This window comes from Mirounga leonina, unplaced genomic scaffold, assembly GCF_011800145.1.
Source record: "Mirounga leonina isolate KUSES-001 unplaced genomic scaffold, KU_Mleo_1.0 Mir_115, whole genome shotgun sequence".
In the NCBI taxonomy this organism is placed as follows: Eukaryota; Metazoa; Chordata; class Mammalia; order Carnivora; family Phocidae; genus Mirounga; species Mirounga leonina.
Genome location: NW_023270268.1, coordinates 57,513,695 through 57,657,873, shown reverse-complemented (window position 1 = coordinate 57,657,873; position 144,179 = coordinate 57,513,695). Strand labels below are relative to the sequence as shown.

The 144,179-nt window shown below is 32.9% G+C and overlaps 1 protein-coding gene across 1 annotated transcript; it reads left to right on the top strand.

Moving 5' to 3' along the window:
- Positions 1-38,638: 38,638 nt before the first annotated feature.
- On the top strand, positions 38,639-133,843 carry SI (sucrase-isomaltase). The gene is made up of 47 exons (XM_034988686.1): positions 38,639-38,756; positions 39,992-40,128; positions 44,687-44,804; positions 45,097-45,206; positions 46,143-46,294; positions 47,715-47,886; positions 48,767-48,866; positions 49,795-49,907; positions 52,552-52,677; positions 54,526-54,657; positions 54,744-54,863; positions 57,009-57,122; positions 61,786-61,870; positions 62,839-62,956; positions 64,750-64,921; positions 68,087-68,203; positions 70,152-70,306; positions 71,157-71,241; positions 72,715-72,771; positions 73,917-74,041; positions 75,636-75,724; positions 78,774-78,823; positions 79,530-79,700; positions 81,951-82,106; positions 83,737-83,943; positions 86,624-86,778; positions 88,462-88,630; positions 90,397-90,493; positions 90,592-90,704; positions 90,799-90,924; positions 92,433-92,561; positions 93,478-93,588; positions 95,419-95,481; positions 101,507-101,623; positions 109,226-109,313; positions 110,256-110,394; positions 115,658-115,791; positions 116,950-116,984; positions 117,069-117,185; positions 120,409-120,557; positions 122,369-122,453; positions 122,538-122,594; positions 123,206-123,330; positions 126,191-126,279; positions 130,074-130,123; positions 130,355-130,522; positions 133,775-133,843. The coding sequence occupies exons 1-47, from the start codon at positions 38,639-38,641 to the stop codon at positions 133,841-133,843; spliced, it is 5,484 nt and encodes a 1,827-aa protein (XP_034844577.1).
- The last annotated feature ends 10,336 nt before the right edge of the window (positions 133,844-144,179 follow it).

Genomic DNA, 144,179 nt, shown 5'->3' with positions numbered 1-144,179 from the left:
AATTAAAAAAAAAATAACAACTGCACAAAAAATGAAATGCTTCGATGCAAATCTAACAAAATATGCATTGGGTCCCATGGGGGGCCTGGGTGGCTCAGTTGGTTAAGCATCTGCCTTTGGCTCAGGTCATGATCCTTGTGTCCTGGAATCCAGCCCCGCATCAGGCTGGCTCCCTGCTCAACGGGGAGTCGGCTTCTCCCTCTGCCACTCACTCCCCCCCAACACACATCGTGTGCACACATGCGCTCTCTCAAATAAATAAATAAAAATCTTCCGTTTAAAGAAATATGGATTGGACTTGCATGTTGAAAAGTACATAAAGCTATAGAAAAAAGAAAACTACATTAAACTGATGAAATCAAAGATAATCTAAATAGACAAACATAATGTGTTCATATATTTGAAGATTCAACCTAGTAAAGATGTCAAATCTCCCTAAATTGATAAATAATAGTTTTAATGTAATTCCCATCAAAACCCCGGCATGATTTTTTTATAGATATACAAAAGATTATTCTAAAATCCATATGGAAGTAAAAAGGAACTAGAATATTTAAATTAATTTTAGAAAAGAAAATTAAGGGGGGCCTGGGTGGCTCAGTTGTTAAGCGTCTGTCTTCTGCTCAGGTCATGATCTCCAGGTCCTGGGATTGAACCCCACATCGGGCTCTCTGCTCAGTGGGGAGCCTGCTTCTCCTCTCCCTCTGCCTGCCGCTCTACCTACTTGTGCTCTCTCTCTATCAAATAAAGAAATAAAATCTTAAAAAAAAAAAAAGAAAGTAAAGAAAATTAAGGTGGGAGCAATCAGTCTACCAATTTTAAGACATATATTTAACATATATTTTTAAGACTTGTTATACAACTATAGTAATCACAACTGTGTGGTATTGGTGGAATGGATCAATGGATTAGAACAAAGAACCCAGATATAAACCCACATAAATATGCCCAAATGAGTTTTGAAAAAGGTGGGAAAACAGTCCAATGGAGATAGCATAGCATTCCTCACAAATGGTCCTGGAGCAATTGGACATACATAAGGGGGGAAAAAAGATTCTTACAGTGTATACAAAGGTTAACAAAATGAATCACAGACCTAAATATAAGTATTTTAGAAAAAAATAGAAGAAAGCATCAGGATGTAGGGCTAGGCAATTTGGTCTTAGATTTGACACTAAAAGCACCATCCATAAAAAAGAAAAATTGATGAGCTGCACATTAACACTAAAAACTCTTGCTCTGTGAAAGATCCTGTTAGGAGGATGGAAAAACAAGCTACAGGATGGGAGAAAATATTTGCATATGACACATTCAACAAAGCACATGTATTCAGAATGTATAAAGAAGTCTCAAAATTCAACAATAAAAAAATCCAATTAGAAAATGGGCAAGAGAAAGAAGAGACCTTTCACTGATAAGGATATACAGATGGCAAATAAGCACAAGCATGTTCAACATCACTTGGGATATGCAAATTGAAATCATAATGGGATATTACTTATGAGAATGCCTAAAATAAAAAACAGTGACATCACTTGTACATTGCTGACGGGAGTATAAAATGGTACAGCTACTCCCCCCAAATTGTGCAGCTTTTATAAAACTAAACATGCAACCACCATACTACCCAGAAACTGTACTCCTGGCTATTCACCTCAGAGAAATGAAGACTTATTGCACACACAGAAACATGTATATGAATATTTATACCAGCTTTATTTGTAATAGGCCAACACTCTATATAAATATCTAGTTCCAGAATCCACTTCTTACCACCTTCATTACTGCTATCCTGGGTCAAGTCACCAGAATTCTGCTTACTTTTTTTTTTTTTTTTAAGATTTATTTATTTATTTGAGAGAGAGAGAGAGTGAACGAGCGGGAGGAGCAGAGGTAGAGAGAATCCCAAGAAGACTCCCCGCTGAGCGCGCAGCCCCAAGGGGTCTCATCCCAGGACCCTGGCTTCATGACTTGAGCTGAAACCATGAGTAGGCGGCTTAACAAACTGCGCCACCCATGCGTCCCAATGCCGTTTAATTCCTGCAATAGATGTCCCTACTTCCATAAGCGATACCCTACCATTTATTCTCCTCACGAAAACCAGAGATCCTTACTAAACAGAAGTTAGATGATTGTGTGACTGCTCTGCTCACAAGTGCCGCAGCTTCCATTTGTCTCCACAAAGAGCCAAAATCCTTTACGAGTCTACAAAGCACAGCAAGACCAGGCCTCCATTTCCCCTCTGAACTCATCTCACTTGATCAGCTCAGGCCGCACCTGCTTCCCCTTCAAGCGAGGAGCTCCTGAGGAGCCCAAAGCATGCGCCTCCCCTTCCCACCTCTGCTCCATCAGCAACGCAGGGACCCTGCATAGGTCCCGAGGCCGTCTCCAACTCCGCTCGCCACTTCGCTTCCCATCTGCCCGGAAAGACTCACCCCACCGCCGCTCCTAGGGTTGCAGGGAAAGATGCCCTCAGAAGCCACCCGAAGCGGCTCAGGCCGTGGGGTGGGAAACTCCGGGCCCTGGTACCGGATGGCGGTCAAAGGTGGTGGTCGCTCCCAGCTGGCACCCGCTGGCTCTCCCAGCTCCGATCCACCACTGCTCTGCCTGGCAGCCGGGGGCAGTGCGGACCAAGCACTGAGAACAGAGTGGCCTTGCAGACAGTCACTCCACGCTGTTGTCCAGCTACGGGTTGTTTCTCCAGCACCAGGGAAATTGCCTGCTTAGGTTCTGTGTTGCCTCGTGTCCCTCTTTCTGGGGTATTTGCCCAAGATATGCATGTGGTTAATTATGTCACTACAGTCAAGGTGTTGCTTAAATCATAGGTTCTGAAGGAGGCTACATCTGTTAAGGATATTTCTTTCTTTTTTTTTTTTTTTTTTAAGATTTTATTTATTTATTTGACAGAGAGAGACACAGCGAGAGAGGGAACACAAGCAGGGGGAGTGGGAGAGGGAGAAGCAGGCTTCCCGCGGAGCAGGGAGCCTGATGTGGGGCTCGATCCCAGGACCCTGGGATCATGACCTGAGCCGAAGGCAGACGCTGAATGACTGAGCCACCCAGGTGCCCCTGTTAAGGATATTTCATTGTACAACTCCTCTCTCCTCCCTTGTGATGAATGCCCCTTAACTTACTTACTTTTTCTTTGTTAAAAACACTATTCACTTTCTAAGGTAGATTTTTTTTTGTATTTTTTATTAGCTTTTTAAATTTTCTTATGGGCAAGAAAAAAAATTCTGTAGCCCTATCAGCTTCAGCTCTTAAGTCACAGCAGAGGATTTTGTGTCCTACTTCAGATCTGGCTGTTTTCTTCATGCTTACTGTCGATGTCTAGATTCAAGCAAACACCCTTCGTGTGAATTACTGCAATAGCCTTCAGTTTTGACTTTCTCCATTGATCCCTTTCTATGCATTTAGAGAGTTTTCTAAAATGGAAATTTGATTATATCACTCCCTTTTCTGATACCGGGCAATGTTTTTCCGTTGTTCTAAGGCTTACATAAAAGTTGACTGAGAAAGCTCATTTGAGAAATAGAAAGATAACTTAAGGACTCAGTTAAGCTTGGAGATCATGGAATTATTCCCATTCCAGTGGGGCTTCTGAATATGGCTTTGGGGAATGGTAGCGGTTGTGACTTGGGGCACTCTAGAATTTGTAAGCAACATGCACAACTGTATGTGTCAGGCCTGATCCAGTATGGGGAGATGAATTTCTCCAGCCAATTTCACCCTTCCATGTTTAGAGACATTAACAGAGAAAGCAGTTAGTGGGATTATCCTGGGGTTTCTGTTTTTCCAGTAGTTGAACAGTATTGAGGAACTTGGAAGTTTATTAGCATTAAAGGGAGATATTGTGAGGATTTGAAACAAAGTAAAAGTGAGAGAAGTGAAACTGGGCAGTGTAAATGAAATTGTTTAGAGGGATTTATAATATTCCTTGGTGTTTAGCAAAGATAGTATCCTCTGACTGATGGCAGGAGGATAGAAGGTGAGGTCACTATTGATCAGTAGCTTGGTCTCCAGATTCTGAGGGCAGGAATTTGAGATCATGTAGAATCACTGATACATAAAATTATAAAGCTAGAAGATATCTTAGTTATATTTTAATTTGTAGTTAGTATACTTAGTAATATATTTACAGCCATTTAATTCCACGTAAACTCTTAGAATGTTTTTAATTTAAAATACCTCTATCTCAAGATGGAATATGGATAAAAGTGTTGTATCATTATGTAAATAATGTCATAATCTTATTAATAGAATAGACTAATTTTCATTAGAACATGGATTATATCTGTCTTATTTGTTATTCCTGGTTCTTAGGGCAATATCTGGGAGCATGCTTTTTATTTTTTTATTTTTCAAACAAACAAATAACATTTTATTTATTTATTTATTTATTTATTTATTTATTTATTTATTTATTTATTTTTTGAGAGAGGGAGAGAGAGTGGGAGCAGGGGCAGGGGAGGGGCAGAGAGAGACTCTTAAACAGGCTCCACACCCAGCACGAAGCCCTACATGGGGCTTGATCCCACAACGCTGAGATCATTACCTGAGCCGAAATCAAGAGTCAGACACTTAACCAACTGAGCCACGCAGGTGCCCCAGCACTTATCATTCTATATAACTTTTGTTTCATATCATTTTGCCATTACACACACTAAAATTAAAAAATTTACCTGGGTGAGAATTTTGCACTATGGTCTATCTATAACATCTTGTGAAAAAGAATTTATGAAGGATAGTTTGAAGGATGATTGTTCATGGTAGATTGCCTTGAAGTTAGAAGCAAGGAAAGTCCTATTATGATGTATTATAACTTTGATTATATAATAGGTAGTAGATAGTCATTGTGCAGGGGATTGAAAATGCATTTAGGTTTTATTTTATATTTTAATGCATATACTTCTTTGAAGAACATCACTCACGTTGTTTTAAACTGGAGCTAAATGGAAATATATTAAATCTAAAATTCAGATAATAATATATATGACAGGAAGATATCTACTTTAATTAATGGAAAGTAAAATTCATTAGGAGCTGTTAAGCACTAGTAAATTTTCAATGTAGAGTATAAAAACTAAAAATTCATGCCAAGAAAATGATAAAGCCTGTGGGATAAGATTCAAAGGAAAAGTTTATATTTGAATATAGCTGAAATACCAACTGTGTTGAACTTGAATAGTTTATTTTCAAGAAAATATAAAGATTTTGTAGTTGAAATTTAATGCTAAATTTTGAAACATGGTTCACTCATTGCCTACTTATTGAGAACCTACATTATACTAAGATATGGAGTCAAAACAAAATCCCTGTCGACACATCCACACACATACAAACCACATCCCTCCTACATACTTATATACATACATATATGCCTACTACATATATACACATACTATATAATTACTTTATCTACTTAGCATATATCTTATACTTGTTACATACACACACATACATACCTACTACTTATGTACAGATGTATATATTTTCTGAGACTTAAGGGAAACTTCTAAAATATGGAAATTAAAACTGGAGACTAAAACCATTGTGAATGGGAAAGTACTTTTATAATTTTAATAATATGTGAATAAAACATGGAGCTAAAAGACATTATCCAAGATTTAAAAATAAATAAAATAAGCATGATAATGAAAGGTCTATATAATTTTATGAAATGATGTTGTCTAAGCAATGGCAGGTTCAATATGCAAATTTCTCCAGAATTGTATCTTAGATATGTAGGAACATTCATGTTGGAACATGTGCTCAATTTTTAATTAGTGCTTTGTCATAATTTTAATTGCATCTCTTCAAGGTTTTTTTTTTTGTTATTATCTCCGAAGGATTCACCTTGCTAAAATTAGTATTCAATTTTTTTTTAAACATTTTATTCATTTACTTGACAGAGAAAGAGACAGTGAGAGAGGGAACACAAGCAGGGGGAGTGGGAGAGGGAGAAGCAGGCCTCCCGCCGAGCAGGGAGCCCAATGCGGGACTCGATCCTAGGACCCTGGGATCATGACCTAAGCCGAAGGCAGACGCTTAATGACTGAGCCACCCAGGCGCCCAATATTCAATTTTAAAAGCATTTTGTTTTCAAAATGTTGTGAAAGAAAAGAATTAAATAATAAATAAACAAACAAATAAATAAATAAATTATTTAGCCTATTTTAAGATGGCACTGCATAAATATTCTGCTAGACCTTCTCTGTGCTTCCTGGTAACCTATGAGAGGCATTGACTCTTTCAAAGCTGTCAAGGTGCTTTTTGGTAAATGGCTTCATAGGGCATCAATTTCTATGCAAACCAGTGCTGATTATCAGCTATTTTCAGAAGTGTTTTTTTTTTTTTTTTAAAGACCAGAAAAAAATAGAATAAATGAAATGAATAAAATATTTATCTTTCCTTTGGTAAGTTTGATGTATAGATTTATATACCCAATGTATTTTGTTTTCTGGGTCTTTTTGGTTTAATTAATCCATGTGCCCTGCAAAAGCATATTTCCCACCATGTGAGGAGAAGCTGACCTATGATTGTGTTTGTTATCTAATCATTTTATGACTGATTATCACTGGATTTATGTACTGGGCAAAGATCAATTTAAAACATGCTGTTATAATGTGACTTGTTATTAAATTTTTTTTGTCATAAATTGTCCTCCAAAATATTTCAAGCACATACTGTAAAAACTTGATAAACTGTTCACCTGAAAATAAAGTGATTATGTTCCATAGAGATTAGGAATATAAAAATGAGGAAAGTGGGTAGGGTAGGATGAAAAGTCAGCAGTCAGGAAGAGAGGAGAAAGAGAAAGAAGCATGGTAGACAGGAAACAGATAATAAAAAGATTTCAACAAAACAATGTATTGTTACTTCTTAATTATCTGGTCTCTTTCCTAGTTCTATATTCGTGGCAGTATTTGGTACAATATTAGAATTTGAAAATTTTAATCACTGTCCTCACATATGTATAGTGTAATACCCTCTCTCCCTTACCTCCCCCTTACTACCAACTCATTTTTGCCAGCCAGGAAATACTCTTGAAAAACTCCTTCTGAGGATGGATGGAGAGAGGGAGAGAGGAAGTTATACACAAGCGTGCACAGACACACACACACACACACGCACACACACACACTTTAGCAATTGACTAAAACGAGTGACTATGCTTTAGCAATTGTAGCATTTAAGGAAAATGTATTACTTCTTTCAGATTGTGGCCTTAGTAAGTCCTCTAAAAGAGTAGCTAGAAGTCAATGTCAGATGGTTCTGAGGAAGGTTTTCTAATAATTCTCTTATTGTTTGCTTACTTTGGGAGAAATACTTTTATAGATAGTTAACATAACACTATCATACAGATCCACCTGTGCTTCTGGGCTATGATATAGCTTCTGTGACTTCAGTGATTGTGAAAGAATCCTTTATGGATCAGGTTTAGGGTCATAAAATATGAAGTTTCCCGAAGTGGCTTCAGCATATGAATAGCCTAAGAGTCTAGTTGAAATACAGATTCTTGGGCCGCTGCCTTTAAGATTTGGATCATTATTTCTGGGGCTGGGTCCAGGAGTCTGTTTTTGATCAGTATTCCAAATGATTCCTTTGTGACTTCTTTAAGGACCTTTGTTTTAGTAAAACATAAATAAGCCTTGCTATAACAAGGCAAGAGACTGCTTCTTTGGTTATGTCTGTTCTGGGTACCAGAAATTTTAGGCATTTGTCATCATTGTACTCAGTTTGGAGAACTTTCTGTAACTCTAACTGAAACGATTCAATAATTTGGAATTCATGAAGAAAACAAAATAGTTAGATTGCGGAGACCACTTTATTCAATGAGAGCTATATTCACTGTACATTTAACCTAAGTGCTAATAACCAAAAGAAGTGAGTATTATAATGCATTCTTTTGAATTCAGAAATCAGAAACTGCTTGGGACCCTAAAATTCCTTTTTTAAATTAGTAAATTTGCTTTTCCCAATAGGTAGTGAAATTATACAGTGCTGTTTGTTTGGTAGTGGCCTTTGTTTTGTTTTGTTTCAAAGGTATTAAATCACTTTCAAAATACTTGAAGCTTTTTCTTTGTTTTTGAGCAAAGTATATCATAAGTTGGAAGGTAGGAATATTAGTATTACTGCTATGTTATGACTACCTAGGAAGGTGACACTGGAAGTACAAATGCCATATTTTTATTTTCTTTCACTCCATTACCTGATGTAATGAACCAAAATAGAAGATCTTTAGTCTTTTCTTGTATTTTTTTCTTTTTTGAATCTTGGATTAGGATGTCATCAATGCATACTGCCATATGTGGAGTTCTAGAAAGCAGAGGTCCATAAAACTTTGGACAATTCAAAGAATAATAGAAATTTGAGCCAGAAGAATTTCACATGAAAACCTAAGTAGCAAAATGATTGGTAAGAGGGGCTGGGGAAACTAAAGCCCTGTTGCTCAAATGTGCTCATTTTAAGAATCACATGGTACAGATGTTAAACATACAGATTTAGTAGGTCTTGGCAGGGGGCATGGAATCTATATGTTTAACAATTGCACAGACCATTTTATGACAACGCAAGTTTGGCAAACCCTGAAGCAGAATTAGTTTTGGATGAGCTTGATGGGAGCATGTTGGTAAAAGTCATCACAGTTGAATCTGAGGAGTTGATGACTCTGGCCACCAAATATGGGTGAGTCTTAGTTTATTATTCACAGTGCTTCTATAGTCTCAATAAACTTTTAAAATTCAATTTTATTTAGAGTATAATTTACATACAATGAAATTTACCCATTTTAGGTTTACCGTTGTTTTGTCTCTATACAAGTATAATGATGAAATACTTGGTATATAACAATGTTTTGAGGACATATTTATTACTCTTTTAAAAATTGGAAATAATTCTCCATTTGATTTTTAAAAAAATCTTGACAGCAGAAAACCTTAGGAAATGCCTTGGGATATCCGTTGATAACTTCTAGTCATTTGGTTATTTTGATACTATGATTACCTTTAAATATGATTACTTAGTCACGGTATAAACAAATTATTTCCCATAAGGCTTTACGTGTCCTTCTTTCAGTGCTGAGGTGAAGTTTCACCTTTGAAGACATTATACTGAAAGAGATAACATCCAGTTATTACCCTGAAATTATTCTAGTATTGAAAAATATATGACAGTTGCAGCAATTTTGGCAAAGGAACTAAAGAATAGAGAACATCTTTGTAACTCTCAATCAAAATGTCTTTTATCTTTCATTTGAAGAAATTTAGGGGTTTTGTCAGTACTACAGAATGCTAAGTATATTGCTCTGTTATTTCTTAAAATTATGTAATTCCTACACTCCACAAGCATTTAGGATATTAAAGACAGGTTTATTCTAGGTGTTGTGAACTGAATAGGTACTAGACAGTAGACAATTAAGTATCATCAAATTCAGATCTTTGCTCAGCAAACCTAAAAAAAATTAGAACATATTCATATATATTATATATATGATATCATATATATAAGTTATTATAGTTATGATATCATATATATAAGTTCATAGCAGCAATGTCCACAATAGCCAAACTGTGGAAGGAGCTGAGGTCCTTCAACAGATGAATGGATAAAGAAGATGTGGTACGTATATACAATGGAATATTACTCAGCCATCAGAAAGGATGAATACCCACCATTTGCATTGACATGGATGGAACTGGAGGGGATTATGCTAAGTGAAATAAGTCAAGCAGAGAAAGACAATTATCATATGGTTTCACTCATATGTAGAGCATAAGGAATAGCGTGGAGGACCACAGGGGAAGGGAGGGAAAACTGAACGGGAAGAAATCAGAGAGGGAGACAAACCATGAGAGACTCTGCCTTTCTTTTAAATGGCTGTACAATATTCTGTTTTATATGAACACCATAAGTTATTTAACTAGTTATAGAATAAGGAACTATAGTTCCAATTTTATGCTACTCTAGACAAAACTGCAGTGAATATATATCATTTGAATATATGCAATTATACATGTATTTAAAAAAAACACTTGTGGGTGTAATTGCTGGGTCAACAAACATACAGTTTTAATTTTAATAGATAGTCCCCAAATTGCTGTTCCCCAAGCTGTTACCAGTTTCCTACCCAGCTGCACATATGAGAAGGACTGTTTCCTTAACACTCTGCATCACAGTATGATCCAATTATTTTATTGCTCGGGGGCAAAACAGGATCTGACAACTTTAATTTTTATACCTCTTATGATGAGTGATTTTGAGCATGTTTATTTTTTAAGTTGCATTTTTTTGGGGGAGGTGATGTCAGTTCATGTATTTTACCATTATTTTATTGGGCCATTGCTCTATTTCTTATTGCTTTGTAGGAAATTTTGTTAACTTCAGAAAGGAAACTAACCTTTGATATGAATTACCAAAGTGTTGTCAATTTGTCTTTTAATCTTCTTTGTTTAGCATGTTTTGAACAAAGAAGATCAGTTATATTTTTATGTATTTGATTATCAATATTTTCTCATTATAGCTTCTGAGTTTTGAAATATACTGAGATGCATTTCCTACTTATTTTTGTAATTTTTAAAAGTAGAAGAGAATGAATGAGAGAATTTCTCATTTTCTTCTAGTACTTTTATGTTTCTTTTTTTTATGTTAAAATTTCCATTCATCTGGAACTGATTTTGGAGTAGGGGTGAAGTAAAAATCCAACATTTTTTTTTTCTCCAGAGGATTATCCTCTTTTTCTAACACTATTTCCTGAATAACTTTCAGTTCCCCACAGATTTGAAACACAAAATTTAATGCCCCAAAATGTTTGTGTTTTTTAATAGTATTTTATGAAGTATTTAAAAAATTATCTACCTTCTGTTATCTGTATTTAGCACATGTCAGGGAGATGTAATATTTTGTAAGCCCCTTGAATTGCCTTGGAAGAAGTAATGGATGGTTTGACCTTATTTAATTGTTTAGCTAAATGTTTATTTTATTGAACTTCCATAAGCAAGATTTAGGTAATGATTAGGGGTAAAGAGAAAGGGTAAAGAAATAGAGTCAGCAAGACAGAAACACCTGTCTATGAAAAATCTTTGAAAGATGCTACAAGCACATATATAATCACCTCCTACTTAGGATGAATCAATCCTTAAAATAAAGATTAATAGCTGGTATTTGGAAATTCACAGGCTTGTCTAAATAAAGATTAACTTAGAATTTCTGGAGGTGGGTAGGAAGTCTTAGACTGTACTGGATATGAAACAATAGTATATCTTTTGTGTGCATCCTTAATTCAAAACCTGTCACCTCCTTCCCACATATCTAATCTCCATGGCTGAGAAAGAGATGAAATATGCTTTAGTTGACAAAGCAACTTATTGGAAACTGGTCTCTATTGTAACGTGATTCCTGCACGTACACCCTCACAATCAAGCTAGTATCTTTGTAAATACAAATGACCTGATGAACTCTGGGACTTCACCCAGGTAATTCAGATAGTGCTAAGGAGTTTATTCGTGCCAACATTGTGCATGAACATATTATGTACTGCTTAAAATATAACATAGGCTAGGATCCAGTTATTCATGCTTTAATGCTATGAGCATGGCCTTTGGAGATAAAAAAATCCCTGGCTCTTTCTCTGACTGTGTACATTGTACATTGAACACCTGTTACTCTAGAACAATGGTTCATTTCATTTTTTGAGGACAAGATAAAATAATAGCAAAAAAAGACAAAATTGTTTTATATAAAGCCTTAATGAGGACTCTCTTTCTTTTTCTCTCCTCCACTAGAAACTATTTTCATTTCGCAATACCAGATGTTTTACTTTACTTCAACAATTTGTTAAAATAACTCACTGAATATATTGTTATCACTTTAAAGTAATTTTATTCCTTGAAGTTATATCTTGTGGAAAATTTTTTAAATGTAGATTTCTTTTTTCCTTAAGAGGAAGGTAACTTCATAATGTGACCTGAAATATCCAAAATATTTCAAGTGCTTAATTTTATTTCAATCAATATATTATTTTTTATAATACAAAATGTATGTATATAACGTACATCTTCAGTGGTTAAATAATTGTATTGATTTCTGATCATTTTATTTATGTTTTGACTTCTGTCATTTGACATGACTTTTAGTTATTTGCCTTCACAGATTTATCTTGTTTTGGCTGTTTTCCTTAAATTTCTTAAATTTCTATTGCTATTAGTGATCTTGAAGGAGAAAATGTAGGCTCATGACATGTCAAACAATTCACTTAAGCTTGTTGGCATTTACTTGAGTGTTGATTTTGTAATAATAGAACATATTTTTTTTCCAAACAAATAGGATGCATCCCCCCCTTATTGCTCAAAATGACTAACAAAATACTCAAAATGAATTTAATCTGATTAAATGCAAATGTATTTTTTGCTTAATGTAGGAAATAAATTTAGATGCTATTTATCACAACAAAACACATGTAGGAAAAGATATAATTTAAATTTATACTTCCCTATATCCTTTATTTATTCTGCTTCTTTTGCATTCTTTTGTGTCCTAAGGCTAACCTTGAAACCAAGAAAATGACAACTTAAAAAAATGAATATAGTATTTGTTTTATTGATTTTCTCTATTAATTTCTGTATTCAATTTCTTGAATCCTTTTAAAATTTTTATTATTTCTCTTCTGCTTACTTTAGAATTAATTTGCTCTTCTGTTTTTAGTTTCCTAAGGTGGGAGTTTAGATTATTCAATCTTTCCTCTTTTCTTTTTTTTTTCTTTTTAAAAATTTTAAAAAAATATTTTATTTAATTATTTGACAGAGAGAGAGAAAGCGAGAGCAGGAACACAAGCAGGGGGAGTGGCAGAGGGAGAGTGGCAGAGGGAGGCAGAGGGAGAGCTCCCCAAGCAGGGAGCCTGATGTGGGACTTGATCCCAGGACCCTGGGATCATGACCTGAGCTGAAGGCAGACGCTTAACGACTGAGCCACTCAGGGGCCCAATCTTTCCTCTTTTCTAATATATGGATTCAGTGCTGTAAATTTTCCTCTAAGCAGTACTTTCACTTCATGCCACGAATTTTGATAAGTTGTATTTTCATTTTCATTTAGTTGAAATGTTTTAAAATTTCTCCTGAGATGTCTTCATTGACCTATGCATTATTTAGCAGTATGTTGTTTCATCTCTAAATATTTGCGATTTACATCTTTCTGTTACTGATTTCAGGTTTAATTCCATGGTTTTTGAGAGCACTGTATTTGTGTGTGTGTGTGTGCTTTAAATTTGTAAAGGTATGTCGTATGGTCCAGAATGTGGTCTATCCCTCTGAGAACATGTTTGGGTTTCTGGAGGTAAAACGTCTTCATTAAATACAATAGCTACAAAATAGATAATTTAATGGAGAAAAAAGAGTGTGCACTTTGATCTTCTTATCACAGTGCACTTTGGGTTGTTGATTTTCTTATCACAGTGAACTTTATGTTGTTAATCTGTATTTTATGGTTATATCCTTCTTGTAGGAAATTAGTTATTATAAAATTGTCTTTCAGTGCTGTATTTTATCAAAAATACATGAATTTAAAATTTTTCATTGTATTATAGTGTACCAACGATTATATAGTTATACATTTTTCTCCTAGACACACTTTTCTGAATTATAAATGGAAATACTTGAATTTTTTTCATATAAATCAATAGAAAAAGGAGAAAACACATTATCCTTTTAAAAAGGTTTCATTCCTATGAACAATGTCCTGTCAGTTATAATTAAATCAGAGCCTAGTTAGTGGTTTTAGACTATTGCAATAGTTGTCTTTAGTGTTTCCATTCCTTCAATGTTGAAGAACAAAAAAAAAGTATTTTTTTTCTCCATAACTAATGCATGTTTCCCATTTGGCATTAGTAAAAAGTTTGGTCAAATCTATTTTTTTGACCATTATCAGAAATACATAGTTTATAACTAGCCCAGTATTTCACTTTTTAACAGGTTGGTATGACATAGAAATTTCTTTCCTCTCTATTTCCATCAGACAATTTTAGCTAGTTAGGTATATTTTTTTCCCCAACTTTCTGGGAAATGTTTGTTAATATCTTTTAACAGGCTTGGATCTATTGTTACCTCTGACACGCTAGCACAGGGCTTATTATGTAACAAATGTCTGCAGTATGAAAGAAAATGTGATATGTACATTCATCATTAAATAGCTTCCTTTGGCTTTATTCCTAAAGCCATATTTTATGATCATACTAAGGACATGTAAGGGAAATATAAGAACAGATAAAGACAATGTAAAGACAGTATGTTAATGTTGATAATAAAATATTAACTGATTTTATTAAAAGATCACCATGGGTCAGACATTTTGAAAACTGCATAATTTCTTGGTGAAAAATTCTGTTTATAAACTATTTTTAAAGTATATTTTTCAGGATCTTTTTATAATAATGGAATAAATTTAAATGATCTGTGACAGGTAGATGTACCCTAGGTATTTATGAAGTGTTAGTACCGTGGTTCTGCAAGGGTGACCAATCAAGGACTCCATAAATTCAAAACTTGTTATAATAATACAAATATATTATAAGCCTTTCTAATTTCTCACAAGTGTATGAAAAAGGTAATAACATAACAGGTTGAAAGCCAAGGCAGAAATGAGAATACAACTATCTTTTGTTAAACTGAACATTAAAGAGACTTGCAAAAAATGTAAAACAATGTCACTTCCCTTATTATTTTTTGTTTTGTACAATATATTTTTCCAGAAATTATTTTTATGTTTACATGTGATGAATTATTACCAATATTTTCAAATGACTTAATATTTTTAATTCTCATTTTTTCTATCAAATGTGTTAAGTATTCATAGATAAAATCCACATAATCAAAAGCTCGTTGGGAACTTCAGTATCTTTTAAGAAGGTAAAGGGGTCTTGAAATTAAATATTATAGAGTCATTGGTCTAGCTAATACAAATAGCATAGCAGATTAGGAAAGTGCATATGTAACAAATTATAGGTCTAATTTACTTAATCTCTCTAACATAAATTTTGATTTCCGTAATTTGGAGATAATAATACAGCCCAAATCAGAGGGTGTCAAGTGATTCATGTAAATTTCTAGTAAAGTGTCTAATACACAATAGAGGCTTAATAAATATTCTCACATGAACCTCCTGAAAGTCTGGATTCATTAATTTCTATTTGAAGTCTCAAATAACTGTGTGAAAAGATGATAGTCTGTGTTATACACAGGTGAATTCCATATGTGAAGGAAGCGGAAGAACAGGCCTAATAATAAAGGAACTGACATACCCTTGCCAAATGGAGAAATATTCTACTTTTGATTTGATGGGGACTTCAGTAGTTACTTTTCATTGAGTTTATTACTCCAACAAAACTTCTCAAGAATTGGAATCAGTACTTTTCTAAGAACCAGGATTATGAATTTTAAAGTAGTAAAGAAATGATTTTGACATAAACATTTGTATTAATTTTTATCTTACTTCAAATATAAGTGAACCCTTGAAGATATTTGATTGTTAACTGTACTTAATCTATGGTTTGGGAGAAAGAGGTTAGCAGCAAAATGTTTCCTGAAGCAGTGAAATGCATTGACATTGGAATCCAAAACATGTCAAATGTCAAGTATTTTCATTTTGGCATAACTTAATAGTAAGTTAAGCTTTTTGACAATAATTAACCAATAGATCAACTGCTTTTTACCTGTTATTCCTAAGTTATTCATGAAAAGGAAAATGTTGTGACTTGTAAGCGTGTATTTTGTTCTCATCATATCTATATCACTTTACTTAAACATATGGCAAATTAAAGTAAAGCTTAGCGAACACACATGGTATTAAAGGAAGGCATAGAACACAATTTGATATTTCTTATTTAGAATTGTAATTTCACTTATGAAACTTTGTTCTTATGTATACTGATTTTAGTAATATTACAGACTTAGAAGAAACATTAACAGTCTAGCATTTGTCCAAAATAATAGAGTTTGACTTGTGTCAGGTTATTTAAAAACTCTAGCTTTGATTTTCTTTCTCAACTTTGTTTTCTATTTGGTGTCTTTTGTTCTGTAGAGGCTTTTTGATTGTTTTGCCCATTTATGCAGAAAACTGCCTCTGGGACTGATCGTATATCATTGAATCTGAAGATCACCTTGAATAATATGGACAATTTAAACATGTTCATGGACATAGGATGTCTTCCGTCTTCGCAGTATCGTATTTTTAATGTTCTAGTTATTTTTTATACCAACTTGTGCCAGAATTAAACGCACTTATATACCACTGCTACAGTATTACAGTTCTATTTGTCTTTATGTTTATCTTTACCAGCAAGCTGTATACTCTCTTATGCTATTATGTTGTTTCCTAGTGTCCTTTCCCACGCCCCCTCCTACTTGAAGGACTTCCTCTAACCTTCTTTGTAAGGCCAATCAGGTAACAATGAACTTCCACTTTTACTTATCTGGAAAGCCTTTAGTTCTTCTTAATTTTGAAGTACAGTTTATTTTATTTTTTTCTTTCAACACATTAAATATATCATTCTGACTGGCAAGATTTCTACTTAGAAACCGCTGTTAGTCTTATGAGGGCTCCCATGAATGTGAAGTTACTTTTTTCCTTGCTGCTTTCAAAATTTTCTCTTTGTCTTTGAATTTTGACAATTTCATTATGATGTATTTCTGTGTGAAATTTTGCAGATCATTTTACTTGGAGGTCATTGGGAATCTTGAACTTGGTTACCTGGTTATCTATTTCTTTCCTTAATGTTGAGAAGTTTTCAACCATTTTTTCTTCAAATATAATTGTGGACCCTAGTGATTTTCTTGTTTTTCAAGACTGAAATAGAAAATTGTTTTTATTTTTAGAAATGAAACAAAACTATTGAATAATAGTTTAAAATTAAGTGAGATATAATAAACAGTAAATAATTGTTTCTTCTATTATGCACCTTGAATTCCCTAGTCCCATCAAAATAACATTGTATACCATAAAGCAGAATGAAGAGATAATTTTTCATAGCTCTCTGATAAAATTAACATAAAAATATTTTTAAAACATTTTTATTTTACATTTTATTTCTCTGTATATCTAAAGGAAGTATTCAGTTGAATTTTGTATTAAGCATATTAATACTGTATTGTACCATAAGATCCAGTAATTCCACTATATACCCAAAGAAAATAAAAACACTAATATTTTGAAAAGATATACACACCCCTATGTTTATTGCAGCATTATTTACAGTAGCCAAGAATGGAAGCAACCCAAGTGTCTATCCCTAGATGAATGAAGAATACACACACACATCCCATAGAATATTATTAATCCATAAAAAAGAATGTGATTTAGCCATATGCAACAGCATGGATGTCCTAGACAGTATAATGTTAAGTGAAATAAGTAAGACAGAGAAAGATAAATACCATATGAATTAACTTATATGTGGGATTTCAGAAACAAAACAAGCAAAGGAAATGGAGACAAACCAAAAAAAAAAAAAAGACTCTTAAATACAGAGATCACACTGATGGTTGCCAGAGGAGAGGTGGGTAGGGTGATGGGTGAAATAGATAAAGGGGATTAAGAGTACACTTATTTTGTTGAACACTGAGTAATGTGTAGAATTATTGAATCATTATATTTTATACCTGAAACTAATATAACCCTGTATGTTAATTATACTTCAATTATAAAAAGAAGAAAGAAAGGAACTGAGCTAGGTTTTGACTGGGAATATAAAACCAAAGATAAATATCCAACACACACACACACACACACACGCACACACTTTAATGAAAATACAATTGCTCTGTTGAATAAGAGTGATTTTATCATTAATTTTAAAATCTTTATATAATGTGTTCTGTTATTGAGGAGTACCACAAAGAATAAGGCAGATATGATGTCACATAGAGATTCTAATTCATCAGAAATTAAATAAGTGAACAATTAAATTCTAATTGAGGATGGAACTAAATTGGTAATTATATTGAGGTGTCATTAGTATTATGATAAAGTCACTTGACATTTTAGTTATTGTATTTCTTTAATTTAAAGTTAATTTTAATAATTTTACCTTCCATCTACTTTTTTATTATTTATTTATTTATTATTTTATTTTTTAATTATCATATAATGTATTATTTGTTTCAGGGGTACAGGTCTGTGATTCATCAGTCTTACACAACACACAATACTCATTACAACACATACCCTCCCCAATGTCCATCACCCAGCCACCCCATCTGCTAACCCCCTCCCCTCCAGCAACCCTCAGTTTGTTTCTTAAGATTAAGAGTCTCTTACAGTTTGTCTTCCTCTCTGGTTTCATCTTGTTTCATTTTTTTCCCTCTTTTTCCCTATCATCCTCTGCCTTGAAAGTTTTTATCAGTAGATTTAGTTTAAAAGATGTGGGTAACTTCAACCCACTTCTTTTGAGTGTTCATAATGTATAAAACACTTTAGAAACAGAAAGGTAATTAGTCCACATTAGTATGTAATTCTCACTCTCAAATTAAGTTGTGATCTAGCGTGAGAGACAAATTTGTAAATAGCTGTCTATATTCTGAGGCTAATTTTCAAAAGTTCTATTTTAAGGACTTAAGAAAAAAAACTATATACTTTTATGTGGAAAAATTAAGGGATGCAGGGGATTGAGAAACAAACTGAAAGGACATGGCAATGGTATGAAATGAGCCGTATGTGGATCTGGTAATCCTTCCAAATTCCTGAAACTTGATACTGAAGTGTGGTTTTTATTATTGGTAAACCTTCTCCTCAACAGAAGGATATTTGCTGCTCTCAGCTTCTGGTGCCCTAGGAGGTTAAAAGCCAAAACTGTTCAAGGTCTCTTTTCCCCATTATGGCTTAATTGTCTCAAAGTGAGCTTTTAGTATCTAAAGTTGCTGAGGCAACTGGAAACAGTCACTGGAAATGGCCTGAGAATAGACTGTCCTGTTTAATTAAGGACAGTAGGGGATTAGTTGAGTAGGGGATTGGTTTCCTATATGGATTACCAATTTAAAATATTATCAATATAAATTAATACATAATAAATGCTAAACATGTAACATTCTCTATTGGTTTTTCTGAAGACACTTTGAGAAGTTAGAGCACATTTTGGTTATCATCATATGGATTAAATGACTTTTCATTGTCTAATATTTTAAGGAGATTCTAGTGATTATTTTCTTAATTTTTTATATTCAGGATATATGGATGCCTACTAAGATTATTAGCCTAATTTTTGTATAACTGCTTAATCAAGTGCAAACTTTGGCTCTTAATATCAATAGAAAGTTCAGGAAAAGGGTAGAAAACCAAAGGATGCTAAGCAATGCTAGGAAACAGCCATGAATAAAGCCTAAGAATTATCTGCTTAGGATGCTGTTAGCACTGTTAGACCCACAACTCTACTGCTTCCCAGTGAATCATCTCTGTTAGTTCAAGTAGCTGCTAAGAGCAGGGAAAGACTCTCTGCTCCCCTCTGTCCTAAGGGACAATCCTTATATTTCATGTCTTGGGGTTTTTCCCTTCAATAGGAAGGGTTTTGAGATGTTAATACTATGATTTTTTTTTTTTTTAGCCAATATAGATTTATGATCAAGACTATATTGAAGGACCTTCAGTGTTTCCCAAGTTTGATGCTCTGCTAAAATGATAACATCAAAAAAATAAATTTAGGTATTATACACAATTCAAAATTCATCATGACATCCTTTTCAAATACTATCTCCAGTATTTTGTTTTATATACTTTTCACGTGTTAATATTTGGAAACCTATCTTTTGATTTTAGGTTTTATCGTTCTGTGCATATTATCTATGATTCAGTAGGTTTTAATTGTGACTATAAATAACTCATTATAGTCATATATGCACAATGATTTTATTATCCCTGCAAGCTGGTGTTGCTTTACTTGTCATCAAATAGCCTAGTTTCAGTTTTGCTAGAGTCATGTTCATTAACTTACTGGTCAATTCACAGTTAATTTAATTCTGCTCTACTTTCAGAGTGGAGTAGCACTTAAGGAAAAATAAAGTGTTCTTTGATATATTAGGAGAAAACGTTTGATCTATAAAATTCTTCAAATTACAAATCAGTGTAGAATTAAACCCAAATTTTGCTTTGTGATTTTTGGCATAAACATTATTCTCAGTCTCAATGAACCATCTGTAAAATGGTAATTATAGATTCTATTAGCAAGGTTTGGTAAGGTTTGAAGACAATCTGGGTAAATCTATCAGCACATATTATTTTTTAAAGATTTTATTTATTTGAGAGAGAGAGAGCAAGTGAGGGGGAGATGCAGAGGGAGAAGGAGAAGCGGACTCCCCATTGAGCAGGGAGCCCAACTCGGGACTCAATCCCAGAACCCTGAGATCATGGCCTGAATTGAAGGCAGATACTTAACCAAGTGAGCCACCCAGGTGACTCTCAGCACATATTATTGATAGCTATGTCCCACACACCTGAAATCAATAGGGAGCAAAACAAGATCTATCTACTTTTTTATTATGTTAATCACCATACATTACATTATTAGTTTTTGATGTAGTGTTCCATGATTCATTGTTTGTGTATAACACCCAGTGTTCCATTCAGTACGTGACCTCTTTAATACCCATCACCAGGCTAACCCATCCCCCCACGCCCCTCCCCTCTAGAACCCTCAGTTTGTTTCTCAGAGTCCATAGTCTCTCATGGTTCGTCTCCCCGGAGACTCTGGACTATGGACTCTGAGAAACAAACTGAGGGTTCTAGATACCTCCCCCTTCATTTTTCCCTTCCTGCTATCTTCTTCTTCTTTTTTAAACATATAATGTATTATTTGTTTAAGAGGTACAGGTCTGTGATTCAACAGTCTTACACAATTCACAGCGCTTACCATAGCACATACCCTCCCCAGTGTCTATCACCCAGTCACCCCATCCCTCCCACCCCACCCCCCACTCCAGCAACCCTCAGTTTGTTTCCTGAGATTAAGAATTCCTCATATCAGTGAGGTCGTATGATACATGTCTTTCTCTGTTTCACTTATTTCGCTCAGCATAATACCCTCCAGTTCTATCCATGTCGTTGCGAATTGCAAGATTTCATTACTTTTGATGGCTGCATAATATTCCATTGTATATATATATATATATATATACCACATCTTCTTTAACCATTCATCTGTCGATGGACATCCCGGCTCTTTCCATAGTTCGGCTATTGTGGACATTGCTGCTATAAACATTGGGGTGCACGTACCCTTTCTGATCCCTATTTTTGTATCTTTGGGGTAAATACCCAGTAGTGCAATTGCTGGATCGTACGGTAGTTCTATTTTCAACTTTTTGAGGAACCTCCATACTGTTTTCCAGAGTGGCTCTTAAATGTATTTTTTGAAGTTTATAAAAATTCTGATAAAAGAAAAAGCCTTTAGAGCTGAGATGATCAAAATGCTTCATGCAAGAACTGAAGCATGAAAGATGATGGGTAGATTTTGAGGATGGTTACAATAGAAATGGTGACACTAAAATATCTTGAAACATTTTAGGAGAAATTTGGCAGGAAAAATTCTGAATTTAATTTGACTTTGAAGGATGAAGTCATTCAAGTAAAAATGTACAGTAGAATGTAAGGCATATTGCAGTTTAGGTGAGAAGATGAAACAAGAAAAAAATGTACAGTAGAAAGGCACACTGTAGTTTTGGTGAAAAGATAAACTAGAAAAACAAATTTAGCAGTTTTCAGTATAGAGTTGACAATTGAAGGATGAGTTCTCTGAGGGAAGGGATGTTGAGAAAGAACAGAGCTCCAAAGTAATATTGAAAGTGTATAAACCATACTATTTTTTTGCTGTTCTAACTTTTAAGATCTAGCTCAATATTGCCTTGACAGTCATGAAAAATATGAAGAGTCCACTTTCAGAAAGTGAATATTGTGACTCCTCAAAATTCTATTTGGAAAACAAAGATGAATATCTAATTATATTTTAACTAATATACTAGTACAAATAAATACTTTATTTATAGATCAGGTAGGTGCATTTTTTTTCTAACATGATTTTTCCCCCAAAATATCTCTTTAGTATCTCTTTAGTGTAGGAAATCTTTGAGGAACAGAAAATTATGTTTATTTTTTAGTAATGTCCACTTTCTAAAAAAGTACAAGACAATCTTGAAACTACAGAGAATGTATTGGTTTCATGACCCTGAACTATAATTGAAAATAAATGTATTTGTTTGTATACCAATTTCTGATGACAAGCTATATTGAATGCAGATGATTCCATCTTCTTTTTTTTTTTTAAGATTTTATTTATTCATTTGAGAGAGAGAGAGCACAAAAGAGCACAAGCCGAGAAGAGGGGTGGAGGGAGAGGGAGAAGTAGGCTCCCACTGAGCAGGGAGCCTAACATAGGGCTCCATCCCAGGACCCTGATCTCATGACCTAAGCTGAAAGCAGACTGCTTAATGGACTGAGCCACCCAGACTCCCAGATGATTCCATCTTCTTATGGATTCTTATTTAGTAGTTAATTATGATTAGACACCATATTTATATTCAGTGCTTGTTCATAAGACAAGTTGTGTCTTTGAAATGTGGATATCATGAAGATTGAAATAATCACATTTCATTCATGATTAATTATTTTTATGTTGCAGAAATAATTTTAAGATTAAGGAACTAATATATATACATATATATTTATTTTTTATGTCTATTAATAGCTTTGACTATGTTCTAGTTTAACACAAATTCTCAATATTACTCTTTCTCATAATGAAGATACTTGACTATGTGATATTTTAGGCATCTTTCCTATCTTATAATAAACTGAATATATACATATATATTCTAATCAATTTGTTTTCTAGCATCCTTTCCTCATATTCTCCCAAAATGTCTGTTTTAAAAGAAAATAAAAAATATTGCTGGGTAGAAGAAAAGTCTAGATTTAGAGCCTAAGTACTTGCTTTTTTTTTTTTTTTTTTTAACACACACACATCCACACACATACACATGAAATTTCTTGGGCTATATATGGTTGAATTATTGCCACTCCACCCTACCTACACTTCACTTCTGAGATGAAAAAGCAAGAAATGTACAGGAGAGTGGAATTCAGGTATATTCTTGTCAGCTCCTTTACGCTTGCAGGAAGGTATCAAAGTACCATCTTTCAGCTGACCATTCAAATACATACAACAGAAAACAATAATGGAGGTGCTTCTTGGGGAGTGTAACCAATGTCATTGCCAATTAATTCTTATCAAGTGGTCAATTTAGTGAGGCATTGATACTCTGAGAATGTATACAGATTTTTCATTTTAGTAAATATAGAGAGCATCCTATTTTAATACTAAAAATGTAGTCCTGATAATGTGTACTAAAGCCAATTTTCTGGTCTTAATGATTTCTATTTCCAGAGAGTTAAAAACATTTTAAATGACCCCAAATTACATTTTGCTTTTTTAGATTCAGTACCATTTATTACTGGGATTTTGTACATATTCACATTTGAAAACACAATTGTTTTACTTAAATTCATCGACCATCAGATTGAGGGAAATCTTTGCAACTTTAATCACACCTAAGGATGTCCTAATTATAGGAAACTTATACTTTGTTGTCACTAATAGGAGAACTTTCTCTTTTTTTTTCCATTTCCACTATTTTTATTTAAAAGTATGGGTAATTTTTTTTATTATGTTATGTTAATTACCACACATTACATCATTAGTTTTTGATGTAGTGTTCCATGATTCATTGTTTGTGTATAACACCCAGGGCTCCATGCAGAACGTGCCCTCTTTAATACCCATCACCAGGCTAACCCATCCCTCTACCCTCTAATGAAAAAATGAAAAGTAAGTTTAATATAATTAATCTTAATCCATAAATAACTTAAAAACAGCATGGCATTTCAAGACTAAATTTTTGCTTATCTGGCTTAATCCAAATATATATTTTAGAATGCCTAAATTTCCTGTTTTCAATTTTTAATCCAACTATACCTTTTGATATATACTGACACCCCAAACCACCCATGTGTTAGAATCTACACCTCTGGACATCACTAGGTGAAAAAAATATTCTGAGCAATCATAAACTGAGATACCAAATATCTCATAAACTGAGATACCATGCTGCTGCACAAACATGGCTTTACTAACAAAAATAACAATGCTGCTTAAACTAAATTGAAAGTTATTGTCCAGTAACATTTGGTATCTCAGTTTATGATTGCTCAGAATTTTTTTTTTTTCACCTAGTGATGTCCACAGGTGTAGATTCTAATACATGGGTGGTTTGGGTGTCAGTATATATCAAAAGGTGTAGTTGGATTAAAAATTGAAAACAGGAAAGTTAGGCATTCTAAAATATACTTGGATTAAGCCAGATAAGCAAAAATTTAGTCTTGAAATGCCATGCTGTTTTTAAATTATTTATGCTTTAAGATTAATTATTTTAAACTTACTTTTCATTTTTTTCATTAGGCTTATACTGAGGAGCAGTAGAAAAAACAAACCAACGAAGCTCATTGCCTTAGAAAATCTAAACAATATGATGTGATTTTGATTATTTAAGTCCTATACAAAAAAATGTACCTGAAATAAATATATGTACACTCTAAGTATAGGAAATTGGTGTAAACTTCCTGAACAGATGGCTTTATTTTAGCTAATGAACACTGGAAATTACATAAATGATTCTGACTTTCATTTGGCATAGGTTACAGGAGAGCATAGAACAAATTTTATGGTCATTGATCTTAAATATTCAGGGAATTGTGTCATTATCATCAATCCTGATTTCTTCTAATTATATTTATTGTCTTGTTGCCATTCACTGATTATAAATACTATATTCTATGATGTTTTATAGATTTATATAAGCTCTCTTAAGTTCTTGTGTTATCACTGAGAGATTTGTACATAAATAAATAAGGCCACTTGCTAATGTATTCAGTGATATTTATTGAGTATTCACTATTTGATGGGCCACAGCTAACTAGTATGAGGCCATATTCTAAGTGGTTTAGAACACTGAAGGATTCTTAGTAAGACTATTGGCAACTATATGCAAATATTTATAAAACAAATTAGAAAATAAAGACATGAGAGAAAGTAAGGTACCATATGGAGTTTCAGAAATAATAGAAATTGCTAACAGTTAGGGTAAGAAAAGAGGTGTGGAAAAGTTAAAAAAAAAGTCTTCATAACAGAACATCAGACTTGAGCTCTAAGTAGTAGGATTTAAATATCAACACTGTTTATACAGAATAAAATTCTTGTAAATAAGGTGAAGTGAATTTATTTCTAAAAATGTTAACTTACATTTCTTACAGATAGCAGTCTGTCCAACTTTAATAAGCTAAAGGAGAGAAATAAATTTCTTCTTACAGGCTTTGGCAGGATAACCTTTCTAAGAGCAGAGAGAATGTATTATTTTCTTCTTTGGGGTTTTGTAGAGTTTATTAATTAACTTTATCTAAAATTTATTGATTTATTTCTATGTGATATATATGGGGCTCTCCAGTATGAAGGGTGGAAATATAAATTAAAAAAAATAACCAAATGGTAAGTTAGATACTATTTAATGTTCCTTATCTTAAACATTTTAATTAAAATAATTTAAATAAATCAAATTCAAATTAATAGACAAAACATTTAATTGGCTAAAACTCCAAACCCCAAACACCTCGATGTCATTCCATTGTAGTTAAAATTACAAAATATATAGAAAATAAGAGTCAGTCGATTTCTTATTTTTTTTTAAATATAGCACATCATCAGACACCAGAAATTAAGAGGAGAAAGTATTAAAACAGGAAAACAAAAAGCAAGCAAACAAAAACCATCTGCAAAATGAAGATTCATCCTTAAAATCTATAGGATTATGATGGCCTATGATAATCAGATACTATCCTATTTTATTTTCCAAGCACTTCACTTCTTAAATTACATTGTCATAGGTTTTGATCAGTATTGCTTCCTTAAATCATGATTGGTTTTTGTTTTGAGGGTTTTTTTACACTTATTTTTACTTTTTTTTTACAAATAGTGTGTCAGAATCTGCTGCAATTGCCTGGATCATATAATCTTAGCCACTTAAGTGAGAAAAATAAATTTTTAATGAATTAAAATAACACAAATAAAATTATTTCTTTAGGCCTTTGGGAGAAAAGATGACAAAATGAAAGACACAGAAAGTCACTGTGTATTTCTTATTTTAAAACATGTTTATATTTAAAAAGGGATACTTTGATTGGTTATATTGTAGTTATGGGACTTGATTCTTATTCTAAATGGTAAAAGAAAAGTTAAATCAAGTTACAAGTATTCTCCATACCTTTTTTTTTTTTTTAGAACAAGAATAAATAAAACTTGATGGTTCGCTTAAGCAGCTTCAAGTGTACATTTTTTACCTTATTTTGAAAGTTTCAGTAAAGATATTCAAAATAAATGTCATACCCATGACAATTTCATCACACTTCCCAGATGTATTAGAAACCTTGCATTAATGAGGGGAATATCATTTCTCTAAGAATGTAGCATAGTATTGCCAGAGAGAATGATCTCACTACATTTTCTCCTATCACCCTCAACCCTTGATATACTCTCTATTTTATTATTATAGTAATATGGAGGTTGATGAAAATTAATATTTAGAAAGAAAATGTAGTTTTTAGTCAGCCATGTAAGTTGCTGGAATTTGCTAATTAAGCACAAAGCTCTATGGGAACCAGTGCCAAGGTATGGAAACCTCAACCACAACTGATGAATTGATGGGAGCTCAATGTGGACTAGTCTGAGAGATAAAAACTGGGGGCCCAGTCATCAAGGGCTCTCACACTTTTTTGAGTTTTACTTCCAGGAGCTTGGCCTTTGCCTATTTTGTCCCATCTAAAGTAGAGAAGCTAAAAAACTAAGAGCATGTGTGAAGTTCATAGTCTAGAAGCACTAAAAGACTGAGGCCTTCTCATAGCACTGTAGAATTCTATCCTTCTCCCTATACATAATAAAGGACTGTTTACAGTAGTGTTTTATTTATACTAAGTGCTTCATATCCAGCTGTCAAGAAAAAATTACAAGAATTACTAAAAGCCAAAAAAAAAAAAAAAAACAGTTTGAAGAAATAGAGCATCAGAACCTGAATCAGATATGGCAGGAATGTTGGAACTATCAGACCTGGAATATAACAAAAATATTAGAAAGCTATGTCTCCAATGGGTAAAGCAGAAAGCATGCAAAAACATACAGATAATTTTAGAAAAGAGATGGGTAGCCTAAAAAGAACCAAAAGTAAGTTCTAGAGATGAAAAACCATGTAACCAAGTGAAGAATGTCTTTGATGGGTTTGTTGGTAGATGGTAAGTGGCCCAGGCAAGAATCTCTTAGCTTGAGGATATCCTAATAGAAACTACTCAAACTGAAAAACAAGAAGAGTGTGAAAAAAATAGAACAGAATATTCAAGGACTGTAGGAAAACTACAGAGGAGTAACATACTCATAATGGGTATTCCAGAAGGAGAAAAAAGAAAGAACACAAGAAATATTTGAAACAATAATGGCTGAGAGTTTCCCCAAATTAATGTCAGATACTGAACCATAGATCCAGGAAGGTCATAAAACTTTGTGTAGAATAAATCCTCAAAAAAACCCCACAACCATGAATATCATTTTCCAACTATAGAAAGAGAAAAAAAATATACATGCACACACACACACATGCTGGAAGAAGCCATAGTTTAAAAACAAATTACTTATATAGAAGCAAAGATAGGAATTACATCCAACTTCTCAGAAAGAGTGTAAGTGAAAAGAGAGTAGAGTGAAATATTTAAAGTGTTGAAAGAGAAGAAATTGCCAACCTAGAATTTTGTTCCAAGCAAAAATTGTCTTTCAAGAGTGAAAGAGAAATGCTTTCTCAGACAAACACGATTTGAAGGAATATGTTGAAATAGACACAACTTGCAAGAAATATTAAAAGAAATTCTTTAGAGAGAAAGAAAATAATTAAAGTCAAAAAGTCAGATCTACATAACTGTTGGATAAGGGATAGGTGAAGGCAAAATAAAAAATACTTATTTTTCTTTTTTTTTAATTTAATTCAAGGTAGTTAACATATAGTATAGTATTGGTTTCAGGAATAGAATTTAGTGAATCATCACTTACATATAACACTTAGTACTTATCCCAACAAATGCCCTCCTTAATGCCTATCACCTATTTAGTCCATCCCCCTACCCGCCTCCCCTCCAGCAACCCTCAATTTATTCTCTATAGTTAAGAGTCTCTTCTGGTTTGCCTCCCTCTCTATTTCATCTTATTTTGTTTTTCCTTCCCTTCCCCTATGTTCATTTGTTTTGTTTCTTAAATTCCACATATGAATGAAATAATATGATATTTGTCTTTCTCTAACGGAATTATTTTGCTTAACATAATATACTCTAGTTCCATCCACATTGTTGCAAATGGCAAGGTTTCATTCTTTTTGATGGATGAGTAATATTCCATTGTATATTTACACCATCTCTTTATCCTTTCATCAGTCAATGGACATTAGGGGTCCTTCCATAATTTGGCTATTGCTGATAGTGCTGTTATAAATATTGGGGTGCATGTGCCCTTTCAAATCAGCATTTTTTTATCCTTTGTATAATTTTTTTATCCTTTGTATAAATCCCTATCCTTTGAATCAATTGCACCTAGTACTGCAGTTGCTGGATCATAGGGTAGTTCTATTTTTAAAGTTTTGCAGAATCTCCATACTGTTTTCCAGAGAGGCTGCACCAGTTTGCATTCCTACCAACAGTGCAAAAGGGTTCCCCTTTCTCCACATCCTCACCAACACCTGTTGTTTCCTGAGCTGTTAATTTTAGCCATTCTGACAAGTGTGAGGTGATATCTCATTGTGGTTTTGATTTGTATTTCCCTGATGATCAGTGATGTTGAGCATTTTTTCATATGTCTGTTAGTCATTTGAATGTCTTTTTTGGAAAAATGTCTGTTCATTTCTTCTGAAAATATGCATGGTATGATCCTAATCTTTTTGTAAGGTTGAGGCCGGATTTGTGACCCAGTATGTGTTCTATTCTGGAAAATGTTCCATGTGCACTTAAAAAAATGTGTATTCTGCTGGTTTAGGATGAAATGTTCTGACTATGTCTATTAAGTCCATCTGGTCCAGTGTGTCATTCAAGGCCATCGCTTCCTTGATCTGCTCATATAATCTGTCCATTGCTGTAAGTAGGGTGTTAAAGTCCCTTACTATTACTGTATTATTATCAATGAGTTTCTTTAAGTTTGTTGTTAGTTCATTTATATATTTGGCTGCTCCCATGTTGGGAGCATAAATATTTACAACCGTTAGATCTTCTTGCTTGGTAGACCTCTTTATTATGATATAGTTCCCTTCTTCATCTCTTATTATAGTCTTTGGTTTAAAATCTAGTTTGTCCGATATAAGTATGGTTACTCCAGCTTTCTCTTGATGTCTATTAGCATGATAGATGGTTCTCCACTCCCCTCATTTTCAATCTGGAGGTGGCTTTGGGTCTAAAATGAGTCTCTTATAAGCAGCACCCAGTGGGTCTTGTTTTTGTTTTGTTTTGTTTTGTTTTTATTCATTCTGATACCTTATGTTTTTTGATTGGAGCATTTAGTCCATTTACATTTAGATTAATTATTGATAGACATGAATTTAGTGTCATTGTATTACCTGCAAAGTAGTTGTTCCTGTAGATTATCTCTGTTCCTTTCTAGCCTTTGTTGCTTTTGGTCTCTCTTTCCTACTCAAAGGATCGCCTTTAATATCTCTTGCAGAGGTGGTTTATTGTTCACCAACTCCTTTAGTTTTTGCTTGTCTTGGAAACTCTTTATTTCTCCTTCTATTCTGAATGACAGCCTTTTAGATAAAGTATTCTTGGCTGTATATTTTTCCCATTTAGAATGTTAAATATATCTTTTCACCTTCTTCTGGCCTTCCAAGTTTCTGTGGGTTGGTCTGCTGCTAACCTTATGTGTCTACCCTTGTAGGTTAAGGATCTTTTGTCCCTAGCTGCTTTCAGAATTCTTTCTTTATCTTTGTATTTTGCAAGTTACACTGTGATATGTCTTGGTGTTGATTTTGTTGATTTTGAGGGGGGTTCTCTGTGCCTCTTGGCTTGAATGCCTATTTCCTTCCCCAGACTAGGGAGGTTCTCAGCTATAATTTGTTCAAATAAACCTTTTGACCCTTTTTCCCACTCTCCTTCTGGGAATCCTATGACATGGATATTGTTGTGCTTTATGGAATTGCTGAGTACCCTAGGTCTATATTCATGATCTAATAGTTTTCTTTCCCTCTTTTTTTCAGCTTCATTATTTTCCATAATTTTATCTTCTATATCACCTATTCATTTCTCTTCTTCCACTCTCGTTTTGATTTAATCCAGTAGGTTTTGCATCTCAGTTATACATTTTTTATTTCAGCCTGACAAGTTTTCAGGTCTTTTATCTCTGCAGCAAAGGGTTCTCTGGTATCTTCTATGTTTTTTTCAAGACCAGCTAGTATTCTTATGAATGTTGTTCTAAATTCTTGTTCAGAGGTATTGCTTATATCTATTTTGAGCAAATACTTCACTGTGATTTTTTCTTGATCTTTCTTTTGGGGAGAATTCATCCATCTTTTCATTTTGTCTAGGTTCCTGTCTTTTGCATGTTACAAAAGCTTGTTGTTTCCTGCTCCTGAGAGTAATGCTATATTAAGAAGGGTTCATAAACTGTCCATGGCCTGGTGCTTCAGGAAGTGTTTTTGGCATATGCTGTGTGCACTCTGCTAATGTGTTTTGGCTGTTCTTTCCCACAAGTTAGTCATCTACAGAGTTCCTCCTTGATTGCAGTAGTGAGTGTTGGACCTTTAACTAGGTGTGCTTTAATATGTTTGTTAAAATAAGCCTGACTAAAAAAAAATTAAAACCTTATCCAAAAAAAGAGAAAAGGAAAAGGAACAAAAAAGCAAACAGACAAACAAAAAAACTGTAAGCCTGATTCCAAGGAGAAAGGATGAAAGAAAGAAATAAGAAAGAAAAGAAAGAAATAAGAAAGAAAGAAAGAACCTGATCTAAACGATGAGAAAAGGAAACAAACAAATGAACAAATAACTATAAGCCTGATTCCAAAGGAAAAAGGAAAGAAATAAAAGAAAAGATAAAAGAAAAGAAAGGAAAGGGAAGGGAAGGGAAGGGAAGGGAAGGGAAGGGAAGGGAAAGAAAGGAAAGGAAAGGAAAGGAAAAGAAAGGAAAGGGAAAAAAAAAAAAAAACCGAAAAACCTGGTCCTATTTCTACCAGAACTGAAGCTGACACTTTGCAGCATTTTATAGTCAGTAGACTTGGTACATGCAGGGGACCTGTATTGGTCCTCTGGGGGAGAGACCCAATGCACTGGCTCACATTCAGACCTGCCCTAGTAAAGATGCCTATGCAGACCTCAGAGGGATGTGGTTTGGTGTAAGGGGTTCCAGCCTCTACTGGGGGTGCTGTGTTGCTCGCTGAAGTCCTACTGTGCCAGTGGACAGGGGTGGAAAATGGCATCATCCTGCCCTCTTGTGCCAGGGGAGTGAACTCATGACCACCGGTGTTCAGGAAACCCAAACAGAAAAAGCAAACAACTTCCCCTCCTTTATTTATTCCAGGCTTCCATCAGCCCTTTGCCCTCAGCCTGTCTGTGCCCGGGCTTTTGGCACATCCAGTACCACAGTGCTCCTATGTTTTATCTCTGGCATGTGGCTGGGATTCAAAACTCCAAATCTTAAAGGACCTGGCAAGGTGTGGACCCAACCCAGAGCCTTGCAGCTCTGCAACAGGTGTCGTTCTGACCCAGAAAAGCAGTTGCATGACCACACAAGTGCCTGGAGTCTATGGTGAAGCACAGTGAAAAGCTACTACCTGGTTATCTGCCCTCTGTGCACCTCTGTCTCCTGCTTTTGAGTGGCTACTCAATGGCACCCACGGGGTCCCTTGTCATTGGAGAGGCAATATACCCTCTTCCAAATGTGCTACAGGAAGGGAAATGTTCTGTCCCAGGGCAACCCAGGGCATCCCCACCACACTGTCCACTCCTAGGCCTCTACCCTCCCTCTCCGGAGCACCACTGCCTGCCTGGCTTGACTCTGGCAAATGGCGCAGCCTTCTAAAACCTCAGAATTTGAGTGCCACTGTTTGCAAAAAAAAATTGCCATAGTCAGTTCCTCTCAGTTCCCCAGCCAGTGGTCTTGGGGGAGTATTTTTCTTGCGTGATCCCCATGCATTGTGCTCTCTTCCCCTCTCTCCCTCCTTTCCCATCTTCTTTCTGCAAAAAGGTCTCCCTCCCCTCCATGGCACCATGGTCTTTCTCACCCCCAATTCATGTCTCTAAACCTTGCAGCTGCTACGTTCTCTTCCTCTAAATTGTGCAGATTGCTCTTTTAAACCTCAAATCAATTACCTAGTTGTTCAAAATTGTTTGATGTTGATCTAGCTGTGTTTGAGAGACGAAGCTGCCCAGAGTCCCCCTACTGCTCCACTATCTTAATCCTTCCTCCCTCTCTTTCATTTTATGGTTCAGAGAAAGGTTAATGATCTAGGATGGATAGGTCTTTTCTTGTTTGTTTCAATTTTTTTAATTTAAATTCTAGTTAGTTAAAATATAGTGTAATGTTAGTTTCAGGAGTAGAATTTGGTGATTCATCACTTACGTATAACAGGCAGTGCTACTCACAACAAATGCCCTCCTTAAAACCATCACCCATTTAGCCCATCTCCCCACCCACCTCCCTTCCTTCAACACTCTGTTCTGTATAGTTAAAAGTCTCTTAAGGTTTGCATCCCTTTCTCTTTTTCCCATGTTTGTCTGTTTTGTCTCTTGTATTCCACATTGATTGAAATCATATTTTATTTATCTTTTTCTGACTGAATTATTTTGTTTAGCGTAATACACATTAGCTCCATCCATGTCATTGCAAATGACAAGATTTCATTAATTCTTGTATTCCACATTGACTGAAATCATATTGTATTTATCTTTCTCTGGCTGAATTATTTTGTTTAGCATAATACGCAATAGCTCCATCATGTCATTGCAAATGGCAAGATTTCATTAATTCATTAATCCTTATGGCTGATATATATATATATATATATATATATATGTCTCGATATATATATATATATGTCTTGATATATATATATATCTTTTTCAAGACTGCTTTGGCTATTCAGCATCTTTTGTGGTTCAATACAAATTTTAGGATTATTTGTTCTAGCTCTGTGAAAAATGCTGTTGGTATTTTGATAGGGATTGCATTAATTGTGAAGATTGCTTTGGGTAGTATAGACATTTTAACAATATTTGTTCTTCCAATCCATGAGCATGGAATGTTTTCCCATTTTTTTGTGTCACCTTCAGTTTCTTTGATCAGTGTTTTATAGTTTTCAGAGTACAGATCTTTCACCTCTTTGGTTAGGTTTATTCCTAAGTATCTTATTGTTTTTGGTGCTATTGTAAATTGGATTATAAATCATATAACTTTTAACCCAAAGTGTATGTTTGATGTGTATGATTTAACTACTGTATGTTTGAAATTCTGAAATGCACATTGCAAAGTATAAAGAGGGCAAAGTCCATAAAGAGAGTAGTTGAACAATAATCTGTCCTGTTTAGTAAAAGTGTAGTTTAAGTATAGTTCAGTGTCACTGCTGGCGTTTACAACTTTTTCTGCCTATTGCCTACCTAACTCAACTTTTATTAATTTACTTCATGCCATTTAAAATTTTTGCACAGTTTTTATATTAATAAGTAAAAAAAAATAAAACAATTATTTTTAGATAAAAACATTATGTTTTAAGTTAAAACACATTTTTTCATTACTATATATAACTTCGTTATGTCTATAATTGAATACCTTTATATTGTAGTTTTGTCTGAATTTACCTCTAAGCAGTTCATGAGCCCATTACTTCCCTGGTCTTAAAGTTAATGAGTAGAACCAGAGTTAGGGTGGGAGGATATGGACCAAAGGGAGAAAAAGAAACTGTTCAAGGCAAAGGCCAGCTCACAGCACCAGACATGGAAACCTGAATATGAAATAGAAGGCATGAAAATTTCAAATCACATAAAGCTTTTTAAATTGAGAGGATAAACACTATTACTTAAAGTATTTCTACACATAAAAGTAAATCTAAATGATGATTAATTAAAACTTGACAGATTTACAGTGTCTGTTCAAAGAGGTGAGAAACTGTAGTGTTTGATCTCACTCTTAAAAGAGGAAAAAAGCGTAGACAATTTGCTAATTAGTTACTTTATTTTGAACTAGTCAGAAAACTTAAATTGCAGGGAAAACAACTAACCTCAGTTTTAGGGTTGATCTCATAATGACTCTATCGGTAGGTATTTTTATTTCCTCTCTGTGAAGAGACTTAGGCTTTAAAGCATTAACAAATTTGCCCCCAGTTTCTTAGGAATATGTAGTAGAGGTGGCATTTGTACCTAGGTCTCTTGTGAGTGTAGTGTTAGTTTCAGGAGTAGAATTTGGTGATTCATCACTTACGTATAACAGGCAGTGCTACTCACAACAAATGCCCTCCTTAAAACCATCACCCATTTAGCCCATCTCCCCACCCACCTCCCTTCCTTCAACACTCTGTTCTGTATAGTTAAAAGTCTCTTAAGGTTTGCATCCCTTTCTCTTTTTCCCATGTTTATCTGTTTTGTTTCTTGTATTCCACATTGATTGAAATCATATTTTATTTATCTTTGGTAAATAAATTTGTATCAAATTCTTTGATCTTAAACACTTAAACACTATAGTGGCTTAAACCAGTAATGTAACTGATACTATAATTTTTACTGTATGAAATGGTGTTTAGTATAATTTTTGATAATTTAATTTTTGCTCTAAATAAAAAAATATAAATAAAATGTTGGTTTTATTTCTAGATTACTTATTTATATATCTCTTCTTTTACATTTTATTCTAATGAATTTGCTCAGTCTTTCAACCTTAAAGTTAATAATGAGACGCAGGAGATAACTTTTATTTAATCATTACTTTTTAAATTATCTTCTATTTTATACCTATTTTATATATCTTCATTAAATATTATCTTCTAATTGTTAATTCCTGCAAATGTTTTTCAGATCCTAGCTTACCAATGTTTCTACTTTTTAGTGATAGTTTAAATTTCACATAATTAGGTAAAACAATTTCACATAATTAGGTAAAACAATTTCCAAACAACATCTAAATAATGAAAGAAATAAAATTTTGAAGAAAAAAAACAATATAAGTAAATACTTTTATGTTCTTGGACTAGTTCATAGCTTCCAAAAATCAAAGACTATCTGAGGGCACAATTATTAATTAACTTAGATTCCTAAACAGAAATATTTATGCAACTATTTTCAGGGCTAAGTCTTTTTCCACTGCATGTTGAACAGAAGTTTATTAAATACTGACGGGCTGGTGAAGATACAATAAAACTTTATGAATAGCTCAATATATAGCTGAGCAGTTTCCTTGATCACTACTTTGGCAGCCTCACCCAACTCTTGTACAACAGAGCAAACAGAACAGGCTATGAAATAAGGTAAGTTTACAGATCATATTTCTTTGTTTCTTTCATGTTTCCAAATAATTACTTATTCCCTTAACTCATGTTAGCAATATTCCTGTCTACTGGCACTTGTTTAAAATAGAAAAGATAACATATTTTCATTTGCCATTTTAAATATATATATATATCTTGTACTAAAACAGGAGAAAACATTTTTAATTTTTTTTAAGATATGAGAAAATTTTCTTTGCCCAGCTCTTCATTATAATTTTTGTCAGACTAAGTTGAATCAAAGCATGTTTATTTAATTACTTCATATAGAAAAAAAATTCAAAAATATTTTGAAATATGTACAAATACTCTAATTAAGTATGACTTAATGTATTTTATTTAGGAAAATATATATAGGTGGGATAGAATACAACAGTTATAAAACATTTAATCTTTTCTAGCAAAACTTTTAAAGATCAGTCAAGTTACCATCTAATAAAGTATTACTCATTTTGAAAATAAACATACACAGAAAGGACATCAATATATAATTTTCCTGAAAATGTTTTGCTTGAAATTACTGTGATCCAAAAAGTGATCACTGTAATTACCACTTACAGCATATGAACAATTTTAGTACTGATTGTTTATGAGTACTCACAAGAGTAATTTAATTTTAATACATTAATTTTGTTCTAATTCTTCAAGATAAAAGGTTTGCTTCATAACAATATGCATTTTTGCTTTTAGACTTTTCTTAAAAATAGAAAGGCACGATCCTTATTGACTTCTTGATACCAAAGTAAGATATTACTTTGAGTGAGACAAACTTATTTAAGTTAAACATTAAATGCAACTGTGTCCTTTCTCACATAACATTGAGCAATTCAGTTTCATTTTCTTAACAGCTTCATATATCTCCTGCCACTTTGATTAAGTCTAGTTTATATTTGGGTTCTTTGAAGATTACAGATGCAATAAACAGCTTATATATGTGTAATAGGAAAGCATATGCTAAGCTTGAATGCTAGTCTTTAAACATTCATTCATAAAGTATATTTTTAAAAGTGAACTTGTGCTGACTTGTTGTCAGGCTCTGAACTACTTCCATGATTATTGCTATTAAGAATATAAAAATCCTGGGGCGCCTGGGTGGCTCAGTCGTTAAGCGTCTGCCTTCGGCTCAGGTCATGATCCCAGAGTCCTGGTATCGAGCCCCGCATCGGGCTCCCTGCTCTGCGGGGAGCCTGCTTCTCCCTCTCCTACTGCCCGGCTTGTGTTCCTGCTCTCGCTAATTCTCTCTCTCTGTCAAATAAAAAGATAAATAAATCTTAAAAAAAAATTTTAAAAAAAAGAGTATAAAAATCCTGGGGTGCCTGGGTGGCACAGTTGGTTAAGTGTCAGACTCTTGGTTTTGGCTCAGATTGTGATCTCAGGGTTGTGAAATCGAGCCTCACATGGGTCTCTGCCTTCAGCATAGAGTGCTTAAGACTCTCTCTCCCTCTGCCCCTCCCTCCCACCCTCTCTCTCTCTCTCTCTCAAAAATAAATAAATAAACAAATAAATAAATCTTTAAAAAAAGATTATAACAATACAATTAAGGAAATTAACATATATATTAATAAGGGCAATAGAAATGCTATGTGGCGTGGTAAAATGGAAAAAGGATAGATTAACTCTGCCTATAAGAGTAGTAGGAAAGGACTCGCCAAGAACATGGCATTTGAATGAGGCATAAATTGGCACTAACTTAGAAGAGCAAATGTGGAAGGGTTGAAGGAAGATTAAATAGCATGTACTTAAGAAGGCATGTTACCCAAGAAAGATGTTGCAGTGGTGGAGATAAGATGAAGGTATAATTCTGTAAATATTTTGGAGATAGAACCAACAGGCCTTTTGAATGATTAAGTGTTGTAGAAAGATATGAAAAAGGGAAAATACGTTTTTAGGTTGGGGCAACTCTATATATGAACTAACCTAAAAAATTACAGGAGAAGGGCCTAATGTGAGAAGCCCCCCCCAAATATTTTAAGATCAGCAACTTATAATCACTATATTGTAAACCTGAAACAAATATTACACTGTATGTTAACTGAAACTAATATTACACTGTATGTTAACCAACTAGAATTTAAATAAAAACTCAAAAAAAATAAAATGAGCAATTTATTAAAGCATTTACCATGGAAATTCCAAATTCCTATCTGAGTATATGCTATTGAAGTAAGATTTATATAAAAATCATAGAATACAGAAAAATCAGGGAAACTTGAAGAGTACGAGAGATAAGAGAGTTATAGTCAGAACTAAATTAAACAAATAAAATTTAAGATAATTACTGGAAGAAAGCTCTTCCCAATCTACATTTAGGTATCCTTTGTATGCTAACTCAAATACATAATGTCATCAGAAAATAAATACACATGTTTGATATGAGAGTTTCGTATATCATACTTACATTTTGAGGGAGGAATTGGAGATGATTTAATTCAAACCTTTTTTTTTTTTGAAGTGACAACTCCCAAATATATATTGTATACCTATACATTTTTCACAATATTTTATATTTGTATTCCATATATATTTATATTCTTTTCCTCAATATTATTATAAGAAAGCAGTGCTGGAGTTCGAGAGACAGTGTTTAAAGTAGGAAGAACTAGAATTTTTGACTTTGAGAAAATAGCTTATTTTCTCTAAGGTTGAAGTTCCTAATGGGCAAAATGTGGATAACAACATCTCCTTCAAAAAATAATGAGAATTAGGGGACACAGTGCAAGTGTCAGATTTCTTTAACTTGAGAAAGGCTCTAACATGAGAGAGCAAGGCACATCTGCTTGGAGATCTTTTCTTCCCTTTATGTTTCATCTTAGTTACTGCAATAATGTGTAACTCTATTTATTAAAAATTGCATGTGCTGTTTACATTTTGCCAATGTTCATTATTTTAGATTATAAGTCTGTAGCTCTGCTTGTGTTGTACTTAGTTAAAAAAAGAGGAATGTATATATTCTTATGATAATGATGGTGGCTCACTGTAGTTATATATTTTACATTTTAAATATATATTTTCTTTCTTTAGATGGCAAAGAAGAAATTTACTGGATTAGAAATCTCTCTGATTGTCCTTTTTGCTGTAGTTACTGTAATAGCTATTGCCCTGATTGCTGTTTTAGCAACTAGGACACCTGCTGTTGAAGGTAAGTAATGTTAAAAATACTTGCACATTATAATGAAGTTAAATAAAATTTACCCCATAATAGTTATGAATTTTTAAAAGTAATCTACATGAGATGAAACATGTGAAGAAAGATCTCAGGTAAGTTACATAATTATTCCAAGTTTTTCTATCCATTATATTACAGTTATTTCAATAAAGATCTTGTAATTAAGCAATTTATGTGCTTTGACATTAATGACCTTCCCCACATTGTGTTGCTTGAGAAATTGTGAAGAGGCAAAGGGATCAAAGTGATAATGGAAGGTGGAATAATCATCTAATGTTTTTAGTGAGGTTCTTCTTATTAATAGGAAGATGTGGGTTTTTGCTCTCGCCTTCAGATACTTGCAAAATTGGGGGGCAGGGTGGAAAATCTGGGGGAATACCCTCTTTATTTTAGTCTCATTTTTTTTTTTTTTTTAAGTGAGAGAGAGGATGTATAACAAAAACAGGTAGAGGGAAGGTGAAACAAAACTTGAAGTGTTTATCTTTTTTTTCTGAATATTTCTATCCTAATTTAGAGTAAATGCATACTACTCTGATCCACCTAACCTTCTCTTTTTTCATCATTCTCTCTTGACCAAATCAGAATTAGAAAGGCTGTTACAGATTATCTTTTAGTCTAATCATAGTTAGTTTTCTACTGCCATTAGTCATTTGTTTTACCTGCTCCTAGTAAATTGAAAGCTCACTACATTGTGACATGATCATTTTATCTTACCCATATCTGATTGCTGGAAAGTTCTTATTATATAGAATTGGGATTTATTTTTCTTTGCAGTTCCTTGCTTTCTCTTCTATTCACTTCAAAGTATTGTTTTCCTCCTACTTTTCTCTTCTACTCTAATTCTTGTCTCTATATTCTTTTCCCATCCATATAACGCCATCTTCTTTCTTCATCTATAAAACACATTTTTTCGTAAATGTGGTAGAATGGACATTTTGCTTCCTTTTGAATCTACCTCAAGACCTTCTCTTTGTTTTTCTGCAGAAACAGTCAATAAGGCTCTGCACAGTCAATTTTTAAATATCGTTTGGATATTTTCCTTTTGTGACTAGGACTTGAATTTGTGGGTCTTTTATTAGCGTAAAATTTATTTTTATTTTTATTATATATGTAAATTCATTTGTCTTTCAATGTAAGGTATTTATTATCCCCAAAATCTGAAAAAAATTAACACCCTGTTTTATTTTATTAACCTCTTTCTTTCCTAGCAATTAGTAATTCTACTTCAACTCCACCTACCACTCGTACAACCACCATGTATCCTGGTTTAGGAAAATGTCCAAGTGAGCTAAATGATCGTATCAATGAGAGAATAAACTGCATTCCAGAACAATTTCCAACACAGGTCTGCCACAAAAGACTTTAATATTTTTTATGAATATATATTAATTAAATTAAGATAATTGCTCAGTATTGGATCAATTCCATATTTTTAAAGATCTAGCCATCAATTAAGCTGCACTTATCTTTTTATTATAGCTCCATATAAAGAGATGAGAGATAATTGAAATTGATGAGCTTGCTTTTCTCTACTTCTATTCAATAAATTAACAAGTTAATATTTTCCATGCTTAATAAGCTATTGTTAATTTTAAAAATCTTAAAGAAATTCTATCTTTGCAAATCTACGTCTTAAAAAAATATAGCCTTTGACAGTATAAGACGTTTTAGAGACAATATGAATGCTCCATAAAAGTATTTATAATGATGGCATTAAGAAGCATCTGGAAAATTAAGTAATACTGATTTTTTGGAAAATTATTATTATTTATTTTTTAATTTTTTGGTAGTATGGGAGAGGAAGCTCAAATGGAGAAAATTAAGGGTAACTTAATAGGTTCATGTAACCCTAAGTTCACTCTTCCTGGTCTTCATAACATACGTGGAAATAAAGGTCAATGAGAGTATGTGTGTGCGAACGTGTGTGTGTGTTCATATTTTGTAATATCTATATATTATATGCAATCTATAATATATTATGATATCTATATAATGTAAATATATATTAATCTGTGCATATTAAATATTATACTTTATGTATTATAATGTAATATGCATATCTACGGTATATTATGTATTATTTTATGCATGCAATATGCATATCTAATATATATTAAATCTATAATAGACATATCTGAATCTCACCTCTCTCACTGTTTCTATCATAAAAAAATAACTAAATGAACTATAAAATTTCTATTAGCCTTATCTTACCATTGTTACCTCATAGTTAACACATAGTTTTCTGGTTAATTTGCTATGAAAAGTTGCAAAACAACGAGACTTTTCTTAGGACAACATCAGGAATAGTAGGTCTTTATAGCCTACCTACTGATAAAAGAGCTAGATAAATAGTGTTTACTGTGACATGCTAAGATAATTGGCCAGATATTCTCTTTAGGTATATTCTCTTTAGGAAACAATTGAAGCTTAACATAGAATTCTATTAGGAACAATATGGGCTGCTAAAATCTTAAAGGGGAACAACATTTCAAAGCCAATGGTTTAAGGTTTTGATGCCTACTATTTTTAATGTCAGCCTGTCAGGTTGCTAAAGAGTGTTTTCAATGCGAAACAAATTAAACTTAAGAATTTAGCAAATTTCGGCTAACATGTATTTGTCATTTAAGAAAAGAAGGTGAACTTAATTTAAGAGCAGCTATAATTCTAGCCAGAGTGTATTAGTCAGCCTGGGCTTCTATACTAAAATGCCAAGCTGGGTGACTTAAGCAACACATTTATTTTCTCACTCTTGTGGAGGCTAGAAGTCAAGATGCCATCAGGGTTGGTTTCTTTCTTTCCTTTTTTTTTTTTTTAAAGATTTTATTTATTTGACAGAGAGAGACAGGACGAGAGAGGGAACACAAGCAGGGGGAGTGTGAGAGGGAGAAGCAGGTTTCCCGCGGAGAAGGCAGCCTGATGCAAGGCTCGATCCCAGGACCCTGAGATCATGACCTGAGATGAAGGCAGACACTTAAGGACTGAGCCACCCAGGCGCCCAGGGTTGGTTTCTAGCAATACTTCTCTTTCTGGCTTGTAGACAGCTGCATTCTTGTGTCTTCACATGGTTTTTCCTCTGTGCATGCCCAGATAGAGAGAGGAAGTGTGTATGTGACCATGCTCTGAAGTCTCTTCTTTTTACAATGACGCCAGTCCTATCAGATTTGCACCCCAGCCTATGACTTCATTTAGCCTTAATTACCTCCTTAAATGTGCTGTCTCCGAATACAGTCGCACTGGGGGCAAGGGGTTTAGGGCTTCCTACATATGAATTGTGGGGAGACACAATTCAGTCCATAATACAATCAATCCACTATATAGTAATATACCTATTATTACATATATTTCTATATGCATACTCACACACATATAATAAAAATAAAAACATAACAAATGTATTTTTAGGGCGCCTGGGTGGCTCAGCTGGTTAAGCGACTGCCTTCGGCTCAGGTCATGATCCTGGAGTCCCTGGATCGAGTCCCACATCGGGGTCCCTGCTCGGCAGGGAGTCTGCTTCTCCCTCTGACCCTCCCCCCTCTCATGTGTTCTCTCTCATTCTCTCTCTCAAATAAATAAATAAATAAAATCTTTAAAAAACAAACAAACAAAAAACAAATGTATTTTTACCTACCAAAATTTATACCTACTGATGCATATTTAATCTGTTTTACTTTCTGTTTTTTTCAAATTAAGAAGAAAGAAAATTGAAGTTCACTCATATGTGGAATTTAAGAAACAAACAAAAAAATGAGCAAAGGGGAAAAAGAGAGAGAGAGAGGCAAATCAAGAAACAGACTTTTAGCTATAGAGAACAGACTGATGGTTACCAGAAGGGAGGTGGGTGGGGTAATGGAGATTAAGTAGGGCAATTGTGATGAACACCGGGTGTTGTATGAAGTGTTGAATCACTGTATTTTATATACACTTGAAATTAATATTACACTATCTTAATTAACTGGAATTTAAATAAAAACTTAAAAATAGATTAGGAATTAAAATAATAGGGGAAAATACCTGAAATCTTGAAAAATTGGCAGAATAACAATATAAATAGCAAGTATCAAAATCTATACTTATAAAATAAACCAAAATTATTCATATTTTAAAAGCAACAATGAGGATATACATTTTTTTTTAAGATTTTATTTATTTATTTGAGAGAGAGAGAATGAGAGACAGAGAGCATGAGAGGGAGGAGGGTCAGAGGGAGAAGCAGACTCCCCGCCGAGCAGGGAGCCCGATGCGGGACTCGATCCTGGGACTCCAGGATCATGACCTGAGCCGAAGGCAGTTGCTTAACCAACTGAGCCACCCAGGCGCCCAAGTATATTTTTAATTATACGAATGTTAACACACAGCATTACCATGTGGCTCCACTTTTTATATAAGTATATATAATTTTTTCCACTTCACACAATCTTTCCATACAGATCATAAAACTACTCAAGAGTTCAGTGTTTTGCGTTATTCACTGGATGAAATGTCTGCAACTTGTTGCGACACCTGGCACATAAAATTAGTTTAACTAGTTTACTTAAATACTGAACTAATAAGTGGCTGGAAATAACTGCCTTAAGCATTTTATGTAGGCTTGAATTCAGGGCATGTCTTCATCTTCTATAGTCACTTGCAGCTTGATACTTAATTGATACACAAAAAATAATTCAATTTTTCTGGGTTGACTACATGATAACAGAAAAGATTATAATTACTCATAGGGCAGAAACTTTTATTTTTTTTTAAGATTTTATGTATCTATCTATTTGGGGGAGAGAGAGGAAGAGAGAGGGAGGAGAAGGAGAGGGACAAGCAGGCTCTGCACACTGAGCGGGGAGCCGGATCCCACAACCCAGAGATCATGACCTGTGATCAAGAGTCCTGTACTTAACCAGCTGAGCCACCCAGGTGCCCAGAGCAGGAACTTTTATTTATTTATTTTATTATTTATTTATTTATTTATTTATTTATTTATTTATTTATTAAAGATTTTATTTATTCATTTGAGACAGAGAGATACAGAGAGAGAGCGAGCATGAGCAGGGGAGAGGCAGAGGGAGAGGGAGAAGCAGGCTCCCCGCTGAGCAGGGAGCCCGACATGGGGCTCGATCCCAGGACCCTGGGATCATGACCTGAGCTGAAGGCAGACGCTTAACAATCTGAGCCACCCAGGTGCCCCAGGGCAGGAACTTTAAAAAAAATATATGGGCTTAGTAGTATATCTTGAAATCTGGGATTGTGATACCTTCAGCTTTGTTCTTGTTTCTCAAGGTTACTTTGGCTACTTAGGTCTTTGTTGTTCCATACAAATTGTAGTATTATTTGTTCTGGTTCTGTGAAAAATGTTGGTATTTTGATATGGGTTGTATTGAATCTGTAGATTGCTCTGAGTAGTATACTCAAATAAAAAATAAAATAGAAGTTGGGGCACCTGGGTAGTTAGTAGGTTAAGCATCTGCCTTTGGCTCAGGTCATGATCTTGGGGTTCTGGGATGGAGCTCCACCTCAGGTTCCCTGCTCAGCGGGGAGTCTGCTTCTCCTTCTCCCTCCTGCTTGTGCTCTCTCTTTCTATGTGTCAAATAAATAAAATAAAATAAATAAAATCTTAAAAAATTTAAAAGCAAACAAGAAAAACCATAGGTTTCTAATAATGTGTGTTGACATGTTAATTTGATAAATCACAACTCAGAGCAGCAGTCTCTGGTAGGGTATAATTAATTCATTGCTATTTCTGCCAAGTGAAAGGAACAAGAGAATAGATGATATTTTAACATATTATATGCTTGAATAAAGAAGCTTGTTTTTTCAAACATCTAATTCAAACATTTATTGGAATGAATGAATGTTTAGACTGACACATGATCACAGTACTAATACTATGATTCCTTCTATAAATGCTTCATCAGGCAGCTTGTGCCATGCGAGGTTGCTGCTGGAAGCCATGGAATCACTCTCTTATTCCTTGGTGCTTCTTCGTAGATAACCATGGCTACAATGTTGACAAACTGACAGCAACAAGTACTGGTGAGAAATGTTCTCATGGTGATCCAATATAATATATTTTAAGTGGAAAACAAAAAATATATTTAAAATTTTTCTTTGGAAAAATATCTTAAATAGAATCAAATGGGAAGTTTGTACACAAGAATGTTTAAATTGCTTATATCAAGGATTTATTTTTTGCATAATTGTATCTTCCAAATAGTAAAAGAAGTCATTATTTGTGATAAAGGCAATATAATTATAAAGCTAATTAATAGTTATTAATCTTTATAAACAAAATCATCACTCATGCCAACTTTTTTCTTCCTTTAAGGACGTGAAGCCACATTAAACAGGATATCTTCACCTACGCTATTTGGAAATGACATTCCTAGGGTTCTCTTCACAACTCAAAATCAGACACCCAATCGTTTCCGGTTTAAGGTTTGGATTTTATTTATATAGGGGAGTTAATCATGAAAAGCAGTGGTGAGCACACCCTTCATCTTACCAAGACATTTTCCCTCTTAAGAAATATTTATTCCAAAGCAAAGGACTAATTGAACTAGTTATTCCACTTTCCTGAACCTGGTTCCTGAAATGTAACATGAGAACAGTTTGTCCAGCAGTTATTTTTGAAGAATTTCATAATATAGTCAAGGTAAAATATTGGATATACTGTCTTGAGAAGAATAAACACTCAATAAACTTTAGTCGTTTTTATTATTTCAACCACAGACTATGATGAAGAATTAGTTTAAAATTTGAGAAACATATTAATTGTGCTGTATAAATGGGACTTTTACTTACTAGTTCTTTTTACTGGTATCACTTTTGTTCATGATTTTAAAGAAACTAATTCCTGCTATTTTTTAAGCAAGTAGTTTACTTGTATTGTCTTTTGGATTTGGAAGTGAAAACAACAACATATCCTTTGTATAGTACTTTTGTAAAGCAATTTCACAGGAATTAAGAGGGTTTTTTTAGCAAAATTTAAAATCTTCATGGGATTCCTAAGGGGATGAACACTGAAAAGCAATAAGAATAATTAAATTCACAAAAATATACTAGTCAAAAATAAATGTTTAGTAATAGTATCATTAATTTCTCTATATTTTTAATCAGTCAATAAAAATCTTTATATTATATATATATATTACTTTTATAATCAATTCTGTATTCCTTGACAATTTATACAATTCTGTGCATAAGCATTCAACAATGTTAAAATTAAGTTTATGTCTAGGTTAATAGCTCCTCTATTAGGTTACTAAATTTAGTATTTTTTACTCAAAACCTGCATTTAATACTTAATTCAGAACTGGAAAGTGAAATAATGATTTTGACTCAAATAATGCTAATTTGTTTAAATCTCTGCAGATTACTGATCCAAATAATAGAAGATATGAAGTTCCTCATCAGTTTGTAGGAGAATTTACTGGAACCGCAGCTACTGATACATTGTATGATGTGCAGGTTATAGAAAATCCATTTAGTATCAAAGTTATTAGAAAAAGCAATATGAGAACTTTGTAAGTATCTTATTTTACATTTCTATAAGGTTAAATAACTGGTCAATTTTATTCTATTATCACAGAATTAGGAACGCCTTAATTTAATTTAATTTAATTTAATTTAATTTTATTTTATTTTATTTATTTATTTATTTTATTTGAGAGAGAGAAAGAGATAGAGAGCATGAGAGGAGGGAGGTTCAGAGAGAGAATCAGACTCCCTGCCGAGCAGGGAGCCCGATGCGGGACTGGATCCTGAGACTCCAGGATCATGACCTGAGCTGAAGGCAGTCGCTTAACCAACTGAGCCACCCAGGCACCCAGGAACGCCTTAATTTTAAGGCATTTTTAGAAAAAATAATTTTCCTCCCCAAAGAGGGTGTGTATACATTCTTATAAAGATTATAATGGAAAAGGGGTTTTATTTCCTGTGGATGAAACGTATGAGAAAGTGAATGAAAATGTACAAATTGGGGCCAACTAAAAGTGAAGGTAAAGAGCTTCACTGATAGAATTTTAGCCTTGCCTATATTTTTACATAATTAGAACCTCTATTGTGTCCTTTCCGCATTGTTTATCATTTTCTGTTGCCAATTTGTAGGATAAAGTAGTTACTATTCAGAAAGGGGCTAATTCCCATAGTAATATTAAAGGACTTCATATATGCATATATGATATGTATATGAAAATATATGATAAATATATATTAAATTGAATATTGCCTGAATGCCTTCATTATGAATGTATTTTGGGGGACATTTGTGGCAAGGGATTTAGTAATTTTCAAGATAAATGCTCTCATGTCTCTAAGAAGATTAACTAAGCAGCTGTCAAGATCAAATCTTAGTAATTACTTTTCTTAAAATATAGTTTGATAATTTACAATTGACGTTTTGTTAAATCATGAAAGTATTAAATACCATTTAACATTTCTTGTAGTATATATTTGATATGCATCAAACATACAGTCTTTTTCATTTTGGAAAAATCATTTTGAACTTAATCTTAATATATATGTTAGAGGTGTGAAAGCCAATATGGTACTGTATTTTACAACTTTGTCTCTAGAGAAAGGCAGAACTGGGTTTGAAATCTGGCTTACCTATTACCAGTTTGTCACCTTAGAAAACATGAATTAATTTTCCCTATTTGTATTATTTGTAAAATGGAATTGATAATGGTAGTTATGCTTTAAGATTGTGATGAAGATTCAAAGAAAGAATGTGAACGAAGAATCATATTGGTGGTGATAAAGCAAATTGTGTCAATAGAATTAACAAATTCTGTTTATGACATAATTCATATATTCCCAAGAAATGATCACAGCTCAAGATTGACATATTTAAAATGTAATATTCTGGATGATAACATATAGATCCTTCTTTGATAGAACATTTGTATGTTTCCAGATCACTTATTTATTTATTTTATTGTACAGATTTGACACCAGCATTGGTCCCCTGGTATACTCCGACCAGTATTTACAGATCTCAACCAAACTTCCCAGTGAATATGTCTATGGTTTTGGGGAACATATTCATAAGAGATTTCGTCATGATTTAAACTGGAAAACATGGCCAATTTTTACCCGTGATCAACTTCCTGGTGATGTAAGGAACTTTTTTTTAAATAAATAAAATATATTGGAGCAGATGATGATTTTAGCCTATTTGAAACCATTGTTTATTTGATGTCAGTGATACCTAATCCAGAAGCTTGTTTACTTTAGGGGTGAGGATTTTAGTAAAGTCCTAAATTAACTCAAAAGTTAACCAACAGATTTTATGAATGCTTCAATAAGTGTATCTAGTTTATAAATATTTTCTTTTTCTTTTTATATTTTGTCATTCTCTTTTCAGTCATTCTTATGTTTAAACTTATCCATGGCAGGGCGCCTGAGTGGTTCAGTTGGTTGAGCAGTTGAGCGTCTGACTCTTGATCTCAGCTCAGGTCTTGATCTCACAGTTGTGAGTTCAAGCCCTATGTTGGGCTCTATGCTGGGCATGGAGCTTACTTGAGAAACAAAAACAAAAACAAAAACAAAAACAAATCTATCCATGGCTAGTCATTACACTAGAATCATTCTAAATACTAACTGTTCTATATCACTTTGTATGATATGGTGTCTGCCTATCCATTGGACATCATATTGTACATCTATGCCTGTTTTTTCCTCTTCTATAACATATGAAAATCTTCCATAGGTTTAAATATTTGCACAGGGGATCAGTTTCCTTTGTAAGTACTGAAACTTGAGGTTCTTTATCATTTGTACAATAAGTCACTGAGAGCTAATTTGAAGTTTAACCTCCTAAGAACTTCTCCCAAACTTCCCCATGCAGAATTAGTCTTTACTTTCTAACCCTTTATTCATATTTTAGTATGACAATAACCACAGGTTAGTATCTGTGTATATATTTGTCTATATTTCTAAAATATGAGATTCTTCGGGACAAAGACTCTATCATTAAGAAAATTTTTACCTTACAGAATAATAATAATTTATATGGCCATCAAACATTCTTCATGTGCATTGAAGATAATTCTGGAAAGTCATTTGGTGTTTTCTTAATGAACAGCAATGCAATGGGTAAGAGTAATTTATCTGTAATATATTTAAATGAGGTTTAACTTGAAATGTTAGAACCACTCTCTTATTTCAATCATAGGTACTGTATGTCAGAGTAAACTCTATTGTTAATGATTTAGTATGTGAAATTATTACAAGCAGCTTTCTTTTGTAGTAGTATGACAATGGAATTTTGCATATCAGTGGGGAGAGTGTACTATGTTGTGATATTCAGGCACTTTCTTCTCCCTTCAGAGCAACATTGAAACACATCCACGAAAAAGATTATTCCTATTTCCACAACCTCACTTATTAAGATAAGTTAATATACCACTACAAACAAAAAAAGAAAGGTCCATATAGGGAGAGAAAGAAGGAAGATTAATTTTTTAGTTTATCATAATTCAAGTAATGTAGAATCTTTTTTTTAATATTGTGAGTGCAATACCAATGTTTAACAGATGAATCAGTGATAATAAAAAGCTACGAAATTGAACCATGTCCCAGCAAGAACAATACGTTATATGGTTATCCAGGCAATTATTGTCTACATTGAGAAAACAGTAAAAACTTTTATAGTTTTTTCTTGGATATTGATATGTGATAATAAGATCTTTTAGAGAATCTTCAATTAAAATAACTAATTGAAATGCAATTTTAGAAAAAAAAATATTTTTGTTGTAAAAGGACTGATCCGTTGCTATGCAGGGGATCCAGGGAAAGATTCTGCCAACATCTGTAAAAAGAAACATCTGAGATATCCTATCATAAACCTCATATATAGTGGCATTCTATTTTTTCCTATATTCTTCCTATTTTCAGTATCTTATTTTACCTTAATTATTTAGAAAGCCATGTAAAAATATGTGGTTAATATGAAACACTGTAATTATTTTATCAGTGTGTATATTTTTACTATTTATATATGCTTCTCCAATTTTACTTGTAGAAATTTTCATCCAGCCTACTCCAGTAGTAACTTACAGAGTTATTGGTGGAATTCTGGACTTTTACATCTTTCTAGGAGATACACCAGAACAAGTAGTTCAACAGTATCAAGAGGTATGTTTCACATTTATTTTATAAAATTATTTTCTACCATACTTTTCTTACATCTCACATGTCTAATTTTATTTAAGGTATCTGGGGCCTCTTAGTTGAATGGATTTTTAAGTCTTACCATTTTTCAGGTGTGAATAGGTGGTTTTTGTTTTTTCCAATACCATGAAGCCTATGCATATATTAAATGTCTATATTTCTGGTATCAAATTGTTTCTTGCTTCTAGGCAGCTGAGTTCAGGAGTAGGATTTCTTTGAAATGTTGCATATTAAGTCTTTACTTTTTCATGACCTAGTTTTATGAGATAAAGCAAAGGGAAGTATCTTATCGTCAAGACTGAGAATAGGCAACGGATGTATTGGTCATACACCCCTTTGATAAAAATCCTAAAGGCAAGTGAGTTACAAGGAAGGCTAGTGAAATTTGCTGTTAATGCACAGTAGGTAAACTTCAGGCAAATTGGCTCTGATGCTCAGGCATAGAAGGGCAGATTTTGAAACATAGTCTGAAGTCATATTTTTTGTCTAAGCAACTTTTGCTTTCCTATTAAATAATGTTTTCATGAACCTAAGTCCAAGATGGGTCTTAGAGAGGTAAGGGATCCAGGGCTTACGTTGAGCCTGCTTCTAAAATATAACTCTGTATTTCTTCTATAAATTCTTTTATACAATTGTTCTCCTGTGACTGTTGGTATATATAATTCCTGGTGTTAGTATGGAAAAATAAGTTCTTTTTATTGGCATAAGATTTAAGGATTATGCCAATTTTTAAAATCTTGTTTTATTGATATATCTTTGACATACAATTCCCATTTGCTAAATGATGTTAAAGGGGAAGTGATTACTATCAAAAACTTTCTTTAGTTAGGATCCAAAAATGTGAAATAAGAGTAGGTAGGGTACACAAGTAAATAATTTACAGTGTCTAACAATTCCCAAGTTCCTATTAATAAATATGAGTTTCAGAAAAGCACACGAAATTTATAGTCTGTAATACTAAATCATAATTACAGTGTTAGGCTGAGCTTTATACAGACTTTGGGTATGGTTACTACACCATCAAAACAGTGAATAGCACATTTTTGAAAGAATTTTACATTGGCTTTGTGAGACATGAGCTGGGACTGTTGCATATTACATGCGGAGTAAAGTCTGTAGTCAGCAGTAGTTGAGTTTGAGTCATGCATGATGTATGAATGTAGCATATGTATAGTAGTGCACGTGCTTGCACCATTTTATGGGTAGCCTTGCAGAGGCTTGAATTTGAGCAATAAGATACAATTGTGGTATAGAATTAATCACTGCAGTATTTAAGTGAGGTTTAAGTTATGTAGCGAGTAGGCAAAAGAAACTTTATTTCTTGTTTGAAGAAAAACAAATTTTTTTCTGTATAAGCTAACCCACTAGCTGTCTTAATGTTTTAAAATTTAAAATTTAATTCATTTGACTGCCCAAATATTTTTAAAAACAATGTTTATATATAAATTATAAGATAAATAATACATGAATTAATATGGTATATGATAATATTTTGTATACTTTTATTAAAAATAAATTATGTCATATACATGTATAATACACAAAGACATTTCAATTACATGTCAAAATCTTCAGTGAAATTCTATGAAACATAAGGTGAAATGAGTTTAAAAATGCTAATTTTTGAGAGTTTTGATACTAATTTATTTTTAAAATAAATTTAATGTTTAATGAATAGAATAAAATAACCCAATACAAGTAATTTTTAAAAAAATGTTACATTGTAGTTTTTTAAACATATATGATAGAGAAATCGTGAAGTATATATATATGCGCCTAATTAAAAAAAAACCCATCATGCCAATAAAGTCTTATATTACAAGTATCTTTATATAACCTAATACTAAGTTTTAGTGAAAATAATAACTATTAGTTACACCCATATTTCCATATGCAAAATCATGTCCTCTGTTATGGTGACACACTGGTATGCTGTTGCTGGTGTGCGCTGAGCTTGTTTGGGCCACAGAGAATGAGAGGAGAAGAGACTCTATTTGGCCCATGGGGGAGAAGCCCTGCATGTGAATGAGATAAGTACTTGATAAAATAATTGGGTCTGAGCCTTAAAGAACATATATTTTATTAATATATTAATATTAATTAAAGTTTATTAATTAAACATTAAACATTGCTTAATATTTCGAAAAGGAGAAAAATAAGCGCTGAAATATAAGAAGATAGAAATTGTATAGTTTTAAACATTTTTTTCTTACATGAGGACCATTCATTCACTCATTCATTCATTCTGTTGCTACAGGAAGTGAGAGTGTGGTTGGACGATTTTCTTTTTCTCTTTGATGCTATTTTTATATTGTCTTTTTTAACTTTCCATGCTGGGCAAAATATATCTTTGCAAATACTACTTACTTAAGAGCTAACTTTCTAACTTTTTAACACAAAATAAACAAAGATGAGTGACAAAACATGAAGTGTTTTATAATAAAGTTCTAACAGAATATCCAGAACACAGAATTCAGATAACACTAAATCTTTGTTCAAAATACGTAATTTAACTTAAATAAACAGTAGAGATAACAGATTAAGAAACATACTAATAATAATTTTAACACTCTTTATTGAAATTAATCAAACATCCATTTATTTCAAGCTTATTGGACGACCAGCAATGCCAGCATATTGGAGTCTTGGATTCCAACTGAGTCGCTGGAATTATAAGTCACTTGATGTAGTGAAAGAAGTGGTACAAAGAAATCGGAATGCTAGCATACCATTTGTAAGTGGGATGAAAGGTTTGTGGGAATATACACCGAGTTAAATATTATCACATAATAATAAATGTAGGAGGGCGCCTGGGTGGCTCAGATGGTTAAGCGTCTGCCTTCGGCTCAGTCATGATCCCAGGATCCTGGGATCGAGTCCCGCATCGGGCTCCCTGCTCCTTGGGGGCCTGCTTCTCCCTCTGCCTCTCTCTCTCTCTCTGTCTCTCATGAATAAATAAATAAAATCTTTAAAAAATAAATAAATAAATGTAGGAAATTGTCAGCGATATACATAATATGATATAAGTATGGATTATTATGCTGCCTTTAAATGATAAAGTGTTTTTTAAATCCATACACAAGGCCGGATCTTCTTTTTTTATTTTTTTTATTCTTATGTTAATCCCCATACATTACATCATTAGTTTTAGATGAAGTGTTCCATGATTCATTGTTTGTGCATAACACCCAGTGCTCCATGCAGAATGTGCCCTCCTCAATACCCACCACCAGGCTAACCCATCCTCCCACCCCCCTCCCCTCTAGAACCCTGTTTGTTTTTCAGAGTCCATCGTCTCTCATGGTTCGTCTCCCCCTCCTATTTCCCCTGCTTAATTCTTCCCCTAAGGCCAGGTCTTGAAATTGTAAGGACTGACTATGAGTTATACTAGAACAGAATACTTTTTTTTTTTAAAAGATTTTATTTATTCATTTGAGACACAGAGATACAGAGAGAAAGAGAGAGCATGAGGAGGGGGAGAGGCAGAGGGAGAGGGAGAGGGAGAAGCAGGCTTCCTGCCGAGCAGGGAGCCCGATGTGGGTCTCGATCCCAGGACCCTGGGATCATGACCTGAGCCGAAGGCAGACACTTAACTATCTGGACCACCCAGGCGCCCCTAGAACAGAATACATTTTTAACTGTGAACATCACATTGTTTTTTTTTTAAAGGTTTTATTTATTTATTTGGCAGAGAGAGGGAACACAAGCAGGGGGAGTGGGAGAGGGAGAAGCAGGCTTCCCGCTGAGCAGGGAGCCTGATGTGGGGCTCGATCCCAGGACCCTGGGATCATGACCTGAGTCGAAGGCAGCCGCTTAATGACTGAGCCACTCAGGCGCCCCCACATTCAATTTTTTCATATAGACTTTTTTTACAGACGATATAATTTTTAATGTAAAAAATATTTAGGGGCATCTGGGTGGCTCAGTGGTTTAAGTGTCGGACTCTTGGTTTCGGACCAGGTCCTGATCTTGCAGTTGTGGGATTGAGCCCCACATCGGGCTCTGTGCTCAGTACGGAGTCTGCTTCAGATTCTCTCCCTCTCTCTCTCTCTCAAATAAACAAATAAAATCTTAAAAAATATATTTAAAGTATTTTATGTAATATGTATGTTTTGTTTTCTTTTTCTTTTTAAGATTTTTAAGATTTTATTTATTTGAGAGAGAGTGAGAGAGGGAGAGGGAGCATGAGAGAGGAGGGTCAGTGGGGAGTCCGACAACTCGGGGCTCCATCCTGAGACTCTGGGATCATGACCTGAGCAGAAGGCAGATGCTTAACTGACTGAGCCACCTAGGCGCCCCTATGTTTTGTTTTCTATATAATGATTCCCATATATAAAACATATTAATTTCCAGTGATCATCACTGAAACAAGTGTGAATAATTATTTAATGCTTTTGTACTTTAGAATTAGAAAAATTATTTTTGTAAACAATTACAACTGTGTTTTTAGTGAAATAAAAGAGATCTAAGTACATTTACTTTTTAATCATTATATTTCTAATGCAAATTCATTGGACTTACAGATTGAAGTGATTAGAGTTCTTTCAGTCTATTTATTGAAATATACTCTACTAATTTTCAGGATACACAGTACACTGATATTGACTATATGGAAGCCAAGAAAGACTTTACTTATGATAAAGTTGCATTTCAGGGGCTCCCTGAATTTGTTCAAGATTTACATGAACATGGACAGAAATATGTCATCATCTTGGTAATGACATTATATATTAATATATTTTTAGTATTCACACATTCACACTTGAAAGATTTTCTATAGTTTCTTCTCTCTATTATTAGGACCCTGCAATTTCAATAGATAAGCTTACCAGTGGAGCAGCATATAAGACCTATGATAGGGGAAACGCAAAAAATGTGTGGGTAAATGAATCAGATGGGACTACAGCACTTATTGGAGAGGTAAATTATGATATTCATTAAAGTTGTGTTGTTGAGATTTTCTGTTGTGCAACCACAAAGTTTTTGTAAGAGAGAGAGAGTGTGTGTGTGTGTGTGTATTTGCTTTCAAATCTGGAAATTTATTTTAAGTATTTTAATTGTGTAAAAAATTTTTAAAAAGCGGAAATATTTCGATGATCTCTAAAACAGTTTTTGTAAAAGAAGGTAATTTTCAGTGCTATATACGATTAAAACAAAACTAACAAAATATAATTTAGATTACAAAAATTCTAATAATTTGATGTAAAATAATTACATAAATCGAGTACTTTTATGCTGGGTATTGAATTTTATGATTTATATTAAATCCTCACAATAAAATAATGAGATAGCTATGATTAGAATTCTTACTTTATAGGTGAGAAATGTGAATGTGAGAAAGTATAGTAACTTTCCTGATGTCACAGAGCTAATAAAAGCAGAGTTAGGGAACAGTTTGGATCCCAAATGCATAATTTTAACCAGAACAAACATTCTTTTGGAGACAACTTTATAAGATATATCAAAAACTGTAAAGTCTAGATATATTGACTTGGTAATTCCACTTCTGTAATTTAATCAAAGGAAATAAAGTAAGAGATAATGTCAATTTATTAAAAATATATTATAGCATTATTTTTTAAATTAATTTTATTTTTCATTCGTTTTTTAAATTTTTATTTATTTTTTTAAATTTTATTTTATGTTATGTTAATCACCATACATTACATCATTGTTTTTTGATGTATTATTCCATGATTCATTGTTTGCGTATAACACCCAGTGCTCCATTCAATACGTGCCCTTCTTAATACCCATCACCAGGCCAACCCATCCCCCCACCCCCCGCCCCCCTAGAATCCCCAGTTTGTTTCTCAGAGTCCATAGTGTCTCATGGTTCGTCTCCCCCTCTGATTCCCCCCTTCATTTTTCCCTTCCTACTATCTTCTTCTTTTTTTTAATATATAATGTATTGTTTGTTTCAGAGGTACAGGTCTGTGATTCAACAGTCCTACACAATTCACAGCGCTCACCATAGCACATACCAGCCCCAGCCTTATTTACAGTAATGAAGAATATCCTAACCATCACGTTTTATTACATTCATCGAGGTTAAAATTTCTGGTGAAAGTCTTATTCAAATAATTATGAGCTCCATCAGGAAATAAAAGCCGAATTTCTTCCTCATAATGCCTATTAATATCTTACAGAATATACTTTGTTGAGACCTGCTCCATTTGATATGGAAGGATCAGATAGCCAATATGCATAATTTGTATATAAAACAATATGATTTATTTCAGTTCATCTGAAATTGAATTTCTCTTGCCTATCATTATTTTAAGTAATAAGTAGATAATTTGAAGAAGCATAAATCATAAAGAGACAGCCTAGTATATATAGTGTTGAATAGAATGGACTCAGATACATGATTGCTGTGTTTGAATTCCTTCTGTGCCACATATTAATGGTGTGATCTTAAAAAATGTATTTAACTTCTCTGTTCATCACTCCTCTCATCTGTAAAGCGGGTTTAATTATAGTAAATAACTCATCTGTAAAGTGGTGATTAAAAATAATACCTCTCTCCTACAGTTCTAGCAAAGATTAAATGAGCTAATAATTATAAAAATGCTTGGAACAGTACCCAGCACATAACAAGTGTCATATTCTCATTTATTAAATAAAAAATAAATATACAAAGACTTTCTTTACTTGAATTTCTTGGAAGCAAATGCCTTTGGAAATTAAATAATGTATTTTCTTTTATCAAGCAATGGATATATTATATAATTTCTATTTGTTTTTAACCTAACCTGTTAGGATGCTAAGAAGTAAACTTAGTTGCAGTCCAAAGAGCAGCCTCATTCCATGCTCTTATATTTTTTGCCTTTTTAAATGCTTTATGGTCTCTCTCTACTTTACTGTCACTTAAATGCATTTTAAAGTAGGCCTACTTATTATATTATTATAAATATAGATGATACATGGATCACATATACCTAAAGAAGTACAATATTATAACTTTAATATTTTTTTTACTATCTTCTACTCAATAACTTTGTATTATCACTTATTTATTTTTCCTTTTTTATATGTGTATATGTGAATGATCTATTCTTTTAGGTATGGCCAGGATTAACAGTATTCCCTGATTTTACTAATCCAAATTGCATAGATTGGTGGGCAGATGAATGCAACATTTTCCAACAAGAAGTGAAATATGATGGACTTTGGATTGTAAGTAGCTATTTTAAACACACAATTTTAGAAAATTAACACAGAATTATTTTTCTATAAAATAATTATTAAGTTGACAAGGTATGGTTTGTTATGTATTGTACATGAAATTGGGAACTCTTAAAATATTTTTCTAGAATGTATAAATTCATGCCTGTTATGTTCCTGAGTTAGAAAAGAATGAAAACTAAAAACTGTAAATTGAGAGTTTTCTTCTTCAGTAATACACTTTATAGAATAAATTTCATTTCTGTCCCTAAGGTGATATATTTTTATGACTCATAATTTATGTTTGAAAACAGTTAGCAAGATTTGGAGATAAGTAGTGCGATTCTAAAGATATTTATTACAGTCTACGGTATTCAAGGGATTGCAGCAGTATGGGCTATAATAATAAATAAGCACTCAGCCTTCAGAAACTTTTTTTTTCGTAATTTATGGGATAGAACAAAGCAAAATTGTAATAGGCTAAGTGTTTTATCGCAAGATAAACAACAACAGCAACAACCAAAATCCTAGGTTTCTGGTAAAGTTATTAAAGAAAAAGGCTAAAGTTTAAAAGTTTCTTTGAAGTTTTATATCTGTAACTATTGATTGCTTGCTTCTGGGTTTATTGTATAGAATGATACTGGGTGATAGTCAATTATTTAGAGGCTTTTTTTTAAATGGAAACCGCAATCATATTTGGGGAATGAAACTACTTGGTGATCCCAGAATTCTGTCTCAGAAAAAAAGTCTAATAAACCTGAATACAGAGAGACCATCAGGGATTTTATTCAAAAATATTACAACTGCACAGAATTTTGGAAGGAGATAATGGATGTCTTAGGCATAGCTATACTTTTCTTTGGCTATTTGGTTACAACAATATCTCTACTTTCATGAATTGCTCATTGTTCATTCAGTGATTATTATTTCTTTAATCAGTTACTTAGTTAACAAGTGTTTACTTTGCACCATCAATATATCAGGTATGTTGTGGAAAATACAAAGAGGAAAATTATGTTTTTAGCTGACGACATGGAACTGAGTTAGAGGTTAGCATAATCCTCAGGATTATCTATGATGAATAGAATGAAGATGGAGAGGCTTTAGTTATTTGACACAAAATTAGTGAGATCACAATAATACCTAGCTGCTGATAGAAATAACAAAAATTTTCATTCCATTCTTGAGGGTTTTTGTTGTTGTTGTTGTTGTTGTTGTTGAGTTTTATTTTTTATTCCTGTCCCAATTTCAATGTATTATATAAGTTAAAAGTTTCTGGGGTTTTTTGTTTGTTTATTTTGTTATTATTTTTGTTTTTGCTTAGGAAACAGAGGCCATTAGAGTAGAGTTACAGTGTAAATGACACTTTAGGAATAGTAAAAGAGAATCTGACTGTGCTGTACATAGAGAATACTTCATTTCCTATATCCACTGAAGACAAATACTTGATTCATCTCCAAAGAGGAGGGGATGGCACGAGGAAGAGCATCTGAGAAAGGCAGAATTGTTCTCATACTAATACATACACATTTGACTAAGCTTAAAAAACAAAACACATGATGATCAGTATGATTTCAAAGCTCACTAAACATCACTGAATTAATTTATATGATGTATAAGCAGTGCTTATACTGCCTCCAACTCTTACTTGAATAACTGCCAAATCCTACTGTTAAATTGTTTCCTTAATTCTTTCAATTTCTTCAGATTATTTGTTCCAATAGAATGAACATGCAGTAAAAAAATAGTATTCAACTGCTGAAATTTTATTTTTAGGTCAAATTTAAAAATAGTGTTATAATTTACTAGATTTCTAATTTAAATTCCATGCTAATGTTTTGAATTTTAAGTTTAAATATTAAAATCACTTCGGAAAATGATGTGAGCTTAATGGCCATTGAAAAGTAGATTTTTGCATATAAACATATACTTGAATTATCTTTTTGCATATAAACATATACTTGAATTATCTTTTTTTGCATCATTCTTGAGATAATCTTCTAATACTTGAGAAATAAGAGCCTAATGTATTTGGTATAATTAAGACTGAAGCTGTGATTTCAAAATAAAAGCATTAATCAAAGTTTTTAAAATTCAAAGATCACTTCCTCCTTTTCTGAATAAATATACATATTGTTGTGATCATGTTGTTATGATTTCATTCTTAAAAATCTAATAAGCAGAATTCATCCATTAAGAAGCTCAATAATTTAATATATAACACTAGGAAACTTAAAATTCAATGAGAAGATATATTCCAACAATTCATATATCCAAATAACTAGGGGCTTATTTGGTTATATTCTCTCTACATTTTTATAGGATTTATAACAATTGAGTTATTTTAAAAATTATTTGAAAAATTGGGCTATTTTTATTTAGATTGAGTTTAAATGTGAGCTATGAAATGCCAACAGATTTTTTAAAAAAAATTATTAGCCACCAAACTTTTATACACAATTTTCAATTGATTTTAAGGAAAAGAACTTTCAGCAACATCCTTAAAAATGGTGTTGGCAATTCCTAGAAAAGGACATTACTTGATTTGGGATAATTTGAATGACACTTGAATATCTGTAGGTGTACTTATTACTATCAATTCACTGAGCCCTTTTCCTCAAGGCTTCCATTGCTTTGAACCTGCTGGATGTAGTATTAAAAATACTAATTGAGTTCATTTACATGAACATTAAATATAGTTCATTACATGACATTAAATACATGTACATCACTTAAATAATGTAAGTTAGAAAAAAATGTTTTCAGAATTTTCAAAAGTGCAAATATACAAAATACATTAAAAGAGATACAAATAAATTCTATTACATTATGTATAGTATGTTTAATATATTCATAATACAATCTTGCCAAGTAGACAGGATATTTTAAAAATAATCAAATGGCAAATATTGTATTTGTTGTAAAATATGGTTAAAATCGTGTAAAAGTTTTTTTTAATTTTTTTTCCTTTAGTACGTTAATACATTTATTTTTTCCCTTTAGTAGGTTAATACATTTATTTTTTTTGAGTACACAAGACTCTCTTGCCTTTTATTGTGAACTGGTGAAATAATACATTTGATTTAATCTTGTTTACATGATTGTATGATAAAGCAAATATTTTATTTTATTTTTATTTTTTTAAGTTTTTTTTAAATTCTAGTTAGTGAACGTACAGTGTAATATTAATGATTAAACAAATATATTTGATTAATTTTCATGTGAAATAAATTAATTTTTCTTTAAAATTGTTTATTCTTAAATTACATAGATATTGTCTATTTGGAGTGAATGCTAGAAGCTCTTGTGAATTTTTTTGCAAATTTGCAAATACATAATTCAAATTGAATAACAAATTTCATAGTTAAATGTTTTGCCTTTTATTTTCTCAAGAATAATTTTATACAAAAGATCTTAAACAGTCTTAAAGTTTTAAACTTAAAGTTTTAAAGTCTTGAACAAGTCTTAAAGTTTAAAATAATGCAACTCAATTCCCAGTTATGAATTTCAGCAGTTAAAGTTGTTTTTAAATTTAATTTAATTGGTGGATTTTTAAAGAAAAAATACTTAAGTTCATCTAAAATTATTGGCTGTGTAACTATAGTATCTCTTTGTATTAATTTTACTGGACATAGGAAAACAAAATTGAATATAATATTCCAGGTAATTTCAATAAAATAACCCCAATACTTTAGAATAACTATATAATTTTTCTTCTTTATGACTATTAGGAAAATATTTGGGAAATGGAAACATTTCATAATATCTGTTATCACAATGAGAAATTTATTTTGTTCCTCCCTTGAGCAACCTTAATTTTTCACATTAATTCCATCTGAGCATGATGTGGATGGCAGAAGGGAAGAGTAATAAAGAAAATATATTTCTTCTGAGGGAAACAAAATTAACAAGGGACTTGACTGAGTGTGAAGCCTTTGTGAGAGCAGAGACTGCATATCACAGAGATGTGGAAAATACAGTTCAAAAATGTGTAGAAGTCCTTCAATGCAATTAACAGAGAAGGAGAAAAAATTCATTATTTCTTGAGCATATGTAGTGTGATATATGATTTTATATACATTATCTTTTTCATTCAAAGGCTTTATTTAAAGTTACAGTCACAGAACTAGTCTGTGGCAAGACAATATTGGGGCCTAGGTTTGCACAGCAAAAAAATCTATAAACACAACTCTGCCTCCAAGTGATGTTTAGGTCACTGGTTCTTATAATGTGGTCAGCTGCCCTAGGGTTCCCTGAGACTCTTTCAGGGATTCAGTAAGGCGTAACTATTTTCATTACAATACTAAAATGCTGTTTACCTTGTTTCACTTTCATTCTCTTATGAGAGTATAGGAATTGAAGGGTATGCAAAAGGAGCTATAGCTAGCAGCCAGCAAAATACATCATAGAACCTAGATAAATGTCAGCTGAGATGAGCAAACCATGTTGAATAAATGAATGTGTTGGAAATATGGACAATGGTGGGCTCAGTGAGAAGACTGATACAACTATTTAGAAAAGACAGTTGCTTAATACTTATAATGTAATTAATGTTTTATATGTATAACTCAAACTAGGTAAATTAAAAACATTTTGGTTATATACAACCCCTGAATCCCATCTAAGATACTTCTGTTATTACTTAAAATCTGCTGTTCTTCATATATCCATTCAGGACATGAATGAAGTTTCCAGCTTTATTCAAGGTTCAAAGAAAGGATGCGAAAACAACAAACTAAATTATCCACCTTTTACTCCTGGTAAATTTTATTTGGTTATTTACTTACCATTAACTAAGAATAATTTTCCTTGTTGACTGGTAAATTCTAGAATATATTTCTAAATCACAAAATTTGAGACAATTTTGAGACTCTGAAATCAATTATTTTTTTGTTGGTTTGTTTGTTTTTGTTTTACTTTGGGGCCTAAAATTTATGCTTATGAAAAGGAGGATGATTTTAAATTTTGGTATGGCATATTGACTTTATTACTGATAAATAGCCCATGATTAAATAATTAATGAAAAGAAACAAAATTTGTTTGAAATTATAATTTAAATGATCAAATTCTTTCCATGAGCACTATACTGTAAGTCTGGGCAGTTTTTAGAATGAACCTAATGTGAATAGTTATGTCTCATATATTTTAAAAGACAAGTTTTTCACCATTTAAAAATGGGTAAAAAATTTAACCAAAGAAAAGGTTTTGCTCTTAGGGGAATAGCTAGTAATAAGTACATCTGAAGAAAGACGACAATAATTATGGCAATACCACATAAGCCTGCAAATGAAAGCACGATAAAAAACTTTTCTGAAAAGCAGAGATTTGAATGGTTTGTAATTGTGTAACAGATTTGCATGTATAAATTAAAATATATTTAAATAAACTAAGCTATAAATCTTTAAAATGGGTGTATATTTATAGGATGTATAATACAAATGGGTATATTTATAAATATATAGCTATAGATATATATACTTAAAGAGTGTTTTTTCTTTGGGTTTATATAGTACTGAAATTTGAAAGCAGAATATTTATTAGCATAAGTGCAAACCTTACAGTTAATCAGCAGGAACAGAGGGTGGAGACCTAATGAGACTTAGCTTCAATTGTCTTTTTTTTTTTTTTTTTAACTATGTATCCTCTCACATAGCACATTGTTTAAGGATTATGAAGTTTACAATGGCAAAATATCTCTTAAAAATCATTTTTATGTATTTTTTTGAAGATATTCTTGACAAACTCCTGTATTCCAAAACAATTTGCATGGATGCTGTGCAATACTGGGGAAAGCAGTATGATGTTCACAGCCTCTATGGGTACAGCATGGCTATAGCCACAGAGAAGTAAGTGCAATTTCATTCAGAAGCCTCTTTCATTGTTTTTGTTAAAGATTTTATTTACTTATTTGGCAGAGAGAAAGAGCGCACAAGTAGGCAAAGCGGCAGGCAGAGGGAGAGGGAAAAACAGAAACAGCCCCCTGAGGTGGGGCTTGATCCCAGGACCCTGGGATCATGACCTGAGCCGAAGGCAGACGCTTAACGACTGAGCCACCCAAGCGCCCCCAGAAACCTCCATATTTATTGTGTAGAAATATATGTTATAATTTCCTAATATAGTTGCAAAATACTAAGAATAAGAAAATAAAGAAAGGTAGTATTTTCATGGTAAAAAATTAAGGCATTAAAAACACCAGGACTCTTACTAACCTTCATGAATTTGGAACTAGGTTAATCAAGAACGATGCGGTGTATGTATTTAACTGTGATTCTTTTTTTTTTTTTTTTAAGATTTTATTTATTTATTTGTGAGAGAGAGAATGAGAGAGAGCACATGAGAGGGGGGAGGGTCAGAGGGAGAAGCAGACTCCTCCTGAGCAGGGAGCCCGATGCGGGACTCGATCCAGGGACTCCAGGATCATGACCTGAGCCAAAGGCAGTCGCTTAACCAACTGAGCCACCCAGGCGCCCTAACTGTGATTCTTTTTTAATTCATAGATTTAAATTATGCTTTCAAGTTTTAATTCAGTTTGCTATCTCTGAATATAATGGTGTTCTAAGCATGAACTTCACAATTGGCCTGGGAGAGTGGTGTTTCTAAATAAGTGTTTATTTTTCAAAATCAAAGGTTTCAATTAAAATGTAGTTTTCTATGTAGTATCTCCCAAACTAATTTTCTAAGGCAGTGTGTCACTTGGGTATAAAAAAGAAACAAGTTAAAAAACAAAGGAAGGGGACAATCATATCTTGATTGCCTACTATTTTCCAAGCATTATATAAGGACCTATAATGCAATTTTCAATAAAATCCAGATCCTGATCTCAATACATTTTTAATTTTCTCATAATTAAGTAACCATGATCAAGTTTAATTCAAATCTATATTTGTCTATTCCCAAAACATTCCATCATATTACAGCTTTTATACACTGTCTTTATAGTGTTTACTTCACTTTCTAAACTCAGTAGAGCATTATATATCGAAGTGTATAAATACATAAAATCTAGAAATAAAAAGCAATACTATAGTTCAGTATTGTAAAGATAATAATATAGAATAGCCACCTGAGAATAACATTATAGTTTTACTAAGGTAGTCTGGATAATTTTATATACTAAATCAAACTTTTTAATTTTTCCGGAATATTTCCCATTTATGGAAAAAATTATCAATGATACTCAGTTACCAGTAGAGGTGAGATGAATAATACTAGTAGTTGTGGATGGTAAACTTCTAGAAACAAACAAACTAAAATGCCTCTCAAATATGTAACTTTTATTCCAACATCACATGCTAATGTTTAAAAATACAGATATTAATATATCATTAGCATCATTGTGTCACAAAAATGCATACAGAGTTCAAGTTCAGTTTACAAAAACTTTATATTATAAAGAGATTTCAAGGAGTTTAGACCATATATGTTAAAAACAAATGTTGAGTGGAGACAAAAAAAATGTTTATTTAATTTGGTAAAGAAAACGAAAGTCTGAACCACTTCTAATAGATTTCCTTTCTCTGTCTGATTGGAATGTATTAAAATAAGTAAATATTGATAGATAAATACAAAATTGGTATGAAAGATTGATAAAATATTTATATTTATATAAAATAAATATTATTAATTTACTTTTTTTTAGAGCTGTAGAAAAAGTTTTTCCTAATAAGAGAAGCTTTATTCTCACCCGGTCAACTTTTGCTGGATCAGGACGCTATGCTGCACACTGGTTAGGAGACAATACTGCTTCATGGGAACAAATGGAACAGTCTATCACAGGAATGCTGGAGTTCAATTTGTTTGGAATACCATTGGTAAGCAATTTCATACAGTGTTATTTATAAAAAATGTGAATTACTCTTACTTTTGCAATATTATCATCTTAATGATTTTCAATAAAATGACTAAAGGTATGTTGCAGAAAAATTCAATCCTTATTCTTAGGGAATTTATGAGAAAAATAAGAATATGAATGATGTCTATAATATTCAAGCCATTAGAATGAGAAAATAGAATAAATAAAATTCAAGCGAATCAAATTAATACACAAAACAAATATCAATATAAACAAAGCATAGAAAAAGCTTACATAATATATATAAAGTACCAGATAAGATGGTAGGGAAAAATCCGAATATATTGGTAATAAAGGTAAATGTCAAAAGTCTAAATATATTTAAAATACTAGAATGTCAGTTTAGGTTAAAAAACAATAAAGCTCTTTCCTCTATTTAAAAGATAAGAAAATAAAAGAAAAGATAAAAAATAAAAACGGAGAAAGTCTCAAAATTTTAAGAGCAGAGAAAATTTATTCTAGGCTATATTATTATTCTATGTTTATTCTAAACATAAAAAATCTGATGTCTCTATATCAAGCAAAAGAAGTATGCAATGTTGATATTCAACACCAAACAGGGCTACTACATAAAAATAAATAATGAAAAATGTGTTAGGAAATTACAGTGATCACTTATTCTTTCTTTAATATACACAAAACAAAATGAAAACCAAAAACCAACCAAACAAAAACCACAACAAAAGCCATACACACACACACACACACACACACAGACTTTGGAAAAACACACACACACACACACTCTTGACTTTGGAAATTAAAAAACACATTATCAAATGATTCTTGAGTCAAAAAATAAACTGAATGGAAATAGAGGGGGGGGAAATCCTTAGAACTGAGTGCTCACAATTATGCTTCATATCAAAACTGTGGGTTATCAGCTAAATTTATTTTAGAGGAAAACTTGTAACCTTTACTCCTTAGATTAAAAACAAACAAATGCTAAATATTAATGAGTAAAGTGAGTTGATTAAGAAAATGGAAAAAAGAAAAACAGAATAAACCTAAAGAAAGAAGTAGGCAATGAAAATAATAGAAGACATTAGGCAGTAAAAGCAAAGTTTCTAGAGAAAAATTAACAAAATGAAATTACAAAGATGATTTTGAAAATTTGAATAAAATACAGCATTTTCAGCAGTTTTGTCTGAAAAAGAAGAAAAGATAAGCAATCTTATAATGTATTTTAAGATAAGGTGTTATTTGTTATAGCAAGTAATTAATATACAATAACCAGGAGTAAATATTAAAACTAAACGTAAAACTTTTTTGAGAAATTGTTAAATAACTAAATAAATTAAATATATGTCATGTTCATAGATAATAAGGCTTAGTATATTAGAAATACGCATTCTCCCCCAACTATTACCCAGGTTAAGTGATATTCCAATTTAAACTATAAAGTGAATTTGAGGAACATCAAAGATTATTTAAACTTCATGTGGAAGACAATGCAATTTAAAGAAGTAGAAAAGAGCATAAGGATTTACCCTGTCCAATAAAACAGTAGTAAACACAATGATATTTGTCTCTGTATATTCAAATAGATTAATATGGCAAAATAAGATATAGGCCCATGCATTAATGAAATATGTTGAATGATAGCACTATCATTATAGATCAGTGAGGAAAGTATCAAATATTCATATGGACAATTGATTATCCATTTAAAAAAATGGGTCCATGCCTCACACCATACACAAAAATCAATCTGAGATGGGTTAAAGACCTATGTGTGAAAAGTAAACCTTAGACATATTAGAAGAAAATGTGAATAATTCTGTGATGTTAGGTTAGGGGAATAATTTCTTAAGAGATCACAGAAGGCACAAATAACAAAGAAACATAAATTTGACTACAATAAAGTGAAAAAAAAACTTTTGTTCATCAAAAGACTATTTTAAAAGTTAAAAATAAAAAGTTCCCCACATACCAGGAAATGATATTTTCAATTAATATAGCCAATAGATGACTGATACTCAATTTAAAGTATCTACTATAAATCTGTAGAAGGTAAAAACAATAGAAAAATTAGGAAAGAATGTAAACAGGTAATTCTGTAGAAAGAGAAACCCATATGGACTCAGTAAAAATATGAAAAAGTTCTCAACTTCCCTAGTAATCAGAGAAATGCAAGTAAAAACTTTGGTGAAGTATACATTCATATATAGGTGGCAAAAATTAAAAGTTTGAAAATAACAGGAATTGACAAGAAATGCAATAATGGAAATTTTCATGTACTGTCAGTGTTTTTACAAATGGTTACAACCAGTTTTGATTAAACAATGTGTATTTCCAATAAGCCAGGAAAATCTTGAAAATATTTATATATATAATACCATAGAGGAAGGGTAAGTTTTTTTTTTTTTAATATTCACAAAAAAACCTATGTATAAAACTTACAGGAGCATTTTCATAGTTATGAGATCCCATATTATAGAAAACTAGAACTAAATGTTCACATTTAACACAAGTGAATCTCACAAAAATAATGCTTTGAGAAAAAAATGAAATGCTGTGTCATGCATACAATATGCCATTTACATAAAGTTAATACACATACAAAACAATACTATATATTGTTTATGGGTACTTACATACTATTTAGAAAAATTAAAAAAATGCTTGTAAACATTTAAATAAATGTAAACATACTAAATTAAGGATAGTAGTTTTTTCTGGAGGGTCCTTGAAGGAAGAGGAATGAAATTTTATGGCTACATGTTAGGCAACATTTTTTACTATTTTCCTATTTACAGTAATATATTATAAATGAAAAAAATAAAATCATAGGAGATGAGTTTTGGATTAAGAACAACACATTTTAATAATATAATTTCACATTGCAAACTGAGTTAATAATGATTAGATCAAAGGAGAAAGTAAATATATGAGACTAACGATTTATAAAGAGGCAATGAAAAAAATTGTAAAATAATGCAATAAGAGGCAAGTATGAAGCAAAAATGGAAAATATAAAACTATGCTAAGGAAGAATATACGAAGACAATAAAACAAAAGATTGTTAAGTAATGGAAATTAATCAGTTGAGGCATAAAATGTGATGCTCTGGACAAATTTGAGACTCTTTACACTATGAGTAATAGATATATTTGTTATTTAGGTTGGAGCGGACATCTGTGGATTTGTGGCTAATACCACAGAAGAACTTTGTAGAAGGTGGATGCAACTTGGGGCATTTTATCCATTTTCCAGGAACCATAATGGTGATGTATATGAGGTAAATGCCTCTTGTTCTCCATGTTTTTAAATAAAACCTAATTCTAGTTTTAGCAATGTACTTAAATTTGTATCTATAGACTATATAGTCTGAAAGTTTGCAGCATAATTCATAAAGAAGAGTTAGACGTCCTCTTCTCAAAGCCTATAAATATTTTATATATTAAAAAATGGTCAAATAAGGAAATCATGAAGTGTAATGGTGTCACAACATAAATATTTTATTTAAGCCTAGAGCATATACAAGTGTGTTATATCACTTTAATTTAAAATAATTTAATATTTAAAATTAAAGCCAAAACTTTTTGAGTCTGGATTCTGACAATGCAAGTTCCAGGTAACTTTCATAAAAATATATTGTAATATTAAGGATTTCCAGCTTTTGTTCTATTTAAAAAAACACAAGAAATTCAGAGACTTGAAAAGTAGTTTGAGTCCAGAGTCTTTGTATAATAAGTAAAACTGGACTGATAGGTTGGGAAAAATAAAACTAACACATGCATCTGAACTGGTGGGAACAGAAGTACAAGGACATACTGAGCTATTCTACCACCCCTATGAATTCGGCATGCTCTGGACTCTCAGAGACATATTTCTCAGAGGAAATGGGGAAATTAGGTGAAACCATTAAATCAATTAAGTTGATTGTTGCATGTTGGTTGAGAAATTATTCACTGTTCACATACTGGTTACATATAGAGCCATTAATACTGTTTGAGAAGAGGGACAATCACTCAGAGCTCTGCCTGGAAGGAGGCATGACAGAACAGAAGCAAAAGGTATAAACTGGGGATTAGTCATTTCCTAATCCACCTGAATGGTGCTTTAAAGAAATTTGTGCTCATGGGAGATGTTGATATGAATTACATTACACTGTGTGTTCATTTATATCTCCCAAAAGCACATGCTAAGATAGACATGTTAGAGATTTATTGGTGAAATACTTGTGAAGGATAAAGGGGAGGGAGCAGGAAAAGATGAAGAGACCCTTCATATCACAACTGGGGTCTGAATCTGGTGAAGATGAAGGCAAGGAAGGAGGATTTTTAGGGAGTCACATACTGCAGCCCAATTCTAAGGAAGTTTCCACTCAGTCCAGTGGGGGTGAGTCTTCAAGGCAAAGTTGACCATTGGAAAAGTCCTGTATCTTCCAGGAATGAGCCTGAATAGTACCCCCACCATGCTCATTGATTAGCTGCGAGCAGCCAAAGGGAAATATCTTCAGGGTAAAATGATGGTGAATCCAGGGGGACAGTAGATGGTACCCTCAGTTAATTTTGCTACCCATAACAGGAGATCTGAGCAGATTTGCTCACATCAGTGCAGCTGTGCTGAGAGTCCATTGATCTAGCTTGGGCTCAGCAGGAAGGCTGTCTTTCAAGTTACAAGGCTTTGTGCTGGCCAGGCAGTCTGTTCCCTGTATCTCTGGGCCAGTAGACTACCTGGGCTTTTTCTTCTAATGGCAATGACAAGGCACAAGGCAGTAAGTCCTTAGGCAAGCACATTTCAAGCCTTTACATGAATATGTCACATGTACTAAGATCCCATTGGCCAGAGTATGTCCTTAGCTGAGCACAAAGTCAAGAGGTGGGGAAGTACAGTCCACCTTTAGCGGTAGGAACTGCAGAATGAAGGTTGTGTGTACAAGAGAACATGAATATTAGAGCCAATAATTCAATCTACCACAAATAATATAGGTGAAAAAATCTTTGTTAAAATACATTTAAATGAAAAATGTCCAGTTTAAAATAGTTTAATTGAAACATATATCCAAATTAAAACATAAAAAATAAAAATACTTATATATTTTGATGATGAAAGAGGAACAATTTCAAATATTTATAAACAACCTAAAATATATATAACTTGCTTTTCAAAAATAGGTTAAATGCATAATTTTCATTCATTATTTTAGCATTTTTATTTTAATGTCTGTTTTTATTCCATAGCATCAGGATCCAGCATTTTTTGGGCAAAATTCTCTTTTGGTTAATTCATCAAGGCACTATTTGAATATTCGCTATACCTTATTACCTTTCCTCTATACTTTGTTTTACAAAGCCCATATGTTTGGAGAAACAGTAGCAAGACCAGTTCTTCATGAGTGAGTATTATGTTCAAGAATTTTAATAACTTTCAAATTATATTCAAACATACAGTGAAAAATTAATGGAAAGTAATCAAGATGTCAAATAGATTTCTGCTTTTTTTACATTTATATAAATCATTTGATGAACTATGGAATGATAGTAGTAAATAAATATAATTAATTTAATTATTGGACAAGATTAAGCTAGAAATGTGGGAATTGAATAGAACTTAAAAGGAAAACAATACATAGGATATATTAGGGAAATTATATTAGTAAGATGAAATATGCAGTTATTGAAGATATATCTATATATTGTCAAAATCATCTAATTATAGATCAAGAGTATAGTATAGTTGCAGAGCAATTAATTGTGTCTGTCTTTGTATATCTTGAGCAAAGCAGGACCTTTCCTCAAGGAATGACTAAAGACCCTTTCAAATCCAGGTTAAAACAGGAACTTATAATGAAAAATTTTAAGGGAAGAAAGTAGAATATGAAAGATTTCTGGTACTTTACAAACTTAGAGGAGAAAATGAATTAAACAGAATAGTTATTTATTACAAATAATAAGTAACCTTATCATATCTGACAGATTTTTTTTGAGCCCAGATGAACTAATTCCCCCCTTCCCTCCTTTCTTCCTTTTCTCCCTTCCTTCCTTTCTTCTTTCTTGAGTGTCAGATGAACCATAAGGATATAAGAACCATAGATTCAAAATGACATGTCAAACAAGTAAAATTAAAGCTAATGATCATTCCCAGGAAAAAACTGCAATGATAAACCAAATAAGGAATTTGGATAAACTTATTTTTTATCTTTATATTGTAAACATTGTCATTATGAAGCAAATTGTCATTCTTAGGTTTTATGCGGATATGAATACCTGGAGTGAGGATACTCAATTCTTATGGGGCCCCGCATTACTTATTACTCCTGTCTTGAAAGAGGTAGGTTTTACAATTTTAATAAATTTATTACTTTTAAAGGATACTTTATAACCAAATTCGCACAAAACTATAAAAAAGACTTGATTATAAATGTCACTCTTGTGTTCAGCAGCTACTCCAGGAATCCTATTTAAGATGGTCTTAAACTGGCATGCTGATGAAAGGAGGGGCTAGGTTCATTTATTGATAAGTGATCTATTCTTATTTAGTTAGCAAGTTTATTTAGCATGGCTTGTGGAAATGACAATTGTGTTTTCTGTTGGAGTGGAAGTGGATGGTAGGCATTGTTGTAATATTGAAAAGCTGTCCTCTGAACACCAATAGTTAAATTTTAACCATCGAGAATTAAACAAAGAATGCAGGTTAAAAAAAATATGTTACTCAACCTGACTGTTTCAACCTGATAAATGTTGAATTCTAAAATGTAGAAGAAATTCTGAAAAATTATAAAAATGTTAAGTAGATTTATGCTTTTCAAATATATAATATGTAACTGGGGAGAAGAAAATGATACAAAATTAATATTCTCCTAAAAAAAGCTTTATTTATGGAATCAAAATCAATCTCATAGTAATAACAATGAACTCTCATTTAACTAGATATTAACATATGTCAAGAGACATTGAAATTTTGCTAAATTGTAAATAAGGGGAACTTGAAAGCCAGTTGATCATATGAAAATATTGAAAATATAGTGGAGTGAGATTTTTGGTTTTTACCTATTATTTAGAAGTCTGTATGCCCATGGAAATATACAGAAATGAATGTGTACACACATTCACAATTACCATGTAGATTATAACAATACAAATGCATTTTTTAGTTGCTACTTAAATTAATTTCAACTTTGCTTTTGGTGTGGTTTATATTATTATATAAAACTAGTAAAGGGGCGCCTGGGTGGCTCAGTTGTTGAGCATCTGCCTTCGGCTCAGGTCATGATCCCACAGTCCTGGGATCCAGCCCCGCATCAGGCTCTCTGCTCCTTGGGAGCCTGCTTCTCCCTCTCCCGCTCCCCCTGCTTGTGTTCCCTCTTTCGCTGTGTCTCTCTCTGTCAAATAAATAAATAAAATCTTAAAAAACAAAACAACCTAGTAAAATAGCCTTTTGATTATTATATATAGGAAATATTGGAGTGGAACAGTACAAAGGAAGTTTTTTCTTGACTATTAAAACCCAACTTAATAGTTTTTTTTTTTTTTTAAGATTTTATTTATTTATTTGACAGAGAGAGACACAGAAAGAGAGGGAACACAAGCAGGGGGAGTGGGAGAGGGAGAAGCAGGCTTCCCGCCGAGCAGGGAGCCCGATGTGGGGCTCGATCCCAGGACCCCGGGATCATCACTTGAGCCGAAGGCAGACGCTTAACGACTGAGCCACCCAGGCGCCCTGCAACTTAATATTTGATATGATACTCTTCTGATAAGTATTAAAGTAAACAAAAAGTGTATAAATTATCTTGCTTTATTTTAGGGAGCAGATACTGTGAGTGCATACATCCCTAATGCTACTTGGTATGATTATGAAACTGTAAGTGTCCTTAATATAATAATAGACTCACATGTAAGTGTCCTTAATATAATAATAGACTCACACTGTATGTGGAAACTTAATTCCCAACACATAGCGTATCTGTTTTCAGCATTTGTGTTATCATTACAAAAAAAGAATAATTCCAAATTTGAATAATGTGTAAAATTTGTGCAGGTATACATGTTTTGTTGCATGTGAGCAAGTATATGTCTGTTGCATGTGATTAATATAAAGTTATATTCTTTAGTACAAAGAATTATATTATTCATTTTTAAATTGTGGAAATAAAAGTCAGGAGTAATTTTAGGAAGGAGTGGTGACTTATTTTGATGCTTTTCCTACTTTATATATTTATCTTATTGACAGAAGAATTGAGTATTGAGCTAATGGTAAGCGTTTGTTTTTAAATGGTACATTCAAAAGTTTGGGAAAGATTTTCATTTCAACCTTGAAAAGGCAACATTGTAGCATTCATATACAACCTATTTTTTTAATTGACTAAGACCTTTTGAGAAGTATTTATTTTAAAAGGCATTATTTTGCATATCATTTATATTTGCTAAGCAGACCCTTTATTTTTATAGAAATGATTTTTATTTTATTTTAATTAAAAATATTTATTTATTTGAGAGAGAGTTTGAGAGAGAGAGCAGGAGTGGGGAGAGAGGAAGAGAGAGAGGGAGAACCAGATTCCCAGCTGAGCAGGGAGGCTGACACAGGGCTTGATCCCAGGACCCTGAGATCATGACCTGAGCCGAAGGCAGACGCTTAACCGTCTAAGCGACCTAGGTGCCCCAAAACAAAGATTTTTAAAAGCTTTTTAAAGAATGCTTAATTTTAAATCAAAACAAAGAATAAAAATAGGACTAATAAGGAATATTAATTATTGTAGAGGGGAAATTGGTTTGTCTAAATTGATTTTTAATTTTTTTGAAAAAGTGAACTTATTTTTCTCCTGCTTTATTCAGTAAACTAAAAAAAAGGATTTTTCAAAGTTAGAAAACAGCATATTATTAATATGCATTTAGATGACATGAATTGCTCACAATAAAAATTATTTCTGTGTGTAAAATTGAATTCTTGTGAAATGGGGTTAAAGTCTTCACTAGTAATAAAACGTCTTTTTATCTTCCAAATATTAGGGTGCAAAAAGGCCATGGAAAAAACAACGTGTTAATATGTATCTTCCAGGAGACAAAATAGGATTACATCTTAGAGGAGGTTATATTATCCCCATTCAACAACCTGATGTAACTACAACTGCAAGGTAAAATGAAAAATCATTAACTGAAATCTGAAATATAATTCAAGTTTTAATATTTCATATTTTATTAAGAATCCAAAATTAGTGTTTAGTTTTTTCACCAGAAGATATTTTACATATGGAGGGAATTCTTAAATATAATCATTTATAAAAAGATTCAAATTATGTAACATTATTACAAATTTTTTGATTTAAAAAATGAACGTGATTAGACCATAATTTTTCATATGCCAAAAATGTGGTGACATTCTCTATAGAATATGTATAATTAAAGTTAATTGGTTATTCTTAATAAAAATATGAAAAATTAAAGTAAGTTATATAATTGTTGAAAGTGTCAGTTACATATTTAGATTTTCAATACATAAATGTCACAATGTTTTTCTTTCTGCTAAAATGTTTACTTTAAATGATAAATGAGATGGATAATTCTGTTTAGGGAAAGAATGAGATAGAAACTAAGTTGTTCAGTAAGAATAAATTCCAAAAATATTAAGAAAAAAGGAAGAAACTTGAAAATTCTTGTGCTCCATCTTGCAGCATTCATTCTGGGGACAAGAGCACAGAAGGGATTATATTGAATGCACATATTTCCCCATATTCTGTAACACCCCAAGAGATAGTCACTTTCTATTTCTTAGCCTTCTGTGATTTCTTCATAACATTAAGAATATCTGGAATTATATTATTTACTTTATCTTGTATATAATGTGTCCACTCCCTTTGATTCTAAACTCCATTAAGGCAAGGACTTTTCCCTGTTTTAGTCCCCAAACCAATAATAATAAAGTCCGCCCCATAATATGCTCTCTATTTTTGCTAAATATTTATTGAAGGAACAAATATATGAGTGAATGAATGTGTGCTAGTAACTTAATTTATTTGACATTCTATAATTCATTATTTTCAGACTGTAACTGCTCCATGACTGTTCTCCTAAAAATTAGTTATGCTTTAGAGCTGTATTGAACAAGAGAAGCATACAATTTTGTGAGCATGCAGGATGGAATATATTCTATATAGAGCAGTTACCTGTAGTGTATAGCCTTAGGGGTACTATTTTAGATTTAAAAACCTACAGTAATAGAGAAAAAAATTGTATTCATCATGTCTCATTCCTCATGATAGAATTAGCCTCATTTGTAAGGCCAATAGATATTCTACTGAGCATCAAAATGTGTTTATATTGTACTCTTCTTTATTATGTATATAAGATGTAGTCTTGATAAATTACAAGGTAGAGTTAATTGAGATATGCAAATACATGTTAAATGTATTCTGCATTCATAAAGCATATTTAATTTTTCTTGTTTGAATTGAAGTATCATTATAATGTTTCAAATTTATTGGTATCTTGCCTCCAAGAAATTCCATATTATATTATTATATTTATTTCTTTCATTTATTTTATAAGTATATAAATTATTTCTCTCATGGAAGAAATAATAAATATAGACATGAATTTTATTGATATCAGTGTTCTCACATGAATGCAGAACGCCTACAGATCTGCTAAGTTGAAACTGACTTATTTATAGGATAGTCCACTATTATAAATTTATTTTGAATCACATATACACCCAAACTTACTTAACAGCCGGAAGAACCCTCTAGGACTTATAGTTGCATTAAATGAAGATAGCACAGCAAAAGGAGACTTTTTCTGGGATGATGGAGAAACTAAAAGTAAGTTTTAATGTGATATACTTTTAAATGTTCATTCTGATGGTGGGAAAATTTGCCTTTATTGATACAACATTGCATCTATTTAAAAAATGTCATGTTTTATTTTTTAATTCCTTTTTTTATCTATCTTAGGATATTAGGTTACTTTATGAAATTTAACATCGTTCTTTAAATTATAAATATTGAGTTACAATATTTTTTTTCTGTTGGTTCATTGTAAAATTTTTACAAGTACAGATATCTTTTTTAGATTTTTTTTAAATTAGAGTAGTTAATAAATTCACAAATATACAAATTTTATCATATTTTCAACTCTCTTAAGAGTAGTGGTTAAAAACTAAAATTTTATTACTGTAAAAAAACTAACATTTAAAATTTTAATTAATGTTAAATTATTTGAGGTAAGAGTGTTATCATTTAAATATTTCACAATTTAATTAATAGTGTATTTAATTTTATTTCATAAGCCCCAAATTTGAGGATTCAGTACCCAAGTGAACAAAAAATGAGCCATTTTTTGCTAATATATAATTATGCCATACTAAATTTATCTGTTTAGATTTAGTCAATTACAACTACCCTCATAAATTTGTTAAGGTTTTTTTATCCCATTTCTTTTAATAGAAGACTCTTAGGTATGTGTTTTGTATTTTTGTATACAAAAAAATGATAGTTTAGCTTCTATTTTAGCTCACTCCTTCTCAGATGTATTAAAGAATATCCCACATGTCTTTATATGTGTATGAAACATCCAAACATCTCTAATGTAATTTCAGGAAATAATCTATGCATTGGTGTGCTCTCTTATAATTTGAAAATATAGAATCTATGAAAAAATTCATGTTTTTTAAGGCTTATTTATGAAAATATAGATTACCACAATATATCTGCTTCACCTACAGTCTTCCCTTGTCAATTGATGGTGATTTCATCTCTCTAAGAAACCAAAAACCATTTTTGACCATTTTTTCTCATAGCCTAGGAATTTCTCTTGGTTCTACCTTGACATGGGTTCTCTCATCAGTTCCATCACTATCATTACTATCTTTCATTTTAATTCCTATAATAGCTCCCTAACTGGTCTGTCTATCGTTCTTGTTGAACCCCATTTACATTCTATTTACAATCCAGCAGGTGGAGTAATCCTTTTAAAAGATGATTCAACAATGAATCATGGAACACTACATCAAAAACTAATGATGTAATGTATGGTGATTAACATAACATCATAAAATAAAATTAAAAAAAAAAAAGATGATTCAAATCATCACACTTCCCCTCAAAACCCTCTAATGATTCTCCATTTTATTCAGTTAGAAGCCTTAGTCTTTATCAAGACATAGACCACTCATCATGATCTGTATTTTGGCATATATGTGTGCACACACACACACTTTTCCACTACTGCTCTCCTTTTCTCATTCTCCTCCAGCACACCAGCCTTCTTGCTCTGTCTCAAATACTTCAGAGACTACACTAGGGTGAGCTCTCCCATGAGAATAGATTCCAAATATTTACCACATAGAAGTTTCTTAAGATTGGATTCCTGCCGAATTAAATTATTTGTAATAATCAGTTAAAGAATGCTGTTGAGATCATACCTGCGTCGATAACATGTGGGGCTTGATTTTGAGGTTATTCTTATTTCTCAAATTATATAAATATACCCAAATATATTTCTTTCTATATAAAAATACATATTGATAATTTACTTTCATCTAGGAAGATGGTTAAAAATATGAAGGAGATATGATTTAATCAGTTATCAAATACGGTATCTCTATAGTTATATGCTTTGAAAAGTTAAAATCAGAATTTTCTAAATAATCAACTTGTAAATAAACAAATGAAATTACCTTCAATTCAGGTTATGATTTTTATTTCATTAATTAGGATTAAAATTTTAGGTAAATTAATATTGTTGAACATATATATAAATTTTCTGATTCCTTTTACTTTTTTCACTTTCTTTCCAATTATTTTAGCCATAATCTTCAGTTTCTCTGTTAAAGAAACATGTTAATAAAAAGTTCTCTTACATAGATAGTGTGGAAAATCATTGTCTCTTCCCATTTTCCTCATTAAAGTTTATTTTGGTCTTTAAAATATCTCCAGATTCACCTTATTTCCTCAAACAATGAAAAAAAGTTAAAGATGCAAAATAGGGGCACCTGGGTGGCTCAGTCGTTAAGCGTCGCCTTTGGCTCAGGTCGTGATCCCAGAGTCCTGGGATGGAGCCCCGCATCAGGCTCCCTGCTCAGCAGGAAGCCTGCTTCTCCCTCTCCCACTCCCCCTACTTGTGTTCCCTCTCTCGCTGTGTCTCCCTCTGGCAAATAAATAAATAAAAAATCTTTAAAAAAAATAAAGATGCAAAATAAAATTGTGATGTACCATATCTTCCAAAGATAAACTGAATTAAGTTACATGGTTTGCTAGAAAGAGATAAAATATCATTCATTAATGAATTTACAATTATGTACATTTTACTATAAGTTTTTTTTCTCTTAATTTCCAGAAATATTTTAACCATCTTTGAAAAATTAAACTAGGCATATTATGTATTCATTACCTTTACTTATTAGGATAATAAACTACCAAGATTATTTTGTATATAGGTGTTAAAGACTTTAATTTGAAAAGATAAGCTTTTTAATTTGCTTCATTAATAAACAGTATCTTTAAAAAAAATTTTTTTAAAGATTATTTATTTGAGAGAGAGAGAGAGCACATGCAAGCAGGGGGAGGGACAGAAGGAGAGGGAGAAGGAGAGAGGTGGACTCCCCACTGAGCACAGAGACTGACCAGGGGCTCAATCTCAGAACCCTAAGATCCAATCTCAGGACCTTGAGACCATGACTTGAGCTGAAGCCAAGAGTGGGACACTGAAGCCAAGAGTGGGACGCTCAACCGACTGAGACGCTCAGGAGCCCATAAACAGTATCTTTAATTTAAATTTCTTAAGTGTTGTATAATCATAAAAATAGAGAGCTTAACTAATAAAAAATTATATTTTGATCTGGTAACTCTTTTTTTTTTTCTCCCATTTCAGATACCATACAAAATGGCAACTACATTTTATATACTTTTTCAGTTTCTAATGTAAGTATTCTCCTTGGACACATAGCTGAACATGTATTTACTAATGTCTGGGTTATGCATTTACCATGGATTTCTTTTGGAAAGATGTTTACCTTCAGATTTCAACAGAAAGAAATGAAATAAATTGTTATTTTTTTAAATTTAAGTTGTTAAATTATTAATACATTGTTACCTTAAATTTTTATATTTAAATGTAATAGATAACTTAGTGATAATGAAATTGATGCACAAAACTCTTCAAACATCTTAAAGTGTTATGTCTTGTTTAAGCAACATATTTGAAAATGCTTTAATATATCAGTCACAGGAATAATTGTTATGGATTTTGATAAGGATGAAAAATTTACACACAAGGCTAAATTTTAATAATTAATAGCAATAGTTTTAGTAGATGTTGGATTTCTTCATATATTCTTTGTTGCCAAAGCTGTTATTCTTCATCAACATTAAGGCTAGAATGAGAAGAGATATATATGTGAGTGCATCATGGGTAATTCAAGTTATCTCTGAAAATAAATTTTATGGCATGTATACAAAAAGTAAAGAGTTATTAATGAGTATATTTATATATGCTACTTGGATGTGGAGAGCTGGTGGGAATGGAGGGATAGATGACTGGTTCTTTTTCTGTTTCATATCTGTATTATTTTAGGTTTGTATCCAAAGACTTTCTACTAAATATATACTATTATATACTTCTTTTCAGAACAAATTAGATATTATATGCACACATTCATCATACCAGGAAGGAACCACGTTAGCATTTGAGACTATAAAAATCCTTGGGTTGATAGAATCTGTTACACAAATTACAGTGGTGGAAGATAATCAACCAATGAAAGATCACTACAATTTTACTTATACTGCTTCCAACCAGGTAAATTAAAAATTTTTAAATATTTTAGCTGTCATATACTCTCACATTTAACATTATGTAACCATTTTGTCTCTTGGTTTTGTGAATTTTTTTTTCCTTCATGACATTACTTCTTTTTTTTCCCTTTTGCTATCAATATTCCATTTTAGGTCATTCCAATTTGAGGTACCAACATTAAAAGGACTCCTTGTTACTTCTCTTTATTTCATTTTATTTTGGATATCACTTATATACACCTTCCTAATATTTTTTCATACCATTTTCCAACCCTGAACTTTAATTTAATCACCTGTTGCATATAGTAAAGGTTCTAAATGCTTTAGCTTCTCATTTAATACTCTATCTTAAGATATCGATTGAATCTCTTTCTTCAGTCATTCTCTATGCTTCCCCTTTCAAGAACGCTCACTATCCTTGATAAATCTTATATTTTTTTCTTTGAATTTTTGTTTATACTCTTCCTTTCTCGGGCAATTGTAATTTTTGTCTCTTTTAAGATGTGTTCTAGAAAGGCACCTTGCTGGCTCAGTCAGGAGAGCATGTAGGACTCTTGGTCTCAGAGCTGTGAGTTTGAGCCCCATGTTGAAAATAAAATCTCAAGATGTGAACTAGGGAGGGAAAAGGAGTCATGAGATAGGGCTTGAATTCCAGCCTTGCAATCTGTGCATTTAAACATATCAAATTAATTTCTTATTATCTCAGCTTCCTTATCTGTAAAATGTAATATTTAAATCATAATATTACTTTGAATAATAAATTACTGTATTTAAAATATAGATCATAATAATTTAAAACATTGAAATGAATTTTATTGACTTTTTTCCACTATTCATAACCTTAAATTATTAGTAATTTCAGAATAAATTATAAATTACTTGAGATATAGAATATTCTTAGAGTATTTTTTTTCTAATTCTTAAGCCCTCTGGCCCAGAGTTTTTCACTTAGCAATTTTCATAAAAATATGTATTGGTTAATTATTTTTATTTAGCAAATATACTATAATTTTATATATTCCTAGGACTATAATAATTAATAAAAATTAAATAATACAGTCCTATTGAGAACTTTATGATTCTATCAAAGATTATCAAGAGAGTATAATATGAAAATCATTTTATTTGGTTTTTGTAATTTCAGTTTATATCTATGTCTGTATTTATGCTTATGTAAGAATTACCCAGACTCGGGCGCCTGGGTGGCTCAGTTGGTTAATCGACTGCCTTCGGCTCAGGTCATGATCCTGGAGTCCCTGGATCGAGTCCCACATCGGGCTCCCTGCTCGGCAGGGAGTCTGCTTCTCCCTCTGACCCTCCCCTCTCTCATGTACTCGCTCTCTCTCATTCTCTCTCTCTCAAATAAATAAATAAAATCTTTAAAAAAAAATTACCCAGACTCTAATAGACACACCTTCTTAATTCTGCTGTGTGTAGACTGATCTTTATATGAATTTTCAGTCCTGTATGTAGAAGTATGAAAGTAAGTTATCAAAAAGTAAGCTATGAAGATAGAAGTCTGGGATAAATTTTGCCCATATTATTTTCAAGGTATAAAGACAACAAACATAACTTTGCAATATAATAATAAAAATCATTATGTATTAGAATATATATATATATATATATATATATATATATATATGTATGTATGTAACTATCCTCTTATTTTTTCTTTATTGCATCATGTCATGTTATCTCCTAACTTTCAAATTAGAGACAGAATTGAAGGAATAAGTATTTCTCTCCTCTGACTGGGGCCTCCATATCAACCTAAGTCATTAACTTTTCCCACCCTTGAGGGAACTAATATTTATTTTATACCTAATCTGTCCTAGGCATTGTGTTAAGTGTTTTAAATTTCATTTATCATTCATCCTGTATAGCAACCCCCCTTAGTAGAGACCAACATCCCCATTTTACAGGGGGAGGAAATTGAAGATAATAAAGGATAGGCAATTGTCCCAAAGAAGCATAAGCATTAAATGGCAGAACTGAGAGCTGAACTCATGTCTGGATTTAGCAATAATGCTTTTCATCAGTATTCTACAATTTCTCATACTTTTCTTATTTTGAGGTTCTAGCTATTTCAGTGGCATGACATATTTTCTCCTTTCTTATCTGTTAAGTATCCTATTAAAAGTACCAATGACTTGATTTGAAGAATTTCCGTGGTTGCTGCATTTTATAAATGTTAAGTATTTTTAAGTAGTCCAGTGCTCACAAATATTCTTTAATGTTTCTTTGTCTTCAGAGTCTCCTCATTTACAATCTCAACTTTAACCTTGGAAGAAACTTTACTGTTCAATGGAATCAAAATTTCTCAGTAAATGAAAGGTTTACTTGTTATCCAGATGCAGACCCTGCAAGTAAAGAAAAGTGTGAAGCACGTGGTTGTTTATGGGAAACGGTACTAAGAATTTTAATTATAATTCATAGTATGGCTTTTACATAAATATCTCAATGTAAGCATTATGTATTATAATTTTAATTCTACAGCATATGAACTAAATTCATCTGGAGAAACATTTGGGATTTGAAATTAGGACTTTGATAGACAATTTGTTTTTATCTTAATTAATTCTCCAAAGACATTTTAGTAAATGCTAGACTAAATGGATGTGTAAGTTGCTTTCCAGGCACTTTGGATCGTGTGCCTCACTTTACTTAATAAAGTATGCCCATTTTACTTAACAAAATAGTCCTCTATTGGTTGAACTCTTATTAGATGTTGACTGAATAGCTTAATTTACTAAGATTCAGATGGCTGAATAGCTTAATTTACTAAGATATTATGTCAGTAGGAGTCAGTCTTTCAAAAGCATTGTCTCAAGTTATTAAAACTTCTGAAATTGATGGGCTGTATCAGTTCCACTGAGGGGTAATTTCTAGCCAGTTATTTTGGTCATCCATTCAACAGAATGATGAGTTGCTTAAACAAGACACAATTTATTTTTCTTTTACAAAAAAAGAGTCCCATACCTGATATGCTGGCCTCTCAACATCATCAATGTCTTATATTTACCATTTCTTTTTTATCCTCAAGATTGTATTATGTCTTCTGCCATTATGTATTCATTCCAGGCCCAAAGGTGGGAAGGGGACAGGCATCCTATTTTAATCAGTGTATACTCTTTTATTTTAAGGAAGTTTTGGAGGTCATATATAACTTCCTCAAAAGAGACTGGGACATGAAGATGGGCACATTGCTTCTCCCAGCAATATGATAATTTAATAAATAAGAAAGATGGGAGAATGGACTATCATAAGGCAACTAGCCCTCAATGCCACCATTTATCATTCTTTTTCTTAGGTCCTAGCTTCCACTCTTACATAAACCAATTAGTTTTGATCTTTGGCCATAGTCCTTATTTGTTTGTTTGTTTGTTTTTATGATATTCAGTTAGCCACCGTATAGTACATCATTAGTTTTTGATGTAGTGTTCAATGATTCATTAGTTAAGTATAACACCCAGTGCTCATCACAGCACATGCCCTCCTCAATACCCATCACCTTGCCACCCCCTCCCCCTGAATAGTCCTTATTTAAATACTGGTCAGGATGTAATTGACCAGTATAAGGATCAGTCATGAGATAAGGAATGATACAGTTTCATTATAAGTAAAAGAAAAGAACTTTAAGTACAGGCCCTTCTGAGGGTTGTTGTAGAGCCATTTTACACACTAAAGGCAATAGTCGGTATGAAGAATAAGAATAAGCATGGAATCAAAATTTATGAGTAATACTTAACTTTTGCAAAGACCATAGGGTCATTCTATTTTCTGTTGAAAAGCTATGACATTTGATTCTTTTCCTCTACTGGTCTCTTTAGAGTCAAAACATAAATATTATATATAACATTTTAGTTATGGTGTTTTAGGTTGCACAATAGATATTTTGTGCTGTGATTATAATTTTGTTTTAGTATTAAATAATAAAATTCATAAATTATACATGTGATTAAACATGTCTACCTTTTTGAAGAGTCCATATTATAATGTTTAGAATTTCTAGCAGTGAACATGTATTCTGTTTTTAGCCTCCTCTTAGCTCCCGAGCACCTGACTGTTACTTTCCTAGACAATACAACCCTTATTTGGTCAGTTCAACTCATTATTCATCAGTGGGTATAACGACTGACCTCCAACTGAATCCTACAAGAGCTCAAATAAAGCTACCTTCTGAACCCATCTCAACTCTTCGTGTGGAGGTGAAATATCACAAAAATGATGTGCTGCAGTTTAAGGTATGTTTAATATAAACTATCCCAATGCATGACTCATCTCTCAAGACAAAAGATTCTGAATAGTTTAGATACTTCAATTTTAATGTGATATTAAGGATTATTAATTATATTGTAGACATTTTGATTTTATAAAAATAAAGTTTTTTTTTTTTTCCTACACAGCTCGTATCTAGGCGCACAATAAATAAAGCTTCTCATTTTTGCAACTTTGTGAATAATTAAACATGTAGTGGTGATTTAAAAAAAAATCAAATTCTTGCTAAATACATAAATTACTTAGAATCGGACTATGTTATAGTCCCATTAAAATAAACAAAACAGGGATGCCTGCTGGCTCAGTTGTTTAAATGTCAGCTTTCGGCTCAAGTCATGATCCCAGGGTGCTGAGATTGAGCCCCAGGTCAGGCTCCCTGCTCAGCAGGGAGTCTGCTTCTCTCTCTCTCTCTTCCTCTGCCTCCTGCTTGTGCTCCCTCTCTCTCTCTCTCAAATAAATAAATAAATAATCTTAAAAAAAAAACAGAAAAAAATAAACAAAACAGGATACTATTTACATTGTTTTTAAATAGTGACTTGAATTTTCTGACCAGTGCAGTAGACATAAAAAAAAAAAAAAAAGAAAATTCTTGCAACAGTACTCTTAGCAGTTATTTTTTTAAATTGAAGTATAGTTGACACAAGATGTTACATTGGTTTGAGATGCACAAGATAGTGATTTGACGTCTATACTTCATGCTGTGCTCATCACAAGTGTAGCTACCATCTGTCACCATATAATGTTATTACAATACCATTGACTACATTCCTTAAGCTGTACCTTTCAGCCCCCTAATGTATTCATTCCATAACTGTAAACCTGATCTCCCACACTCCTTCACCCACTTTGCCCATGCCTCCACCCCTCCCCTCTGGCAACAGTTTGTTCTCATTTTTTACTTAAGAGCTCCAAGGGAATCCGTTAAGAAAACTTCTAAAAATAATAAGATTAGCAAAATGACTGGATGTAAAATAATATCCAAAAAATGTTTTGCTGTATGCTATCATTCACCATTTAGAAATTGAAATGGAGGCAAATCCCATTAGCAAAATCGAATGAGAAAAACAATCAAATAAACAACAAAAACATAAAAAAATCATAGGAGTAAATTGACTGTTTATAAGAAAAGACTTAAAAATGTTGATAGATTTTTTTTAAAGATTTATTTATTTATCTGAGAGCGAGCCTATTGGATGAGGTGGGGGAGGGGGCAGAGGGAAGTCTTAAGCAGACTCCCTGCTGAGTGGGGAGCCAGATGCAGGGCTGATCTCACTACCCTGATATCACCACTGACCTGAGCCAAAATCAAGAGTCAGACACCCAACCAAATGTGCCACCCAGGATCCCCCCAAAAAGTGTTGATAGATTTTAAATAAGTACATTAAAAAATAAGCAAATTTTAAAAATCGTAAATAAGCCTAATTTTTTAAAGTTAATTCATTTTCTTTAAGTTCATCTGGAAAAATAAACATATGACAATGGAAATAATTAAAACTCAGAAAAAGAAGAGATGATAAAATTTACGGAATTGAAAAAGTATGGAACTGCAGCCAGAAATACTTGAAAGTTTATTGAAAAAAGATGACATAAAAAATATATGTGTGTGTGTAAAAGATGTGCTTGTATATATACAAAATCAATCAAACATAAGCTCAGAAAAAAAAATTAGTTGCATTTTTATCTTGTATCTGCCTAGTAAAAACCTTTCAAACCATAGATACAAAGGTATAAATCCCACAGGTAAAAATCTATATATTTTCTTACATGAAAATTAACCATATTTCAATATCAACAAACACTATAAACAATTAGAAGGCAAACAAAAAATGGATAAGTATTTGCCACACACATGACAAAAAGCAAATGATTTCAATTTACACAATCAAGAAAAATAGTAAGACCTCATAAGCAGACATTTAACAGAAGAAATAAAAATTAGAGATAAAATATTAAAATACTTATGTTAGTTGAAAATAAAAGGAACAAAAGAAAAATTTAAAAAATGGGAACCTATATGTTGAATATCATGTAGAAAAAGGTTCATCCTTATCAGCAAGGAAATACATGACAATTAAAAAAATAAATGCTTTTAGTTTAACATAAAGTAATATTAGGGTATACATTTTGGTAAGAACATTAATTAGTAAACTATTTCTGGAAAATAGATATCAAGGCCTTACACATTTTAGTACACTCTCTCTGACCTAACACTATCACTTCTAAGAAATTTATTGAAGAAATAAAGAAATGAATAAACATACATAACCATTAACATTTATTGTAGGATCATACATGTGACCAAAAATATTGAAACAACTTCTGAGTCTGACCATGAATTGGTAAATAATTTTGTGTATCTATATAAGAGAATATTTAGCTCTAAAATTTTTTTGAAGATTTCTCATTGTTATAAAAAAGAATTATAAAATAAAAAATGATAAAATGCAATTCATAATTTGATCTCATAAGGTGTGTATGTAGACTTCTGTTTAGTTATGTGAGCCATGAATAAGAATTAAGAATTATATAAACAAGAATTCTAATGTTCTTGTTTGAGCAATTATACTTAAATTATTTAATGATTATTTACATGATATTTCAGCAATAAGAGAGAAACGTGTTTTTTTCGTTGTTTCTCTGCAATAGATTTATGACCTCCAAACTAAGAGATATGAAGTTCCAGTACCTTTAAACATTCCAGCCATGCCAACAAGTACTTATGAAAACAGACTTTATGATGTTGAAATCAAAGAAAATCCTTTTGGCATCCAGATTCGAAGGAGAAGTACAGGAAGAGTTATGTAAGTGATTGAATTATTTGCTCTGAGGAATATTTTGATTTTAGGTCAGGAGGGGGAAAGTAAGATTATTTTCACTGTGCTAGAGTATCAGTTATCACATCCAAAATGTTTCAATTTTATTAAATAACTTGCCCTGTTTTAACATTTTTAAACTAAACAATTATCACACTCACGGGACTATCATTAAGGATTAGTAAAATTTCATCTACATTTTGGATATGATTGATTTCATTATTATCATACTCATTCTTCTAATCAAGTTGAGAACCAAAACAAAGACTCCTCTTGAAAAGTGTGAGTGTTAGCAAAAAAAGTAGTTGGAAATGTGTTATGTAAGTATTTAATTAGAAATTAATTGAAATTGAAATTTATTAGTTCTGAAATCTGATAGAGTTAATACTATCTCTGCCAGGTAATGATGGAAGGAAATTATGATATACATACATCTCTCTATATTTTTATGTTACAACAAATAAACTTATGTAAAAAATTATTTCTATTTTAGTAAAAAGTTGAGCTTTGTAGACAAACTCTAGTATATAAAAGATACTTTTATGTAATTTAAGCTTGCCATGCTACTTTATAGAAGATGAAGTCAGGATGTTTTCAGGTATTGTCAGGATGGATACAAATAATGAAGAAACTTATGTCTGTATCGTTTTAAAAATTGTTTTGTTATGACAATATTTTTATTTCAGAGGATAAGAAGTGAAGTCATTTTGTAAAAAAATTCTGTTGCAATGGCATGAATTATTTTTTATTTGGAAAACATCATTTTAATAATACTTCTCCAAAATCCTTAACATAAAAATTTTAATACGTTCCAAATTCTTTGTAATTCTTTGTTTTTTCCTTCCAACTTTAATTTCTTTTCTTCCTCTTTTACATTCTTGCAAATGACTAGAAAAACAATACATTCTCTGTAACACATTTCTTCTGGATTTATTTTAAAACACCCATTTTTATAAATACAAAATAAAAGAAGAAAATGATTGGGAGTAGTAATTAGGGAGAGCTTGGAATTAAAATATCCATCATTGGATGCCTGGGTGGCTCAGTCGTTAAGCGTCTGCCGTTGGCTCAGGTCATGATCCCGGGGTCCTGGGATCGAGTCTGGCATTGGCTTCTTGCTCAGAGGGGAGCCTGCTTTTCCCTCTGCCTGCTTCTCCCCCTGGTTATACTCTCTCTCTCTCTGTCGAATAAATAAAATATTTAAAAAACAAAAAAAATTAAATATCCATCATGCCTTAGTTTATTTTGATATTGATTTCATTTTATTCTTTATGTAGAAAAAGTTTACTGTGAGTATCTCAAGGGAACAGGAAAACAGGACTTTCAATTTCTGGGACATATATTACTTCTAGGCCAATATTATTTATAACTTCATATTAATTTTACTTTAAAAAGCAGTATATATCTAAAGATAAACATATAATCATATTCATCATATAATTTATTTTATTAATAATGCTTAATAAATGAAATATATTTTAGATATTCTTTAACTTAGTCAAAAGAAAAATATATGGGGATAATTATTTTCATTTGGTATTTGAGTACAATAAGTACATAGAGAAAAATATTACTGGTTGTCAGATCACCTAAGAAAGAATTACCATTAGTTATTTGTGGTACTACTTTGTGTATATCTACAGGATTAGAATTGTTTTCTTTTCTTTTCAGTTGGGACTCCTGCCTGCCTGGATTTGCTTTTAATGACCAGTTTATTCAAATATCTACTCGCCTACCATCAGGATATATATATGGTTTTGGGGAATTGGAACACACAGCATTTAAGAGAGACCTGAACTGGCGTACTTGGGGAATGTTCACAAGAGACCAACCCCCTGGTGTAGGTATTAATATTTGACTCCTCCATGAGGCAACTAAGACCATGATTAGGATCTCAGCCACTTCTCTGTAGGCCTGGACTTCAGTACTGAAGTAATGACAAGGGGGCCCCAGACCTGCTACAGTGATTTTCTAAAAAGCAAACAAAAAAGCCACGGAGACAGGAGACAGGAGAAAGCAGAGGATTGGATGGATAACATCCTTGATTACAGTGAAAAGTGAGGTTGTAACCCGAACCCTATCCTCTCAATTGCATAGAACAAGTATTCAGATTCAGAATCCCCTGCCAAATCAACTTTTACTCTCAGCTTTTAGAAATAACTGACTAGGGTTCTCCTTGAATTTTTTTTTTTTTTTACTTTTTTGATATTGATTGGATGCTAACTTTTTCCTTTATGATACCGATGTGCATTTTTATGAGGCCATACTGCTAGTTACATCTTTAGAAAATGTTTTTATATGCTTATGTCACTTTTCCCAATGTTTTGTCTTATTAATGGAATACATTTCATGAATGTTTAATGAATTGTACAACTCATATTAACTATAATTATTCTAAGCATATCATGAAAAAACACATTTTAATAAAAATACTAGCTCATTTCCATTTTTCATACATTATGTGTATCTAAAGGATGTATTCAGTATGAGATTATAAATGTATATACTATTGCAATTACTTTTTATTGTTAGGTGCTTAAACAACTTTTATCTGTATCATAATGGTTCATACTTAGATTATGAAGACTGTTTTTCATTTGTATCAACTTCAAAGTTTGTTTTACAAAATGTGTTTCTTTAAAACTGCAACATTAGTATTGGCATTATTAGGTTAATATAATCTTGACTCTCAAAATATAAATCTTTCACATGCTAATCAAATACTGGGATACAGTGTGAGTCAAAGAGGTCAGTTGTTGTGTGTGTGTGTGTGTGTGTTTTATTTTTTGTATTTTTAGAGAGAACACAAGCAAGAGTGGGGAGGAGGCGGCCCAGACAGAGAGGTAGAGAGAGAATCCCAAGCAGGCTCCATGCTCATGGCAGAGCCTGACACAGGGCTCCATCTCAAGGTCCTGAGATTGATCTGAGCCAAAATCAAGATTCAGAGGCTTAACAGACTGAGCTACCCAGGTGCCCCTAAAGTTGTCAGTTTGATTAGGGATCATCAACTTAAAAGTTTTGTGACTTTTGCAAGTCATTTCATGACCCTGAGTATAGGATTTTTATTCTGAAAAATGAAAAGATCTAGCTAAAATGAAATTAAATGTTTTATAAAATATTATATAAACAAGATATTATCATTTAAAATATTATCATAAATATCATATAAACTTAGATATTACCATATAAGTTCTTAAGAGGTTTGAATACTTTCATCATTTTAATCATTTCTAGGACATTTTATTATTGAAAAAGAAGTGCCAATTTATAAAGACATACCTGTAGAAAGAAACCCAACTACACTAATACTAATGTTTTTTTACATCAGTTAATATGACAATATTTGTGGGTGTTACAAATTTCTACATTCATTTGTTTGCTCTAAAGCAGTAATGGTTCAAATAATAAAAAATATTTTTTCTAAAGGAGATATATTTATTTTAACTTAAGCATAGTTTTGTGTACAAAGAAGGACCCTTTAAATTCATATAGGCTCAATCTTATAATGAATTTAAATATTACCTTGATAAAATTCATATGCTACTATTATTTAAATATTATGCTATTATTACTTATATATTATATATGTTTAATTTTTTATTTTAGTATAAATTTAATTCGTATGGATTTCATCCTTATTACATGGCTCTGGAAGATGAAGGCTATGCTCATGGAGTTCTCTTACTTAACAGCAATGCAATGGGTAAAACAATCATTTGTTGAATTTCTTGTATTTTATATGACTCTTTAGTAAACTAGTATACATAGATAAAAAATTGTAATCATATTTTGGATTTCCAGATGTTACATTTCAGCCAACTCCTGCTCTAACTTACCGTGTAATTGGAGGAATCTTGGACTTTTATATGTTCTTGGGCCCAACTCCTGAAGTTGCAACCCAGCAATACCATGAAGTATGATTGTAAATTAAAAAAAAAAAAAAAGTTTTCTTTGTAATATAAAGTAACTCTCTTAGTTCACAAATAACTCTTTTTTTTTTCCCCAAAGGTAATTGGCCGACCAGTCATGCCACCTTACTGGGCTTTGGGATTCCAATTATGTCATTATGGGTACAGAAATACTTCAGAAGTTGAGCAAGTATTTAATGATATGGTGGCTGCTCAGATCCCCTATGTACGTATATAAATTTTTAAAACAGTGTTAAATATGTCATCTATAAAAGCAAAATAAAAAAAGTATGTATACTTTAAAATTAATCATTTGACAATAATTCTTAGTTTTTTAGTAGCACCTAATGACTTGGTTATAAGATTTTTATAAAGTGTCTTTATTTGATGAAGGAAAAAGGGTAATATCATTCCTTTTTCTCCTTTCTCTCTAGTTCCATGACCCTGAATTGTACTAAACAAGTCACTGTGCACCTGTTTTTCTCTCATAAACTTTGGGTTGCTTAAGTAATCAGGTGTATTTCCCATTTTTTTTTATATATATATGAGAATAAGAGTCCACAGAAACCTACTTCATCAGCTGATCTGACAAAATACGGAGAAGAAATTGGAAATGAAGCTAAGTGATTTTTGCCCTGGAACAGTGATAGTTGTAAGGTTAGAACACAGAATTAGAGCACTTGCAGAATATTCTCTTCCCTCAATATTCGGGAAACTAAATATTACTGAGTATCTAGAAATAATCATCCCTGTGATTTTATTTTTTGAACAGATTCAGGAATCCCAGGGGTCCTTCTGGGAGCACTTAAACAGTGAAATCCAGAATGCTTGGTATATAAGAACTCATTCTAAGAAGAATGAGAAGGGCCTCATTATAAGACACTGGTACATGTAGTAGAATCAAGTATATGATTCCTGAATACATTATTATGAGGAAATTAATTGTATAAGTAGATGATATAGAAATATACAAGTGAAAATTTTTTTTATAAAAAGGAGTTTTTTTCCATATTAGGTCCATTATATGAGCCGTACTTTTTATAACACCTAGAAGAAGAAATTGAGTTAATGTCTATTACCAAAAAATAATTTAAAATTTTGCTATTTAGGTCTAAAGGATGTCATGATAGAATTCAAACATTTATTAGTTTAAACATATTTGTAAATACCTATTTGTAAGCACTATTTTGATTATTTAAGCTTGGACTATAATTCTAAAAAGACTTTGTTAGATAATAAGAGAATCTTATAATTGATGGATTTACTAATAATTCTTTCTTCCCCTTTGGCAATATTAGAATTACTTGAAATTACCCCCTATTGGCTTTATGTTTCCAGAAATAAAACAACACCTATTTCTGTACGTATTTTACAACATTACAAATTGTCATTTAACATAATTTCATAGCGTCATAAATCCTTTACTCTTGTGTCTTCCTATTTCCTTTGGGAATTACATAACAAAAGATACTGATCCAAAAGAATTTTTAGAAATCAAAAATTTTACGTGAACTGTTAACAAACAACATTTATATGAACTTGTTTATGGACTGTTTTGCATCTTTATACACTAGTTTTATTTGTTGAGCATTGTGTTGCTTGATTAATTCTCTTTAGGATTAAGTGAAGAGGCATTTAAACTTTCATATTGCTATTACTTTTATATGATGACAGAATGAGATGCACTGACTTCTGTGATTCTTACCCCACTGCCACAATCTTCATATCTTTTAGGATGTTCAGTATATAGACATTGATTACATGGAAAGGCAACTAGACTTTACAATTGATGAAAACTTCCGTGACCTTCCTCAGTTTGTTGACAAAATAAGACAGGAAGGAATGAGATACATTATTATCCTGGTTAGTATTTATATTTTATATTTTATCTGAGTCGTGTTATCTTGATTTCATTAAAATTTCTCTCTTAGAGGGCGCCTGGGTGGCTCAGATGGTTAAGTGTTTGCCTTCGGCTCAGGTCATGATCTCAGGGTCCTGGGATCGAGTCCCGCATTGGGCTCCCTGCTCCTTGGGAGCCTGCTTCTCCCTCTGCCTCTCTCTCTCTCTGTCTCTAATGAATAAATAAATAAAATCTTTAAAAAAAATTATCTCTTAGAATGAGGGGGGGGTGTTTTAAAATAGGAAGACTATTACTTTAAATTCTTCCCAAATCTAAAACTTTCTTCCTTTAAGACTTTTATTTACATGGGCTGTTACCAAGCTACCTTTACATTTTGGTATATCCTTAGAGATCTAAGATTGATTCTGGAAGTCAAAGGCAAGCTGTCTTCTAATAATCATTGAAGCTACAAACTAGCCTCAATTTGTAGAAGCTCTCGCAAAGTTATAATGGACTTTCCATTTCTATACAATTCTCAGATCATTCTATGGGACTGCTTCTTATGCTTGTCATGTTTAAAAATTTGACTTCAATTTAGTGATTCAATGGGGAGAATATTTTATCAATATCTTCTAGTAAGCAAGACAGGCAGCCAGTAATCCCACTGGGGGAAATAAAAACAAAACAAAAAAATGCCAGTAATCATTCTTGAAATCATAGCCAATACATTTTCAAAAGTTCTTAAAATTTCCTTCCAAGGAATTTAGAGGACAATCTAGCTAGAACACTGAAGTTTATACTGTCAGTCTATTTGTCAGCCTATGTGAGAGCACAGTAAAATGATGATGTAATCATGGAAATTTTTGTTTCATAACAGCAACCCAACTGGCTATACTTTTATTCCAGAGTTACCTGGTGTGTATCTCATTTTAATTTTAGGATCCAGCAATTTCAGGAAATGAAACAAAGTCTTACCCTGCATTTGAAAGAGGACTGGAGAAAGATGTTTTTGTCAAATGGCCTAACACCAATGATATTTGTTGGGCAAAGGTACTGAATTGATATCTTGAAATAAAATAAGTATAAAATGTTATTTCATTGGGGGGCGCCTGGGTGGCTCAGTTGGTTAAGCGACTGCCTTCGGCTCAGGTCATGATCCTGGAGTCCCGGGATTGAGTCCCGCATCGGGCTCCCTGCTCAGCCGGGAGTCTGCTTCTCCCTCTGACCCTCCCCCTTCTCATGCTGTATCTCATTCTCTCTCTCAAATAAATAAATAAAATATTAAAAAAAAAGATGGTTGTTCATTATTCTACACTGCAAGTCATTTAAATGTTCGAACTTCTTTCATTAATAAAAGAGACAGTGTTTTCAAGAGCTATACTTATATTCCTGACTTGAACAAGGAATATAATGTATTGTATTTCATTTAAGCAATAATATTCAGACCTGGATGTATTAATTATTATAGAAAAATCCTGATTTGGTTTACATATAAAAGAGTAAACAAAAAATCCATTACTCCTAACTAGAATGAAAAACAAAAACAAAATTCCATGAGATGTGATGAAATACAATATAGAATCCTTTTATTCATCTTGGACCAAAAATAACATATTAGTGATAAAACTGGTGAAATTCAAACATGGCCTGTAGATTACTTAATAATATTGTATTAATGCCAATTTTTTGGTTTTGATAATTATAGAGAGGTTATAAATTTTTTAACTTTAGGGGAAACAGAGAACTCTAGGTATAATGTTGGTGGCTTTTCTGTAAGTCTGAAAATATTTCAAAACAAAAAGTTAAAAATAAAATAGAAAAAAATCCTAACAAAAAGTTAAAAATAAAACAGAAAAAAATCCAGGTTTTTCTGTCTGAAAATATTTCAAAACAAAAAGTTAAAAATAAAAGAGAAAAAAATCCCAAAACAAAAAGTTAAAAATAAAATAGAAAAAAATAAAATAGAAAAAAAAAGTTAAAAATAAAATAGAAAAAAAATAAATAAAATAGGAAAAAAACTTGATGAGAAGTCATAACACCTTAAGAAACATGCAAGTATAGAGTATGGCATATTGGCTATACAAAGGGTTTTTTTTTTCCTATTTTCTTCTTATTCTATATGTCTATACATTTTCTCAGATTTCTGTCTTCTGTTCCATTCCTTTAGGGAGTTGCTCCCCATCAGCAAGTGATCCCTTGTAGGTAACTAGTCCTTGGGAATTATCTACACTTTTTTTATATGGAACCATCTAACTTTTACAACATAGATTCAAATTCTCAGAGCTTTCAGCATGATTGAATTTGGGCTCAAGTTGTGTGTTTGTGGTTGGGGTAGAGGAAAACATTGGTAGGTGGGGAGGCAGGGACAGAGATGAAGATATGGAGGGAGAAAGAGGAGTATTTAGTACTAATTGTGAAAGCTAAGAAGATGTTTGCCTCAGCATGGCATCATCCAACTCAGATCTTCAATTCCTTTTAAATAAAAATATATCTATTGTTTTTAGCTTTTAATGCTGGAACAATTGCAGAAACAGTTTTAACATACCACATTAAATTAAATTTAGTACGTGCCTTCATATTATTCTCGACTAGAACTTTTGGTTACATGCATTGGTTTTAAAACCACTACCTACTACAAAGGTTAGCATTCTTTTTCCTATTTGCCATATTAAAGAGAAAATTAATATGAAAGATGAGAATAATTTGCAAATGTTACATTTACCAAAACACAAACTGAAAAAAAAAAAAAGCAATTGAAAGAATTACTGGTCTCAACATATAATAATATGCCTCCAAAACCCTATTATACTTTATTTACAATATAGTCATACAATACTGAATTTATTTTCAACTATTTTCCCATTCCTTCTTTCTCTGTAGGTTTGGCCAGATTTGCCCAACATAACAATAGATGAAAGTCTAACTGAAGATGAAGCTGTTAATGTAAGTTTTACACTGATTGACTACCTAACTAAAAGAAATTCAGCACTTGGATTTAATGATCCTTTTGACGATTAATTCAATTTAAATATTTTCTTCAAAAATGTAGATGACTTACTTTTAAATTCTCTATACCAGACCATATTTAAATCATACAGTATTTCTATTTTTAATTTTTTGAAGAATATCTATGCTGTTTTCTTAAGTGGCTGTACCACTTTGCATTCCCACCAACAGTGCACAAGGATTCCAGTTTCTCCATATCCTTTCCAAAACTTGTTGTCTTTGTTTTTTGGGTAATAGCCATCCTAACAGGTATGAGGTGATATCTCATTGTGGTTTTTGCATTTTTCTGATGATAAGAGATTATGGGCATCTTTTCATCTACTTGTTGGCTATTTGCATGCATTCTTTAGAGAAATGTCTATTCAAGTCTTTGGCCCTATTTTAAGCAGGTTATTACAGTTCTTTTCTTTCTTTTTTTTTTTTTTTTTCCCATTGGGTGGTAGAACTTTCTTATATACTTTGGAGATTCACACTGTATCTGATATATGGTGTTTAAATATTTTCTCTTGTTCTGTAGTTTGCCTTTCGCTTTGTTGCTTATTTCCTTTGCTATGAACTTTTTTGTTTGATTTAGTTACTGTTTACTTTTGCTTTTATTGCCTGTGTTGTTGGTGTCATATCCATAAAATCTTTGCCAAGACCAATGTCATGAAGCTTTTCCCTTTGTTTTCTCCTAGAAGTTTTCCAGTTTCATGTGTTACATTAATGTCTTTTCTCCATTTTGAGTTGATTCTTGTGTATGATGTAAGATAAAGGTCCAATTTCATTCTTCTGCATATGTATATCCAGTTTTCCCAGTACCATTTGTTGAAGAGACTATCCTTTCTCCATTGTGTATTTTTGGCACCCTTGTCAATGATTAGTTGACTACATATGTATGGATTGATATCTATGCTCTCTATTAGGTGCCATTAGTCTATGTGTCTGTTTTTATGCTGGTATCATACTGTTTTAATTACTGTGGCTTTGGAGTATATTTTGAAATCAGGACATGTTATACTTTCAGCTTTGTTCTACTTTCTCAAGATTATTTTGACTATTCAGGGTCTTTGTAGTTCCAAGTGAATTATAGAATTGTTTTTATATTTCTGTAAAAGATGCCATTGGGTTTTTGATAGAGGTGGCATTAAATCTACAGATTGCTTCTGGGTAGCACAGACATTTTCACAATATTAATTCTTCCAATCCATGAACATGGGATATCTTTCTATTTATCTGTGTCTTCTTCAATATCTTTCAGCAATGTTTTGTAGTTTTCAGTGTACAAATCTTCCACCTCCTTACTTTTATTCCTAAGTACTTTATTATCTGGGTTGCTGTTATAAATTGGATTATTTTCCTAATTTACTTTTCTGATAGTTCATTGTTAGTGTATAAAAATGCAACTGATTTTTGTATGTTGATTTTATATTCTACAACTTTATTTAATTTATTAATTTTAACAGTGTGTATGTGTGTGCATGTGTGTGTGAGAGAGAGAAAAACATTTTTTTTTCTGAACGAGCATGATATTAGCTGGGGGTGTTTAATATATCATCATTATTATGTTGTTTCCTTCTATTCTTAGTTTGTTGAGAGTTTTTATCATGAAAGGGTGTTGAATTTTGTCAAATACTTTTTTCTTTTTGTTTGTTCAGATGATCATGTGGTTTTTATCCTCATTCTGTTAATGTGGTATATTACATCAATTGATTTTCATATGTTGATCAGTCCTTGCATCACAAGATTAAATTCTGTGTGTTCATTGTGTATGACCCTTTTAATATGCTGCTGAATGTAGTTCTTTTGTGTTTTGTTGAGAATGTTTGCATCTGTATTTATAAGAGGTATTATTCTGTAGTTTTTCTTTTTCTTGTGATATCTTTGACTTTTGTATGAGGGTTATGCTAGCCTTTTAAAATGAGTTTGGAAGTATTCTCACCACTTCAGTTTTTGGGGGATAAATTTGGAAGGATTGGCATTAGTTCTTCCTTAAATGTTTGGTACAATTCTCCAATGTAGTCATTTGGTCCTGGACTCTTTTTTAGGGGGGTTTTGGTTACTGATTCAATCTCCTTACAAATAATTTTTTTTCAGATTTCTATTTCATTATGATACAGTTTTATTAGGTTTTACGATTCTAGGAATTTATAATTTCTTCTAGGTTATCCAGTTTTTTGATGTTTAATTATTCATAGTGGTCTCTCATAATCGTTTATAGGCTGAAAGTGAAGTGATGTGAAAAATGATATTCTATATAATGGCAACCAAAGGAGGGTGGCTATACTTATATCCAAAAAAATAGACTTTAAGTCAAAAACTGTCACAGGAGACAAATAAGGACATTATTAATGATAATAGGTTTAATTCATCAAGAAGATATAACAATTATGAATATATATGCACTCAACATCAGAGCACTTAAAGATATGCAACAAACATTGACAGAACTGAAAGAGAAGTACACAGTAGTACAAACAGTAGAACGCTTTAATACTCTTTCTTCAATAATGGATGGAGCAAGTAGACAGAAAATCAACAAAGAAACATGGACCTAACACTATAGACCATATGGACTTAATAGACATTTACAGAACATTCTGCCCAATGGCTGCAGAACATTTTACTCAAGAACACATGTTATGTTTTCCAGAATATATCACATATTAGGTTGCAAAATAAGTCTTAACAAATTTAAGAATGTTGAAATCATACAAAGTATGTTTTCTGACCATAGTGGAATGAGTATCAAAAGGAAAATTGGAAAATTCAGAAATACATGGAAATAGAACAGCGCATTTTTGAATAACCAGTGGGTCAAAGAAGAAATCAAAAGGGAAATTATAAAATATGTTGAGACAAACAAAAATGAATATACAACACACCAAAACTTATGGGATGCAGCAAAAGCAGTACGAAGAGGGAAGTTTATAATGATAAACACCCACAGTAAAGAAGAAAGATATCAAATAATCTAACTTTAGACCTCCAGGAACTATGAAAAGAACAAACTAAGCCCCAAACTAGCAGAAGAAAGGAAATTATAAAAATTAGACCAGAAATGAATGAATGAAACAATATCAAGACAATAGAAAAAAATCAATGAAACTTAAGAGTTGGCAGTCAGTATTTTAGGTAGGTTAAATTGTAATCATTAAGTCATACAAGTTCATGTGTGAAAAATTAGAGAGAAATTCTTATTTAAAACTTACCAAATTATTTCTAGAGTTGACTCAAAGAATTACTGAACAATGTTGTTTAGGGAAAAAAAAAAGTCAGAATTTTATCTTAATTGCAGTTCTACCCATCATTCCTGGGTAATATTAGCAACACTGTAGAGGAAGGCATAGCTTCTTTATATAGATTTTGGAAGGCCCCTTCAATTTACAGTGGTTTATGTAGAATCACTTGAGATACCCTACCACAAAAGGTATACAGACTCTTGGATCATATGTACCTGATGAAATTTCTGGATATAACTAATGATTTGTATTAAAGGAATAGAGCAGCGACCTAAAAGAATAAAAGAAACAGAAAAATGAATGAATTGTGGAAAGAGCACAATAGAAGTTAAAAACAGGGTATTACCTTTCTTACTTATTTTTCATTATAATCTAGGGGAGAAATTAGAATCTAGCATAGGCAATATTTGTTGACTATACAAGACCAGTGCTCTAACCCCTGAGCTATAGAGCCAACCATTATTTGTTGACTATAAACCCATTGAGCCTTCTTTCCTTATAAGTAAAAGTAATTATTGGGCAAAATGATGTATTGAAGTATATAATTATATCAGCTCAAAAGTATTTATAACATATAGGTATTTCTTTATTAGTTTCAGAGGTAGAGCTTAGTGATTTATCTGTTGCATATAACAGCCAGTACTCATTATATCAAGTGCCCTCCCTAATGCCCATCATCCAATTATCCCTTCCCCTACCACCCACCTCTCCTCCAGCAACCCTCAGTTTGTACCTACAGTTAAGAGTCTCTTATGGTTTGCTTCCCTCTCAATTTTCATCTTATTTTTTCCTTACCTTCCCCTATATTCATCTGTTTTGTTTCTTAAGTTCCACATATGAGTGAAATCATATGGTATTTGCCTTTCTCTTATTGACTTACTTCACTTAGCATAATACCCCCTAGTTCCATCCATGTCATTGGAAATGACAAGATTTCATTCTTTTTGATAGCTGAGGAATATTCCATTGTATATGTATACCACCTCTTCTTTATCCATTCATCTGTTGATGGACATCTTGGCTCTTTCCATATTTTGGTTATTGTGGACATTGCTGCTATAAACATTGGGGTACATGTGCCCTTTTAAATCACTATCTTTGCATCCTTTGGATAAATACCTTGTAGTGCAATTGCTGGGTCATATGGTAGCTCTATTTTCAACTTTTTGAGGAATCTCCATACTGCTTTCCAGAGTGGCTGCACCAGTTTGCATTCCCACCAACAGTATAAGAGGATTCCCTTTTCCCTGCATCCTCGCCAACATCTGTCATTTCGTGAGTTGTTAATTTTAGCCATTCTGATGGTGTGAGGTGGTATCTGATTGTGGTTTTGATTTGTAGTTCCCTGATGCCAAGTGATGTTGAGCATCTTTTCATGTGTCTGTTGGCCACTTGTATGTCTTCTTTGGAGAAATGTTTGTTGATGTCTTCTGTCCATTTCTTGACTGGATTTTTTGTTTTTGGGGTGTTGAGTTTGGTAAGTTCTTTATACATTTTGGATACTAGCCCTTTATCTGATGATACATTTGCAAATATCTTCTCTCATTCCATAGGTTGCCTTTTAGTTTTGCTGACTGCTTCCTTTGCTGTGCAAAAGCTTTTTATCATGATGAAATCTCAGTAGTTCATTTTTGCTTTTGTTTCTCTTGCCTTTGGAGACATGTCTAGCAAGAAGTTGCTGCAATTGTGCTCTCCTTTAGAATTTTTGATGGATTCCGGTCTCACATTTAAGTCTTTCATCCATTTTGAGTTTATTTTTGTGTATAGTGTAGGAAAGTGGTACAATTTCATTCTTCTGCATGTTGCTGTCCAATTTTCCCAACACCTTTAGTTGAAAAGACTGTTTTTTTTCCCCCATTGGATATTCTTTCCTGCTTTGCCGAAGATTAGTTGACCATAGAGTTGAGGGTCCATTTCTGGGTCCTCTATTCCATTCCATTGATCTATGTGTCTTTTTGTGCCCGTACTATATGTGTTTTGTAGATCCCTATATTCCTTACCTTTGGCATTTTCTCTATACGCAATGCCTTCCCCTACCCTATTCATGGAGAAGACTATGCTGGCAGTTACTACATAGACTTAAAGTGTGACAGGAAAGCATGCAAGTGATGCCATGTTTTTCAGGCAATTGATTTACTTACAGAAGGTCAATCCTCTGCTAGCACACAGACTTTGACCTCAGAATTTATATGGGTAGGCTGACAAGTAGGGAATTTTCTTGGTAGGGAAAGGAGTAAATCACTTTTTCTCTGCTGGGGTGGGAAGGGTTAGATGTGAGAAAGACAAATGGTTGGGGTGGTAAAGAAATATATTGGTCTTAAAAGGGCAGAAAGCTGGGTAAACATTTTTTTTTTTTTTATCAGATGAAACAGGCTAAACCAAGGTCTTTTCCTTTCCTATCATGCTCCACAAAAGTAAATCTGCATTATAGAGCTCTAAGGATACAAAGAAAAAAATTCTCTAAAACTCTAAGAAGCACTGAAAATATATTTCTGTGTGTTGTGAACTTTTTTTTGACAATCTATAAGGACCCCTAACCTGCTCCCTTCTGTCTCCATGTATATCTTTCTTTTTTGACTCTTCATTGTTTTTGGTTAGAGAAAAATAATATACATTCATGCAATTAAAGTTGGGATCAGGTTGCCTTCATTATCACCTGTGCACAGCTTGTGAATCTGACAGATAAATGTCTAACTTAGACATGCATGGTCTCTCTTCTGACTTCCTACATGATTTTACAGACTTCCAGAGCTCATGTAGCTTTTCCAGATTTTTTCAAGAATGCCACAGCAGAGTGGTGGGCAAGGGAAATTATAGATTTCTATAATAACCAGATGAAGTTTGATGGCTTGTGCATTGTAAGTAAACATTATGCAATTTATATTTTAAGTTGTTATTGTTTTATTTCTTATGTAGTTGTTATGCAGAATTCTTACTAGATTCTAATAATTCCAACAAAGTATTTTTTGTGAAAATAGCCCACTCATTTTTCCATAGAAAGGAAAGGCTTTTCCATATGCATAGGACTGTAAAATACAATGTTAGCAATTCATTTTATGTGTACGGATGCTATTTCCTGAATATTTTCAACTTCACCAAGGAACCAAAAATAAAACCTCTCTTTATAACTATTTATAAATGCTTATAAACATTTATTTTAATTTTATTCAATGTAGGAATAAATCTCACCTAACTGTCAGTCGTTGGTATAAGAAATCATAATCTCTTACAAATATAGCAAATTATCTTTCAAACAATCTCCTAATTTTAGATGTAACTTTAAAATGTTGGTAGTAAGAGGGGAAGGAGCTGAAATGGTGGAGTATTGGGAGGACCCTAGGATTGCCTCATCCTTCGAACACAGCTAGATAGATATTAAATCATTCTGAATACCCAAGAAATTGATCTGATGACTGACAGAACAAACTGTACAACTAGAGGGAGAAAAGAGGCCACATCATGGAAGGTAGGAGGGGCAGAGATGTGGTTTGGGGAAGAAATGATCACAGGTGCTGCTGAGGGGATGGAGCCCTAGTTTTTGAGAGAGACAAAAGTGAGAGGAGCACATGGGATCACATAAGGAAGACACTTCCCCAAAGCCACTGGCTGGGAAAATGAGAAAGGGTGATTTTCATGAGTTTTTGCAACCATCAGGGCTCAAAAACTGGAGTTTTGGAGGTCCATAGTGTGTCTGGGATAGAGCCCTAAGGGTACTGACCTACTCCTGTAGAAAATGCAGGCAGATAACACTAAGACATATGGTGCGATCTGAAGATTGCCTAAGATGCACTGGGAGAGGCTGTTCCCTCTTCTTGGAGCACATCTGAGAGAATGCTCTCTGAGAGTGCCTCTCTGAGTACCAAAGAGCTGGCTGGCACCATTTCCCTCCCCTGCCCCTCAACATAGCACAAGGACACTTGCTGAGGGTGTGTAGCCCAGACACTGGCTGTTTAGTGTGCTTTGCTCCAAATCTCATACTCTTGCCCTCTGGTGCGACTGCCCTTTTGGGTTAAAGCTGCATCAACCCCAGCACTTCTAGACCCTCCCTGAGAAGACCAATGCAAGTCCTCACCACACCAGGTCCCTAAAGTTTGGAGTTTTAAAGCTTGGCCATCCAGGTTGCAATAGAGCCCAAAGTGCACTGTGCTTCTCCAAGCAGGCAAACAACTTAGACACAGACAGTATGAAAACAACAATCTGAATAGTGCTTAGAACACACAAGGAGACCCAAGAGGGTCTCCCCGACAGCAGAAGGCACTAAATCCCCTCTCTAGGGACAAAGGAGTTGGCTAGTGCTAATTCCCTACCCTGCTACTCAGCATAAACTAACCTTAGTAAATAGCAAAGGGCCAACTACGGCTGCTTAAACTGCTTACACCAAGTCCTACCCCCTGCATTCCAATGGTACTGCTTTTCTTGGGCAAGTGTGCCTAAGAACCAATGCAGTTGGTCCCTCCCCCAGAAGACCAGCACAAACCCCTGCATGCACCATACCTGTTGACCATAGAGTTCTGTAAAGCTTCAGTTCTAATAGAAATAACATCAGGTCTCTTTTAACATTTTTTTTTTTTAGATTTTATTTATCAGAGAGAGAGACAGAGGCAGGCAGAGGGAGAAGCAGGCTCCTTGCTCAGCAACGAGCCCGATGTGGGACTCGATCCCAGGACCCTGGATCATGACCTGAGCCAAAGGCAGACGCTTAACCGACTGAGCCACCCAGGCATCCCAACATCAGGTCTCTTTTAACAAGCAGATCAAAGCACACCTAAATAAAGCCCACCATCTCTGGGCAAAGTCTAAAGATTTCCCACTTCAGGCAAGGAATAACTCTGCAGAGGACTGACCTGAGGTGTAGAGCAGCCATAACAAAGCAGTAAAGTACATGCAGCACACACCAGAGACACTTCCTGAACACCAGGCCCTGGGCATTATATGACTTGTTTTTCATAAATCCATTACTCTCAGGAGCAGGAAACATAACAGGCTATCATAAAACACAGAAGAAGACAGAAACCTAGACAAAATGACAAGATGGAGAAATTCATCCCAAAAAGAAAGAACAAGAAAGGGTCATGGTGAGGGATCTAATCAAAACAGATATAAGTAATATGCCTGACCCAGAATTTAAAGCAACAATCATAAAGATACTAGCTGGGCTTGAGAAAAGTGTAGAAGACATCAGGAACACATATACCTCAGAGATAAAAGAGATTAAAACCAATCAAGCTGAAATGAAAAATACAATAACTGAGATTCAAAACTGACTGGAAGTAATGACCACAAGATGGAAGAACCAGAGGAGTGAATAAGTGATATAGAATATAAAATTATGGAAAATAATGAAGCCGAAAAGAAGAGGGAAGAAAAACATTGGATCATGAAAGTAGACTCAGGGAACTCAGTGACTCTGTGATATATAATAACATTTGTATCATAGTAGTCCTAGAAGAAGAAGAAGAAGAGAAAAGGGGGCAGGTTTATTTGAAGAAATTGCAGCTGAAAACTTCTCTAATCTATGAAGGAAACAGACTTCCAAATCCAGGAGACACAGAGAACTCCCATTAAAATCAACAAAAGCCAGCCAACACCTAGACATACCATAGTAAAATTTGCAAAATACACAGATAAGGAAAGAATCTTTAAAGCAGCAAGGGAAAAATATCCTTAACCTGCAAGGGAAGACAAATAAGGTTTACAACAAATCTATCCATAGAAACTAGCCAGACAAGAAGAGAGTGGCATGATATATTTAGTGTGCTGAATGGGAAAAATCTGTAGCTAAATATACTCTATCCAGAAAGGCTATCATTCAGAATAGAAGGAGAGATAAAGAGTTTCCCAAACAAACAAAAATTAAAGGAGTTTGTGACCACTAAACCAGCCCTGCAAGAAATATTAAAGGGGACTCTGAATGGGAAAGACCAATAGCAACAAAGACTAGAAAGGTCCAGAGAAAATCTCCAGAAACAATGACAAAACAAGTAATAGAAGGGCACTAAATTCATATCTATCAATAATTACTCTGACTGTAAATGGACTAAATGTTCCAATCAAAAGATATAAGGGTGTCAAAATGAATAAAAACAAGGCCTATCTATATGCTAGCTGCAAGAGACTCATTTTTGAACTAAAGACACCTGCAGATTGAAAATGAGGGGATGGAGAAACACTTACCATGAAATGGACATCAAAAGAAAGCCAGAGTAGCCATACATATGTCAGACAAACTAGATTTTAAATCAAAGACTGTAAGAAGAGATAAAGTGGGGCATTATATTATAATAAAGTGGTTTATACAACAAGATGATCTAACAACTATAAATCATTTATAGCCCCAAATTGGGAGCACCCAGATATATAAAACAATTAATAACAAACATAAAGGAACTCATTGATAATACAATAATAGTAAGGGACTTTAACACCCCACTTACAGCAATGGGCAGATCATCTAAGAGGAGATCAACAAGGAAACAAGGTCTTTGAATGACACACTGGACCAGATGGATGTAACAGGTATATTCAGAACATATTATTCTAAAGCAGCAGAACACACATTCTTTTCAAGTGCACATGGGATATTCTCTAGAATAGGTCACATATTAGGTCACAAAGCAGGCCTCAACAAGTACAAAAAGATTGAGATCATACAATGCATATTTTCAGACCACAACACTATGAAACTTGAAGTCAACCACAAGAAAAAAATTGGGAAGACCACAAATACAGGGAGGATAAAGAATATCTTGCTAAATAATGAATGAGCCAACTAGGAAATTAAAGAAGAAATAAAAAAAATACATGGAAATAAATGAAAATGAAAAGATGATTGTCCAAAACCTTTGGGATGAAGCAAAAGTGGTCATAAAAGGGAAGTATATAGCAATACAGGCCTACCTCAAGAAGCAAGAAAAATCTCAAATATACAACCTAACCCTACACCTACAGGAGCTAGAAAAAAACAACAAATGAAGCCTAAAGCCAACAGAAGAAGGGAAATAATAAATATTAGAGCAGAAATAAATAATATACAAACAAACAAAAAACCCACAGAAGAAGAGATCAATGAAACCAGGAGTTGGTTCTTTGAAAAAAAATAATAAAATTGTAAACCAGACTTATTAAAAAGAAAAGACAAAGGACCCAAATAAATAAAATCACAAATGAGAGAGGAGAAAACACAACCCACAGAATAACACCACAGAAATATAAACAATTATAAGAGAATAGTATGAGAAATTATATGTCAACAAATTGGACAATTGGGAAGAAATGGATAAATTCCTAGAAACATATAAACTAACAAAACTGAAACAGGAAGAAGTAGAAGACTTAAACAGACTGATAACCAACAAAGAAATTGAGTCAGTAATTAAAAATCTCCCAATTAACAAGAGTCCAGTGTCAGATGGCTACCCAGGAGAATTTTACCAAACATTTAAAGAAGAATACCTATTCTTCTGAAGCTGTTCCAAAAAAATAGAAATGGAAAAAAAAAAAAAAAAAAAAAACTTCCAAACTAATTCTATGAGGCCAGGATTACCTTGACTGCAAAACCAGACAAAGCCTCCACCAAAAAGGAAAATTATGGACCAATATCCCTGATGAACATGGATGCAAAAATTCTCAACAAAATATTAGTAAATTGAATCCAATAGTACATTAAAAGAATCATTCACCATGATCACATGGGATTTATTCCTGGGTTGTCAGGTGGTTCAGTATTCATAAATTAATCAATGTGATACACCACATTAATAAAAGAAAGGATAAGAACCATATGATCCTCCCAATAGATGCAGAAAAAGCATTGACAAAGTATAACATCCATTCTTGATAAAAACCCTCAACAAAGTAGGGACAGAGGGAACATACCTCAACATCATAAAGACTGTGTAAGAAAAACCCATAGCCAATAACATCCTCAATGGACAAAAACTGAGAGCTTTTCCTCTAAGGTCAGGAACAAGACAGTGATATCCACTCTCACCACTGTTATTTAACATAATACTGGAAGTCTTGGTCTCAGCAGTAAGGTAACAAAAAAGAAATAAATGGCATCCAACTGGCAAAGAGGAAGTCAAAATTTTACCCTTTGCAGATGACATGATACCCTATGTAGAAAACCTGAAAGACTCTGTCAAAAAATTACTAAAACTCATACATGAATTCAGTAAAGTCCCAGGACACAAAATCAATGTACAGAAATCTGTTGCATTTCTGTGCACCAATAATGAAGCAACAGAAAGAGAAATCAAGGAACCTATCCCATTTACAATTGTACCAAAAACTATAAGATACCTAGGAATAAACCTAACCAAAGAGATAAAAGATCTGTACTCTGAAAACTATAGAACACTTATGAAAGAAATTGAAGAGGACACAAAGAAATGGAAAAAACATTCCATGCTCATGGATTGAAGAACAAATGTTAAAATGTTTATACTTCCCAAAGCAATCTACACTTTTAATGCAGTCCCTATCAATATACCACCAACATTTTCCACAGAGCTAGAACAAACAATCCTAAAATTTGTATGGAACCAGAAAAGACCTCGAATAGCCAGAAGAATGTTGAAAAAGAAAGCCAAAACTGGTGGCATCACTATTCCAGACTTCAAGCTCTATTACAAAGCTGTAGTCATCAAGACAGTATGGTACTGGCACAAAAACAGACACATAGATCCGTAAAACGGAAGAAAACCCAGAAATGCACCCACAACTCTATGGCCGACTAATCTTCGACAAAGCAGGAAAGAATATCCAATGGAAAAAAGACACTGTCTTCAACAAATGATACTGTGAAAACTGGATAACAAAATGTAGAAGAGTGAAACTGGACCACTTCCTTACACCATATACAAAAATAAATTCAAAATGGATGAAAGACCTAAATGTGAGACAGGAAACCATCAAAATCCTAGAGGAAAACACAGGTAGTAACCTCTTTGACTCCGGCTGTAGCAACTTTTTACTAGATATGTCTCCGGAAGCAAGGGAAGCAAGAGCAAAAATGAACTATTGGGATTTCATCAAGATAAAAAGCATCTAAACAGCAAAGGAAACAATCAACAAAACTAAAAATCAGCCTATGGAATGGGAGAAGATATTTGCAAATGTCTTATCAGATAAAGGGCTAGTATCCAAAATCTATAAAGAGCTTATCAAACTAAACATCCAAAAAACAAATAACCCAGTTGAGAAATGGACAGAAGACACAAACAGACATTTTTCTGAAGGAGACAGACAAATGGCTAACAGACACATGAAAAGATGCTCAACATTACTCATCATTAGGGAAATACAAATCAAAACTACAATAAGTTATCACCTCACACCTGTCAGAATGTCTAAAATTAACAACACAGGAAACAACAGGTGTTGGTGAGGATGCAGAAAAAGGGGAACTGTCTTACACTGATGGTGGGAATGCAAACTGGTGCGGCCACTCTGAAAAACAGTATGAGAGTCCTCAAAAAGTTTAAAATAGACCTACCCTACAACTCAGCAATTGCACTACTAAGTATTTACCTGAAGGATGCAAAAATACTGATTCAAAGGGATACATGCACCCCAATGTTTCTAGCAACATTATCAACAATAGCCAAATTATGGAAGAGCCCAAATGTGCATTGACTGATGAATGGATAAAGAAGTGGTGTGTGTGTGTGTGTGTGTGTATTTACTCAGCCACAAACAAGAACAAAATCTTGTCATTGGCAACAACATGGGTGCAACTAGAGACTATTATGCTAAGCGAAATAAGGCAGTCAGAGAAAGACAAATACCATATGATTTCACTCATATGTGAAATTTAAGAACTGTAACAGTTGAACATATGGGAAAAAAGAGAGAGGCTAACCATAACACTCTTTAACTATAGAGAACAAACTGAGGGTTGCTCTAGGGGAGGTGGGCAGAGGGATGGTTTAAATGGATGATGGGTATTAAGGAGGGCACTTGTGATGAGCACTGGGTGTTGTATGTAAGTTATGAATCACTAAATTCTACACTTAAAAATAAAAGTAAAAAAATAAAGAAATAAAAAGTTTTCTGTATGTATAAACTATATTTTGTGGTTTTAAAAACCACATACAATTGCTTTTGTAAAAAAGCAATTGATTGAAGGCTCTGGGGCAGGAATGGAGAGAAAGACATGGGAGAATATACACCATTATAATTTAAATTTATGTCTAGAAAACATAGAAAATTCACTTTTTTATTTATATTTTATCTATAGAGAAATACAGGACACTTTATGTTTTTCAAAAGGAGTCATGAAATGTAAAAAAGAAACACAGATAAATTAAATCTTTAGTATTGAGATGCCTTATATTTTTGCTCTTTAGAATAGTGAATGTGCTCAAATATGCTGCTTTAATTTATTGGCTCTCTGAATTAGTTCCTTTGAGAATATATCTTCTAAATTCTTTTTGTTCACTTTTCTCTCTTTTTTTAAGGACATGAATGAACCATCAAGTTTTGTGCATGGAACAGTTGGTAATAAATGCAGAAATACAGAGTTAAATTATCCGCCTTATTTCCCAGGTACAATATTGTTGCTACACCTTTGATGTTATTGGTATTTATTAATAAGGTTTATAGACCTTATGATGTAGGGAATAGGTTTCACATTCCTAATTCCCACTACCCATCTACACATTGAACCATAACTCCACCCATTAGCAATACTATTTAACATTATTTTGAGAAGAAAAATCAAGAAATATGTTGTATTTATATGAACACATTCCTAACTAAACATGCTTAAAATTGTTACTTTTGACTTTCTTGAGAATCTCCCCAGATTTGAAAATTCTCAATAATTCTTAAGATTAAAAAAAAAAAACTTTTATGAAGTTTTCTTTTTAAATTTTTCTTCATTAGGAAAAAAATGAAAGAATACGGATAGCACTTCTTTGGTCATTCCTGACTCAAGAAAAAGGGATCTAGTCACTCAGCATTCATCCTCCTACTCTTATGTTCATAAACTGTTGACATCTGAAGTGATGGCAAAGCTCTGAAAAAAATGCATCTTTAGCTGAGAAAAAGTGGATAAAAAAAATAAGTGTTGTTATAGCATTTGCCCAGTTCTTACCCCCAGGGCTTTATGTTACCAAGTGGATTTTTAATAAAAGTCTATTTAATCAGTATGTCACATCTGAGTGCTCAAAATATAGTAGACATTTAGGAGTACCCTTTTTATTTCAGGTTTTTATTAATTCATGTTAATTGGTAACATTTTCGTTGCTGAGTACAGTAAAATTTCCATATAGTTTTCAGTCACACTTGTAACTACAGTCGGTTACAATTGCAGATTTTTTTTTCATTTGTAATAAGCAGAGACAAAGTGTACAAATGGTTAAAAAATCAATATTATTTTAAAACAATGATTAATGATTTTGCCAAAAGAATTTATAGTTATGATTTATACATTTGGATACAGGGTACTTTATAATATATTAATATTTTTCCATTGCCTCTTCCCAGAACTCACAAAAAGAACTAATGGATTACATTTCAGAACTATGTGTATGGAAACGGAGCAGATTCTTAGTGATGGATCATCCGTTTTGCATTACAATGTTCACAATCTATATGGATGGTCACAAATGAAACCTAGTTACGAGTAAGCAATGTTCATAATTATTCTTTTTGACTCTTTATTATCTTTTAGATATCAGATTTAATGTTTTACCTACTTCAAGATTTCTTCCCTGCTGACCTTATCTGGTAGCACTTTCCTTCCCAATGTTGTAACTTACTTGGTCCTTTATGGCACTTAGAATTATTGTGTTTCTCTTTCTCTCTTTCTCTTCCTCTCTCTTCATGTGTATTATTTATCATTGTTTTAATTTTTCATCCCATTCCAAAAGCAATTCTGAACAATGTTATTTTGTTCCCCAATAGCTCATAAAAGCACAGTGATTAATAAATAATAGGTGTTCAATAAATAGTCGTGGATGAATAAATGAGTAAATAATATATAATTGATGTAATTAATTAAGGCATTAAAGTTTGGTTAAATCTGTTATTTAAATCTATTATAACCAAGTTACAATATGTGTAAGTGAACTTGATTTAATGTCCACAATAAAAAAACTTTTATGTGAGGCCAGTGATGATGGAACACAAACTATTCTTTGAATATCAAGTCTTTATTAGCACTGTCCAATAAGACTTTCTGTAATGATAGAAATGTTTTATAATACTTAGGCTGTCCAATATGGTATCTACTATCCATATAAGGCTATTGAACAATATGGCTAGTGTGACTCAGAAATGGAGTTTTATTTTATTTTATTTTTTAAGATTTTATGTATTTATATAATTGAGAGAGAAAGAGAGAGTGCAAGAGAGAGAATCTCAAGCAGACATTCTGCTGAGTATGAAGCCTGACATGGGGCTTGATCTCATGACCCTGAGATTATGACCTGAACTGAAGTCAAGAGTTGGACACTTAACCGAGTCACCCAGGCATCCCCAGAAACAGAATTTTAAATTTTATTTAATTGTAATAAATTTAAATTTAAATTAAATAGTCCCATGTGGCTAGTGTTCACCATATCACACAATGCAGCTTTAGGTCACTGGTTCTTTTTTGTTGTTGTTTTTTAAGACTTTATTTACTTATTTGACAGGGAGAGGAACACAAGCAAGAGAGGGAACACAAGCAGCGGGAGTGGGAGAGGGAGAAGCAGCCTTCCCGCTGAGCAGGGAGCCCGATGCGGGGCTCGATCCCAGGACCCTGGGATCATGACCTGAGCCGAAGGCAGACGCTTAACCAACTGAGCCACCCAGGTGCCCCTAGGTCACTGGCTCTTAACTACACAGTATAATCACCTGGAGATTAAAAAAAAAAAAAAAATTGAATTTAATTGGTCTGTACTATACCTAAGACCTGAATTTTAAAAAATTTCCCAAGTGACTCCAGTGAGCATGTAGGGTTGAAAACCACAGCTCTAATATATGACTGAAGTTGGTAAAAAGAATGAAAAGCATTTTGGAGTAAAGGGTATGGGTAATATTTCCTCAGTTAGTGAAACATGCTTATCTTAGAACCAAAATTTTTCAACCTAGAAGAGGTGAAGTATTTAAGATATTATCACATGAATGAATGATCACAGATTTGTTCCCCAAAGTCCAATGTAGGGACACTAAAATCATGTAGAAAGACTAGGAAATACCATTTTTAAGAGTAAACAAATTGATCTTCAACAATATTTTTTTTATTGGGACAAATGTTTCTTTAAATTTACCCCACTGGAATACAATTTGGAGCACAATTATCCTCACTTTTTATCCTCAGCTAACCTCATTTTATCATAAAAATATAGATATTAAGAAGAACAAAAATACTGAAAATTGATTGATAATCTTGTTGGCAAAACTTGTGCATTTTGAGATGAAACTATGTAGTTTAAGGGAAATTGAAAAAAAAATTCTTCTCTGAGATAGTAAATTGAACTTCTGGAACACATTTCACGAATCCTAGCACACTGTGGGATGCTTAGTAAATTTAAGGAAATGTAGGTAAATTTCTAAATAGTTGACATACAAAGATATTTAGGGAAATTTAGGGATATTTAAAATACATTTTACTCTTAAATAACAAACATTATGAGGAAGAGATCAATCTTTCAAAGAATATTTTTAAATTTAAAGTCATAATACATTTCTTTAATAGTGTTAATTTTGCTCCTATTCATAAAATTTTCAGTAAAAGTTTCAACCACATTTGTTATTTAAATTAAACAAATTAATAAATTTTAAATGTTGAGTTAAATAGCTCAATTTACACATAACCCTAGAATTTTAATGTTTTAGATATTTTCTTGATATTTAATTTTTTCAGTTATATTAGAAAAAATGTTGAATTTTCCTTCAGAAATTTTAGAGATTAAATATAGTCTATATTTTTAAAAACCTTGACAAATGTAAAAGGACACATAAATAAATTACATTTACATTTAAGCAAAAGATGGATACTAAGTACTTTTTATTTATCATTGGAGAAAAGTGAAAGGATTAAAAACAAATTTTTTTTCTTCAAGCTATCCAGACTGTAGTATTTTATTGTTCCTTTTTTTTTTTTTGACACAGCTTATTTCTTTCCAAACTGGTGCAGATTTGACATGCAACTAGTTCTTGCTACTGTTCTTTTCATTAAATATGTCACAAACAAGAAAAACCAAGGAAAGAATACAATGAGTGGACTCAGAAACAGGAGATAAATAATCAGCTTGAGAAACTGCAGTTTTAGAGGAAGGACCTTGGATACCAGTGGCAATGAAGTTTCATATGTAAATCCCATACAAAAACTTTCAGTCTTCAGTGGATTTCTTTCTCTTATTTAAAATTCAATGTTGAACTAAAACAAAGCCTATGCTTCAAAAGGAATAAATACACTTAAAACTACCTCAAATTGTGCATTCAAATTTCAGACAAGTATTCAAGGATTATATAACTATATATTCCATATTTTCAACTTCAACAATTCCTGAGTGACTTTAAAGATTATTACATATTTTTCATTAGAGAGAATGTAGAAAAATCAAAATCTTTGACTCCCTTTGGAAATTCTCCCTTTGGTGTTAAATATGTAATTTTTAAGTAAATGCCCCAGATTTTTGTAATCATAATTTAGAATGGAATAAAAAATATCTATTTCTTAGATATTCCTATAGACTTTTTCCCAATAATTTAAGGTATTTTTAGAAGTTTTAAAATTCTTTTCAAAAAATGCTAATGTAGGCAACTATAAACACACAATAAAAATACTTCCATAACAGCATTGCAATCCTTTCTATAAATTAGATTTTCCAAAATCAACTGGTAACTGAGTGCAAAGCTGTCCTACTGGTGAAAAGTGTTTCTTAAAATTAAGCTATATTCATTATGACTAAACCATTTGTAAAGTTGGAACATGTTGAAAATGTTTGGAAAATATTTATAGTGATGGGATTTTTAAATTACATTTTTAGTGGCAGCAAGTGATTTCTCAAAAGTTTCATTCTCTAAATACTCTGTGAACGGTTACAGAGGAGATTCTTCTAACGCAAGAAATCCTTAAGAGAAAATTATTGTGAAAATATTTAACAGAATTCTTCTCAATCAGAAATCTAACAAGGCATATGTTCAGTTATTGATTTAAAGCCTCAGCAAAAAATGTTTGCATACAGCAGAAAAAAAAAGAAATTCTTTAAGAATATATATTTCTTGGGGGCGCCTGGGTGTCTCAGTCGGTTAAGCGTCTGCCTTTGGCTCAGGTCATGATCCCAGGGTCCTGGGATAGAGCCCCCTGTCAGGCTCTCTGCTCAGCTCTCTGCCCTGCCACTTCCCCTGCTCGTCTCATACTCTCTCTTTCTCTCTCTCACACTGTCAAATAAATAAAATTTTTTTAAAAAGAATATATATTTCTCGAATGTGAACACATTAAGAATTTGGAACAGCTCTATCTTTATAAATACTTTTTGTATTAGTTAAATAAAATCAATTTTGTTTGCAAATTAACTCAACTTAGAATGTACATTTTCACATATATTTTTAGATTGATCATCAGTTTTTTTTATTCTCTATATAAATAATCATTCATTTCTTGTTAAATGTCAGCAAATATATGTGAGGTATGTTAAATACGTTAATGTTCCTAAATAGACTATACACTTTATATTTATTCTAGAAAATGAAGCAATGAAAATAGTTTTCTTATGTTTTCTTTTTAAAGATGGGTATACATGCAAGTAGAAAATTTTAAGTTAGCAAGTACAATATGGTCTTTATTATTAACAGATGGTTCAATTTGTCATCTTATGTCCATTGAAAATACTTCCAGTTTCCTGTAATTTTGATTTGAAATATTCATTAATTCAAAAATCTATTGAGCTACTAGTATATGCCAAACACTGTATTAGGTGCAAAAAATACAAAGAAGATTAAGACATTAACTTCAGGAATCTCAAGGTCTTACTGAAGAAACCTATATAAAAAGAAATCAGTACAAACACTGTGGTCCAAAATGATTTTAAAGTCTGCTTAATTATTTGAAGTATTTTTTCCTGAATAGTTCTGTAGTCCTTATTCATATGCAATTTATTTTAAATAATATAAACACTTTACTTGCAATTAATAGTGGGATATTTTTCTACTTTAGATGCTCTTATGATATAACAGAGAGAGAGATGCAGATAATATAAAATAATGCATTATTATATTATTTTTAGCACTAGAATATGTTTTAAAATGAATAATAAGTCATTGAAGACTGAGGAGGGGACAAAAGAAAAAAAATGATGTAATTTGTAAAATTCATTCTCTTGATGTCTAGCCTTGGATAGATTCTGTGCTTGAAATAGAACAACTAGTTTTATTTTTAACACCCAAAAAACTTGTTCCCTTTAATCTACTCTCTAAAATAGAGAGTATTGCAGCAAAGATTCTCTGTAGAGTAATATGGAGATTAAGTGTTGACAAATTATAATTGAGAAGGATTAGAGCAGTCAATAGTTAGAGCCTAGAACTTTATTCAAGAGAACACAGTTAAGTAAGAATAAAATGAGTTCATTCAAAAACCTCAAGATATGATTAGTTAGTTGATTTGATAACTTCAGTAGTTGACTTAACTTGTATTCATTGAACAAATAAACAAAGGCCACTTAGGCAGTCAATCTGGTAAATGTTGGAAGGGAAGAAACATACATGTCCTTTATGTTTGTGAGAATTTTATAGTATAATGAGAGAAGACTCATTTATAAAGAGCTAGTTGTAGTAAGAGAACACAAAAACACCATAAACACACACACACACACACACACAACACACCTTTTTAATGAGGTGCTCGTATGTAGAAATATCTGAAAATACCTCATGTAAAAACTTTCCATCTATCTTAGTGCATTGCAGAAGACAACTGGCAAAAGAGGAATTGTTATTTCTCGTTCCACATATCCTAGTGGTGGACAATGGGGAGGACATTGGTTTGGAGACAACAATGCACAATGGGACAGTTTGGAAAAATCGATCATTGGTATGTGAGTCACCATCTGTATCATTACTCTGGTGAAGTTTCCTCTTAGGTATTCACTTTTGCTGGTACTAGTTCATATACTTTATAAGTCCTTTTCAGAAACATGCTTTTTTGCATCATATTTTATGACAAATAACATGATGAAAAGACAGTGAGCTAGAAAGTAGAATCTGGGATGCTTTATAGAAACTAATGATATCTAACTAGTTTATTTTGAGAAAATAATTTCATCCTTTTGATCTCAGTTCCCTGGGAAAGGGCAGGGACTGGGAAAGATAACATCTAGAGCTAACAATAGAAATGGGTAGAAATTCTAGATTCTAGGGAATAAGAATACGCATAGATACTAAGGAATGAAACATTTCAAGCCAAATTTTTAAAGAGTTTTTTGACAATAGTTGGGTAAATAGTAAATAAGACATTATTATTTTAAAGGGGAAATGGATACTTTTCTGTTTCAGATCTAGTTTTAAAAATTCTTTATTGGGGCGCCTGGGTGGCTCAGTCAGTTGAGCGTCTGCCTTCGGCTCAGGTCATGATCCCAGGGTCCTGGGATCGAGCCCCACGTCAGGCTCCTTGCTCAGCGGGGAGCCTGCTTCTCCCTCTCCCACTCCCCCTGCTTGTGTTCCCTCTCTCGCTGTGTCTCTCTCTGTCAAATAAATAAATAAAATCTTTAAAAAAAATCTTTATTGTTTATATTAGGATTCAAGGAAAACAATCAGTGTTTAGAAATATTACTTTCTAATATCACATGAGTCCTATATTATTGAAGTGATCTCAGATGATTTTATTTCACAAGGATAATTTTTTTCCAAATGATGAGACCTATGGTTAAATAATTACATAGATAGCCTTTTATTAAAAAAAATAATAAACCAAGGAAAATACTACCACTTTTTTCTCATACTATAATGTATTTATAACTGTTTTGTGCTCTAAATATACCATCTTGAAAGTGACATTTTGTAAATGTCATTAACCTATAACATAAAAACTTGAATGCTGTAAGAGGAAATGATAGAAAGGTATATTAATAATCTGAAAAATGTTTCATTGGATTAGGTTATTAGAAATAGGACATCTTCATAAATAGAAAAAATCAAATATCAAAATATATGAAATAGTAGCTTTCTAAGTTTTTTCCTGATTTTTTTTAAGGTATGATGGAATTTAGTCTCTTTGGAATCTCATACGTAAGTAGCTCTATTCCTTTTATCTGCATAACTATAAAGATTAAGAAACAAATGATTAAAATTAAACATCACAATATATTTTAGACTGGAGCAGGTATCTGTGGTTTCTTCAACAATTCAGAATATGAGCTCTGTGCCCGCTGGATGCAACTTGGAGCATTTTATCCATACTCAAGAAATCACAACATTGCATTTACTAGGGTATGTAGTTACTGCATCTACTCTCATTCCTTTTGCCCTACTAACCTTAGAAGTTTTTAAATAGAATTCACCTTCTGCGAAAACTGAATGGGAAGATATCAGACAGGGAGACAAACCATGAGTGACTCTGGACTCTGGGAAACAAACTGAGGGTTATAGAAGGGAGAGGGGTGGGAGGATAGGGTAACCGGGTGATGGGTATTAGGGAGGGCACATGTTGTGATGAGCACTGGGTCTTATACGCAACTAATGAATCATTGAACACTACATCAAAAACTAATGATGTATTATATGTTGGCTAATTGAACATAATAATAAACAAAAATCATTGCAAATTAAAAAAAAAAAAAAAGAATTCACCCTACCAGGCTGATTTTCAATGCATACTTTGAATGAACCTTTACATTTATTGAGGACATCTGAGCTCATTGCTTTGAGAATTTTCTGATTTGGGTTACTTTATACTTTGGGGTTTAGAACTTGGTTAGCTGACATACTTACTGCTGTTCTATATAATTTTGGAATACCCGGGGGGAGGGGGGAGCTGCTTCCCGAACTTCTTCCAACTGAGATAGAACAATAAAAAAATCAGCTTCAAACTAAATAATTAGAAGTGAAAAGTCATTTGAAATACTAGTATCAGTGTATGAAAATGAGCAGATTTAAAAGGCAAATGTTAAGACAATGAGTTGAGAAATTGAGGGAAAAAAAGGAAAAGGGAATTATGAGAGCTAATTCTTGTGTGGTGGCACAACTCTCCATGTTACTAAATTGTCTGAAAGAAATTTTGAGAAAGAGAGGTGACAATATTAAAAATTATGGAAACGTATGAATAATTAGAGGAAATATCTAACTAAGTGCTAAATTTTGTGATACTTATAGTAAAGTGCAGAGGAAAGATGAATTATCAAAATGCACCTCATGGAAGAATTGCAGACAGAGCTGGTATTTGAAGGATGGGTTCTAGCAGTAGTAACTGAGTGGTGGAGCTCATCAGGTGCTATGAAATCTTTGTGTCCCTCCTGGGAAATTTTAGTTAGAATAGAGGGAAGGATTTATTTTAGAAAATGAAAATAAAAATGAAGATCTATATAAGGATAGAAGGCAGTATGGGACCACATTTTGGAAGAATTTGAAAGTTGGGCAGTAACATAGCTTGACGGAATAGGAATATTTTAACAGGAAAACTTGCTGTCAGTAATGCAATTTAGGAAGCTATAATATTGGAAGAGTGGAATGAATCAATAAAAGCCTACACAAGGATTTATTCAACAAGTATTTATGAAGAGTCTACTATTTAATATTTACAAAGTCCCTGCCCCATGATTCATATAATATAGGCAAGATAGAAATAATAAGCAATTATGTGTGTGTATGTGTATATGTATATATGTGTATATATATATATGTATATATATGTATAGTCAGGTATAAATAAATGAGTATGAGGGAAAATGGTGTAAGTTAAAGTGATAGAGATTTATGGGGACTCAGTTTTAGGAGGAGTACTTAGGGAGGTCATCTTGGATGAAATGACTTAAGCATGGAGGCTTGAGTGAGGCACAGCAACCAAAACCAATATAAGGATATGGGAGAGAATTCAGGTGGAGGGGGTAAATGAAAGACTCCATGATGGGAAGGTGGCTGGAGTTTTGGAGAAGATGAAATGGAAGCAGAAAAAACTGAGGAAGTATTTCTAAATAAAAATCTTTGGAACAGAAGCTTCAACTTAAGTTTAATTATGAGGTAGTATAATTGAATTTAGGGATATATGGTTTAGAATTAAGTCCTGTATTGTTAAAACTGAAATAATGTCAGTGAAGTCAGTAAGCAACAGATATGATTTTTACTTCTTTCTTCTTACTTGACTTTGGAAGTAGTAACAATAGGATCATTTACAGCTTACTAATTTTTGAACCATTTTACTTTCAAGGTTTTGCCTACTCTAACATTATTACATATACCAGTGATAACAGTCATCATTCAAGCTTTCTTACTACCTAAATCTAAAAAAGTTGGCATCTGCATAGATATGGCATAGTTCTTAATATCATCATTCCTGTTGTTATCAACAAAAAACATTGAAAGTATTGCTCCCTGGAGTTATGTGGCAGCCTGTTTGTTTCCTAGTACAAATTAAAATATAAAATACTAATCACCTTCCCTATTATTTTTTAACCAGTAAGCGCAACAACTTTTTTTTTTTTTTTTTTTTTTTTGAGTGAGAGAGAGAGCCATGCAAGTGGGGAGAGGGGCAAAGGGAGAGGGAGAGAATCTTAAGCAGGTTCCAGGCTCAGCGCAAAGCCTGGTGTGAGGCTCCATCTCTTGAACCTAAGGTCATGACTTGAACTGAAATCAAGAGTTGGGGTGCCTGGGTGGCTCAGTCAGTTATGAATCTGCCTTTGGCTCAGGTTCTGATCCCGGGGTCCTGGGATTGAGCCCCACATAGGGCTCCCTGCTCAGCAGAGAGACTGTTTCTCCCTCTCCATCTGCCCCTCCCTCTACTTGTGCTCTCTCTCTCTCTCTCTCACTTTCTCTCTGTCATTAAATAAATAAATAAAATCTTAAAAAAAAAAAAAAAAGAGTTGGATGCTTAACCGACTAAGCCACTCAGGTGCCATGCAACATTTTTTAAAAGGCTTTAATCTTTCCAGTGTCAATTTTCGTTTTTACCTGGAGTGTATATTCCAGAGCAGACTAGGGCATGTCCTTCTTTCTTACCCAACATTACTTAGGTCCTCTCTTTCTCCTATCTTAATTCTTTAATATCATAATTTATCCATTTCTCATGAGAACACACAATGTGGGGGGCACCACGATGGGCTCTGCATGTCTCTGTTTATTTCAATCTACTTTTGTTCAGCATTTCAGTTCTTTTCCAGTCTTTTCATCCCTATACTGATTATCACCATGATTGGCAATGTATTTACCATCTATTCAAATGTGAACTGCTCTTTACATATGTTCATCTAAACTAAATCAAACTGAGTGTAATTTGCATTTTTCTTATTAAAATATTATGTTCTCTCTCTCTCCATCATATGAGCTAGAAATATTATTGCATAAGATTTTTGTGATTTTTGTGATTTTTGTGAAGAAAGTATACAGAACATGGCAGTGAATGAATACTATTTTGTACTTTTTATTTTCCAAACATGTATTTGAAAATTATGATTTAAACAAGGAAAAGAGCTTATGACTATTTAATTCTGCTTTGTTTCAGAGACAAGATCCTGCCTTATGGAATGAAACTTTTTCTGAAATGTCAAGGAATATTCTAAATATTAGATACACTTTATTGCCCTATTTCTATACACAGATGCATGAAATTCATGCTCATGGTGGCACTGTTATTCGACCCCTTTTGCATGAGTAAGTGCAAATTCTTATTTTCTGCCAAAAAGAGATAGATTTCATTTAATTTACTTAATAATCTCATATAGTGTAGGATATTTGAAATTGGAGATGTTTTCATTGCTATTTTGGTACACATTTTACATAAACAGATATTAATAAACAAGACGATATTAAAAATGAAACAGTCATTGAAAAATAATAAGTCTTAGAAATAATTACTATATACCCAGTGTTTAGATTTACATACCTTATTATATTGAATATTTTAAAAATGGAGGCAAGTAATATTATCTCTATATAATGATTTGATTAACTGAAGTTTATAGCAGTTAAGTAAATCTACCATATATATATGTGCCTGACTGAAGAAAACCATCTCACCTCTTCTTGGAGGTGTGTTATAGAGTACCCTAGAACAGTTCTAACATTTTCCTTAGAAAATTGTTTTTGATTCACTTCTTAAGACTCAAACTGATATATGATCAAATCTTAAAATTCTATTCTATGGAGCATAGTTATAAAAATTTTAGCAAATACAAGCTAATTCTTACTGTTGATGTCACAACAACAACAACAACAATACATTCAAACAAAAATAACAAAACCTTTGAAATAATCAAACTTAACTTCTGTGTACTCTATATTACCAGAGTAATTGAGTAAGGTGATTTGTTACATTGCACAATTGATAAATCAGTAAAAATACACAGCATGTATTTACTACATTAAATAATAATATGCAAGGCAAAATGATAAAAATAATAGGTTGATCAATATGCCATCTGTTCTGATGATAGGGTCTTAAAAAATAATAGGTCTTCCTAAATTCACATTATCCTCCAGTTATTTTATTAATTTATGTACCATAATCCATTCTTTATTTCTGGTAAAATTTTATTAATATCTTGCCTCTCTTATTTCCAGAGTTTCCCCTTCTGTCTTCTCCCTATTAACTTCCCAGAAGAGTCAGAATATCAACTCTGGACTGAGTCCCCAACCAAAAATATTATTATTAACTCTGCAGACTCTTGTCCTTTTGAAAACATCTGGGCCTTTTTTTCCCATGGGAAGTCCATGAAGCAGTAAATTCAGCAGTCCACCTTGGCGAATCTCAGTTTGTAGAAAAACAAAACAAAAACAAAAGAACAAACAAACAAAAATGTGCAGTTCTGTTTCAATTAGAGAAAAAATGTGGACATTTAATAGTGACTATTCTCAAACTATGGAAAACAGATTTTGGTGTTTCCATTTGTATCTGAAATTCAGAAATACATTAAATGCACTATTCAGTGAGTTCTAATTTAAATAAAATAAGCAAAATCTTTTTTTTATTTTTTGGCTCATTTCTATTTCTTCCCTTCTTTCTTTTTCTTCCCTTTTTTCTCTTTCTTTCTTTTTTTTATTATGGATTCTGGGAAGCAAAATCTTTTTAAATTACTGAGTCAAGATTCTTATAGCACACGTGCCTCACAATTCTCTTTCAGAGTATTTATAATTTTTGCTTCCTAGTTTGTTGATCTACTAGGCAAAGTTAATATTTGTACCTCTGTGAATTCTCTTCAAAGATTTCTCATTCAGTTGGCCTTATACAAATTCTCTGTATTTTGTCAGGAAGTTTAGTTATAGTCTACATTAACTTATAAAGTATTGTACTACTTATTGAACATAAATTCCAAGTGATAGAATTGTTTTTGATTTGTTTATAGTTTGGTTTTCACTTCAGTCCACAAAAGTCTATACTGCAAAATGTGATTTGAATAATTATTTTATGGTATTCAGGAGAAATGAAGTTCTTTGATTTAATTATTTGAAAATATTTTGTCAAGGTTCTTTAATGACAAGCTAACCTGGGATATATTCAAGCAGTTCTTGTGGGGTCCAGCGTTTATGGTTACTCCTGTGTTGGAACCTGTAAGTCTTATCATATATTTTTGTTCACAAAATATTATTTTTCTTGGCCTATATGTTTTTAATGACTGTATTTTTAAATTCCAGTATGCTGACACTGTACAAGGCTATGTCCCTGATGCCCGGTGGTTTGATTATCATACGGTAAGTGGTTAAGGAATTCTGGGGAATTGACTAAAAGGATATGAGTAACAATTTGATCCTAACCTTTTCATTGGTGGCATATCTGGTTTACTTTACACTTAAAAAGAGTAAGATATTTCTTGCTAATTACAGCTGAATCAAATTACCACACAGTGAAAGAGAGTTAATTTATTCTGCCATAGTTCGTTATGGAGTCATTGATTTATTTTATTGAATAAACATAGAGAGTGCACATTGTACACAAGAAGGTCATTGTCCTGTATCAAATATGCAAAATTATCATTAAAGCTAATACAGTCCTTCCAAGAATAATGTATATGACAAGTCAGGAATAACTTTTGTGACCTTTCAAAAACCACATATTTTCTGAATGAGAGCATCACAAAAACAAATAGTGGTGAATTACTTTCAAAGCTATTAATAACTAAGAACTAAGTGCATACTTTAAGTAACATGTTTTCCCGAATATGTGTTTGAGTTTTTATTAATTTTTATATTAAGTCTATGATACACTTATACCAATATTTTTGTTTGATACATCAAACACCAATATTGCTGATGATTCCATTTCTTGCTGCTTATGTTCTTCCTTCTAACCTTCTCATTTCCAGGGCCAAGATATTGGTGTCAGAGGAGAATTTCATGTATTTAACGCTCCTTTATATACAATAAACCTACATGTCCGTGGTGGTTACATCCTACCATGTCAAGAGCCTGATAAAAACACATTTTACAGGTAAGTGAAGTGCTTACAAGAGCTCAGATTAAATTTTGAGGTACGTCATGCTAGAATTGTCAAGAACTGGAAGGGTCTGAGATTTTACCCTATTTCCAAATGAACAAGTTAGTCTGTCACAGTGTCATGGATGTTGGGTAAGAGACAAATGTCTTTCTTACTCATGGCATAACAAGAGACTTGAATTTCATGTTTGTTCCAGTTTTCCTTGTCCCTGAAGTCCTATGGGGATGACATGGAGTGGACTAGGCCTAGGCAGATGCTGCGAATGTAGGAGGTTTGTGTTAGCTAAGGAACTCCAGGCTTAGGCACTCAGTCCTTTATAATGGGCTGTAAGCAAATCTGTTCATTCTTTGCTTTCAAGGGGACTTATCTTTATTATACGGGCCAATAAATTTTTTTAAATTAATTTAAAAACAAACACTGCCCTATCTTCCAATACTGTTTGCTTTAAAACCATCCATTAAAATATAGTTCAGGGGCACCTGGGTGGCTCAGTCAGTTGGGCATCCAACTCTTGATGTCTGCTGGGGTCATGATCTCAGGGTCGTGGGATCAAGCCCTACATAGGGCTTTGCACTCAACAGAGAGTCTACTTGAGATTCTCTTTCTCCCTCTCCTTTTGCCTCTCCCCACCCATATGCAAGGATATGTAGATATTTGAGACTCACAAAAAATTGTCTTCCAACATGATATTCCTTCTAATAGTAAGAAAGGTCCCCAGATCGGGCGCCTGGGTGGCTCAGTTGGTTAAGCGACTGCCTTTGGCTCAGGTCATGATCTTGGAGTCCCCGGATCGAGTCCCGCATCGGGCTCCCTGCTCGGCAGGGAGTCTGCTTCTCCCTCTGACCCTCCCCCCTCTCATGTGCTCTCTCTCATTCGCTCTCTCTCAAATAAATAAATAAAATCTTTAAAAAAAAAAAAAAAAAAAAAAGAAAGGTCCCCAGATCAAAATACCAACTAAAACTTCATGTCTTCTGTATAAATATGCAAAGATATTGATAAATGAATGTCTTGTATTTTGAGTGGCTGCTTTACCTAAGTACTCATCATTTTTGATGCCTCTGACATGTGGAAAGAAATATTATTTACTTCATTGAAACATGATTTCTTAAATGAACCTTTCTATAAACTTTAAGCCAATATTGCTCAGAAGATTTCTCTTTCCTTCCACCTTTTCTGTTCCCCCTTTCTACCTCCTTCTGTCAGTCCTGTGAAGTATTTCCCAACTCACTTTGGTCTATGAAAATGTAGGTATCCATTGACGATATCACTGCTTCTTCAAACTACAAGTCCACTGCTGTCCACAGAAGAACCAGACCTGTTTTTTACAGCCTTGTCCCATATAAAGATGAAAGATAATTCATATTAATTCATATTTTCTACACATTACCATTCATAACTGATGATCTGGCTAAGACCTTCTCTTCTTTGCCCTAGGACCCCTACCTGGTATTCTCTCCCTCTCATTCAGCAATATGCCCAACCTACCAGAGATCATGGGTCCACTGATTTTTTGTGATTGATGTAAGAGTAAATCCTTTTACCAGAGTGGCCTAGGTTCCTGGCTTAGACTTTCAGATTCTAGAGGACTCAGTCTCTGTTCCTCTTTTCTTCTCATGCTATATCCACTCATTTGGTGATTTACATGCTGACAGCCCCATTTGGTGTGAATGGACTTTTTCTATCTCCTGGAACAATCCAGATCCATTTCTTTCAATATTCTACCCTGATATCAATTAAAGAGGAGAGAAATAATTATATCTGAGAAGTGAGGGCTTCGTGGAGGAGACCATTTATAAATTGGGCCTTGAAGAATCCTTTTGTTGTAAGAGACAAGGAGAGAGGCCACTGTGTGTGTGTGTGTGTGTGTGTGTATGTAGAGGGGCAAAGTAAATAGGATATCAGGGTTAGGTATATAGATAGGGTAGAATGTAAACCGTGAAACACTTTTTAATCTTAAGTTTTAAATATGTTGGAAAATTGTAGGTTAAACCAGATTTTTAATGTTGCTAATAAGATATACTTATCTTTTACCCAGCAGCTATGAACTGAAATGCCTACATACATATACATATATGTATGTAGTCATGCTGAGACATGATGACATCTTTACATGGATAATACCAAGTTGCTATAGAGATTTGAACTCTAGATGTTCTGGATATTTTAGGGAACTTACATGGCAGTACAACTTTCAACATTTGTGATTGGAAAAGGCAATTATATCTAAGCATAATTTGTCTGAGAAATCCTTCCTTAGCAATATGAGGCTGTCAAACCAAATCACTTGTACAGTGAGGAAGGAAGCTGATAATTAGTTCACAGATGGGCCTATGTAGGCAAAAGCTTGGGAGGTATTGCCCATTTTAAGGTTAGAAATTACAACTTGCAGGCTACTCTTCACATTCTTATTGATAATTTCCAATGATAACTCAGTGATTTATGTATGGAAATGTGAAAAATGCTTAAATTATAATAGATAAAAAATGCTATTAATATAGTGTCATGTTTAATGGTCAGTGGCAGGATTAGCAGAGAGAATAATAAATAAATATATCAATAAACTTAATATGGCTTTAACTATTATAAATGAGTCCCCTTTTGATCTGTTAAGTAGGCGATCTCTTGAGATCAAAAGACATGCATGATATTTTCTATTAAATATGAAGGATTTTATGGTTTATATCATTCCTAGTAACTCATTATTAAGGGAAGGCCTTCTTTGTCTAAAACAGTTTGTATTCTCCTTAGTTGATATTCTTATTTGTTTTCCTTTGGATACTTATATGGATACCATATCATAACTATACATACGCTGTTCTATACACATAGGTAAAATTATATTTCTTTTTTTTAGTCGACAAAATTACATGAAGCTCATTGTTGCTGCAGATACTAATCAGATGGCACAGGGATCTCTGTTTTGGGATGATGGAGAGAGTATAGGTAAGTGTCCCATTTAGTAAATAAATGTAATTGATGGCATACATATTATCTCACATTGCTTTTATGTTATCTACTTTAGTACATTGGAAGCTGAATGAAAGGCTAATAATATTATCCAAAGCTGAAGTAGCTGAATAATTAGCTAAATCAACTTAAAAACATCAAAGACTTTCCTCTTACCCTAAATGTAGTTAATCCCTATGGTAAATGTCTGAATAACTAAGAGATGTATATGGACAGAGAATGTATATTGATCATCTGTTACTCCCAGAAGGTGGCCCGTGCCATTCACATGACAGACATTCAGTACGTGTGAGGTCATCTGAACTGAAATGCTATGCGCACGTGGCAATGCATAAAGGGTGCCTCTAAAATATGAGATAGCCTAGAAACAAGACTCAACTTTGGTCTCTGTACTTCATTCCTATTTGTTTTTTAAATTCAATATTTTTTACATGAAAAGTTTAAGGATTTAAACTTAGATCTATGTTTACTCCATGACTGTTTCTTAAGATCAGACAGAACTGCTAGGCTTCCAGCAGTGTGTGCTTTGCTGACCATTGCCATCAGAATCACTTGGAGTAGTTTATTAAGGATGCAGATTCTGAGAACCATTTAATTTCCATTAATTTGGGGACAAGCCCAGGTATCACCTTCAGGTGATTATTATGTTGTTAAGTAAACACGAGTTGTGGATTAGGTTTATTGACTGTCATTAACAATGCCACTCTACTAGATGGGAGTTCTGAACATTCTCCTAACACAATAAAACTACATAAATACTAACGTAAAAACTAACATCTGTGTGGAGCTGATGTTCTCATGGGGCAGTTCAGTGCAATTTAAATAAATTATCCACAGAAGACAGATCTTTCATTACTAGCCAAGAAATGTATTTTTCATCTTTTTAGGTAAATCATAGTTAATATTTTGCAACCCTAAGAAACGGGAATCTATTTATTAGTAAATAAAGTATATCAGAAGGTTGATACAAGAATCATATGGTAAAAAGCAAGACTCTTAAAAAAAACAAAAACCTTTTCCCAGTGTTTTGTGATTTAAGGTGAAGAATCAACCTCTATCAGTTAAAATCCTATGTTTTTAGAGTCCTGACCTTCGTTAACACATTAACTGGGGTTCAACAAAGTTTGCAGCCTTTCTCACCTGGGCCCAGCAGGCTGTACTTTGAATTTGCTTACAGTTTCCCAGGGTTGTAAAGTTGAGTTGTGCATAATTTGCATCCTTGTCTTGGAACCTTTGAATTTACCTATCCAATAAATTGAGTTAATTCATTTGAACAGCAAGGGAGACAATGCTTCTCTTAGAAATTTTTTCTCTAGCTCTCCCTATCAAACTAAGATACAAATGAAATAACTTGGTATGACCTTTACCCTATTAAAGTTTCATGGGAGATTTTATTTTTTAATCACTGGAAAGTAACAACACACTTCAAATATTTATTTATGATCATTCCATGTAAGCATACAAAATTATTCTGGCCAATTTGGGGTTTTCTGATTATATTTCACAAACTCATTATATTTGTTGTAATTAAGTACGAAGAATTCAGATAATCCCTTGAAGTTTCTTGAGTAAATAGCAACAACAATATACAACAAATGCTTATGGAGTGTCTGATTCATCAGGTCAGAATCTCCAAAGAAGTTTTCTCTCTCAGCAAGCCCATCAATCTAGTTGATAGGCATGGAATTATTTCCTCCTTTAAGTACATTCACATTTTATAAAATATTATTTGCTGACATATTTTTTTTCTCAAAGAAAATCAAAGACAAAATATAGCAGTTCTCCCTTATCCATGCTTTTGCTTTCTGCAATTTCAGTTACCCGTGGAAAACCACGGTGGAGAAACAGACAATCCTCCTTCTGACAGTGTCAGAAGGTCAGTAGTAGTCCAACGCTACGTCACAGTGCCCAAGTCATTCATCTCACTTCATCTCATCATGTAGGCATTTTATCATCTCCCATCATCACAACAAGAATGAATATAGCACACTAAGATATTTTGAGAGTGAGAGACCACACTCACATAACTTTTATTACAGTATATTGTTATAATTGTCCTATTTTATTAGTTACTGTTAATCTCTTACTGTGCCTAATTTATAAATTAAACTATATCAGAGGTAAGTATTATAGGAAAAAGCTTAGTATATCCAGGGCTTGGTATTGTCTGTAGTTTCAGGTACCGAATAGGGGGGTCTTAGAATCTAACCTCCTCCACCTAAAGGGAGACTATTGTAAACTTATCTCGAAATTTGTGTATATTAAGTAAAGTTTGACCATTCTAGATAATAATGTTGTAGATTGGTAAAATCTTATTTTGTCCTACTTGTCTTTGAAATAGATACATGTGTACCCTTGACTGAGATCATATGTGGTATTTTTTGCTTATTTATTAAAACAACAACAAAACTGCCCATATCCTCCTAATAGCTTTCACTTTTGTGTTCTTTTATCTCATAGTTATATACTTTAAAAAATTGCTCTTAAAAACTGAAGCTATAACTGTATATTTAAAAATTAGACTAAAATATTTGCCTTAAAACACGTATCAAATAAACCATGAATACATTAGTGTATAGAAAAAAAGGTTTTAGGCAGAATATGATTTAATTTTTAGTGTAGGCAAAATTAGTTGCAGATTAAGCAATTTTTCAAAGAATTATTTAATACAGTGCTGGCATGTATAAGTTGGAAAAGGCAATTAAAATTTGTTACTTTTTCAATGTTATTTTATTTTATTTTTTTTAAAGATTTTATTTATTTTTTTGACAGAGTGAGACACAGCGAGAGACGGAACACAAGCAAGGGGAGTGGGAGAGGGAGAAGCAGGCTTCCTGCAGAGCAGGGAGCCCGATGTGGGACTCCATCCCAGGACCCTGGGATCATGACCTGAGCCGAAGGCAGACACTTAACCGACTGAGCCACTCAGGCGCCCCTCAATGTTATTTTAACACTTGTTTCTGCCTTACCCATGCTTGTTTGGTTTTACATACAAACACAGTCTTAGAATTCAGGGAAAGCTGCACTTGACTCCAGATTTCGTTAATAATTATGTGATTCACTTTCAGCCATTTAACTTCTCTGGAAGTCACATTCCTCTTCAACCATGAGAACAATAAAAGGACGTACCTTTTAGAGCAGTGTGATAAAGTACTTAAAAGTTGACAAATAGTAAGCACTTAAATTTTAGCTGTAAAATTATTTTAAAAATTGATTTTAAATATGGCAAGATTATACTTAAAGAAATGGATATAAATATACTTAAAGAAATGGATATAAATCAGTTTGATTTCAGTAGACCTATAGTAATCCCTAGCAACTGAATATTTTTCTCAAATGACACTAGAATAGTTTCCATCATGTTCATTTTGCTTGTTAGATATGATTATATTGTGTGTCATTGAAGTGGCCAGTAAGTGTCCACCACTATCATCACCCAATTCTGTTTATTCTTGGACTTTTTTCACTCTCCCAGAGCTATGTTAAGGTGATTTTAGACCTGTCATTCCTTCTTGTTACCCTCCTACACATAAATACACACACACACCAACCTACCCTGTCCTTCTAGGGACCTCTCTGATGATTCATCCTTCATATTTCAGTGCTCTTTGGACTATGTTTGAACAAGTTAAGTTATCTTAGAGAAAAATGAGATATAACTTGATGGTATTTGATACCCTTTATACTAGGAAAGAGAAACAAAATATTCTTGCTTTTACTATTTTTCTTCTTTGGAAATATAAATATATTACCTTTTTTTCTCTCTACAGACACCTATGAAAAAGGCTTATATTTCTCGGCACAATTTAATTTAAACCAGGTATGTATTCATGTCAGATCATTTGTATGCAATTGTGTTAAATAATATTTGAAGTTTTATTCCATATTTTATATTTCCATATTTTATATTTATTGTATAACATACCTCATTTCAAATATATGAATAAATACTTTGCTGTACTATGAAATACATTTTGGTTAACAGATACATGCTTTAAAAGATTTAATTGCTTTTGAAAGTGAAGTTTAAATTACTTATTTTTCTTTATAGAATACCTTGACAAGCACTATACTGAAAAATGGTTACATAAACAAAAATGAAATGAGGCTTGGATTCATCACCATATGGGGGAAAGGGAGGACTTCTGTTAATGAGGTTAATCTCATATATAATGGAAATACAGAAGTAGTTAAATTTACTCAAGAACCAGACAAAGAGGTAAGTGACGTAAGAAAAAAAAAATTAATGGAGTTTTTCAAAACATCTATATGGATGTCTTCTATTACCTAACCCTAACAAAACATAATTATGGGTTGCCTATGACCTCTGTTGTTGTTTATTCATTTTCCTTAAACTTCCAAATTGATCTCCATATTATCATCCTTAGTAACCTGTCATACGAATCAACCTAGTGGCATCTGTGTTACAATTTTCCTGACATAATCAAAGCAAGATTAAATTTACATTAAGCCTCTAAGTCATTGTTATCCCTATATGGTAAAGTGCCTCAAAATATATATATATTTTCAATTATAGAATGTTTACATTTAAATATTTAATACATCTTGGATAAAATATATTTGGGAATCCTTGCACAATTAATAGAAATGTCTATTGGCACTCATGAATTATTTCACATACAGGTGTATAAGGGTATGATTCATACAATAGACAAGGTATTGGGATTTTTATGTTAAAGTCCAGTTGCTGCTGGTAATTAGTTTTTACTTAGAACAAATAATTTTAAGCCTCCTTTTCCTTTCAAATTCAATAAGAATATGCAAGTGAACAATCTCTTCAGCTCCTTCCAATTCTAAATTCTGGAATCTGTGTCCCAAAAAGGTAGATTTAAAATGACATATATTCTAGTCAACAGCTAACTGTTATAAATGATCCAAGTACAAGGCTATGTCTCTACCACTAAAACTGTGTGTGTGTATGTACCTGGTAGGGTTTATAGCTTGATAAAAATAACTAGCTCTTAATCAGCAGTCACTTCAGATACCTAACTTATAAAACAGCTAGTTGTTTGACTGACTTTAACTTAAAAAATTAATAATTGTATCTTGGACCACAGTCTTAGTTCCTCATAGATTTTACAAATGTGAGAGGTGAACAGCACCTGAAAGGTCATTCCATCCAGTTGAAACTTAATAGCTGTCCTATTGTTACTGCTGTTTTGTAGGCCAGTGTCATTTCCCCTTTAATATAGAACTATGTCTTCATTACTATATTGGCATCAGAATGCTTTTATTTCTTTAAATTGTATCAAGGTTGGGAAGTTAAAGTTTTGTATACTTTATGTCCTTAATGTCCTTCCTTGGTAAAATAAAAGTTGATAAATCAGTGCCTTACCCCCATTTTTCTTTTTAAAATTTCACCGGTTTATAAAATTGCAAGGTAAGGGAATCACTGATTTAGTCCAGGGATCTCATATGGCAGACCAAGAAACTGAGTCCTTCAAAGGGAAAAATTAATTCTCCAGGAATTGATAGTCAATGGTTTTCGATCACAGTTAGCAATCAGTGTTTTTGAACTGGCCAAATTTAATCAGATTAAAAAGGATAATTTGCTATATATATTTTCTTTCTCTTTATTTAGTACTACATTGGTAAAAATAAAGCTCCTAACTTTTACTATAAAAATAAACTGAATACAGTCAGGTGAACAATGTTAAATTAGATATTTTAACATATCAAGTATTATTTCAAGTTCATTTTGACCAGATACTTGGTATAAAAACACATCATTTATAGAAAAAAGCTCATTCCACTGCTTCCAAACTAATTCACAAAGAATTTTAAGTATTAAGAAGAAATTTTTATGATATTTTATTACCTCAGTGATTCCAAAAGAAGATATTAATTTTAACTACTAACAATTGAGTAGTTCCTTCTTAAATTCATTTAATAAAACAAGTATTTATGAGCACCTAGTGTTCCCAACCTTTCTAGATATATGCTAAAAGTAGAGAGTGGTCAATTTCTTTATCCTGGTTGCCCTTCTCCATCGGTGTGGGAATTACATGCAAAGCATGATTTAATTGCTGGATCGATACAAGATTTTATTTACTTATTCGAGAGAGAGAGAGAGAGAGAGGGAGAGCATGAGCAGGGGGAGGGGCAGCAGGAGAGGGACAAGAAGACTCCCCACTGAGCAGGGAGCCTGACACTGGGCTCTATCCCAGGACCTGGGATCATGACCTGAGCTGAAGCCAGATGCTTACCCAACTGAGCCACCCAGGTGCCCCTCTACTGATAGAATTTTTAAAACATTTTCCTAGCAACAATTATGTTTTTTTGCCTTATGTGCAGGCATTAAAATTATCTGATGTACTTGTTGCTTTTCACTTTTGATATAAAGGAACTAGGTTAGGTTTTGGTGTAAGAGGGTCAGTTACAAATCTGGTTAATATGTATCTTTAAAAATTATTTAACTTTTACTTTTCAACTCTTCTACTCTACAGTGTGGGAAATAAATCCTAGAATGTTGTGTTTTAGTGAAGAGTATATTTTATAAAGTCTCTAAGAAAGTGCCTGGTATTCAGTAAGCAGAAAAGGAATGTTGATTCTCTTCCTCTTCTCTTGCATATTTGATAATTGAATCTAAATTTTCTGAGCTAAGGCACAGAAAGTCATGTGAGGGGCACCCAGGTGGCTCAGTTGCGTCTGCCTTCGGCTCAGGTCATGATCCCAGGGTCCTGGGATCGAGCCCCCGCATGAGGCTTCCTACTCAGCGGGAAGCCTGCTTCTCCCTCTCCCACTCCCCTGCTTGTGTTCCCTCTCTCACTGTGTCTCTCTCTGTCAAATAAATAAATAAAATCTTAAAAAAAAAAAAAAGAAAGTCATGCGAGTGCTTTGGAGAAAAAGCAATGGTAAAGTCTAATGAAATCATCATATCATAAAAATATTACAGATGATTGACTACAGCTGCTCAATTAGTCACCTCCATAATTAGTCCCTACATGGTCTAATTGAGATTCTGTCCAGTGAAAGAAACTAACACAACAAAATTGAAATTATTAGCAATAAATTCAGCATCCTAAAGCATTTTGGGACTGATACAAAAGAAAACATATTTCCAGTCTAATTTTTGTGTGTAAATGTGCCCTAGTATTTGAGGGCAAGAAGCATAGAGATTTATGTAATGCGATTATAAATAATTCCATGTTTAGGAATATGAAGAAAGAATAAAATAATAGAAATCAAGATAATTGGTTAATAGTTTTAGTTTTCACAGTCTTTTAACAACCATTCCACCTCTGTAGGATTTATTTTTATCTGTATAATGAGTGGGTTGGGTGAGATTATTACTGAAATAGTTGCGAATGCTCTGGAATAAAAATTCATCAAAAAGAGAGAAACAAAGACTATTCTGTAACTTAGAGAGAATTTATATATGGAAATAATCTTTGTTAAAAAACAGCACTGTTCTGATTAAACAATAATTACCATTTTACTTTGTTTTTAGATATTAAATATTGATCTGACAGTGAATAATGTTACTCTAGATGAACCAATACAAATCATCTGGTTATGAGATCACCATCAACTCCAGTTGTCAAAGGGAAATTAACACCTGGATTTAAGTTTCACTGTATTTATAGTTTTCTCTTTTTGTTGGTTTCTTATATTGTATAAAATATGAATTTCATAACATCTATTTAAAGTTATTCCACAATGTACAATAATATTAATACTAATTTTATTATATTAATGTATTCTGGATCCAATTTTTTAACATATTGAGCAGGATTTAAATAGTTCTAGTTACCTTGCTAAGTATCAGCCAAAACTACAAACTAGGTACTAAATATATATGTGTGTAACTAAGACATTAGAACAGGTGATTTTTAAATGAATTTTTTGTGTAATTGTATACAATATTTTCTTCAATGTTTAGTAAATTTAAGTCATGTCACAATAGTTGTCATCAGATTTAATTCTTAGTATGTGCATTTAATTAAAAAACAGAAAATAAAACGTATCTAAGCATAGAAAGGATACATTTCTCTTTATTTTCCAAAAGGAAATTGCCCTAGTTTAGGTTGCTGTAACAAATTGTCATAGACTGAGTAGCTTGGGCAATAAACATTTATTTCTCATTGTTCCGGAGGCTCGGGAGTCTGAACAAGGTGCCATCAGATTTGGTGTCTGGGAAGGACCTTCTTCCTGGTTTTGCAGATGGCCATCTTCCCCTTGTTATCTTCACATGGTGAAGAGCAGAAAGAAAAGAAACAAGCTCCCTGTTGTCTCTTCTAACAGGCATGAATCACACTCATGGAGGTTCACCCTCATGAACTAATTACCTCCCAAAGGTGTCATCTCTAAATGCTAGTATACTGGAGATGAGGGGCTCAGCCAAAGAATTTTGGAGGGACTTAAGCATTCAGTCCATAGCAGAAATTCAAATTTCTTTTTTAGCTTTGCTAAAAAATATTAATTTTAAATTATATTAAATATTAAATATTTAATTTATTAAATTAGAGAAAATGTATTAAAGTTTATTCTATTTATTTGGTTAAATAAAACATTCTAGCACATTCATGTAGGTTGGAAGACTCTAAATCATGGTCTAAAATAGTATTCATGGGACGCCTGGGTGGCTCAGTTGGTTAAGCGTCTGCCTTCAGCTCAGGTTATGATCTCAGGGTCCTGGGATCGAGTGCTGCATCAGGCTCCCTGCTCAGCGGAGAGCCTGCTTCTCCCTCTGCCTGCCGCTTTCTCTACTTGTGCTCTCTCTATCTGACAAATAAATAAAATCTTAAAAAAATAAAATAAAATAAAATAAAATAAAATAGTATTCATTAGTATTTTTAACACTTAGGTTTCTTCGAATTTACTTAAGTAATATCTGTAACTTGATTTAATTTTTTCTAATTAAAAATTAAAATATTGTTATAATGGAATCCTTAAGACAACTCATAACTCAGAATACAGACTGGTGAAACAATAATAAAGATAATAATAGTTATTATAAAAAAAGAAGAAATAACAAGTGTTGAGGATGTGGAGAAAAGAGAACACTTGTGCTTTTTTGGTGGGAATGTAAATTGGTGTAGTCACTATGGAAAACAGTATAGAGGTTCCTCAAAAAAATAAAAATAAAACTATCATAAGATACAGCAATTCTATTTCTGGGTATTTATCTGAAGAAAACAAAAATATTAACTCAAAAAATATATACACTTCATGTTCATTGCAGCACTATTTACAATAGCCAGGATATGGAAACAATTTAAGTGTCAATTGATGGATGAATGGATAAAGAAATTGTGATATATATACACACAACAGAATATCATTCAGCCATAAAAAAGAATGAAATCTTATTTGCCATTTGTGGCAACATGGTTGGACCTCAAGGACATTATACTAAGTAAAAGAAATCATACAGAGAAAGACAAGTACCGTATAATGTCTTATATGTGGACCTCAAAAACAAGCAAACACACAAAAAACAAGTTCATAGATGTAGTGAGCAGATTGATGGTTGCCAGAGGTGGGGGAGAACTGGGGCGATAAGAGAAATGGGAGAGGAGGGTCAAAGGTTAAAGAAAAGAAAAGAAAAATGTTAGAATACTGTTACTATTGGGGTGCTTGGGTGGCTCAGTCAGTTAAGCGTCTGCCTTCGGCTCAGGTCATGATCCCAGGGTCCTGGGATCAGACCCCGCATCGGGCTCCCCGCTCTGCAGGAGGCCTGCTTCTCCCTCTCCCACTCCCCCTGCTTGTGTTCCCTCTCTCGCTGTGTCTCTTTCTGTCAAATAAATAAATAAAATCTTAAAAAAAAAAGAATACTGTTACTATGGAATATTTAAGATAATTCATAACTCAGAATACAAGGACCAGGGAAAACAATAATAATGATAATAATGGCAATAATAATGATAACAACAATAAAAGTAAATTAAGTTTACTGCTAAGAAATATTATAGAAATTGAGGGGAATTTACAAACAGATTATCAATAATAAAATCAGGTGCTGGCAAGGAATCCAGTCACCAAAGATGTGATTATAAATAAGCATAGCCATTTTTGAATGGCAATCATGTAGTATTCAGTAAAATTAAGTTTATGCATCCCCTTTGACTCAGAGTTCTAATCTTGAGATACTTTAAAAGAGGTGAACAAAGAGGTACATACAAGCATATTTGCTGCTTGTTGTTGAAAAGAAAAAAAAAAATCATCATTGCCAGCTGTCAGCTTGGAGTTGGTTTGGCTCTAAAAATTAAGCCATGATATTTTTCTACTGAAAATAAACATTTTCCCAGACACTAAACCACAGTGGAGCAAGACAAAAACAAGACTACTCCATCATCATTTTTGAGGACAGAAAACAATAAAAACACTCTCTAGGGGCGCCTGGGTGGCTCAGTCGTTAAGCATCTGCCTTCAGCTCAGGTCACGATCTCAGGGTCCTGGGATTGAGCCCCGCATCAGGCTCCCTGCTCTGCGGGAGGCCTGCTTCTCCCTCTTGCACTCCTGCTGCTTGTGTTCCCTCTCTCGTTGTGTCTCTCTCTGTCAAGTAAATAAAATCTTAAAAAAAAAACACTCTCTAAATCACAAAAATACCCAACACCTGCTTCTCTGGACTAATATGATTGATTTGCTTTTTTTTTTTTTTTTAAATCAATTGCAGCTGCAGTCCCATTCCATTCCTTCCACGTCCTAGAGAAAAAAAAAAAAAAAAATACAGTAATATAAAAGGCATCACTTTTGACTCTGGTAGCAAAGAAGTAGAGATAGTGTCTGTCCTAGTGGAGTTCTTAGTGACAATACTTTTTACGGATCCTAAGTCACTTTTTGTAAGAAGAAATTTTGGTCCCATGATGAAACCAGTCAAAGTATGTTAGCTTTAAATATAAAGCTAATTTGTGTAATGTAACTATTCCTGCAGCAATTGTTTAGTTCTCAATGTCATATTTCATATATGAGAGTGTGGAGGCTTCCAAGTATACATTTTAAGAGGCAATGGTAAGTTACTTGTAGCCGTTCACATAAAAACGAGATGCCTATATTTGCCTCTCCTAAACAACCTGAGACCGTCTATGGCTCTGTTCTGCATCATTGCTGTTTCACCTTATAATATCCTCCACAGACACTAACTTCCTCTTGTCTAGGCAAGGAAGAACTAATTTACTCTGGGGAACTTCAGGATATCAAAACAACTTTTCGCACATTAGTTTTCTATTGCTTTGTAACAAATTATCACAAATCTTGCAGTTTAAAAGAATTCAATTTTATAATTTCATAGTTTGCAAGAGTCCGGAGGTGGGTCCTGGCTTAGTTGGCGCCTCTGCTCAAGTCTCACAAGGCTGAAATCAAAAGGTTGGCTGGGTTATGTTCTCATCCTGAGACTAGACTGAGAAAGAATTTACTTCCAAGCTCAGTTAGGTTGTTGGCAAAATTCATTTTCTGGCATCAGTAGGACTGAGAAGCTACTTTCTTGGTGGTGGCCAGCTACAGGCTGCCCTCAGTTTCTAGATATTAACCTCACTTCACAGGGGCCACCCACAGTTCCTTATGTAGGCTTCTTTTACATTGCCACTTAACTTAGTGCAGCAAGGAGAATTTCTGGAGGAAGTCTGCTAGTAAAGGTGGAGTCTTGTGTGACATATCATAATCACTGAAATTATGTCTCATCCACTTGCCATAATCCATTGATTAGAATAAATGGCATGCCCTGTCCACACTTAAGGGTAGGAAATTACACAAAGGTGTGAATTCAGAAGGTGATGCTTATGGAAGTCATCTGAAATTCTGCCTGCTACATTCCTAAACTCATCCATGTGCCAAACAGAATGCTATCAAACTGAAAGAAATAAGAATCCAGTAGGATTTAAAAACCATACACTAAAGACAAGTATGTCCGTACCCAACAAACTATATTAAGCACTATAATAATCAATTAACAAGTATTTCCGCAGCACTGATTACACACAAAACTGTATAAGACATCATGTTGGCATTTAGAACCAAATTTCAGGTGGAGATAGAAACTTAACATGTACTGATAATCAGTTCCTTATTCCTTAGAAAACCAGCACATATTATTAACACTGAAAAAAATGTTCAAAATGAGTGTTCTGCAATTAAAAACTGTTTCACTGAATATATAATATGTTCAAATTATGATTCTTTATCTACTTAAAGTAACTTTACTTGCTTTATGTTCCTGCCAGTGAGGTAATATACAAAATACAGAGAAGTATAGACTAATGATTTAGAACTGCAGTCCCCAACAGAACCCTAACATTTCTTTTCTTTTTTTTTTTTAAAGATTTTATTTATTTATTTGAGAGAGAGAGAATGAGAGACAGAGAGCATGAGAGGGAGGAGGGTCAGAGGGAGAAGCAGACTCCCTGCCGAGCAGGGAGCCCGATGCGGGACTCGATCCCGGGACTCCAGGATCATGACCTGAGCCGAAGGCAGTCGCTTAACCAACTGAGCCACCCAGGCGCCCTGAACCCTACCATTTCTGTAAAGCCTTCAGATAAATAGAGAAAGATTTAGCAGGCTAAATCTTCTACTCCATCCACATTTCATTCATATTAGCTCCGGTTTATGTGACTTGTGCATTTGGCTACCCAATGAACATAAAATTGTGAGTCAAAAAAATGAGTTTATTTTTTTAATTTATTTTTTAAGAACAGATGAGCTTAAATTCAGCTTCCAACATTTAATGGTGTCCCATGTAGTGGGTGGTATCTGATGCATAATCTTGGCAATCTTCATTGTTCAGAAATAGTGACTAATGGCTGTGTTTCAAAACATACAAGTTATTTTATAAAGTAGAAAATACATGACATTCACTATCTTCCTTAGTGATTCACAAAATCAATGTTGTAAATCTGATTTAAGGGGCTAAGAAGATTAATTTGGTGATTACATGAAGGAGACTTACTTTGTAGTGATCCGAAATAAAATGACCAATATGTTAAAAAGCCTTATATTTTATATTTCAAATCCTTCTCCAGTCTATTATCTCCCCTCTATTCTTGTTCATGTCCCCATTATTTCTAATCTGGAAACGTTCTTTTAGAGCTTCCTAAATATCTCTTCTTGCGTCTCCTCTAATCTCCTCCAATCTTTCCCAATTACCACACAATACAGTAAAAATCTAAACTACAAATATCATTTTACTTTCTTGATCACACTTCTTCAGTGATTCCCCTCAGATAAAATCCAAAACTCTTAACTGTCATATGCAAGGTTCAAACTGAAAGGTTAAATAAAATGTAAAGTTCTACTAAAGAACATGACAAAAATTAAATGTTTTGGAAAGAAATACCTTATTTTTGATAAAGAGGTTTAATTTTATCTTAATCTCTCATACTCACTGTGTTTCTTCCTCCCTCACTACCTAGCATGTTGCTTCTTTCTGCCTTATTCTCTTAACAAATTCCTGTTAGGTTATAGTTAAGCTTCACTGTTAAATTAATGGGCATGATTTTCTAACTCCTTGAAGGAAAATTAGTTCTCTCTCCCTCAATGTTCCCATAGCACTTTCTGTATCACATTAATTTGAAATTGAAATTGGCTATTTATATCTTCCAAGTAGATTATGGGCTTTTGAGGCCAAAGAACTGGGATTGCCTCCCATCGTCTACTGTCTAACTCATTACATAGTAGTTAATAAATGTGTTGAATAAAGGCAAAAAAAAAAAAAGGAAGTGAAAAATGTTATTAAGCTCTTAATAATTGAATGGTAGAGAAGATAAACAAATAATCTATTAAGGCTTTTTCCTATGTCCAGAATCAGAAAAGAAGATACAGAAGATTTTATATGATGTCTTACTTTTTTTGAGATCCAGAAAATTGCCCATAAAAAAGACAAAGGTTTAAAAAACGAAAATAAAAAAGAGCAGTCTTGTGCCATTTTCCCAACTACAGTATCATAAAAACTCAGAGTGAAGAAAAGGATATTTTATACTGTGAGATAAGGAAAAAAGAAAGAAGAATTCCTGACTCCATACCCACTGGGAATTTGGGGAGGAAACTGATTTTCAGCAGAGGCCCGACAGGAGGGATGGGAAGCTGTAGACTTGCAAAGCAAATACCCGGCTTGCACTTCTGAGATTCTTTTAGTTTCTGAGTAATAAAACTGTCCCACTGTGCCCAGTGACACAATTGAAAGGAAACTCAATCCAAGACTTCTAGGCAGAGACATCAGTACCAGAGCCGATGGAAGGAACTGCTTTGGTAAGGAGACAAAGACACAAAGGAGACTCATGTGCCGGCAAAACTAAGGGGTCTTCAGGACCCGAAACAGATGAAAGAGAAAGTACATATCAGCAAGCAAGCTATTCTGTCCTTGAACGACCACTGTTTGCTTATGCCTAGGGGAGAGACTAAAGAGCAATCCATAATAAATCTCTTATTTTCTGAGATGAAATTTGCATATTTCTTACACGATAAATATTGGAGATTGAAAGAATATTAATAGTAAATTAATTTGAAATCTATTGATTTTCAATGTATATCATCTTTGCAAATGTTGATACATTTTATAACATCTTTATTGAGATATTCACAAGCCATAAAATTCATTAAAGTATACAAGTCAGTAGTTTTTACTATATATTCACACAATTCGGCAGCCATCACCAGTATCTGATTTTAGGTTGTTTTTATCATCCCCCAAATTCTCCCTACACATTAGCATCCACACTTCATTCTACCCTTCCTGCCCCTGGCAACCACTGATCTACTTGCTTTCTATAGATTTATTCATTATGGACATTTTATATAAATAGACTCATACAGTACATAATCTTTTGTGACTGGATTGTTTTCACTTCATATAATGTTTTCAAGGTTCATTTACGTTTTAACATATATCAGCAATTTACTCCTTTTTATTAATGAATAATATTCCATTTTATGGATATACTACATTTGTTTATCCATCCTTCAATTGACAGACATTTGAATTAGTTCCACTTGTTGGCTATCATGAGTAATGTTACCATAATAAAGACATACAGATTTGTGTACAAGACATATGTGTTCATACTCTTAGATATATACCTAAGAATGCAATTGCTAAGTGATATGGTAACTCCATGTTTAGCATTCTGAGAAACTTCAAAATTTTTCCAAAGTGGTTGAACCGTCTTACATTCCTACCAGCAGTATATCAGGGTTTCAATTTCTTCCTATCCTCACTAAGACTTGATACAGTCTTTTTGATTATAGCCATCTTGCGGGGGGTGTAAAGTAGTACCTTACTTTGGTTTTGCATCCAAAATGATAAATGATGTTGAGCATCTTTTCATGTGCTTATTGGCCATTTGTACATCTTTGGAGAAAGTCTAGGTGACTTATGTGACTGTATGCACATATGTGCACAAAAGTATATAAAGTATTAATACAAGTGAAGTGTGAATAAATAGCCCCACTAGTAGGGGGGCAATTGATTTTTTATTTAGGTGAAAGTACAGTTCAAAAAAATGTTAATCTTCTTAACAAATGGTTTTGGAACAATTGCCAACCACATTTATCCAATTTATCTCTTGGATCATATTTGAAAATTAACTCAAAGTAGTTTATAGACCTATATATAAAAACTAAAACCTATTAATTGTCTAGAAGAAAACACAGGAGAAAACTTTGTCACCTTGTATTAGCCTAATATTTGTTGATATAACATAAAAAGCACAATATAACACAGAAAAAATTGACAAATTTCTTTTTATGAAGATATAATAGCTTCTGCCCTGTTAAAGATACTGTATAGAGAATGCAAAGACAAACTACCTACTGAGAGAAAATATTTAGAAATTATGTATCTGATATAGAACTTTTTCAAATATATTTAAAGGACTCTTAAAACACAATAATAACAATAAAATAAACATGCTGATTAAACAATGGACAAAAAAGGGGTGCCTGGGTGGCACAGTCAGTTGAACGACCGACTCTTGATTTTGGCTCAGGTCATGATCTCAAGAGTCATGAGATTGAGCCCCACATCTAGCTCCACACTGGGCATGGAGACTGCTTGGGATTCTTCCTCTCCCTTCCCTCTGCACCTCCCTACCCCCCACCACTCTCTTTCTCAAAATAAATAAACAAACAAACAAAAACAAAATCTTCAGCAATGTTTCATCAAAGGGTGTATATGGATGGCAAATAAGCACTTGTAAAGATGCCCAACATCATTAGACATCAGGGAAATGCAATTAAAACCACAATGAGATACCATGACACACTTATTAGAATGACAAAATTTAAAACTGACAACATCAAATGCAGACAAGAATGAAGAGCAGCCACAACTTTGAAACATTGCTGTTAGGAAGGTAAAATGGAATAGACACTTTGGAAAACAGTTTGGAGTTCTTTAAAAGTTAAGTATTCACCTATCATGTGACCCAGCAATCTTACTCTTATATATTTATTCAAATTAAATTAAGACTTGTGTCCACAAAAAGCTTATATGGAAATATTACAGTGACTTTATTCATAATTGCCAAAGTCTGAAAAATACCCAAATATACCTCAACTACAGGATGCATAAATAAATTATATGTATCTCAAAAAAGAAATAAATGACTAAGACTTGTTAAATCATAGAAGAAACTCTAATGCATTATACTAAGTATAGGAACTCAAACAAATTCATATTATTTGAAATTCTGTTAAAGCAAAGCTGAAGCAAAGGTCAGACCAGAGTTGTCAGAGACATGAGGTGGGGGGAGGACGAAGAGACACAGAGAATTAGTTTGGGGCAATGAAATCGTTCAATGTTCAATGAAATTGGTGACAGTTACAATGAGGTATGTATTTCTGAGAAGTTACAAACTGCATACTCAAAAGGGTAAATTTTACCATAATAAATAAAGAATCCATATACAAAAGTAAATATAAATATGAATGCAAGTATATAAAAATCAAAAAGCAGGCAAAACCAATCAACTGGTGATAGAAGCCATGATAGTGGTAACTTTTGTGGGGATTGTGACCAGAAGGATATAAATGTGGTTTCTGGGTGCTGCTAATGTTCTTTTGCTTAGTCAGGTTTTAGTTCCAAAGGTGACTTAATTTTGTGGAAATTATTTTAGTTCTACATTTAGCTTTTTCTTTGTATTTTTATATGTACCTGTCAATAGTTGACTTTAAAAATTGAAGGACTTCACAGATGAGATAATTAGAAACATGTTTGATGGTTTTTAGTTCCTATATTTTATTTTTAAAGAATATTTAATTAATTAGTTTATTTATGTATTTATTTATTTAGAAAGCGAGAGTGTGAGCAGGGGGAGGGGCATAGGAAGAGGGAGAGAGAGAATCTCCAGCAGACTCCTCACTGAGCATGAAGCCCCACACAAGGCTCGATCTCACAACACCAAGATCATGGCTTGAGCCTAAATCAAGAGTCAGACACCCCACTGATTGAGCCACACAGGCACCCCCCTATATTTTATTTCTTAGAGAAGTCTCTGTCTTATGTGAAAAAGGCTTGATCCATAATCCTACATAATCAGAACTGTTGTACCTAGGATAAGGAATATTTTACAGCAGTAACTATAGAATACAGATATACATACAATAAAACATGCAATATAATCCCGGAAGAGCTTCTTTTTATAAATTAATTGTTCCAAATATGTTGGTGTTTTCAGTTAATAGTCTTCTGCTGGTCTCTTTCATGATTCTTTCTCGTGATAATCTTATTCATTCTTTTGGTTTTAGTATCCTTTCAATGAGATCAACTACCGTATCTGGGAGTACACATTTTTCTGCTCAGTCCCAAACTCAAATTTCAATCTGCCTTTGGGGTATATATTTTTTTAATGTAGTTTTATATAGTAATATGGCTTGAAAATCAAAAAGCACATAATTTGTGAAATTAGTCTCAAATACCCGGCACT

Coding starts and splice junctions, on each gene's coding strand:
- SI (XM_034988686.1), top strand. CDS start 38,639: ATGGCAAAGAAGAAATTTACTGGATTAGAAATCTCTCTGATTGTCCTT. Junction 44,805..45,096: donor ACTGACAGCAACAAGTACTG/GTGAGAAATGTT, acceptor TCTTCCTTTAAG/GACGTGAAGCCACATTAAAC. Junction 90,925..92,432: donor TGGCTGCTCAGATCCCCTAT/GTACGTATATAA, acceptor CATATCTTTTAG/GATGTTCAGTATATAGACAT.